Here is a 144,179-nt window from a genome sequence, read left to right as displayed (position 1 = left end):
AGACAATGCGGGTGTGTCAGGGAAGATCGCCTGGAGTGTGTACAAAAATATATGCATATATAGAAGTAGCACCAAACACCACACTCACTTGTGGATACATTTCTGAAGCTGCTGGTCCTGTAACTTGTGGATTGTGGATTTTTAAGCAGCAAAGGAAGGGATTAAGGAGCCATGGCCCGGGGACTCCAAGGATCAAATGTCCCCTTAGCTTGCATCACCCTGCTGCTTTTTCTACATCTTCAGACCACAGGTAAGGCTTGTGCAACTAGAGGAGTATATTACTAACCAACGAGAATTGTTGGTTAGACTTAAATTTAGCCTATCAGCCTTTCAAGGTAGATACATCAGGTGCCCATGTGCGGGGTACAGTTGACTGTGTTATTTCAGTGCTGTGAGAGTTTGAAGATGTCAGCACAATCAAAGAGTACTAATATATTTACATATCGTATGAAATGATGGAACACTCTAAGAATGTGTCTTAGGTCCCAGTAGTGTCCAGATTGTAAGGGTGTATAAAATTCACATCATTTCATTTTGACCAGTACTACAAAATCACCAAAAATTAAAAAAGAAATGGCAATCTGTTATTTTACTCCAAATGTTACTGCTAAACGTGTCTTCACAGCCATTTTTAAAATAAATTGTGTAAAAAAGTCTCATGAACAAGAGGGGATTGTGTTCTTTTTATACAATTATTTGACGTGGTATAAAGGCATAACATAGATTTATTTTGAGAATCATTACGCATGCATGTGGCATATCTGTGACATTTTAGCACAAATTAAAGATCTGTAGACGACGGGCGAGTCTGATGGTCATCTGTAAGCATGTACATGAGGGTTCCTATAAAACAGAGGAAGGTTCTGTAAGATCAGGCACCCTTGAGCTGTTGTAAAGACTAGAAAGCACAATTAACAAAAGTTGAATCTTTATGCTGGACTCAGGGAGCTGCTCCTGCCATAGCAAGATCAGTTCTTATAGCAGTCTATAGAATTACTGAAGTCCTCTGCTTTCAGGCACCTGCACCAGTAATATCTGGACTGGAAATGCTGCTGTAATAGCAGGTTTTACAATTATTTTTAATGATTCATAGGATAGAGTTTTTGAATTTCAGGTACTTTGGATTACCTCACGCTTGGAGCACTTCCAGAGAATTATTGCTTTAAGTATTTGTTTTTTTGTCCGTCTGGGGTTTCTTTTTTTCTTTATTTATAGAATTTCTAAGTTTGCAAATATCCAAGAGGTTTCCTGGCGGTAGCAGGATACCATGAAATAGTTAAACAGACTACTGAGTGAATAAACAACTTTTAAGCTCCTCTCTAAAAGCTGTGAGCTTGGTCTGGCTTCCTAAATGAAAAAGAAGAGAGTTCCACTTTGTGGCACCTGAGGGGCAAAGGATCTACCACATTTTTGTGATATTGTAATCTTAGGAAAAGTGAAGAATTGAGCGGAGGATGGCCGTAAAGTTCTCCGCGAGAATCATGGAGTGAACATTTCTTTGATAAATACAGGACCTGAATTGTGTAAACACTTTTGAATGAAAACTATTTCTCCACCAGAAACCAGTGTAGGAAACGCAGATGATTGGAAATATGGACATGGGGTGGATGACAGCAAACAAGCAGCACAGTTCTGTACCTTCTGAAGCCTTGGAAGTTGATAGTAGGGTAGACCCACATATAAAACATTGATGTAGTCCAACCGGGAATACACCAGTGCTCAAATTATGAGGAAATGGGCTAATGTTGGGAGGAGAGCCAAACTTTTCTCTTCATTTAAAGTGACAAAAGTAAGAAGCCGTTACTTTATCAAATGGTGGATTAGATGCTAGTGTGTCATCCATGGTGATTCCTAGATTTGTAATAGAATGGACGAGGCAGAGCTTGTGCCGAGTTCAGCAGGCCACTTACAATCAGTCGAAAGTGAAGAGGATCTACCAATATTAAGCACCTCATCTATTCTGAGCTTTGCTTCCAGCAGTTAAACCACCTCCAGATTGCCACTGCTTTCCACCCTAATACAACATTTGCAAGCACAAAATCTCCATTACCCTCTGTTTCTAATACAATCAAGTATTATCCTCACAGCACATATATGAAAATTGGTGGTTCCTGATAAGTTCTGCAAGAGGGGTCACATTAAAATTAAAAGGAGCTATACTCAAGACAACCTCAATTAACCTCATAGCCTAATGTTGTGGTGTGTGATCTAAAAGGCGGCATGATTACTGTTTGGCTCCTACTGGTGATTTCTGCAATGAGTCACAAACAGTGTTAACAGTAATGGAGCAATGAGTAAATGTAAGGCTGCCACACCACCCTGACCAAGTATTATTCCCACATGCTCTATGATGGTATTAATAAAGGTTGAGCGGATGATGGTATTGAAGGCAACTGATAAACCGTGGTACCTGCAGGCAAAAACACTGTCAAGAATACGTAGTCCATCTTAAAACAAAGACATTTTGGTGCTTTACCCTGGTCTAAAACTGGACTAGAATGCATGAAAGGGGTTATTGGAACACACATACTTATGGTGTGAGTCTACACGCCGTTCAATGACTTTAGGAAGGAAGGAAATTCCAGAGACTGAAAGAAAGTTATTGAAACCTGCAGCATCCTCTGAGTGTTTCTTCAGGAGTAGTGAGACTTGGACAATTTTATGTCACTCCAGAAAGATATGAGGTGCAAGAGATAACTAGATTAGTTCTACATGCACCTGCTGGTGCTGATCTTTGAGAACTATGGGATGTAGCACTTACCAGGAGTTCATCCCTTTTTAAATTACATTTCCCTTAAGATTTCCCTATATCTTAAGAATTACCTTCAGGTGCCAACATCAGCCTTTCCTTATGAATATCCTAGTATGCCATGAATTACATACAATATTCCAGGTCCAGAATTTTTCCATTGATACTTCCCATGTACCAAGGGTGATGCATATGTCAAAAATTGCCTCCAGTATTTCAGAGGAAGAATTTTATCATGGTTTGCTTCCTCCAACCTTCCCTCTCAGCACTATTATTCCTGGCTGTCCCCCCTGAGAAAAAGAATTGCCTCCAGCATGCTGGCTCCAGTATTTTGCCATAGCTGTCCTCTTAGGTCAGGTGTAACTTCTAGCATTTCATGGTCTACATGTTGCCTTGGGAAATCACCTGTATGCCATAAACTACCTCCAATATCCCAGTGCTAGCATTTTTCAATTGGTGCCCAATGCAAAAAATATCCTCTAGCATTCCAGTTCAAGCATTTCCCATGTCCCATGAAAAGAATAACTTATAGTTTGTCAGGATCTGCATTTTGCCATGGGTGACCTTCCTTATACCAAGAATTATCTCTAATGCGGAGTGGCAGCATGTTCTATGGTACCTCCATAAACAGAAACATATTTAGTATGCCATGGCCATCGGCAGGCACACAATGATAAAACATGTAAACAAACACACTCTGCTTCACTCACACTATCACTGTCTCACTCAGACTTACTTTCTCTCTCATTCACTCTCTTCCCCCTCACACAATCTCTCACTTACTCATTCTTATTCATGCTCATTCCCACTCACTTACTGACACAGAAATGTATCTGCACTCGTTGGTTCTTACTCTCCCGTACAAACATACTTACATAAGATATGGTGTGCATTCTTGAAGGGTGTTAGTGCCAAGGTGATGATATAAATATTATATACCTTTTCATGTTGATCAAATGTTTTTCCTTGTGTAAATATCAGGGGAAAATTGTATGAAAATAATCATACAAATCAACATGGGTTTGGAAATTGAAGAGGAGAAAGACTTTTTAGAGATAATAAAATCAAGAATGAACAGATTAATACGTAGTTTTAAAACACTGTTGGACAAGTTAGTTGCATACTAAAATAAAGGTGACTATGTTTCAGATGTGCTTTATGAATAACCCCACAAAAGATTCAAATCAAATAGGAACACCTTGCAATAAGAAAAGATTAGCTGAGCCATAGCGTGTTCCATCATTGCTTTTTTTTTATTTAAAAATTTTATGCAAGGAATAATCACATTTCAATATCTACAGCAATGGATAAGTGGAAACAAAATCACGATACTGCAAAAAAACAATATTTAACACATATGGCCACAGAAACATAAGAATCAAATCAAGTGAGTACATAAGACAAATCCAAAAGACAGGAGAGCGAACCCTAGCAAAATAAAGAGAAATGGAGCAGATCCTAGGAGTGAAGGATAATCAGACGGGGCTGAGATACACAGTATACCCTATCTCACAGTCTCTTCAATCCATTCTTCCACCGGAGCCCATATTTTTGCCCCATTTACTCTCTATACCTCTTAGTCTTATATATTGCAGACTCCAAATTAAACGTCGACAGAATTCAAGCCCTCCAGGCAAAAAATGACGGAGGATCAGGAGAGATCCAGTCTTTCGTGGTACAAGCGCGCAAGATCGCCATTCAAATAAACAGAAAAGAGGTCAAAGATTTAGATCTTATTTGCGCTTCAACTTCTGTTTTAATTCCTATCAGTACCATCTCCCCTGTAATGCAGACTGGTGATCCCACTAATAATGCCAAAAAGGATTGAATTGAGGATAAGAGATCCACCAGTTTGCAACACGAATAGAACATATGCAAAGCCTCTGCAGTGGGAGTACCAGACCTATTGCATTTGGTTCCAGCTCCTGCACCCCATTTAGTAATTTTACCCGGTGTATAATATAAATCGTAAATGGCCATATAATGTTGTGCACGCATCCTAACGGTCATTAATACTTCATTTGCCAAGGCGATAGAAGTGTTTAACGCAATTCTCTCTGTGTTTAAATTCCTTGCCCACTTTTCCTGACTGTGCTGTAAATCGTCTGGTAATAACTTTATCAAATTAGAGTAAAAAAAAACAATGGGCATCCCTTTCCCCAGCCGTTCTATTAAATGAAATTTTCTAAATTGGGACATAGCATCCGGACCTAGTGTATTAAAAAAATTACGGATTTGCAGATACCAAAAATTTGGTAAACCATATTGTAGTGCAACTCTGCAAAGGACACAAATTGGCCATCTAGACAGAGATATCCTAGGCGGTAGATCCCCTTCTGCGACCACCTGATAATAGTGATCTCGAAAAATAAAAAGAAGTACACCTGCAGCTTCAAAAGGGGTATAGGCGTTTATGTTCAGCAGACCTAGATGCTGCTTAACTCGCCTCCAGACAGCAAAAGCAGCCTTATAAATTTTAAACTTCATTTTTTTATAATAGCTAGGTTCAACAAATTTTACCAAACAGCAATTAGCCTCTTCACCCAGTCCAAATTCGTTAATTGATGGGCTATGGCAAGGCAACAGCTTAGCCCTTTCTCCAACAACCAAAGGGGAGATAAATTGCAGAGCTGCCGCCCAATAATAAAACAAAAAATGCGGAATCTCCCAGCCCCCAGAAGTTCTAGGAAGCACCATCTTTTTGTATGCCCTGCTGTGCCTTTTGTAGTCCCATAACAATCTAGAGCTAATATTCTCAAGTCTTTTAAAGGATGCTGCTGGGAATTCAAGTGGAATGGTTCAGAACAAATACAGAAGTTTGGGCAACACAAGCATCTTTAACACGTTCGACCTTCCATGCAGTCACAAATGAAGATGGTTTATTCTCTCTAAAGTAGAATTCACTCTTTCTAATACTGGGTTCATGTTAATTTCAGGGATCTTATTAATAGGTGAACAAAGCTTGATTCCCAAATAGGTAGCTTCCGAGACGGTAGGAATACTGTCAGGAAGGCTACACCCAACACATAGAATCTGAGTTTTAGTTAGGTTTAATTTATAGCCAGACAAGAGCCCAAACTTGGAGCATGCCAGGTCTAAATCCCTTGAAGCGCAGAACCTCTCAAAGAAATGGCCACAACACCCTGTCGAATGCCTATTCGGCATCCAACAGGGTGATTTCGATAGAGGTCTCGGTAGCTTCTGCACAGTCCATCAAAGCTATCACATGCCGGACAAGATCAGTCGTGTCACAGCCTGGGATGAACCCATGCTGAAATGGTGAAACGAGCATGGAAATAATACTCGACAGATGGACGGCTAAAATTTTGGAATAGACTTTACTGTCGACATTGATTAATGATATAGGTCTGTAAGAGGAAGGTAGCAGGGGAGGTTTATCTTTTTTTAAGTACACTGTTATTATTGATTTCTGCCAGGACAGAGGGGCTAATCCCCTTTGAGTACTTAGAAACGTCACCAGCAATTTGTCTTTTAAGACCGACAAGAAAGTTTTAAAGAATTCAACCGGGATCCCATCTGGTCCCACCGCCTTACCTACCGCGAGCAATAAAATTCTGCCTCCAGTTCCTCATGAGAGATGTCGGCCTCTAACTCTTCTTTTTGTTCTGGAGTTAATTTAAGGAACTCCTTATCTCCCCAGAACCCTGAGATTTTGGCTTCTATATCGATGGTATCTTCATTTAAGTACAGCTGGCTATAAAAGTTATTAAATATATCCTGGACTTTCGCGGGTTCTGTATGGATTTGCCCATGTTCATCCTGAATTGAATCAACCCTCCTAGCAACCTCTTTCTGCCGTAACCTTTTAGCAAGCAAACAACCCGAATTCTCTCCCACCTCATACAGGTCAGAACGATGTACTGCAATTTGGGCCGCTAACTTAGTGGCGAAACTTTGATAAACCCTCATTTTTTTAACTGCCAAGTCTGTCGCTATATGATCATAATCCTGAGTAGTACTGACTGCCAACATAAACTTAACTTCTAAGACTCGCAGTTTGTTCATCTCCTCCTCCTGTTCTGCCTTCAATCTACGTTGTTTATTGATAGAATAACTAAGGGACTCTCCCCGCACCCCGGCCTTAAATGCGTCCCATATCATACCGATTGGGGCAGATCCGCAATTAAATTTAAAAAACTCCTCTATCCATTTACACATTTGTTCCTGATAGGCAGGGTCAACCAATAACTGACGCTCAAATGTCCAAGGTTTTTTAGAGGGTCTATACAGTATTTCTGTTTCTAATTCCAAAGTAATTGGATTATGATCAGATATTATTTTCGGTTGAATGTCAATCCTACCGTTAGTCAATAGTTCTATAGATGTAAAAAAATAATCCAGTCGAACATGTTTCTGGTGAGGGGCGGAGTAAAATGTATGACAGGGTCGCCAGATCTTTTCGGCCACCAAACATCTACAAAACCAAAATTGTTAGGAAGACCCTTGGTAGCCTTAAAAACCTTATTCTTTTTCCCATTATACTGAATATTACTACATATGTTTTCATCTCCTCGCAAGTGTAAATTAAAGTCCCCACATAGGATTACAGGAGACAACCAGGAGGCCAGTTCAATACTGATATCATTAAGCATATCAGGGTCATCAGAATTGGGCCCATACAATGAACATAAAGTAAAAAAAAGCCGTCTATCCTCAGCTCGATAATAGCCCACCGGCCAAGTTGATCAGACTTACCACGTTTACACTCACCCCACCCGTATTTTTTAAGGATAGCAACACCTCTTGTGTTTGAACCTTGCTGTGTGCAGCACAATAGTTCCAGACCAAGATCTTTGAGCCAGGTCCTGTTGTTCCAAGCAATATGTGTTTCTTGAATACATAACAGTTCCACCCTCATTGTTTTGGGAATCTGAGCCATAATTCCTCTTTTTTTTCTATTATTCAGTCCGCATACATTCCAAGAGCAAATGGCAAATTTACCCATCTTTAGTCAAACCTTGTGTTATCATAGCTGAAAGACCCCACAAATGCTGTCCCCAAATATTGGTATATATAAAGCTTACTTCCACCGAAGACTCCAAAAAGCACAAATGTAGCTGAGGTATATTTAATGGACTGTGACTTGCCCAGTTTCAAATGCCTCCACCCTACCACTGTGTTCCATACTTTCCTCGCCCTGAGACCCCCCCCACACCCCCGTCCCTACTACTACCGTACCCCCCACCTTCCCTTGAACCCACCCAAATGAGGCAAAGGGACTGAATAGTCCCTATTGGAGATGGGTAGAGAGGAATGAGTGCTCTCCCCTACCCCCTGTCTCCCTGAAGAGGAAGCTTTCACTATTATCACTAAAGCACATTATCCCTTACAGTGTCCCCAAAAAGTCTTTTGCAGTATCTCAGAAGTGAAAAATAGGGTTTTTTCCTTAAATATAACCTTGAGCTTGGAGGGATTTAATAAAAAGGCTTGCGCTCCTTTCGCTTGCAATGGCGAAATCAGTTGGCGAAGATGCCATCTTAGTTGTACTGTGGCCTGACAATAGTCAGCGCACATAAAAAACTCACATCCTTTAGCTCTCCGCTTACGATTAGACCGTGCTAGATCATATAAGCGCTCATGAAGTAAAAAATTGCTCAAGCAAATCAGAATTGCCCTGGGTTTTGCCACTGCCCCTCTAGAGCCACCCCGCACCTGAAAGGGAAATCTGTGCACCCTTTGGAGTTCAAGCTCCCATTTCCAATTAGTTAGCTCAGGAAAAGCATCAGTACATAATTCAATCACAAACTGACGAATGTCTTTCCCTTCCAATCCTTCAGGAACGCCAAGTATACGCAGGTTGTTTCTTCTTGACCTGTTTTCAATGTCAATTAACTTCCAATTTATGTCATCGCGGATCGATTGAAGGGCAGAGACATCAGCCTTCTGAGATACCATCTCATCCTCCATTGAGGAAATTCTTCCTTCAGCTTCTCCCATTCTAGCTGACGGCTCAGAACAAGATTTAGCCACACGTCGGACCGTATTTTGTAGTTTACGCACTACGCCCTGGACACGCAGGCTCTAGGCCTTTGTCTCCTCTCGGTGCGACATGATGGCTTGATATATTGTCGTAAGAGTAATGGCATTATCAGGTTCTTCAAAGTTAAGACTAGGGCCTGCTATACTGTCATCTGTCACTCTGACTTGTACTGTTGTATAAGAATCTGAGATTGGTGACCCATCATTACTTATTACCTGCCCTGGCAAAAGATTACCAGGACAAAACACCTCTTGCGCCTTTTGCACCGCAAGAATCCACCTCTGTAGCCACTTCTGCTAAGGGGATCTGATGTTGGTTACCGAGTCAGCGGCTTCTAAAGCAGCTAAACCGTGGACTAAACCGTGAGCATTATTGGCCTGTTGATCTCCAGTACTTTCACACAAGGAATTCAGATGGTCATTAGAGAACAGAGCGGAGGGGAGAGTCTCCAAACAGTTTGTTGCCATTTTTACTATGCCAGCAATAATGCCACTACTCTTACTGTTTGAAGCCGGTATGGTCGGTACTTGATCCGACTTTATATTGGGGCCAGGTTTTTTGTTTTTTAATCTCCGCAATTACCATTCTTGAGCCAGCGACATCCACGACATCAGAGTCCACACCGGCCGAGGGATCTCGTAGTTCCGTGGCTCCCAGCTCGATAGCAGTTTGGATGCCCTTCTGTGCATTGCGCTCAATTGGCGGTACGCCAGTGGGGTCCTGAGCCAGTGGAGTCGGTTGCGCTATAATTGTAGTTGCAGCGACCGCCTCACGAGTCTTTGGTCCTCTGGAAGCCGCGCTGGAATTGGCATTTTTGGGCCCCATCCTCGATGAATCCCCGCTCCACTCCAGGCCTTTGAGATCGCTCTGGGCCCCTGAAACCCATTGCCGCGACCCTCTTCTCTTCCTCCAGCTGCCGGAGTCTGGTCACGAAGCCGCCGCCAATACCGCTAACGCTGAGACGGCAACCACCAAACCCAGCAGTAAGTAGATAGAATCGATGTTTGTGGGGGGGAGTGGATAGCAGCTGCAGCAGCCACTGCATACCAGACTCCTCGTTTGCCTCTCTTCCCGGTAGTCGATGAAGGGTTGATAACCGCAGCAACAGCCTGCTTGCAGAACTCCTTGTTTGTCTCGCCTCACGGCATCGAGCACCACGCTCTCAGCAACCACCTTAGTCACCTTAGCTTCTTCGCGAACATCAGCAAACAGGCAGGGCGAACAGGGAGGGGGATCCTGGAGAGCGCTGGAGACCATCTCACTCGGACACAGCCGTGTCCGCCATCTTGCCTCTGCATTTTTTCATATGTTAGTGCCAAGGTGATGATATCAATATTAAATCCTTTTCATGTTGGTCAAATGTTTTTCCTTGTGTAAATCACAGAGGAAAATTGTATGAAAGTAATCATACAAATCAACGTGGGTTTGGAAAATGAAGAGGAGAAAGACTTTTTGGGAAGATGACATTGCCCCAACTCGCGGTCAAGACTAAGATTTCATGGATAAGATTAACAACAGATTTAGCCACTTTGGATCAGAGCTTTGCTGTTGGTCCAAAGTTGTTGTAGAGAGAACACCATAGAGATTAAAAGGCTGCTCTGGGGAATGGTGTCAGGAATTATAGGCTATAGCTGCATGTGAAAGACGTTTAATGGTTTAGTTTTCTTAAGGGGAGAATGGCACATCGTGATCTATGATGAAGGATAATAGGAAAGTATAATGCAAGGTCATGATAGGGGTGATCAAAGTTGTAGGAGGATTTACGGAAGTCATCACAATCAAGGAGATCACGTATGTCTTCACTGGAGAGACACAACCTAATTCTGATGGGACAAGCCTGAAAGTTGCTTTTTGGAACAGTGCACATGGCAAGAGGGAAAAGGTCCAAGTAATGTTTCAGAACATTGCTATTTCAGTAAGAATCAGAGTCAGAAAGGTCGTTTGAGTGGAGAGATTAATTAAGGTCACATATTGTATAGGAGAAGCTGTTCCATACATTTAGTATGAGATACAAAGCAGTATGTTAATTGGTGTTTTACAGCTGAATGGTTGTACTAGGAACTTATATTTTTTTTAGAGTTGCATGGTACATTAAGCTTTTTATTCAATGAGTTTTATATAGCACAAACTTGACCTGAAGGTATCGGGTATCAGAGTGCTTTACACGAGCACCACTTGCTTTACATGAGAACACATTAATTTGTGTTAGGCACAGGGAGATTAAGTGATTTGCCCAGAATCACAGGTTGTTGCACGTCCTTGCCTAGACTCGAACCCGGTTCCCCAGATTTGAGGTCGACCGCCCTAGCCTTTAGGCCAACTCCTCTCCCCCAACTTTGTTAATGAACAGGTGCATGCGGAATGGGGTTTTTGTTATGAATAGTTGTTTCTGTCTTTTATTGTTGTACAACTGTGTCTGGAATGATAAACTGGTAAATTCATAAGGATTTTTACTATTGAAAGGTTATATATAGAATGTATATTATTTTTGGACAGATATATCTCAACACCTATTTTATTTTGAATGGTTGCTTCTGGAACTGTGACTTACTGCTGAACAATTAACTTTAGAACAACATTTTATTGGTGAACAGTTGCATCAGGAATGGTGGTTTATTGCGTAAGTTCTTCATCTTGAATGGTATTTCATTATTTAACAGTATATTTGGGATGTTGTTTGCAGTTGGACAGAATATCTGCAGTGTTGACTCATTTTTATTCTTTCTATCTAGAATAGTGCTTTAATATTCTTAGCTTTTTTGTTTTTTATGATGTAACATCTGTGTCTTAAAACATGCTTCATAGTTAAACAATGTCTAAGTTACTGCTTGATTTAATTGAAAACCTAGAGTGCCATTTGGTTGTTGAACAGTTGAGTCTGCAATGGTGTTTTATTTTGGAACAATAGAACATTGACTGTTGTTTTAATACTGAACAATTCAGTTTGAATGGTGATTTAGAATTGTAGATGTGTGTTCATAGTAATGCTTCATATGACTTCATATGACTGGTTGTACTTGAAGCAGTGTTTATTATTAAGCAGATGAACTTTAACAATTTTTTATTGTTGAAAAGCTGTATCTGCGAACACATTTTATTGATGAGAAGGTGTATATATAATGGGTTTTAGTAGTTGGATTTATCCAAAACATATTATGTTGTGAAGTATAGCTTTCTATAATTATTTGTACACTGATGACTGTGTCCCCAAGTCATTGTCCAACATTTTATCTAGATGAATGTTATATTGTATTATGGTTCTTTGTAGAATTTTTCTCATTGTTAATTGTTTCTTCGGTGGTATTTTATTGTTTGGGACTTGTATCAGGAAAGAGATTTATTATTGACTTTAATATGTGACAGTCATTTATTACTAAAAAATGTCATGGAATTATGTATTATTGTTCAACACTGGTGTCTGGAATGGCAATTGTTGTTGATTAGTTGTACATAGCTTAGTTCACTAATGCCACAAGTAATGCAACTGGGATGGAATATTATTGTTCATGGAATAAACTATAATTTTTCATTGTTTTGAAAATTAAGATTTTGACCAATAGTTTCTATATTTATATTATTATGGTTGAACAGTTGTATCTGGAATGGTGTTTTATTGGTTATCAGATTATGAAGAACATATTCTATTGTCTTAGCGTGTTTCTAGAATTGTATTAAAGCTGGACAGTGGTGTATAGAAACTATTTACAGATGACTGCTTGCATCGGAACTTGCATTGTATTGTCTAACATTAAATCTAGAACAATGCTTTGGTGGTAATTGTTTTTTACCTGGAAAACTGCTTAATTGCTAATGGTATGCTTTGAGAGTGTACTTTTATGATTGAACAAGGTGAACTTGAATCGTATTTCGTTATTCATCGTTTATGTATGGAATATTTATTTTTATTGCTCATACTTATCTGGAGTGTATTTTTACCTACGTGTAGACCTGATTTTTTTCCGAGGTTGTATTGACTTTTTTTCTGGATTGGGTTTATCCAGAAGTTGTGCATTCATTGTTGCTGTAATGGAATTTTATAATCCATAGTTTGAATGTAGAATATGTCTTACTGTTGATGTTTTTCTTTGAGCAATTGGTCGTTATTAAGCAGTTGTTTGTGAAATTCGGTCAAAGTAAATCTGTATCTAGAATACCAATTTATAGCGATTTATGTAAGTTATTAAATTATGTTTTAACTCCACATGATTTAAGTCTGTTTTAATGTTCTTTTCTTGGATATCTGTGCGTCAGATGACTCTCATGTTTCATCTGACTTCGGGTTGTAGTTACACTCAGCATTCCAGTTTCAAACAACATTTTACACTCATTCATCATTTCACAAAGCTTCTATTGTGGTGTCGTCAATTTCAATAATTGTCTTTTCGGACAATGAGTGAGTGGAGGCTTTGCCAGCACTGAGAGCCACTCCCATGAACTTAAAGACAACTTAGAGACAACTTAGAGACAATGCGGGTGTGTCAGGGATGATGGCCTGGTGTGTATACAGACATATGGATGCATACATAAAGGTAGCACAAAAGACACAACTTTTTTTGGATACACTTCTGAAGTTGCTGGTCCAGCTATTTGTGGAGTGTGGATTTTTAGGCAGCCAAGCAAGGGTTTCAGGAGTCATGGCGTTGAAAGAATTTCCCTTTGCAGGCATCATCCTGCTGCTGGTTCTACGTCCTCACATGGCAGGTAAGAATGGTTAACTGGTTAACTTGACTTTACAAGTAGAGTAGTACATTACTTGCCAACAACAACTGTAAATTCTGACAATTAAACTTAGCCTCTTATTCTTTCATGGTGAATACAATTGGTGCCATTGAGTTGTGTACAGCCAACACCTGTAATTTCAGAGCTTTGACAGTTTGATGATTGTCAGCACAATCAAAGAGTCCACTTATCATATCTTTATTTAAATAACTGAAGAAATGACCAAACACTGTAAGACTGTATCTGAGGTCCCAGTAGGGTTCAGATTGTAGGGATTTGAGAAAATCAATTAATATAATTTTGTGGAGTGCTACAATATTACCATAAATTGAAAACAAAATAAAAGAAATGTCTCTAAATTATAGAGCTGAATGCATCTTCTTGACCATTTTGGATGTAAGGGAGCATTACATACTAAAAGAATAGTGTTAAAAACCTTGCTTTGAACAACAGCTGCTAACGTTCTGTTAATTTGCATTGTTCATGTACTTCTGCAATGGAATTTTTATCCCCAAAAAATACAATTATGAGACGTGTTATAAAGTTGTAACATAGATATACTTTGGGAATCTTTATACTTAAATGTGTGCAGCATCTGTTAAATGCTATCACAAAGTAAACATCCTCAAATCTCTACACGATGAGCATACCTGAACCCTTACCTCGCTTCCACGTGCCTGCCAGACAACTCCGCACTGCCCAACTCACCCTAGCCTCCATCCCCAGGATCCACAAGACCAAAACTGGAGGAAGTTAGCTCTCCTACCTCGCCGCCAAGACCTGGAACTCCCTGCCCCTCCACCTAAGGTAATCCTTGTCGCTTACCCAATTCAATAATGACATCAAGACCTGGCTCTTTGAATGATCCTCCACCCAGTGCAGCCAGCAGCCCCCCCAGCAACTTGAGACCCTCACGGGTGAGTAGCAGCGCTATACCAGCACCTCAATGACTGAATGAGATTAGTAGACAACGGTCAAGAAGGAAGGTCATCTGGTAGCAGGATGTTCAGGCTCAAGTTCTTATAAAGCAGAGGAAGGTTCCTTATGGTCGGGCGTCACACCTCCACTCTACAACACTCTACTTCACTCTAAGCCCTCTACTCCATACTCCTCCAATCTATGCCACTCCACTCTATGAAACACACCTCCTCTGTACAATTTTCTACTCTACTCTATGCCCCTCAACTCTATGACACTCTATGCCCCTCCACTCAATGCCACTCAACTCTACTCCACTCCACTACACTCCACTATACAACCCTCAATGTCCCTTCACTCTATGTCTGGCTACTCTCCACCTCTCCACTCTAAGACATTCTATGACACTCAACTCTATGAAACCCACCTCCACTCTACAACACTCTACTTCACTCTAAGCCCCTCCACTCTACACCCCTCCACTCTATGAGACTCTATGGCACTCAACTCTACAAATCCCACCTCTACAACACTCTACTTTACTCTAAGCCCCTCTACTCTATACCCCTCCACTCTATGACACTCTATGACACTCAACTCTACGAAACAAATCTCCACTCTACAATTCTTTACTCCACACTAAGCCCCTATACTCTACACTCCTCCACCCTATGACACTCTATGACACTCCACTCTATGAAACACACCTCCTTTCTACAATGCTCTACTCCACTCTATGGCAGTCCACTCTTCAACACTCTACTCCACTCTAAGCCCCTCTACTCTTCACCCCTCCACGTAATGACACTCAACTCTACAAAACCCACCTTCACTCTACAAAACTCTACTTCACTATAAGCCCCTCCACTCTACACCCCTCCAGTCTATGACACTCTATGACACTCCACATTATGAAACACACCTCCTCTCTACAATGCTGTACTACACTCTATGGCAGTCCACTCTACAACACTATACTCCACTCTAAGCCCCTCTATGTCCATTCACTCTGTGCCCCTCCACTCTATGAAACACACCTCTTCTCTACAATTTTCAACTCCACTCTCTGCTCTTCCAATCTATGACACTCTATGCCCTTCCACTCAGTGCCACTCAACTCTACTCCACTCTACTCCACTTTACATCCCAGTATGTCCCTTCACTCTGTGTCCCGCCAAGCTACACCTTTCCACTCTAAGACACTCAACTCTATGAAACCTACCTCCACTCTACAGTACTCTACTTCACTCCAAGCCCCCCTAAACCCTATGACACTCTATGACACTCAAGTCTACGAAATACACCTTCACTCTACAACACTGTACTTCAATCTATGTCCCGCCATTCCACACCTCTCCACTCTATGACACTCCATGACACTCCACTCTACGAAACACACCTCCTCTCTACAATGTTCTACTCTACTCAAATACCCTCTCCTCTACACTCCTCCACTCTATGACACTCTATGACACTCTACTCTTCGAAACACACCTCCACTCTACAATTCTCTACTCCACTCTAAGCCCCTCTACTCTACACTCCTCCACTCTATGACACTCAATGACACTCCACTCTATGAAACACACCTCCACTCTGCAATTCTCTTCTCCACTCTAAGCCTCTCTCCTCTATACCTTTCCACTCTATAACACTCTATGACACTCAACTTCATGAAACCCACCTTCACTCTACAACACTCTACTTCACTCTAAGCCCCCCTACTCTACACTCCTCCACTCTATGACACTATACCACCTTCTATATCCCTTCACTCTATGTCTGGCCCCTCTACACCTCTCGACTCTATAATGCTGTACTCTACTTTGAGCCCCTCCACTCTATGCCTTGGACTTTATGCCACCCGTCTCTACCGACGCCCATTCTATGCCCCCCCACTTGGACACTCTACTCTACCACACTCCACTGTACAACACTCCACTCTACTCTACGCCACTTAAGTGTACGATACTCCACTCTATTACACTCTGTTCCATGCTCCACCACTCCACTTTACGACACTCTACTCCACTCAAAGCCACTGTACTCCACGCAACTCTATGCTTCTCACTCTACTCCACTACACTCTACACCACCAAATACCACTTCACTCTACTCCACTGCACCCTACTCCACTCTTTACCGACGTCACTTTGCTAAACTCTACTCCACACCAACCAATGCCACTCCCTTCTATGCCACTCCACTCAATACCAAACCACTCTACTCCACTCTATGCCCCTACAACACTCTACATCCCCTTCACTTTACAACACTACTCCACTCTATGCCACACCACTATACAACACTCTACTCCACTCTATGACAAAATACTCTACTCTACGGCATTCCATTCTATGCCAGTCCACGCTATGACACCCCACTGTACTCCACTCTATGCCACTACGACACTCTACTCCACTCAACTCCACTCTATGACACTACTTCACACTACACCACACCACTATACCACACTCTACTCCACTCTACGGCAGAGTACGCCACTTTATGCCACTCCACTCCATTCCATGCCACTCTCCTTCACACCACTATCTTTTAACCATATTTAACAGAAACCATCCTGGTGAACAACATGGCTAAAACACATTGGCAAAGACAATAGCTCTCACAGAGGCAAGACCTATCGGCTTCACTAATGTTTGTTTATTCTTTGTTGAACCCCGGAGAAAGAAGCCCATGGCATGTAGCCTGGGATTAAATACCACCTCTCTTCCAAACTCAAATTACACTGTCTGCATTATTGCTGTTCCTGGCAAAGCACCCTGCTAGTCAAGCCAGGTACATTCCTTGCATACTTGTCCGTTCCCCCCTTGACCAGTCCAGGCTCTGCTCCTTGGGAGGTGCTGTCCACAAAGGACGTTGACCCAGCATATTCACCACCCCTTCCGGAAGGGGGCCAGACCAACGGGCATAATCAAGGCTACTGTAAATATGCACAGGGGAGGACCATATTATGTGGCAGGGTTGAGTAAATTATACATCAAGGAAAGGGGCAATTATGCAGCATAGTGTGGTCCATTTTGTGACAGTATTGCTTTAGTTTGTCATTTTTACACACATTATTTACTTACTAGTACCAGTTTAACAACCAACTATATCAGTAACTAACAGACCAATGATCAGTCAATCTTTGCAAAGGGCCTCCCACTTTGCAACAACACGTGTGGCAGCATTTTTGGTAACTTTTATTCTGTTTAAGCTAGAAACAAATTCCCTATATGACATGGGCATAGTCTGCTGTCCATGAATCACTGGGAGTCCACTCTGAACCCAAGAGCTCACCAAAAAGAGACTGCGCATGCGCAGGCAGAGATCTCTGACTTTCCACGGATCTGATTCACAGTGCAGTGGCAGGAAATAGCACAGAAACATGTAGTTGTTCTTCGCAACCTGCCCTGTGCACACAGTCTTGTAAATTCGGTACACACTTAAAATGTCAGAGGATTCCATATATTATGTAAAAACACCTAATTCTGGTGCAGTTGTGATTTCAACATTTTACTGACTCGATATAGACTAGAATCTTAATAACTCTATGGACACTTATTGAGTTATTTAAGTGAGCACTGTATCTGAGTTTCTACCCTCCACCAACTTCTTGGAGTAAGCTATGACACTTCAACATCACTATTTTCCTGAAATTCAGGTTAAGTACAATATTTATTGTTTTATTTTCTGTATTTGAATTAAATTAAATGTTTCAGAATTCTGGATTTGTTTGATTATACTTGTTTCTATTTGTTGGGTATTGTTTTGAGGCTCAAATAGTAGTTCAGTGGGGGTCCACAGAAGTCAGAAGCTTAAGAAACAGTGCTCTAGATGAATAAAGAAAATTTGTGCTAGACTGAGCCCTCTTGAGAAAGGATGGAGAACTGCAGCTCTTACCTGATCTGCTCCTTAGTCGAAGAAAGAACAACCGTTTTAGTGTTCTCTGCCTCATTGAAGGTCTAAGAATTGCAGCGGTACAGCTCTCTGTCTTCTACAGGAAGTGTGGAAACCTTCAACTGTGAAGTACCAGAGGTAGTGCAGAGAACTCCAGCAGTACTCTGCTGCCCTCTAGAGGCAGCATGGAGAAGTGTAGTCTTAGTCTTTTCTGCATTCTAATGGGAGGAAGAAATCATTGCACTCAAGTCCCGCTCTGTTACCTAGTGGATGGAGAGAAAACTGCAACTTGGCCAGGCACTGAATACTAAGTGGAAATCTGCAGCTATTTTATGATCTCTAATGTAGTGGAAAGAGGAAACACCATTATTCTAAAACCACCAAGTCCCTATTAGAAAGAAGCAACCACTACAGACACACCAGCCTCTGCCCTCTAGTGGCAAGACATAGTGGCATAACAAAACGTGAGAGGGGGCCCTGGAGCTTGGGGCTACCCCGCACCGCAGGACTATTGTTAGACCACCTGTAAGACATAGAGCATTGTTGAAGTTTTTTTCAATAACTTTTGTGCAGGGCTTGTGGGCAGAGGAAGCAGAAAGGAAAGCTGCTCAGCCAGGTACTGCCCTCTAGAGGGACCTCTTCAGATACAACATGATCATCTCTGTAATGGAAGTAGGAAGGCCTGTGTTCCGATGGTAGGTATTTACATGTGCACCTTGTTGGACTCCATACAGGGTGTCATCACCGATCTGTTATTGTCATCAGCTGTACGTTCTGGAATGTTGACAGGTCATACGCTGGGACTGACAAGAGAGGAGGTTCACTCAGGGTGTGCCTTGTCACCCTCTCGTAGCGTGATGGAGCATGAACTTACAACAAATAAGGACTCGTAATACAGATTAATGTGGCGTCATCTTTACAGACTGCAGCTGAGGCTTTCTCTGCCTCTAATGCTATCACACAGCCTCTCTTGTGCAAAGAGCTGAGCAGCAGAAGGACATAAGAAGCTAAGAAAAAATTCATGAAATTCTCAAAACTCCGTGATTTCAGGTAACTTTTTTAGGCATGTATGGATAATGTGCAAAAAACTCTTGAGATACCAGCTGGAGATGGGATGGCATGTCTTGACGAGAGATATTTACTGCGTGAACCAGTCTCCTGATGATATTTTGTGAAACTTTTTTTGTGAGGGACGTGCTAAGCACAAACAGTGAAGCACGATACCTGTAAGTCAGATTTCGCAATAAAAGAATATTTTTTTTTTATAATTTCTTCAAACTACTCAACTTAGCATAGCCCTTTGGCCTCTATTTTGTTCACATTAGGAGTTTTGTTAAATGTTGTTGGAGCCTGCACATCTGCTCTTTCTGGTCACAGGTTCGAGCCCACCTACAACAATGTAATTTTCTCATAGGCGCTAGAATTAGGGTTATGGGGGGTGCCGCAGCATTCCCAAAATACACAATGTGGGATTTCAGAAGATGAGTGAGCAATAAAAATGCCTTTAAATATTGGTTGAATCGTGTTACATTTACTGTGCATCTAAAAAAACACAAGTAAAATATCTGTAAATTTACTGTACAAATATTTCAAAATATATCAGCAGTTAGGAAAGGACGAATGAAGAACAGCTTTTGTAATTCTGATGTATGACGGAAACAAATATTTGATTAGGATTAAAACAAATTAGCACACTTTCCTTGCTCATTTCCTTGGTCATGGGCACAGGATAAAAATTTGCTGAGACCCAAATTTCACACATGTTCGTGGGTGCGCTGTATAGTTTTATCAGCAACTGTATGCCTGTGGAAATGTAATGCCCATTTCAATGGAAAATGTGCTGTCTGTAAATGCCAGTGTGCTGCCACACAATGTGTTAATAATATATTTTCAGTCAGTGTCCCCCACAGCCGCGCCCCCACAATGCACTGCCAGCTACATACCACACCATCACCACGCTGCTGCTGAATAGGCGTGGCTCATTTATCTATAATTGCTCTTTGTGCCATGCTTGGGTTTTTCATTAACCCTAGAACTTCTGTGATGTAACACTGATGGCAGCCCCCCCCCTAAAAATTGTTCCAACTCCCCTGAATGTTCTAATCATAACTTCTTATCTCCACAGTTGGACAAACCACACCAGATGCCACAGCTGCATCTGCCAGTAAGTCAAGTATCTTATGCCTTTCATTTCTTTACATTTATGCTTCTTTTAGACACATTTCTTGAAGTCTTAACAAACACTTCTAGATGCTGGGTGCCAGAACACCTTCCCTCCATTTCTAACGCCTCAAAGCAAGCCAGTCATCACATATCTCAGCATTCAGATTCCAGCGACTTGTACCTTCCTGCTTCTCTATCACCCACCCACTTGCTCTCATAATTAGAAACTGCACTAGACCAATCAGCGCCCTCCAAACATAACTTTAAAGAAACACACTTTATCCTACTCCAAATGCCACCAAATATTTATTATGTTTAAGAATCATCCATCTGAGGTTGCACCACCTAAAAAAAGACACACCCTCCAATGCAGGTCTGTGCCCCCAGACCTGTAACACCAAGATGGGGTAAGCCTAACTCCGGTGACTCGCAGCCTCTCCCCCCTCTTTAATGTAATAATAGAATAGGTCTCCACTCCAAGTCTGCCTAGTAGTAGCCCATTCTTATGTTTAGTATTCTGTGGTCTTTTGCTGCACCCACTTGTGCCTGGGTAGAGCCCTCAAGCCCAGAAATGACTAGATCAAAGTAATGAAGGGGTGCTACTGACACTAATTTCAAAATAGCATAATGTTGTCTATATAGTTTCCTCTCATAGGTGCAAAGCACCAGGCAAAGTAGACATCTAGTCCAGTTATATGTTGTGTGTTTTGTAAGTTATGCACCTTATGCTATCATGAGTGTATACATTGTCCGTGCCTAAGTAGCATAAACGCTTGTTGGCAGTAAAGTAGAATGGTACAACAACTGCGTTTGATGTCAGATGCAGTCATTGTCCGGGTTCTAGATCAGAACAAATACTCCTCTTGGCAGCCATAGGAGGAGAGGCGAGAGGTGCATTACTCAGCCAACACATGTTTCGCCCCTCTAATGCACACAGAATTGGAGCTTCCTCAAGGCTGCAATGTTAATCAATAGAACATATATAAGATAAACAATTGTCTTTTCAAGTATTAAAATCATCACTCCCAAACACTGGCCACACTAGTGTCACTGGAATTGTACTAATCAACTTATATAATTGTCTCATTTACGAGATAGTGCATAAAGCATGAGATAAGCTTTTTCTGGAACTGAAAACAAAATGTTAAAAAAAACGTACTGATCATAGTTAGAAATGGAGAGCAATTCCTTTCTAAAGGAGAAATGCGGTAGATACTTGAGTAAAGTTTTCTACAAGAACTAAGTTCCCCCAGAGTACTGAACCCACAAGGAGTTCTGTAAAGTATCCCCTTTCACAGTACTGGAGGAGATCTACCACTGAAATCAGGGCAGTGGGTAAATGCAGTATTAACTCAGGTTTGAGGGAGCAGTAACGATAGCTGAGTGATTATGGAAGATGGTAATTGCGGGTATTATACAAATTATTATATAAATCAGGGTATCATAAAATGAATATACAAAAACAGGTTTGAATCAAATTCATTGGGTTAAGTGGCAGACCGTGGAAAACCGTGATTGGTTCTCCGATAAAGGGGTTGGTGGTCCCCAACTGGGTTTTGCAAGATATGGAGGGGGGTTGAATTTTGGGGTTAGGGATATACACAGAAATTTGTCTAGTTAGACCTACAGCCAGTCTTACTTTGGGGCTATACTTAGAATGTTGTTTTATTTTCAAGACTATGGGGGACAATGAAACTTCTAAAGATAAAGGTGATAAGAAGACAAGAGAAGGAAGGTCTAGTTAATGTCTGTGAGAGAAGCCCCTCAATTGACACCGCTTTAGGAGATACGCAAACGTCTATTGTTTTTACCTGTCTCAAAGCTAAATGAGACAAAAATGGTGATATAGGGTTATCATTTGTGACCCTGTAGAGAAATGTTGGATAATGGTTGCAGTGATTACAGACAAGATCTGGGTCCTAAATTATTATTATAAGGTAAATGTGCCAGTGGTGAGGCACACACCTGTTGGGCATAGTAAAATTAATTTACCTCAATTCTCTTAAAAATAAAAGCCTTAAAACATAAAATGAATTCCATTAATGGTCTAGCATGTTACTCAGATTTTGAATTACCTATAAGAGATTAGAGAGTCAAGGCCAGAATAATCAGAGGAAGCTGTGTCATGGACAGGTTAGTTTGCACTAAATGGTCACCATGTGGTCTGGAAACCAATACGGTGAAACTGACAATAAAAGCATACTTTGGGACAGGAGATTGCCCGGAGGAAGTGCAGAGCATTCTTGTCGCAGTGACAGGATGGGCATGCTTTAATCTACTTCTGTATAAGTATATTGGGGGGAAGAGAAAAAAAACAAGGTTGAAGAACACTAGACCGCCCTTTCTCTTAAATGACCAGGAGCCAACTCGCCAGTGTCTAGTGGTACGAAAACTGCACCATCCTCTATCTTTAATGACCAGGAACGACCCTCCTGTCCTTAGTGGCTCTGAATGGCCATTTTTCTTTAAAGACCAGGAAAAGACCCACCTGTTCCTAACCTGAGCTCTGGACTGCCCTCTGTATTTATTGACCAGGAAAGGACCGACTATCCCTAGTGTCACAAACTCTGCACCACCCTCTCCCTTTAATGACAAGAAACAGACCCGCCTGTCCCTATGGGCACGAACTCTGCACCACCCTCGCTCTTTGACCAGTAAAGGACACTCCTGTCCCTAGGGGCACAACCTCTGCACCATTCTCTCTCTTTAATGGCCAGGAATGGACCCGCCTGTCTCGAGCCCGGAGCCCTGTAATCCCTCCATTTCAAGCAACCAGATAAAGTCCATGCAAATCCATCAGGAATAAAAAAGTCTCCTGCAAACAGAGGCCAGGAGCTCATGACTCCCTCCCAGTCTAAGGGCCAGCACTGGACCAGCCTGACCCTAGTGACATATATAACTCAGCATACCCTTATCGAATGACCATGGCACTCCATGCTGACAAGGAGCCATATAAAGAGTAGGAGCTAGACCTTTCTGACACCCTTTCTCTATATCTAATGTCTAGGACTGGACCCTCCAGCCCTTAGAGGTGAGTTTGAGGATGTAGACAGCCCTTAGCTTTACTACTTGGAAAGAGCTGCCTATCTTCAGCAAACTAGACCTGAAACAGACACTTGAGTCAGTGCAAAGGAATCTCTCTATGTAAGTTAGTTTAGTATATAGACATCTCACTGCTGTCTCTGCTTGATATACTGTGAACTGCTAACTGATAAAAAATGCTCCCTTCAGTTGTCTCTTCTCTAGCTTGACACCTATTCTCTCTCCTGCTGCAAGGGTCATATTGCTGGCGGTACTCCCTTCTCTTAGATTTGCTCTAGCCAGATGGCAGTGGCCCAGTCTGGTACCTGTGGTCACCTTGGCTGGCTGTGCTCCCTACGGCTGCCCAGCCCCTCTGGCTGCTCGTTCTCTATTCTGCTGTGCTCCAGTCAGACGGCTGTGGATCTGCTCTCTCTCCTTGGCTGTACTCCTTTCTGCTGTCCACCCTCTTGTGCTCTATTTTGCTGTGCTCCAGTCAGACAGCTGTGGGTTTGTCTCTCTCCTTGGCTGTGCTACCTTCTGCAGCTTAACCTATTGTGCTCTATTCGGCTGTGCTCTAGTCAGATGGCTGTGGTTCTGCTCACTCTCCTTGTTTGTGCTTCCTTCTGCTGTCCACCCTCTCGTGCTCTATTCTGCTGTGTTCCAGTCAGACGGCTGTGATTGTGCTCTCTTTTCCTGGCTGTATAACATGTTGGTGGCTTTGATCAAACTTGCTATTCATGAGCCTACATTTGTGTGTGATCCATCACGCTGTCTATGCTCCCTGATGCACCTCCTCCTGCTTCCTGTGTGCCTTACAGCAGGCTCTCTTCCATCTGGACATCTCTGCTCCCTGCTGTTACCTCAGTGACATTCTGCTGGTTGTGCTTCCTTCAGCAGGCTCCACTCCGTTTAAACGTCTATCCTCCCTTCATGTACCTGTGTGATTTACAGATGTTAGTGTTTCCTTCAGTTGTCACTTCTTCAGCAGGCAGGCTGTGCTCCCTGCTGTTATCTTTACTTACTGCTGCTGAGCAGCCCCTACCTCCTTCCTATGCTCTTTCTGGCTGTTTGCAGTCCCCTCAGACCATGCCGCTAGCTGTCTCTTACACCTTCACTTGTACTTGTATGCGATCGATCTCCCATCATGTCCCCTCCTTCTTCTTGGTGGTTTGTTCATTTTAGCTTACATCCAGCTTGTTGCCACTGGGGCCGTGCTTATGCATGCTGGTGGTTTTTCCCTTTTAAAAGTGCTTTAAACATAATACTTGATAGATATAACCCTCTAAATTAGTCTTATTTTTTTGCATTAGCAACAGGAACACCAGCTGCCACAACAGCAGTAACAACTGCAGCAACAACAGTTGCTACAACAGATACCACTACAACACCACCAACAACAGCAGCCACCACTGCAGCTACTACAGCAGTAACAACAGATACAACAACAGCACCAACAACAGTTGACACTACATCTTTCACTACAGCAGAAACAACGGCTGGTATAACAGCAGCAACAACAGCTGCCACTACAGCTGCCACTTCAGCTGCCACAACAGCTATCAATACAGCAGCAACAACAGTCGCCACAACGGCCGCCAAAACAGCTGTCACTACAGTAGCAACAACAGTCGCCACAACAGCCGCCACAACAGCTGCCACTACAGCACCAACAACAGAAGCTACAAGAGCAGCAACAACAGATACAACGACAGCACCAACAACGGCTGCTACAACAGCAATAACAACAGCCACCACTTCAGCTTCCACTACAGTACCAACAACAGTAGCTTCCACTGCAGCCACAACAGCAATAACAACAATAGCCACAACTGCAGCCACAACAGCAGAAACAACAGATACAACAACAGCACCAGCAACAGGTGAGACTACAGCTGCCACTACAGCAGCAACAGCAGCTAGTACAACAGCAGCAACAACAGCAGACACAACAGCTGCCACTACAGCAGCAACAACAGTTGTCACAACAGCTGCCACTACAGCACCAACAACAGTAGCCAGCACAGCAGCCACAACAGCAGTAACAACAAAAGCCACAACAGCAGCCACAACAGCAGCAACAATGGATACAACAACAGCCCCAACAACAGGTGACACTACAGCTGCCACTACCCAAGCAACAACAGCTGCTTCAACAGCAGCAACAACGGCTGCTACAACAGCAACAACAACAGCCACCACTACAGCTGCCATTACACCAGCTACAACGGCTGGTACAACTGCAGTAACAACAGCCACCACTACAGCTGCCACTACAGCAGCAACAACGGTCCCCACAACAGCTTCCACTACAGCACCAACAACAGTAGCCACCACTGCAGCCACAACAGCAATAACAACAATAGCCACAACTGCAGCCACAACAGCATCACCCACAGATACAACAACAGCACCAACAACAGGTGACACTACAGCTGCCACTACAGCAGCAACAACGGCTGCTACAACAGCAGCAACAACGGCTGCTACAACAGCAACAACTGCCACCACTATAGCTCCCACTACACCAGCTACAACGGCTGCTACAACTACAGAAACAACAGCCAGCACTACTGCTGCCACTACAGCAGCAACAACAGTCACCACAACAGCTTCAACTACAGCAGCATCAACACTTGCCACAACGGCTGCCACTACAGCAGCAACAACAGACACCACAATAGCTCCCACTACAGCACCAACAACAGTAGCTACCACTGCAGGCACAACAGCAGTAACAACAAAAGCCACAACTGCAGCCACAACAGCAGCAACAACAGATACAACAGTAGCACCAACAACAGTTGCCACAACAGCTTCCACTACAGCACCAACAACAGTCGCTACCACTGCAGCCACAACAGCAATAACAACAATAGCCACAACTGCAGCCACGACTGCAATAACAACAATAGCCGCAACTGCAGCCACAACAGCACCGCCAACAGATACAACAACAGCACCAACAACAGGTGACACTACAGCTACCACTACAGCAGCAACAACAGCTGATACAACAGCAGCAACAACAGCAGCCACAACAGCTGCCACTACAGCAGCAACAACAGTTGCCACAACAGCTGCCACTACAGCTCCAGCAACAGTAGCCAGCACTGTAGCCACAACAGCAGTAACAACAAAAGCCACAACAGCAGCAACAACGGACACAACAACAGCAGCAACAATGGCTGCTACAACAGCAACACCAACAGCCACCACTACAGCTGCCACTACACCAGCTTCAACGGCTGGTACAACTGCAGCAACAACAGCCACCACTACAGCTGCCACTCCAGCAGCAACAACAGTTGCCACAACAGCTTCCACTACTGCACCAACAACAGTAGCTACCACTGCAGCCACAACAGCAATAACAACAATAGCCACAACTGTAGCCACAACAGCACCACCAACAGATACAACAACAGCACCGACAACAGGTGACACCACAGCTGCCACTACAGCAGCAACAACTGTTGCCACAACAGCTGCCACTACAGCAGCAACAACAGTAGCCACCACTGCAGCCTCAACAGCAGTAACAACAAAAGCCACAACTGCAGCCACAACAGCAGCAACAACAGATACAACAACACCCCCAACAACAGGTGACACAACCGCTGCCACTACAGCAGCAACAACGGCTGCTACAACAGCAGCAACAACGGCTACTACAACAGCAACAACAACAGCCACCACTACAGCTGCCACTACATCAGCTACAACGGCTGCTACAACTACAGAAACAACAGCCAGCACTGCAGCTGCCACTACAGCAGCAACAACAGGCACCACACCAGCTTCAACTACAGCAGCAACAACAGTCACCACAATAGCCCTCACTACAGCACCAACAACAGTAGCTACCACTGCAGCCACAACAGCAGCAACAACAGATACAACAGTAGCACCAACAACAGTTGCCACAATAGCTTCCACTACAGCACCAACAACAGTAGCTACCCCTGCAGCCACAACAGCAATAATAACAATAGCCACAACTGCAGCCACAACAGCAAAACCAACAATAGCCACAACTGCAGCCACAACAGCACCACCAACAGATACAACAACAGCACCAACAACAGGTGACACTACAGCTACCACTACAGCAGCAACAACAGCTGATACAAAAGCAGCAACAACAGCAGCCACAACAGCTGCCACTACAGCTGCAACAACAGTTGTCACAACAGCTGCCACTACAGCACCAACAACAGTAGCCAGCACAGCAGCCACAACAGCAGTAACAACAAAAGCCACAACAGCAGCCACAACAGCAGCAACAATGGATACAACAATAGCCCCAACAACAGGTGACACTACAGCTGCCACTACCCAAGCAACAACAGCTGCTTCAACAGCAGCAACAACGGCTGCTACAACAGCAACAACAACAGCCACCACTACAGCTGCCATTACACCAGCTACAACGGCTGGTACAACTGCAGTAACAACAGCCACCACTACAGCTGCCACTACAGCAGCAACAACGGTCCCCACAACAGCTTCCACTACAGCACCAACAACAGTAGCCACCACTGCAGCCACAACAGCAATAACAACAATAGCCACAACTGCAGCCACAACAGCATCACCCACAGATACAACAACAGCACCAACAACAGGTGACACTACAGCTGCCACTACAGCAGCAACAACGGCTGCTACAACAGCAGCAACAACGGCTGCTACAACAGCAACGACTGCCACCACTATAGCTCCCACTACACCAGCTACAACGGCTGCTACAACAGCCAGCACTACTGCTGCCACTACAGCAGCAACAACAGTCACCACAACAGCTTCAACTACAGCAGCATCAACACTTGCCACAACGGCTGCCACTACAGCAGCAACAACAGACACCACAATAGCTCCCACTACAGCACCAACAACAGTAGCTACCACTGCAGGCACAACAGCAGTAACAACAAAAGCCACAACTGCAGCCACAACAGCAGCAACAACAGATACAACAGTAGCACCAACAACAGTTGCCACAACAGCTTCCACTACAGCACCAACAACAGTAGCTACCACTGCAGCCACAACAGCAATAACAACAATAGCCACAACTGCAGCCACAACTGCAATAACAACAATAGCCGCAACTGCAGCCACAACAGCACCGCCAACAGATACAACAACAGCACCATCAACAGGTGACACTACAGCTACCACTACAGCAGCAACAACAGCTGATACAACAGCTGCCACTACAGCTCCAGCAACAGTAGCCAGCATTGTAGCCACAACAGCAGTAACAACAAAAGCCACAACAGCAGCAACAACGGACACAACAACAGCAGCAACAATGGCTGCTACAACAGCAACACCAACAGCCACCACTACAGCTGCCACTACACCAGCTTCAACGGCTGGTACAACTGCAGCAACAACAGCCACCACTATAGCTGCCACTACAGCAGCAACAACAGTTGCCACAACAGCTTCCACTACCGCACCAACAACAGTAGCTACCACTGCAGCCACAACAGCAATAACAACAATAGCCACAACTGCAGCCACAACAGCACCACCAACAGTGACAACAACAACACCAACAACAGGTGACACTACAGCTGCCATTACAGCAGCAACAACAGCTGATACAACAGCAGCAACAACAGCAGCCACAACAGCTGCCACTACAGCAGCAACAACAGTTGCCACACCAGCTGCCACTACAGCTCCAACAACAGTAGCCACCACTGCAGCCTCAACAGCAGTAACAACAAAAGCCACAACTGCAGCCACAACAGCAGCAACAACAGATACAACAACACCCCCAACAACAGGTGACACAACCGCTGCCACTACAGCAGCAACAACTGCTGCTACAACAGCAGCAACAACGGCTACTGCAACAGCAACAACAACAGCCACCACTACAGCTGCCACTACATCAGCTACAACGGCTGCTACAACTACAGAAACAACAGCCAGCACTGCAGCTGCCACTACAGCAGCAACAACAGGCACCACACCAGCTTCAACTACAGCAGCAACAACAGTCACCACAATAGCTCCCACTACAGCACCAACAACAGTAGCTACCACTGCAGCCACAACAGCAGCAACAACAGATACAACAGTAGCACCAACAACAGTTGCCACAATAGCTTCCACTACAGCACCAACAACAGTAGCTACCCCTGCAGCCACAACAGCAATAACAACAATAGCCACAACTGCAGCCACAACAGCAATAACAACAATAGCCACAACTGCAGCCACAACAGCACCACCAACAGATACAACAACAGCACCAACAACAGGTGACACTACAGCTACCACTACAGCAGCAACAACAGCTGATACAACAGCAGCAACAACAGCAGCCACAACAGCTGCCACTACAGCAGCAACAACAGTTGCCACAACAGCTGCCACTACAGCTCCAACAACAGTAGCCAGCACTGTAGCCACAACAGCAGTAACAACAAAAGCCACAACAGCAGCAACAACGGATACAACAACAGCAGCAACAATGGCTGCTACAACAGCAACACCAACAGCCACCACTACAGCTGCCACTACACCAGCTTCAACGGCTGGTACAACTGCAGCAACAACAGCCACCACTACAGCTGCCACTACAGCAGCAACAACAGTTGCCACAACAGCTTCCACTACAGCACCAACAACAGTAGCTACCACTGCAGCCACAACAGCAGCAACAACAGATACAACAACACCTCCAACAACAGGTGACACCACAGCTGCCACTACAGCAGCAACAACAGTTGCCACAACAGCTGCCACTACAGCAGCAACAACAGTAGCCACAACTGCAGCCACAACAGCAGCAACAACAGATACAACAACACCTCCAACAACAGGTGACACAACTGCTGCCACTACAGCAGCAACGGCTGCTACAACAGCAGCAACAACGGCTACTACAACATCAACAACAACAGCCACCACTACAGCTGCCACTACATCAGCTACAACGGCTGCTACAACTACAGAAACAACAGCCAGCACTGCAGCTGCCACTACAGCAGCAACAACAGGCACCACACCAGCTTCAACTACAGCAGCAACAACAGTCACCACAATAGCTCCCACTACAGCAGCAACAACAGTAGCTACCACTGCAGCCACAACAGCAGCAACAACAGATACAACAGTAGCACCAACAACAGTTGCCACAACAGCTTCCACTACAGCACCAACAACAGTAGCTACCCCTGCAGCCACAACAGCAATAACAACAATAGCCACAACTGCAGCCACAACAGCAATAATAACAATAGCCACAACTGCAGCCACAACAGCACCACCAACAGTGACAACAACAACACCAACAACAGGTGACACTACAGCTGCCATTACAGCAGCAACAACAGCTGATACAACAGCAGCAACAACAGCAGCCACAACAGCTGCCACTACAGCAGCAACAACAGTTGCCACACCAGCTGCCACTACAGCTCCAACAACAGTAGCCACCACTGCAGCCTCAACAGCAGTAACAACAAAAGCCACAACTGCAGCCACAACAGCAGCAACAACAGATACAACAACACCCCCAACAACAGGTGACACAACCGCTGCCACTACAGCAGCAACAACGGCTGCTACTACAGCAGCAACAATGGCTACTACAACAGCAACAACAACAGCCACCACTACAGCTGCCACTACATCAGCTACAACGGCTGCTACAACTACAGAAACAACAGCCAGCACTGCAGCTGCCACTACAGCAGCAACAACAGGCACCACACCAGCTTCAACTACAGCAGCAACAACAGTCACCACAATAGCTCCCACTACAGCACCAACAACAGTAGCTACCACTGCAGCCACAACAGCAGCAACAACAGATACAACAGTAGCACCAACAACAGTTGCCACAATAGCTTCCACTACATCACCAACAACAGTAGCTACCCCTGCAGCCACAACAGCAATAACAACAATAGCCACAACTGCAGCCACAACAGCAATAACAACAATAGCCACAACTGCAGCCACAACAGCACCACCAACAGATACAACAACAGCACCAACAACAGGTGACACTACAGCTACCACTACAGCAGCAACAACAGCTGATACAACAGCAGCAACAACAGCAGCCACAACAGCTGCCACTACAGCTGCCACTACAGCTCCAACAACAGTAGCCAGCACTGTAGCCACAACAGCAGTAACAACAAAAGCCACAACAGCAGCAACAACGGATACAACAACAGCAGCAACAATGGCTGCTACAACAGCAACACCAACAGCCACCACTACAGCTGCCACTACACCAGCTTCAACGGCTGGTACAACTGTAGCAACAACAGCCACCACTACAGCTGCCACTACAGCAGCAACAACAGTTGCCACAACAGATTCCACTACAGCACCAACAACAGTAGCCACCACTGCAGCCTCAACAGCAGTAACAACAAAAGCCACAACTGCAGCCACTACAGCAGCAACAACAGATACAACAACAGCCCCAACAACAGGTGACACAACCGCTGCCACTACAGCAGCAACAACGGCTGCTACAACAGCAGCCACAACAGCTGCCTCTACAACAGCAACAACAGTTGCCACAAAAGCTGCCACTACAGCACCAACAACAGTAGCCAGCACTGCAGCCACAACAGCAGGTACAACAACAGCAACAACAGTAGCCACTACAGCTGCCACTATAGCAGCAACAACAGTTGACACAACTGCTGCCACTACAGCACCAACAACAGTAGCCACCCCTGCAGCCCCAACAGCAGTAACATCAAAAGCCACAACCGCAGCCACAACAGCAGCGACAACAGATACAACAAAAGCCCCAACAACAGGAGACACTACAGTTGCCACTACAGCAGCAACAATGGCTGGTACAACAGCAGCCACAACAGCTGCTACACCAGCAACAACAGCCGCCACTACAGCTGCCACTACAGCAGCTACAACGGCTGGTACAACTGCAGCAACAACAGCCACCACTACAGCTGTCACTAAAGCAGCAACAACAGTCGCCACAACAGCTGCCACTACAGCAATAACAACAGTTGCCACAACTGCCACCACAACAGCTGCCACTACAGCAGCAACAACAGTCACTACAACAGCTGCCACTACAGCACCAGCAGCAAGAACAACAATATCAACAACTGTAGCCAAAACAACAGACACAACAACAGCACCAACAATGGGTGACACTACAGCTGCCACTACAGCAGAAACAACTGCTGCAACAACAGCACCAGCCACAGCAGGAACAACAGAAGCCACAACTGCGGCCACCACTGCAACCACAACAGCAGTAACAACAATAGCCACAACTGCAGCCACTACAGCAGCAAAAACAGATACAACAACAGCAGCAACAACAGGTGCCACTACAGCTGCCACTACAGCAGCAGCAATGGCTGCTACAACATCAGCAACAATGGCCACTACTACTGCTACTACTACAGCAGTAACATCAGTTGCCACAACAGCTGCCACCACAGCACCAACAACTGTAGCCACCACTGAAGCCACAACAGCAGTAACAACAAAAACCACGACTGCAGCCATTACAGCAGCAACAACAGATACAACAACAACACCAACAACAGCTGCCACTACAGCAGCAACAACAGTAGACACAACAACTGCCACTACAGCACCAACAACAGTAGCCACCACTGCAGCCACAACAGCAATAAAAACAATAGCCACTACTGCAGCTACAACAGGAGCAACAACAGATACAACAACAGCAGTAACAACAGGTGACACTACAGCTGCCACTACAGCAGCAACAACGGCTGGTACAACTGCAGCAACAACAGCTGCCACTACAGGAGCAACAACAGTTGCCACAACAGCCTCCACTACAGCACCAACAACAGTAGCCACCACTGCAGCCGCATCAGCAGTAACAACAATAGCCACAACTGCACCCACTACAGATGCAACAACAGATACAACAACAGCAGCAACAACAGTTGCCAGTACATCAGCATCAACAGTCGTCACCAAGGCAGCCACAAAAGCAATAACAACAGATACAACAACAGCACCAACAACAGGTGACACTACAGCTTCCACAACTGCAGCAACAATGGCTGGTACAACTGCAGCAACAACAGCCGCCACCACAGCTGCCACTACAGCAGCAACAACTGTTGCCACAACAGCTGCCACTACAGCACCAACAACAGTAGCCACCACTGCAGCCACACCAGCAATAACAACAATTGCCACAACTGCAGCCACAACAGCAGCAACAACAGATACAAAAACAACTGGATACACTACAGCTGCCACTACAGCAGCAACAGCAGTTACCACAACAGCTGCCACTACAGCAGCAACAACAGTTTCCACAACAGCTGCCTCTACATCAGAAACAACAGTTGCCTCAACAGCTACAAGTTTAGGTGGTATGTCATTTTATATTGATCCATTGTTCATAGCTTCACATTAACCATTGGCTAGGTGGTCATCATTCCAGCAGAGCTTAATCATCAGGCACCCCAGAAGGGCTTCACCAATCTATCCTCAGTTTCAAGTATTTGAGCTGGATAAAGGTATTGTCCTTCAGAGCCTTGTGGGAGGAGGTTCCTCATGTTTCAGGTCAGCCAGGAGCTAGTGGAGAAGGTTGCACATGCAACCTAGCATCATTCATCCTTCCAATGGTGAAACAGAAATTGAAACAAACATGAGGTGGAGGCTGAGCAAAGAGGAGGGTTTGAGCAAGTGCCGCCCTGAGCCACAAGTTCAATAAAGTCATCAATTGTGGCAAGGAAGGCCGCTGTTCAGGGTTCTTGACAGCAAGTAAAGTCATATAATGTGGGGGCGTGATCACTGAGTGTGGAGGCAGGATCAGAGACATGGCTAAAAAGAACAACATTTTTGTTGCTAGTCTTTTGGAGTTTCACCTAGACATGATGCACACAACTTAAATGAAAAGTAACTGCAAATGAAACTAATCCGTGAAAGATGCTTTGTTCTTTTAGAAATGCTCATGTGATTAATGCAATCACTTCAGATGTCTGTGTGTCAAACTGGAAGATTACTGATTTGAATTCTGGATGGTGCAATGGGAAATAGTGACATGCACATTTACAGTACCATTGCATCTCCCAGTATGACAGAAAACACTGTGACTAATGGAGTCAATAAATTAAAAAATAATAACACTCAATAAAAAATAAGAAGCTGCAGTTTAAATAAGCCTTGGTATGGGGGTGAATAACAGGACTGACAAAAAGGTATTGTGAAGCAGACAGTGCTGGCCACTTGAGAACACTTTTTTCTTCTGTCTGCTGGGGGGGGGGGTTTATATGAAACAGGGAAAGGGATAGGAGGGGGTGAAGAAACAGGAGTGGAACGGAAATCAGATACAGGGTTATGGGAGGGAGCAAGAGTGACAGCCCAGGCAGAAAAGGACTGGAAAACATCTTCTTTAGAGGTATAAATGGATGTTACAAACACATTTCCAAAATGTAATACTTTCATTTAAAAGCTTGCTATCCATAAATCTTTGGAAAGGGACATTTAAGGATTTAATTGCACTGTGGGATTTATCCTTCCACAGAACACACACTTTAACTGAAAACATTCAAGTGAGCCACCAATGCTTCTCCAAAGTTAAGGCACAGAAATATTTGGCTAAGTACCCTTAGTTATGCCGGGAGGGGATCAACACAGCAATGGGAGGAAGGGACAACATGAAAACATGCGGGACGGAACAAGCAAACACGGACAATGGGGGGGTTGGAGGGAGCAGACATTAGAGCCAACTACAAAAGGTGCACTCTCTAGAGTGGCTCAACAAAAAGAAACAAATAGCTCCCAAAAGCACAAGCAGTGTTAGAACACAATTACTTGGGCTATGCTCCAGGGCAGGGCCACATGCAAGAAGAGGGAAGTGGTGACAACAGAGCTAACCAGCAGGAAGCATGAGATTTAGAGTGGCTTTGAAGGCAGCCAGTGGTAAGTCATGGGCATCCTCCAAGCCCACTAACTATAAACAAAATGTCTTGAAGAGACAGCGCATACTCTGCCCAGCTGAGACTTAAAAATCTATTACACACAGCATAGGAAAGGCACAGGGTTTCTAGCTTGTATATTTAGGAGCCTGACAATAAATAAAACTGGAAAAAGTTGTAAATTTAGTGTTTTCTACCCTTTGATATCTAAACGTAAAAAGGCAAACAAGTGTAGAAATCACTTCGAAATTTTTGAGAGCTATGTAAATAATTTTTAAATGATTCTTAAAACATACAGAGGGATAAATGCTTTCCTTTTTCAACTGCCAGCTCTTAACCCTTCTGCAGTAGCAAAAAGTAAACACATAGCCATATTTTTGTGAGAAAGATGGCAATATTACTGCACACATTGTAAAATAGGCTGATGTTAAGTGAGCAAAAAGATTCATGTTTAAAAAATGTATATTTTTAGCAATAGCCAAAAGACTGTACTTAGGGAAAGGATACGTTTATGACTTTTTAGTAGAAGGATTTATTAAAGAAATAAAAAACACCTTCACAAAAACTAATAAAAATTCCCATGAAGCCTCAAATGAATCAAATCTCCTTCAATTAAAGTTAATACTGGCTTTCAAGCAGCCTTAGATGTGCTTATTATCAAATTGCACTCATTTACATTATCAAAGGTAGCAGGCACCTTTCTGAGAAGACTTGTTTCTTCTCTTTCATCCTGAGCCAACTGTTTTCACAAATATATACAAACTGTTTTGTTGGAATTAAGTAAAAGCTTTGGAACAAACCTCCCAGTAGGTCCTACACACTTCAGCCTCTAGTTCTTGACTTTCCCTGTTCAGCCAGTAATTTAAAATAGTCACCCGCATAAAGTTTTCATTGCCTGTGATGGCTCTGACTAGACTTTCATAGTACAGTTTTTTTTTCAGAGAGAAAGAGACACACACATGACGACACACACACACATACACTGCTTAGTGGACAGCTGCACCATTCACCCTGCCTGACCAGGCTCCTGGTAAAACAGTCTTTCAGGTTCTTGACATGGGCGACATTTAAGAAAAGTTAAACGCTCAGAAGCATGGACACATGGGTACAATCAGCCACAGGGCCACGTGTGGCATGCAAGAAAAGCAGAGCGCTCATGAGCATGGGTACATGGATACAACTAGGCCACAGGGACACAGGTGGCATACAAGAAAAACAGAGCAATCGGCAACATAGACAATACTGCATAAGTCTGGACCTGGCCCTTGAACACAACTGGCCAGAGGTTGCAGCCGCCAAGCATGCTACAGCCCTCTCCGTCTCACACTTTTGCTTCTACTTTGGGGGCATATTTAAGAGAGACTTGTGTCATGTTTGCACCACTCATACTGGTACATGTCTGATAGAGCCTCCAAGTCTGATTTATGAAGCCATGCAGAGCCACTTTGCATGGCTTTGAATTGCTTCAAAAAGCTGGAGCAGAGCAATGCAGCGCAAATCAGTGCGTTGCCTTACTCTGCGCAAAGGAGAGGCTGTGGCCTAACAGATATTGTGGTCGACCTTGGAGCGGGGGAACCACTTTCGATCCTTGGCAGGGATGCTCAACATCCTGTGTTTCCATAGAAATCACGTAATCTCCCCATGCCTAACAAGAAAATGAATGTGTCCATCTGCAACGCAACTGGTGCTCATGTCAAGTGCTCTGATACCTTAGGGTCTAATTCATGCTATAAAAACTCTCCCAAAAAAAATAAAGGAGGCATCCCATGGGCGTTACGGTGGGTGTCCCAAAGCAAATCCTGTGGTTTTTCATGCTCCCCAAATTTACAAGGACTTGTAAATATGATAATAAGCCCAAGTGGGTCATAGTTAAGGCTCCCTGTTTTCCATTTTTACAGATTTTTACAGCTAAATACAGACAGGAAACCATATATTTTCCTGTCTGTATTTATTTTTAAATGTGGAGAGAAACGGAAATATGGGTAGTTTTTGAGTGATTCTTAATGCTGTCAGTCATTACTGCCAGACCAATTCCTGTGCGGATAGACAAGCAAGGGGATTAAAAAAAAAAAATGCGATTTTAGTAAAGAGCCTTAATCAGCAGTAGATTAGCACAACCTTAATACTAAAATTTACATTTTTTCTTACAAGTGCATATTTTACCATCTGACTGTATATATATCATTGAAACCTGTCAGGCGTTGAGGCACGAGTGCACATTAAATGGTTAAATAAATGCAGTAATATACACATTTCAGCTTAATTTTTCACAAAACCTAAAATAAATATGGATAAATACAGGCAAAATAATAAAAAAATAAATATGGATAAATACAGGCAGAAATGACAAAAACATAAATACCATAAAACCGGGATCCCTAGTCATAATAAGGATAAATATCTTTATTTCTCCTCGTTTTTCCTCTTTCTATGTATGCTGCACATAGAAAGAGGAAAACGCCTCTATGGATTGTTTTTGTGCATGAAGGTGCCCCTTACTGCAAATAAACAATCCTGCCTACAACACAGGAAGCTTTGTACCATGGTGCAAAGATGGCTTTGTTGGCGCTTGGCCATTGACAAGGGAAAAGGACTGGAATGCACCAAATTCTTTAAATGTGGTCATTCTTGCCTTTGGAGCAGCGCGGCCAAGCAAGGTGACTTGCTGTGCGGAGCTGCTTGAGAATCTCATAAATTTGCCCCTAGGTGTTTTGCCTTTGTGCAATCATGGAACATGCAAGTGAGTTTGGTGACAATGAGTCTGCTCTGCTCATGAGGTGCTACAACAGATCACGAATTGTCAATCCCAAAATGCTCAAAACAATGAAGGCCGCAAAGATCTAACAAGATTCAAATGCTAAAAATAATAGTTTACCTGCAAGGGGTGTCTATTGCAACCCTAGCTCCTGCAATCTTCACATAGTCTTAATAGCAGTGACTGCCTTTAGGTACACTGATCTCTACTGGCCAGACTCAGTATAGCACTGACGTCAGTCCTGGACACCTGAAGTCTTCCTAAGGGCTTTATGGCACTCAGTGGTCTGCCTTGAGTGAGCCCTTGGAGGTGGTTTGTAATCAGCCCCATCCACATCAAAACACTGCCAAGGACTGAGAGTTGCACCTAACATCCCTAACACTTTTTCTTACATTTCACACAGGGATGACCACAGTCAGTGGAGGAGGCTTTGCAGGTGTCGAAGACCTGAGTGTCTGGCAGATCATCCTCATCAGCCTGGGGGCTCTCGCGTTCACGGCCACGCTGCTCGGCCTCTGCTTCATGGTAAGAACAAACATGGCTGCCGCGTCCTCAGCACTGAGCCATGGCAGGGTGGTGGAAGCAGGAGATACTCAATACATAGGGCAGGAGCAGGACCTCCTCAATGAAAGTCACTGAATTGGAATCACTGAACGAAAGCCATTTAACAATAGTCACTGACTGTTAGCCACTGAAGGGGAATTACTCAGCAGGAACCACTAAAGGAGAGTCACTGATTGAGAGTCACAGATAAAATAGAAAGCAAAGAATGGAAATTGCTTAATTGGAATCATTGAACTTTAGTCATTGAACGGGAGTCAGTGAATAATAGTCACTGAGAGTGACTAACAGAATATAACTCACTAAATGGGAATATAGAAATGGAAGTCTCTGAATTACAGTTGCTAGAAAGTGAGTCATGGGATGGGAGTACGTAAACAGAGGATACTGTCTGGGAGTAACTGAGACTCGTTTAGGACGAAGCATTGGCTGGGATCTTTAGGAGTGGGATAGTTTTGATCAATTACTGGCCCCTAACCAGATGTCGATGGGAGGAATTGCAGGCACGTCACTCAATGAGATCCTGCATCAGGAGTCTGATAATGATGCTGTTTGAGTGGTAACTAAGGAGTGGAAGTACTGATTGGTAGTATTTGGGAGTGATCATCGATAAGAGTCATCAATGAGAAACCAATAGCTGGCCCCCAAATTATCTCGACCTATAGATGTATAGGTTTCTGCAATAATGTGAGCATTCTATGTTTATCTTGGGGTTCTATATGGGGAAACACTGCTTCATGCTGATTTTGTTTTGGTGCAATCCAGAACAGAATGTCTTCCCGTATGACGGGAAGAGTACCCATAATTGCATTAATAGTCACTGGATTAATTCTGGGATTAGCCAATTGCAGTTGTGCAGCTTGAACAGCCCTTGCCATAGTTGCTTTTATGGTTCACATAACGCATTGTATTAATTATCTGTATAGTGTAAATATACCTGTGTAAAGTCTACCAAGTCCTGCTGCTGTGAGAAATCCTGGTTGCTGATATGGTGTGTAGGACTTGCCATGTTGCCCCTTCATCTCTGAGGGAACCCAGTCTGACATTTTCTAATGTATGTGGTAGTGCGCCTAAGAGCCCGTTTATGTGTACCTAATACGTCAATGTAATTTCGGAAACCTCATATGCTTTATATTTGTTTTGTATTGGTGCATCGGAGAATGTATGAAAATTCCCTGTGTTGCTATTTAATGTCTGGAATGATACACATTAATAGAATACCTCTGTTTAATAATCTTTGCGGTCCTCTACCATGAAGGTAACATCTCCTTTCGCTTGAGGACGCCCATGTTGTTGCAACATCTGTGTTCAATTATGCATTTAATTCAGTGGTAAAACCACCTGTGCCGGGATAGCCTTTGGAATATGTGAAATTCAGAGAAGGTACATATTTTGGGGTGATCCTTTTTAACGGTTCAAGCTTGAACAACCTACAGCCAAAAGTAGGGGTTCCCTTCTTAGCTAAGGAGGTTTTTTTCCATAACACCAAGGATTTCTCCGGTTAATTGGTGAGTGGGGTCCTTGGTCACACAAAAGGAAAACTACTCAGGAGACCCATTAAATAAGTACCCAAACTGGAACGTTGGTGGCAACATGTTGTACGGTTCCTACTATTTCAGTAAGATTGTGCGTTTGGGCAACATAAGCATCAAAACTTTGCGGGACTTAGGCTGTGCATAACATTAGAATATGTTGACCTAAGTCATGGCTAGCTCACAATGCACCATCTCGACTTCTAACCAAACAAGGTACCGAATGACATCTGCAACCATAGAACATCACAGCCCTGATTCCTCAAGGAAATCATAGAAACGTTTCTAACCCGTTCGTTAGTAGCTCATGCATGTCTAATGTATGAAAATCTGCGAGAATACCTCAGATTGGTCTAATTCCCCATTTACCAGCATGTGTGTTTCCTCTGGGAGCCCGTCTTGTTGTAGAGCAGGCCACCGTCCTTCTCAGGATGGGAACGGGATGTGTCTGGGCTGGAATTCTACCATGTGGAGACCTTGATAGTCCAATCAAAATGCTCCTTTGCCTAAACAAAGGACAGGTTGAGTTTTTATAACAAACTTCACCCATTCTCTCTAGGCCGAAGTTCTAGTCTGGCTGTTTTTGTTTATTCTATCCATGCAGAGCTGTCCCAGAATGGACAACAAACAATGATTTTTTTTTTGCATTAAACTTAGTCTTTGTACAGAATGTTCAAGGTTCTCATAATATTCCTACGAAGAAGTATAAGTGTAAGCAAATGCATTTCTGAGAACATTATCCCATATGGGTGTGCAAACAAATGTGTGTCTATAAGTCACTATTTTAAAAGGATGTCAACTTTAAACGTGAACATGTAAAATAGAGGGGTTCTGTGCCCTACCTATTGTTTTACAACTGGTGCATGATCGCTTCTATATGTGATGTCTCCATGAAAGTTATATCTTTTCACAACTCCAGGATGTAGGGCAATAATTCACATAAATGAAAACCTCATAAAGATAATTTTTTATGATAAGCCATGCCCCTGTTAGAAACATCTATCCACAGCTCCAGCTGGTTCTTCTGTAAAGCCCCATTGTTTTATGATAATCCATGCCCCTGTTTGAAACATCTCTCCACAGCTCCAGGATGTTCTTCTGTATGACGGTAATTTCTGTAATATAAGAATTTTGTAAATAAACATCTCTGCACCGCTGTTTCAGGATTTCTAGTAATGAGAACAGTTTTCTGGTGTTGCCTACCTTTGGTATTGAGGATTCTCTTTCAGTGAATGTCATTACTTTGTGTACAATGTCATTCTGTGTTGACCATAGCTCTGATGGTTTGTTGTTGCTATTTACACACTCCTCCTTCCTTCTCTTTCAGCTTTTCTCAGGAGGATTGTCTGGGCTCTTTGGAGGTTCCTATTCGCCAACAGCTGCCAGCACTGCAAACAACATGACAGAATTGACATCAAACATACCAAGATACAACACTCACTATCATCAAAGTGGCCCTCAGATTCAGGGTCAGTGGGAACCATCCCACCACCATACCCTGGAGCACCGCCAGGAGCACAGGGCTCAAGCCAATAACCAGGATAATCACCACCAAGACAGAACTGATGATAACTGGGAACATGACAGCAGAACACATCAGTTTTACCCTTGAGGAAAACGCCCTGGGAGAATCTACCTAGAAATACCAGTCTGGAATCTCACTGTGTGCGTGTGTGCATTGCTGTGGCTGTAGGAAAAGCCGGTTCTCAGTGTAGAAACGTTATACTGTCTGTTAAAAAAAACACTGGCCTTTTGACTACCTCTGATGATTACATCCTAATCTCTAGCAATCCGATCATGCACGAACACTTACAAGATCAAGGCCTACAACACACAAAAATATGAGCCCAATTGCAATTCCTTCACTCAAATCAGTCAACATTTCTCAGGTTCCCAGTTTACTGAAGAAAATGCAACTTTCTACGAGCACCTTCCTTGTCTAGCTGGTGCTCGATTGATCCAGCCCTAACCCTTCTTGCTGGAGAAGATGATTTGGAGTCTACACTTCTTTCCTCCACCTAACAAAGAGGGGCAGACTGTACACCCATTTACTCACTCTTGCGTGGGAGAGAAGTAGGCTACGTGGAGAGTTTTTCAGTCATACTCAGATGAACCATAGGACTATGAGTAGCCATTGCTAGTGACTACAGCTATGCAGCTCCTGTATGGTTTAAAAGGCATCTTGTGTATTGATGTACAGTGCAACATATTTATTATTGATATTTATAATGCAGAAAACTAATTTATACTCTCTGTATATATGTGAGGCATTCGGACATTTCTGAGTGTATGTGAATTAAGGTAAGCTGGACAGTCTCCTTGGCTTAAATGAAAGAACTCCATAAATACACTCTATGGATAAAGAAGGACTGCCTTTGAAGACCGTCTAGAAACCCAGCCTATGCACCTATAATAAAATTTCCTAACTATAACGTCCCTGTAACCTTACGTTTTTTCAGTGAATTTCAAAGGCTTTTTTAAGATTTTGTTGTGAATAATTCGTCCCCGTAATCTTTGTTGTTTTTTTTGGAGAAGTTTAAAAGTCATTCTTTTCCTCCTGAGTATAACTTTAGACATTTGAAAGTGGGTGTGTTAGTGGCTGTATAGGTCTGTGAGTGCACGTGTGAGTGATTTTGTGCATGTGTCACTGAATATGTAATTGCCTGTATGCCTGTGTAAGAGTGGCAATTTGCTGTATGGGTCTTTGACTGAGCGTGTAAGTAGCTGTATGGCTTTGTTCTTTGAAATATTTGAGGTTTTGTATCTGTTGCTGGGTTCATTAGTGTCTGTTTGGGTGTATGAGTAATTTTGCGTGCACCAAAGCTTTACCTTCATTACACTACAGCTATCATTGCACTATATCTGTCAGTGGCAGTGTCTATCTGCAAAGTGAAATTATTCATATGGCAACATTTTATACAGTGACATGATGCTGAACTTAGTGCTGAATGATATTTTTGACCTGTCTGGTAATATCGTAGTTTGTTTTTCAGTGTGGATATTCTTTCACTTATGTGGTTTTATAGAAAAGACACATTTACTGGTACTTGTGTGTACATTAAGTCTACCTTTATAATCATTTTGATAAGAGACTCTTGTACAGTTCAGTCACATTGAAAAGGTTTGTGTTGTAGTGGATGTTCAGAGTTCATTTTTAGATCTAATACCAGCTGCTGCACTTAAGGATAGTGGTGTTGCCTCAAGAATGGTGCAGAGGCCCTTGACCGGGATGGCAGTCTTCGAATATTGGTACACGCCAGATGTTCATTGTAAGTATCATGAATTCCATTAATATATTCCTAACACCCATATTCCATTGGCTGCTCTGGTCATGTTGCAGGCTTTCAGGTGTCTCTGGATACTTTGCAGAAATGGAAGAAGAAGAGTAACTTCCTGAGAGGCTGCTGCCAGTTCTCACACCAACACTGTCTGGGGCCAACGCCTGTGCTGTGCTCCAATACAAATTCAGTTTTGGAGATGATCTTGTCCCACAAGGCCCCTCTCCTGGTGTGTTTCAAAGTTTATTTTAAAAAACAAATTGGGGGGAGTAACGATTCCATTGTGACCCTTTCTGGGATGTATATTTTGTACCGCTGGAGAGTCACTTAAACACATATATAGACAGTTTATAGGTATTGATTAAGGTTAGAGATTTAATAATAAAGTATTAAAAGTAGTATTATTGTAGGGAAAAATCATTTTAAAGCTAATTTAAATGCAGTTTCAGAATTCACATTGGCATCACAAAATCATCACAACGGCATTGCGAATTATATGTGGCACAGGAACAAATGGATTTAAGAGGTAGAAATGCCTTTCAATTCTTAATAGAGAGAGCTTTAACCCCTTTTCTTCATATTTTTGGAGTGGCTGTGATTTTTCACATTTATCTATCGCCCCAGATAATGTAGTTTCACTTTGGAGTTTTACTTTGGTTTTCTTTAGACAAAGATGGAATCTGCGCCTCATGACCATCCAGAGGAACATAATAACTCTTGACTGGAGGAGGAGGAAGTAAGGCCCAAGAAAGGAAGTATTGTGCGGCAATTCTTCTCAATACCACCAAGAGGAATAAAAGTTACTGCCAATAAAGTAAACTGCAGTATTTGCAAGAAGACACTCTCAAGAGGAACAGATAAGATGTACTCTTGCTACTTTTAGTATGATGAAGCACCACAAGACCATAAATTTCAATCATCTGGCATGAGCAGAGAGAAAAAGAGAGCACAGCCAGCAAGCAACATCTGCTGGATCCGGAGCACAACCAGGCACCACATCAATTGCCCAAGACATTCCGGACATCTAAGAACAGTTCCTGAATTTGCATATGTGGGTCAATTTTGATTGAAGTACAAATTTCTTTTTAGAATAGATGAACAATTAATCCCTGCTCTAGCTCAGATCAACACACACAAGTGTTTGATTTTTTTCTACCATTGCAGCAGCTTTTACGCTTTTTGCTCACAAGCACTATGTTTTACAATTTTTTGTGAAAAATAAAATAAAAAATTGTTCGTAAAAAAGTAAAAAAAAAAAATAAGTTCTTCTGTTTAGGACAGTTTATCTGTTTCTCATAAATAGGATAATGTCCTCGGGGCCAGATGTATCAACATTGCATTTTGCGAGTCTATAATAGCGAATTTTATGTCGCCCTGGCCGTGGCGCCAGTACTTCCAATTATATTAAAGGCTGCATCTACACTTAAACCATGTGATTTATGGATAGTTACAGCATACGCTAGTGAGAGTGGGAACAGTTGCCATGGGACATATGTGTTTCACAAGCAAAAAGCTTACAACACATTGGCCGATCTGCTTTACGCCATCAACCTGATCACATTTGATAGCTAAGTTGTCAACTTATCCCTATTTAGAAAATGAATGAAATCAAAACCTTAACCCATCGCTCCATTTACTAATCCTTCCTCAATATTATAAATTATGTCGCAAAATTAGTCTACAATTTTTGCACATGCATAAGGACTTTTCTAATCCTGCAGTCCTGGATACATATTTCTCCAATGAATCCAATTTTGCTTGTAGTTTTCCACTTAGCAGTATCGTCACTCCCTCATGACCCATTTTGTTGACAGCTGTAATTTCCAAAATGAATTCCTACTCCAGGTTTAGTAATTGTTTGGTAAAATTGGACAACTCCTGAAGTGGAGGCCTTAAAAAACTATGGATTTCCCTTCTTCAATGAAATTGAACTTTAGCTGTGCTGCTGTGTTGTTAGAGGAAAATAATTTCTTGATAAGTCAACTTTCTAATGCACTTTAACACTATTTTTTCATACTTGCTATGCCTAGACTAATCCAAACGATTCCCCATGACTTTGAGAACAAACTGGTCAAGCTCAAATGGACACAGCACTCATAGGACCCCATCTCTCTATGAGAAAGCATTTTCAATCTGAAGCTGTAGAGTTGCTTGGTTAGAGTCTTGTCTGCAGAGATCTGCTCCCACATCTGCATCTCTGTCTTCTTTGATTTTGTAATGTATGGAGCGGCATACAAAGTAGCAGCAATGGAGTTTTCTACAACAAATTGTATATCCATTTTTGCATTCCACATTTTGAGAATAACAGGGTTATAGTCATTAATATAATTGGAGGCCTCTCTTCTTCTCAAGTTGTATGTGTTTTTCGGTGATTCTGTGTCAGTGTATGTCTGACTGCAGACAAAAAAATATTCACTCTTCCTTGAGAAACGACATGATGTGGGAATCCAAATCGGCATCTTGTTTAAAATTTCCTTTGCATCAATATTTTTAATAGCAGTACTTCCCACATCTATGTGTTTGGAAGGGCAGAATTTGTTGTCTCAGGCCTTTCTCAAAACTGTCTTTCGAGATGGCGCATATCACATACTGTTCTATGAAAGAGAGTATAGACTCATCGCTGTCTCTTGCAAGTTTTGGTGCATCTTTTATCCATAACAGCATGTGAATATGAGGTACACCTCCTGCTGGGTACCCTTTACACCAAAAGAAATCAGTTACTTCATCCAGAGGAGTATTCCTTTTATTGCAGATGAAAGACAGCATGGCTTGGAATCTGTGGTTAAAATATCTAAAAACATTAGCAGAATCCAAAGAGCAAAGTTCTCCTGCTGTCTTCACAATAATGTCCTTAATCTTTGAGTTTGCTTCTCTCAAAAATTCAAGCAGGTCATTCCACATAAACTCAGAACAAATGAGTGTCAGAAACAAAATAGATACACCTAGGTTTCTCAACATATATTTCAGTTCTCCATGACAATAATACCAATATTCATTGCAGTCAAATTGCCACAACATTAATTTAATCAAGTCTTGGTCTAAGTTTTCATCCTTTCCATGAAATTCCTTTGCAGAGATATTATGAAGGTTAACTCCTGTCTTTAGTATGTAGTTTACAGCATATGAAAGTCCAGAGATGTCACTCTCAAACAGAAGATGTAAAATGTATGTAATACACTGGTGAAATCATGGATCCACCGAATATAATCTGGTTGACTAGTATTCAGCTGCTGGAATCTGTACGGGGCGGACATCATCGTGGCCACCTGCTCCAGTGGGAAACAGTTGTAGAACACAGCGAGCTTCTAAAGCTGTCTCCCACACACTCATGGGAGCTCCTTTTTCTTGTTTCATTTGAAAGCGATCAATAGAATCACCAATGACTTCTTTAGAATGCAGGAGATGGATGCTGTAGTGTTCATAAATTTCTTCTGATTTGGATCAAACCACCTTTTCAATCTGTCCTCTTGATGGTGTAGTTTAGGCGGAGCTACAGGAACACACATTGCTATGTTACCATAAGCGTCTTGGAATTAAAACGCCATCTTGCCACTTTTGCTGCTTTTGCACACGACACTGCAGGTAGATGTTATTATAAGAAAACTGCTTGCTTGCTTTTCCTTCACATGAGAACGGTCTATTGTTCACATCCCTAGACGTGCACCGCGACCTTGGTCTGAACATGGTGTGCAGAAGCAGTCAGGGCCAAATAACAATGTATGCTTTTGAATTTATGTTGATCGGCCCACGCTCTAGCCATAACACGCACACAGCTGCAAATTTCTGAAACTCGAGTGCCTTTAATATTGAATTTTGCATGCATGATTCAGACACTTTGGAGAAGAACTTTTCCAGACACAGAGCCTGTGATGTGATTCACCTAAGCTGATCTTTACGGTATCGGGTTCCCCATTCAATTCTAGAGACCTTCTAATAGTTTAATAATACTAGCTTTCTTATGAAGGGACGGTGACTATAACACACTATCATTTGTAACATGATTTTTCCCTTCATTTTATATGGTTTATTTTTAATCATTTGTCTGCTTATGTTAGCCAAAGTACTGCATCTTAGAGCACGTAGTTAAAAATAAACATTTTAAACTATATTGTGTCTCTGATTACTCTTGTTGTGGACTGATATGAGAATAATAATGAAAAGGTGTTTCTAATTCCCTTTTTTTTTTTTTTTTAATTTTTGTATTGAACAGGCTGACAGGAAAAAAAAAAAAAAACACATATGAATACTTACATCAGTTAACATCTATAATCAAGAAAATTATAATATAAAAAATTATAATATATTCTCAGCGCTAAATAGCAAAACTAAACTATAAACACGGGAAGGGACAAAAAGGATAAGGAAAAAAAAAAAAAAAAAAAAAAAAAGAGGGGAGAATTAGTAAGATAATAAAGACCATCTTATTCTATAAAGGTTCCCCAGTTTTTTTCGTGTTTGTTTAAGGAACGGCTCCCTCTTAGCCGAGCTAAGGCTGACTCCATGGTGTAGATCTCGGTAACCAACGCCCACCAGTCCCAAACCGTGGGTGGATCGGTGCATATCCAGGCTCTTGCCACGGTTAGTTTAGCACATGACATAAGTATTGAGGTCAGCGCGGCTTGTGGAATTGGATTAGGATATATATCAAGCAAAACAGAAGCAGCTGTGAATATGGGTGTTTGGATATGTTTGATTTTTAAAACCTTCTGAATGTCCCCCCAATAATCCTTTAGGGTAGGACACGAAAACAACATGTGTATCAAGTCGGCGGCCTCAGTTGAACATTTTGGGCATTTAGTTCGATCACTGAAAGAATTATTATTAGAAGACCATTTAGATATTATTTCGGGGGTATAGTATAACATACAGCTCGTTCTAAACTGTTGAAGTCTTAAGCTTGAAGAGCGAACAAGTTTATTAATGTTTGACATGGAGCTCCCTATTTCTCTAGCTGTAATTTTTAAACCTAATAACCTGCCCCATTTATCTGCTAACTTAAAACAATCGTTTGATTTATAACAAGATAAAACGTGATAAGTATCTCTTATAATTGATTTAGTTTTCCCAGAGTATAAACAAGACCAAATTTCGTTATCTGTAACCGCTGAGATTTGTTTTTTATTAATCAGATAGTCGTGCAGTTGCATGTGTTTGAATCTCATAGTTTCAGGAAGATCAAATAATAGTTTAAGAGTATTAAATTCTATGAACCCATGGGTGCCATATAGATCCCCTAATGCATTAATACCCTTCCTAGACCAACTATAAGTAGAGTTGTCGTTAAAGATACCCGGTAAACCCGGGTTACCCCATAACGGCATCATTTGATGGAAATACGTTATTTTACAATAGTTTGAGATGTTGCCCCAAATCTTTATTATGTCTTTGGCGGTCTTAAATTTGACTCTTTTGAAGTAGTTTGGATCGTTAGCACGAAGCAGAAACATATTTGAATCTTGTTTTAGCATAAGAGTATGAAAGGGGAGTGTTCCTTCTTTAGTGAGTAATGATCGAATACGTAAAACAAAAGCAGACCAAAAATACAATTTAAAATCAGGGAAATTCAGCCCTCCCAAATTCGTATTATTTGTAAGAGATTTTATCGACCTTCTCGACTTTTTATAGCTCCAAATAAATCTGCTGAATATACCATCCAGCTCTTTAAAGAATTTATTATTTAAATTAAGTGGTATAGATCGGAAAAGATATAAAAATTTAGGCAATATCGTCATCTTAATAAGATTAATTCTTCCTATTAGATTCAGGGGTAGTCTGTGCCATTTTTTTAAGAGTAAAGTAGTGGATTTGATTAGTGCTCTGTAATTTATATTATTAATTTCCTGGGTTTTGGCCGTTAGTTTTACACCTAAATATGTAGCGCTTTTGCAAATTTCGGGAACGGTTGAATTTGGGGTATAATTAGAGATAACCTGAGTCTTTTGTACATTAAGTTTATACCCTGAGATATTCCCAAATTTCCCAGCCTCAGATACAATACTTTGGAGTGCCATCACAATATCTTGTGTATAGATGGCGATATCATCGGCATATGCTGTTATTTTTAATGTTTTTGAGCCAGAACTAAAAGGTACAATTTGGGCTTGAGATTGTAAAGCGGATAAAAAAGGTTCAAGTGAGAGAGCAAACAAAAGAGGTGAGAGAGGGCAACCCTGATGGGTGCCACGACGTATTGGGAAGTCAGGGGAGATCAAACCCGCGTAGCAAACATAGGCAGTAGGGTTATCGTAAAGAGCCTGTATACCCCGCAAGAATTGTCCCCCAAACCCCATTTTAGATAAGACGCACCAGAGATAGTCCCATCCCACTCGGTCAAATGCCTTCTCGGCGTCTAATAGTATCATGCCGAGTGGGGTGGTCTCTATCTCCGCAATGTCAAATGCCGTTATAGCTATATTTACGTGCATAGTGGTGTCTCTACCGGATATGAACCCATGTTGCTGTGGATTGATAATCTTAAGTAGTATAGGGGATAATCTTGTAGCCAATATTTTTGCAAATATTTTTGCGTCAACATTGATAAGAGAGATGGGTCGATATGACCCTCTCTCCTCCTTAGGTTTATCTTTCTTCAAGAAGAAAATTATTTTAGCCCTATTCCATGATTTAGGGGTTCTGCCATTAAGGCCAACAGATTGCAGTACCTTCAAGAATAGGGGTTCAAGCTCAGCTAAACATACTTTATATAACTCTAATGGTATTGAGTCTTCCCCTGCCGCTTTCCCAACAGGTAGGAGAGCTATGGCTTGATGTAATTCTGCCAATGTAATATTATTAGACAATGCATCTGTTCCAGATATGGTCTGTGAGTTTGTTATATATTTGTCCACATAGCACCGAATTGCGTCTGGATTAGGAGTGCTTTCTGGGGTATATAAATTCTTATAGTAATCAGCAAATTCTCCTACTATATCTTGAGACTGGTTATAGCTTTTATTGTCGCTCCCCCGTATGCTTGTAATTACAGTGCTAGCTCTATCTTCAGCGACTTTATAGGCCAAGATTTTGCCAATTTTATCGCCACCCTCATATTGTGTTATTTTAAATTTATGGATCTTAGTGCTGCATTTCTGTATGAATTTTGTTTTAATTTCATTTTTTAGGAGTCCAAGTTTCAGGCATATTTCGGTTGTTGTTGATAGTTTTAGTCGGAGTGCAGAGGCTAGTAATTCCGCTTGGTTGGTTATGTTGGTTATAAGCAAAGAGTTAGCCTTTCTACGTTCCAAGTTTTGTCTGATCGTGTAGGCTTGGGTGAATCCCCTGATACTTGCTTTGCAAGCATCCCAGACAATGCCACAAGCTGTAGAGTCAATGTTGATATCTATAAAATCTATGAGATGAGATTTAAGTTGCATCACATACTGTGGGTCTGTGGTCAGGTATCTAGGGAAAGTGAACGGTCTGGGCGGAGTCCTTGTGTGTGAAGTGGTTATTGTAAGAATTATTGGATTATGATCCGAAGAGATTCGAGGGCATAAAACCAGGTTAGAGCTCTTTAATAGATTATCCCCAATCAGTACCAAGTCTAATCTTGAACATAGTTTGTGGGGTGCTGAATAATAAGTATAACCAGGTTGATTTGGATATAGATATCGCCAGGCGTCTTTAATATTATGGATGCGGCAAAGATCTAAAATGGATAATCTGGTCTTGCGCATCCGTTGAAAGCTACCGGGTCTGGTTGTGTCAATTTTATAATCCATAATGCAATTAAAATCCCCCATAATTATAAGCTCTCCCTCCCAACCCAAGAGTTTGGTATTCAGCTGGTCGAAAATCTTCGGTTCATCTGTGTTTGAGCCATAGATTACGCAAAAAACATATTTATGGCTCTCAAAATTAATCTGATCAATTGCCCATCTACCCTCTTTATCACATAAAGTCTGTAGTGTTTCAATCTTGAAACGTTTATCCTTAAGAGTAGCCACGCCTCTTGTAGGCTGTGTAAAATTCGATCCTATCAAAGTGTCATAGCCCAGTTGATTCAGTAATTTGCTATCTTTGCCCAATATATGTGTTTCAGTGAGGAGAGCAATATGAGGGTTATGTAGTTTTAGTTCTTCCGTAATCAAAAGTCTTTTATTCTAGGTGTTTCTAATTCCCACCATTCCTGAGAGTACTCTAAGTCGCTTGTTCTGGGTTGTCTAATCATTGGTAGCTTCGAGATGATACGGAGAACGAATGAGACACTGATGCTAGTCGGATAGGGGTTCTGGGTACTGAGGTGAGTTTTTTGGTACACCGCAATTCACTGAGGTCCTGGTTTCCTGTGCATAGTTCTGTGCATGAGCAGAATCCCTGCAAAAATGGTAATGTTTCATTATTCATATATGTTATATCAGGAAAAACATCAATATTTGTATAATACATAATATTTTGTACCAGGTACAATGTTGCTTTTTTTAGTTAAATAACATCCATTAACTCTTGCCAGATTTTTTTTCTCTTGGTAGGGACACCATTTACAAGAAGAATAAGTGCTTTATAAACATCTCAATCTACATCATTAGTTTCAATATTGTAGTGAAAATCTAAAGGTTAGTAGACAATTCTTCCTTTAAGGCCTTTCTGAAGCTCAGTTGGTGGCAACTTCCCTGTATTCGATTCTATACGTACAATAGCCTGAAATGGGTGTATATATTGTATGAGAATTGATTCATAAACATTTTATTCTCAAGGTCTTCTGGAATTGATATCAATTCTAAATTGTTTTGTATTGCTCTTGCTGGCATTTTATTATCCTCTAACATATTAAAGAAATACTTACCTATAATTCTATGTGGTGACAAATCAAACTGTTCCTCAACAAGTAAATATGCAAAAAATTCTTGCCACTTATCTCCGTTCTCCTGTTCAGTTTTTGAGAATACAACTACATTGCCAGTTTGGCTTTTGCAGTGAGTGCATCGACAACAAATACAAACACAATTTGGTTTCTCAGAAGAAACTTTGTTAAACTTTGCAATCTCTTGTGCAAATTTCTCAAGAGTAATACCTGTGTCTTGTTCCTCTACACCTGTGCACACCAAATCCTCATTTTCAATTGGATCCTGTTCAGGACCAAAGAAACAAAACTGAACATCATCACAGACCTTTTCTTTGTCTGTTACTGTACTATGCAAAAGAGCTCTATTCATTTTCCCATTCATAAGGCAGGACCTTTAACATAGTAAAGACTCCTAACTAATTTTCCAATTATAGAATGATGAACGGCCAACATTCTTCAGTGATGAAAGGTGATTTATTTGGCACACTTTCTTTGACAGACATGCTAGTGAATGTCCCTGTAAATTAGTATACTTCCCTACTTGCATGAATCTAATGTCAGTAAAATCCCAATTTTCAGTTTAAGACTTCTGCATGGAAACTTACATAGAAAAGCTCTCAATATATCAATTGATTCCTGCCAAACACTGTAAATACTACTACAGTTCCATTTGTATACAGGAGCCTGTCTATGCCTTCCCTGTACATCTTCAGCTATCCTTTCCTTATCATTCCTATGAACAATCTCCTCTTTCTTTTGTAATGGGAGTTGTTTCAACTGTATGTACTTATGGGTGCTCTTGAATGTAGTTTTCTTCATTAAAGAGGCTCAGTACTAGATGTATGCTTCCATTCTCCTCTGAAGAATTTACAAAAATTAGCTCTATTAACAAGTTCTTTCTGGCTTTTCCTCTTCATACTGAACATTGTTTTATCCAGTGTTCTCATTCTCTTTAAAAATAAGATAACTAGTTTATGCTTCAAGACAAGTGCTTTATCGACGACACTTTCTATGTTCTCTTTTAGCATGTAAGCTGCTGTTCTTTTCTTACATACTACTTTTCAAATTTTATATTAACCTACTTTTTAAAAAAATTCTTCTTAGGGCATTGTAGTGTTTCTGCCTTACTTTCAGATGAGTTTTTTTTTTTAGAAATGTTTCCACTTTGAACATAAGTTACTGCTTTTCGTTTCTGAGTTCTTCGTAAAACTTCCTGTTTATTCACATAATTTTCCATGTTTTTCATTTTTCTTAAGACTGTTTTAGGATCGTCTTTAGTTCTCTTACCAGCAAATGTTTTTCCCAGTACATTCTGTCCATTATCTCCTTTTTTGCAGGTAGTACTGTTTCTTTTAAGCTTTTCTCCTCTGTTCCTTTTTTACAACCTTAATTTCTTCTCTTTGAACACAAGTAGATTTCTGAAAACAAACACATGTTCCATACTTCAAGCAACAAAATACCTACATAATTAATAATATTAGTTTTTCATACCCTCCTAGAGCCATAAAATGTAACATTTCTACTAAGGGTGGGCGGAATTTGCGAAATTGCCATTCGCAAAATTTCTCGAAAGGCAAAAAATCTCCGCAAACACGCAAAACTTTGCGTGCTCGTGGAGATTTTGGGCCGATTAATGCGTTACTGAATTTGACCTTCAACTCGGGCACCTGCTTTATTTATATCTGTAAGTGCTTCCTGTTGAGGTTTAATTTTTGTGACAGGAGCATCGTGCCAGAAGGAATCCTGCCCTGCATATTTATCCAAGAAGATGCCACCGTTTTGTGCAATACCTCTACTCAACTGGAGTACTTTCTACTGGCTAATCAGTAAGTGCTACCTCGTTGGGTAAATGTATAGTGCTTTGTTTTCCTACACTACAGCTGCGTAAAGGGGGTCCCTCGAGTGAGCTGTCTATCATAAAGGGGGAAAGGGCAGGAAGACGATGCACACCGCTGGGGTGGGGATGTGGGGCCAAACGGCAGAGCTTCCATGCAGTTCACATGCCTCTTGTTTATAAAGGGCCAGAGACGAATCAGAGCTGCAGATGAGGAGAACTCCTGGTGTCAGGAACTACACGGGGATTGCGCTCGAGAAACTCATGGATGCACAGAGAACCATCAAGGATGACATCAAATTGTTGACGGTAGAAATGGGCAGACAGCACACCTGCCTAGCCTCGACCGTGCTCATGAATGTTTTGTGCTGATGATTAGTACAGTGCGTTACTGAATTTGAGCTTCATCTCGGGCACCTGCTTTATTTATATCTGCAAGTGCTTCCTGTTGAGGTTTTATTTTTGTGACAGGAGCATAGTGGCAGAATGAATCCTGCCCTGCATATTTACCCAAGAAGATGCCACCGTTTTGTGCAATACCTCTACTCAACTGGAGTACTTTCTACTGGCTAATCAGTAAGTGCTACCTCGTTGGGTAAATGTATAGTGCTTTGTTTTCCTACACTACAGCTGCGTAAAGGGCCAGAAGAGTTGTCTACAGCGTCCATGTGTGTCTGTAACATAGCCACAGCGCCGGCGGGCGCCGGGGTCCCTCGAGTGAGCTGTCCATCATAGTGGGGGAAAGGGAGGGAAGACGATGCACACCGCTGGGTTGGGGGGTGTGGGGCCAAACAGCAGGGGCTTCCATGCAGTTCACATGCCTCTTGTTTATAAAGGGCCAGAGACGGATCAGAGCAGCAGATGAGGAGACAGAACCTCCTGGCGGCAGGAACTACACGGGAATTGCACTCGAGAAACTCATGAATGCACAGAGCTCCATCAAGGATGACAGCAAATTGGGGAGAGAGCACACCTGCCTAGGCGACAATTTCCGTTCCCTCGTGGATCGCGGAAGTTTCGACATTTTTGTAATTTCCTCGAGCGGAACGGAAATTGTCACCCACCCTTACTGATTAATGCGTTACTGAATTTGACCTTCAACTCGGGCACCTGCTTTATTTAAAAGTGATTCCTGTTGAGGTTTAATGACAGGAGCATCGTGCCAGAATGAATCCTGCCCTGCAAATTTCTGTTCCTCCGCGGATCGCGGAAGTTTCGACATTTTTGCGGAACGCGTGGAACGTGAAAATGTCAAAAATTCGCAATTTCCGCGAGGGGAATGGAAATTGTCACCTACCCTTAATTTCTACTCCCTGACAAAGTATATGTCTTGACTTGTAGGCACATACCACTCTGCCCTATGACCTATCTACAGCCTACCTTAGGGGTGTGTTATATGTAGTAGAAAAGAAAATTAAGGCTTGGCAAGGTTTTTTAAATTGCAAGTTGACCTGGCAGTAAAACTACACACAGGCTCTAAAGTAGCAGGCGCAACACAATATTTTAAGGTCTACTTGTGTTGATGGGTGACTACGAGTATCAGTACTTGACTCAATATCTGAGTGAGTGTTTCTGTTTCTCTTTAGGTGTGTGACTGTATGTGTAAGTCACTTTATTGGTACATGAGTGGCTCTCTTAGTGACACAATGGATGTATAAACCTGTATGCAAGTGGCTATATGGGTAGCCTACTGGCTCTGTTAGTGCTAGGGTGTGACACTGTGTGTGTAACTGGCTCTGTAACTGCTTCATATAGAAGTGCTGTGTGAGTGAATGTCGAAGTGCCTCTGTCACTGTCCGACTGGGTGTGGGAGTAGCTCTATGCTTTCATAAATAGGTATATGTGTTGCAGTATGGGTGGGAGACTATGTTTAACTGAAGATATGGGTCTGTAAGAGCACATGTGACTCAAAGAAACTTACAAGAACATGCCTTTCCTTCTAAGCACATAGCACTTTGCCCTATGGCCTACCTAAAGCCTACCTTACGGATGACTTATATGAAGTAGAAAAGACATTTAAAGCTTGACAATGAGTTTTAAATGCCAACTCAACCTAGCAGTAAAACTGCACACACAGGCTTTGCAATTGCAGGCCTGAGACATGTTTTAAGGGCACCTTGTCTGGATGGCTCACTTGGTTGAGCCAGGATTCAAATATATATCCAAATGAGTGTATCATGTTCTATCTGCATGTCCCACTAGATATGCAAGTTACTATATTGCTATATGACTGGCTCTCTTACAAACTGTATAGGTCTCTAAATATGTCTGTTAGTAGCTGTTCTGAATCATTACTGGTTTAATTAGTTGACTCTTAGTGTGTTTAAACTGGCTCTCTTAGTGATGGATGAATATCTGCTCTATATGTGACTGAGTGAATGTGTAAATGCCTGTGTCTCTGGCTGGGAGAGTGAGTACCTTTAGGCTTTTGTAAATAACCTTATGAGTTGCAGTGTTAATGGGACACTGGATGTTTAACTTAGCACATGGGTCTAGCATTGTGCATGTGACACACTGAAACTTCAAAGCACATGTCTTACCTTCTAAGAATATAGCCCTATGGCCTACCTACAGCTCACTTCACGCATGACTTGTATGTAGTAGAAGGGAGTTTTAAATGCTATACAAAGAGTAAGCTTTAACGGAGGACTAAGGGTTCTGCACCTCACACCAGTTCCTCAAGTTCAAAGGTCCTGTGCACTAAAACCCCGGCACCAGCTGTTATGTAATGCCACTGTGTCGCAGATCCCGAAAATGTAGCTAAATGTGGGTGTGCACCAGGCAAAGAAGTCCAAGATATCCTTGTAGTTTGTAAAGTCTTTACTTTCAATTAGTATTTTCCAAAAGTTAATGACACATTAGGTTCAGCCAATGCATTTTGTTCTCTCACGGAGAACTTCATCAGGGCTTAGGTCAAGCGAGGCAAAAGTATATATAATAATCAGAAATTGATGTGGTCCAGTGTGAGTGTTCCAGTGTAGTATGCTGGATACACGGGGGAATTCCCAGGTCTAAGTAATGCCCAAAAGCTATAACGTTCCAGTTGGTCAGTCTGTGCCCCAGGAAGGGGGCAGGCCCAGGGGGTTTTATAAGCCCAAGGAGGGGGGCCCTGTGCACCCCTCTCCTTTTTCATGCCCCTGGAACATGGTCCACCAAGTCTAAATATTACAGAAGCGCTGGATCCAATTTGCGGTGGGAGCCAAGTATCCAGCAATGACTTCCATGGAAAAATGCCCCAGAATATAATTATGTACCTGTAGGACACCCCCACGAAGTCTAGGGCATCAGGGTGTTACTACCCTGCCCTCTTTTCTTTTTTTGTTGGACTTGGCTGAAACAGACTCCCAAGATGGGTGCAAACACTTCCTAGGTGTTTGCAGCCAATAAGATCTCAGCACGAGATAAAGAGAGACCATGTAGCCTTTCCATCCCTATATATACAAAATAGTTTTTCTCTTAATATCTCAGAAACGAAATATTCACACCAATTTACAAGAAGTGTGTGTGTTATGGACCAACAGCTACATTTCTGCCAAATTTGGTGTAATTCCGCTCAGCAGTTCGGGATGTAGTGGTGTCTTAAATCCCTATAGAAAATGGCACTAGGATAACGTGTTTTGGGACGCTCCCTTTAAATCGTCCTCACTTAACGAATCACCCCGAAACTTTCAAGACAGCAGCTGAAGTGAGCATCATACTGGTTTGGAATATTTAGTTAGGATTCGTCAAATGCTACCAAAGTTATTGTCAAAACAAAAATGCTCTTCCTATGGAAACCACATCCTATCTATAAGTATCTACTGGTGACCGCCAGTAGGTCAAACATTCTCTGAAAAAAATAAAGGTTAAAGTGACATTATAGTTTGCTAAAAAGATCTGATATTGTATAGAAAAAAGCTTAGAAATTCATTGAAAATCCAAAGGTTAAAGTGATGTTACAGTTAGTTGAATATGTATGTGCCATCATAATGCTCAAACTGATCTGTGCTTACTGTTCACTGATCGGGGGCCGTAAAGTGGCTTCCACTCATCAGCGGAGTCAGTTGGCGATGTTCATTGAACCTGTGACTGGGGTGGCAAAATGGTGGCTGTGGTTTAATTGCCACTGTTGCTGCCTTATGGATGTCATTGCTCACAGCCCTTGGGCCCTGTGACTGCCTATAACCCTTGGGGTGCTGGAGCAGAGCTACGGGGAGGCTTGACTATACTCTGAAGGAGTTGGAACAATAAAGCTGTGGCTGCCCTTACAAAATGGCAGGTGCAGTGGAACAGCTGAAATGGCCTCTCAGCAACAGCTTTGGCCTATGTGCTCAGGCTCTTGCCCTGCCACGGATCTGAATCAGTGACACTGGAGTGGATAGGGGCTGCTTGGATCCACAAGTGTCCAGACGGTCGCCGGTGATAAAGGTCACTTGATGCTGTAAGAAGTGGCTGGTGGCACCTGTCTGGGCCTTGTGGTTGTATGGGTGCCCTAGATGTGATCCTGTGTTGGAAGAGTGTAGGCCTCATCTATATTCCTGGTATGATTTGCTGATTACCTTTGTGGGACAGTCAGCTGCAGCGCAGGTGCCTGGGATTCTGAGGAGTGTTTAGTGTTTCGGGTCCTTGGTACCTGAGGGTGTGGATGAATGCAGTGATATATGGTCGTTGAGAGCCCAGGAGTAAGGAGCGGTTGCCGTGGTTGTATCATACACTTTACAACGAAGCATTGCCTTTGAAGCTTTGTAAGCCATGGGGAAGACCTCTAACTCCAACTGCAGTTCGAAGGGTGCAACATGCATAAGCAGGTGGAGGCTGAAGACCCGTCCTCAGAGATAACCTCTGAATCAGACTCCCTGGAGGTCAAGCAATTGCTACAAAATCTGCAGTCAAGACTCACTGTAATTGATAAAAAAAAGGCAAGTTTAATTTCAGGATAGACACTATTGCTGCGAAGTTGGAGAAGCAGGAAGGTTGTCGCATGGAAAAGGATCTTTGCATCTCTACCCTGGAAGGTTCACAGTAGATGGATAGAGAGCAGCTATACTAAATAGATAAAGTCCTGAAAGTGGTTAAAGCAAAAAATGAGGACCTAGAGGCCAGAACCAGATGCAATAACCTGCACATTCTGAGAATAGCTGAATCAACCAACACAGGAAAGATGGAGGCCTTTGTGGAGACCATACTTACACCTCTATTCAGAGAGTGGACCCTATCTCCAAGATGTTTCTTGTCAAGTGAGCAAATAGAGCATTAGCTGCCTGACCTTCTCCTTGAGTAACTGCTCATCCCATTATAGCGAAACTGTTACAGAGGTAGATACACCGTACTCATGTTGGCAAGAGAAAATTGTGATCTGCAACATCAAGGTGACGGCTTTCCTTCTACCCCAATTTCTCCCTGGACAGTTCAGGAGGCATGTTGCGTGTTTCTGCCAGTCAAGAGGAAACTCTGAGACCTCCACTTACAGTACACTACATTATACCCAGCGAGGCTGTGAATTTCTCAACAGGAGACCACCAAGCGCTACACTGAACCAGAGCAGGTGAATTAAGAATCTCCACCTGTCCAGCGCCAGGTGGCGCAACAGGGTGACGGATCGCTCTCTGGCTGCTTCTGAAATGGACATGGGGACCTTGTCCTCATGAGGATTTAGGGGGCCCCATTGACTCACTTACGATGGAATGGTGCTGGGCACTGCATGACCTTTGACTGCCTTCCTGGTCTGCTAAGGGATTGTCTCAAAAGTACTTTAATTAGCGACTGCCTGATAATGTTTTGACTCAACGATTCTGACATTTATGATGCGGAGATCATTACGGTGGCGACCTCAGAACTTGGTCACACTCCATTGGTAAACTCCAGTGTGGGAAATTCTATCACATTGATCTGTTGGATTGCACTATCAAGGTGTTATCAGATCAATTGGTTCTATTTGGTGGTTATTTTTGGAGGGGTGCAATTCACAGCAATGTTTTGAGGTGGGGGTAGGTGAGAGGCGGGTATTCTTGGGGAATCAGTGTGGCAATGTGTAGGAACCTCCTTAGGATGAAATAAGAAGCCTTGACACAGGAGATCCATAGGATAAGTGCAGGTTTATTCCAAAACAACAGGACCCATCCAATCCTCCATCCAGCTCATCAGCATTACAGTTTCACCAACCGTCCCTGGTCACAGAACCCCACCTTCAAACCAATACATTCTCTATCCTAGGTAACAGCTAAAACATTCCTACATCACAATAACAAGCTAGAGATACCAGATGACACATGCAAGACATCGCTGTGACATCCAGAATCCCACACACCTCCCTCTGATAAAACAAAACAAACTAGATGAATACATATGTTTACAACAGTTACAAATACATTTTCCACCAAGACTCCCAACACATTAAGAAACAAAGTCTTTGAAGTATTCCGGTTTCCTTTGAATCCTAGAAGATTTGCGTGAGAACTCAGACAAACCAGTATCCTTTCTCAAAATATTCTCTGAATTCACATTCAAATCTGAGCACACAAAGATTCTTCCTAAGTTCCAAATCTTATGGTCATTTGTTCTAACAGCATTATTAAACACTTTAACAACATGCAAAGGTTTGGAGAATCTTACTTTTGAACCTGGAAGCCTTACAACAACCTCATCCCCAACCTTGACTTCCGTATGCTTGGTAGATTTTCTCACATCAAAGTTTTCCTTCCTGTAACGACACTTGCTCTCCTCTCTTTTTCTCCACTCTTCATTGTTCTTTACAACAGAAGAACCACACACCGAGTCTCCCAACCGTCGAACCCAAGAAGGTTCAAGCTGAGTGTAAGGAGCCCTTCTCTTAAAAAGAACAAAAGGAGACTGACCCGTAGAACTGTGTGGGGTCATTCTATACTCCTCGATTCTTTTCAAAACTTGTTCCTTCCAGTTCTTCCCAGAGCTTTTTGCTAAAGAGATCATCTCCTTAATTACTCTATTAAACCTCTCCACCATACCATTAGTTTCTGGATGGTATATTGAACATTTCTTGTGTGTAATACCTCTATCCTTAAGAAACTTCTCCATTTCTTTAGAAACCAGTTGCACTCCATTATCTGTTAGAATTGACTCTGGGAATCCTTCTCTACCCATGAGATTTTCAAGAAAACGAATCACATGAACAGTCTCTATCCCAGAAGTGAACTGTATTTCAGGCCACCTTGAGAATAAGTCCAATAACACAAAAATATAATTCTGTTGACCATTGAAATGAATGGGACCCACAATATCCAGAGCCTCCTCCTTCCACGGACCACTTGGAAGCTCCCTTATGACCATGGGCTGAACTCTAACTACTTTTGATTTTTCACATGCAGCACACACCGAACAATCTCTAATAACTCTCTCAATGTGCAAATCCATACCAGGCCACCAATAAGAAGAGCAAAGTTGCTCCTTTGTCCTAGACATGCCAGAGTGCAATTCATGTGCCATATCAACTAACATCTTCCTTAACTCCAATGGAGGTACCAACCGTGTTCCACGTACCAAAATACCATTGGACACACCCAACTCATCCTTCACACCCCAGAATTTCATAGCTTCAACTGACCCAGTTTTCTTTTTACACCACCCTCTTGTTGCAGGGATTCTGCTTTTGCACAGAACTATGCGCAGGAGACCAGGACCTCAGAGAACTGTGGTGTACCAGAAAACTCCCCTCAGAACCCAGAACCCCTTATCCGACTAGCTTAGTATCTCATTCGTTAACCTAGATCTAGCTAGGTGGTCCCAATGTATAGACAAACCAGAACAAGCGACTTAGATATTTCTCAGGAGTGGTGGGAATCCGAAATACCTGTTCGTACTTATTTATTAGTCCTCAACATAATAATACAGACACGGTAAAGTTTAAAGAGTTTATTTTATAAACCTCGCGTCCTAAGATGCAGTACTTTGGCTAACACTAGCAGACTAACAGTACAGATCAGAATCATGAGCATTATTACAATACCATATAGAATGAAAGGAGCAATCATACTATTAATGACAGTGGTATACGGCCACACTCCTTTCACTATAATCTAATACATTATTATTATTAGACTATTAGAAGGTCTCTTAGGCTAACAGGGGGGACCCCATACAGTATAGATCAGCTTAGTAGAATCACATCAAAGGATCAGCTCTCACAGCATGCATCAGCTCTTCTTGTTCAAATGAATGTAAAACCAAACTGTTCTGCAATATTAAAGACGCTTGTCCTTCAAATATTGGCAGCTGTATGCATGATATGTCTAACAAGTGGTACGATCAATCCAAATACAACACTCTGTACCTTCTAGTGACCCAGACGCGTTCTTTGCATGATGTACAGACCAAGGGCACATTTCATGGTTAAGAATGTACAACAACAGTTCGTTATCCTGTAAGGCAAAGTCGAGTCAGCATTTCTAAAATGAATAACACATAACAACAGTGTCGTGTGCAGCGCAGCAGAAATGACAAGCTTGCTTGTTAACCATGATCTCGGTTATGCTAACTTAGTGTTGTAAATAGGGCGTGGCTTAATCCATCTCACACTCTCTGAATCAAACTCATAACTTCAGATAAAACAGGATCCTGAGTTACTTTCTCCCGCCATTGTGCCTCATCAATAATACCAGTATTTACCAAACACACATGCGAATCTCCCTCAGCCCAATCATCAGTATCTTCCTCTTCACCATAACCGTCTACCAACCTAGAAAGAGCATCTGCCACCGTGTTCTCAATACCAGGAATGTACTTAACCTGAAAATCCTACTCCTGAAGAGCTATGACCCACTTACTGATCCTCCCAGAAACTTGGTCAATACCCTTCTTCTCAAAAATCTCACATAGTGGCTTGTGATCTGATTTAACAATAAACTTAGTACCCCATAAAAACTTCTTCAATTTCCTGACAGCCCAAAATACTGCAAGCGCTTCACGCTCAATTACAGAATAACGCGATTCTGTATCCTTAAGGCCTATCGAAATAAAAGTAACAGTTTCCAAACCATTCTCACCCTCCTGTTGTAACACTGCACCCAACCCTTTTATACTTGCATCAGTAGTTACCACAGATGTTCTTGATGAACAAAACCCTTTTAGATTAGGCGCATTACAAAGTTTTTTCTTTATCCCAATAAACTCTTCATCACACTCCCGTGACCAATGAAATTCCACACCTCTCTTCAATAGTGCTCTCATGCTCGAGCAATGTTCAGCAAAACCCTCTACAAACTTATTATAGTACTCCGCCATCCCAAAAAACGTCATCAATTCTTCTCTTGAAGCAGGAGGCGGCATGCGTGAAATTGTATTAACCAAATCAGGCTTCGGAGAAATGCCCTCACCAGAAATCGTGTGCCCTAAATAATGGATGGATGAGGTTTCAAAATGACATTTCTCAAGTTTTATAGTTAAGTTGGCATTCTCCAGTCTCTTCAACACATCAAAAAGTACCTTCCTATGCTCCCTATGATCCTTCGCAAATATCAAAATGTCATCCTGATAGACACACACCCCATCACAACCTTCTAGAACCTTTTCCATAGCGCGCTGAAATACAGATGCCGCTGATACTAAGCCAAACGGCATCCTAACAAATCTGAAAGTACCAAAAGGCGTGACAAATGAAGTCAGATCCCTGGACGACATATCCAATTCAATCTGGTGATATGCAGATGCGAAGTCGATAGTACTAAAAATTTTAGCACCCCCTAACAACATTTGTAATTCTGAGATATTGGGCAGTGGATATTTATCAACAACCACACATTTATTTAGTTGCCTTAAGTCCACACATAAACGAAGAAACCCATTGGCCTTGCGTGCAGCGACAACCGGAGCAAGCCACTCTGTGCTAGAAACCTCTTCAATTATACCCCCATCTTTTAGTTTTTCCAATTCCCTCTTCATCTCATCTCTCACCGCCAAAGGAACACCCCTAACTTTACAAGTTGAAGGTTGAGAGTTAGGACGTAAGGGTATATTCAATTTAAAGTCTTTTAAACAACCTAAACCTTCTCTAAACACTTTTGGAAATTTACTTTTAATGTCACACAGAACACCCCCTTCAGACTTTAGATACACCGTTTGAACGTTCTGTTTAAGAATGATAGGAGTGGAACTCCCTGGATCTAACATAACCCCTAGATCAGCTTGATGGAACCAGCTGATAATACTGTCACCCTTCTTGGAGACATACACCTTCCCTGATAGATATCTACCGCCATATTCAATCAAACCTATAAAATACCCACACAGTGGTATAGGTTCACCCCCATAAGCCAAAGGACGTATGTCTGGTTTAAGTAGCTTTACCTTCCCAGCAAGCCTCTCCTGATAAAATGTTTGTGAGACAATGGTAATTTTTGCCCCAGAATCAAACAAAACTCTTGTCTTCTCCCCCTCAACTTGAATTACATCCAAAGGTGAAGATCTATGCTCTCCAGAGTTATTTTCTTGTACGTCAGCTTGAACTTGCACTACAATTTGACCACATACAAAGTCTTCCTCCTGAAGCCCAGACTCAACAGTTCTGACATTGCTGGTAAAATTCTTTGTTTTGCACACAACAGCAAGATGACCCTTGCTTTTGCATTTCGAACAAGTTGCATTCAGCGCCGGACATTTTTTATCATTTGCATAATGACCAAGTTTATCACACCTAAAACATTTATGAACAAATGATTTTGTTTTACTCTTAGCACCATCAGCGTTTTTAGACATGTCTTTAGTACCATTACCTTCTTTTACAACCTGAACATAGACTTTCACATCATTTTTCAAGGTGTCTACACACTTTAAAGAATGTTCAATTCTTTTCGCAACTTGCAATACCTCATCTAAAGAGGGTTCATCTCTTAACCAGAGTTCGTCACGAACATTCTCTAAGTTGCATCCTAACATAAACTGGTCCCTTATCCTTTCCTCCAAAAGCTGTTCAAACCTACAGGAAGACGCAAGCTTCCTTAGTTGAGTAACATATACCTCTACAGATTCCCCTTCATTTTGCAGTCTCTTGGTAAACTGATAACGCTCTAGTATTGTACTAACTTTTGGGAGGTAATGATTATCTATTTTTTTTATACACACTTCATATTCATTTAACCACCTGCTTTCAACAGCCGAGAGTTCGGCTAAATGATCAAAAACATCTTGCCCCTCCGAACCAAGACAGTGTAAGAGGAGAGGAGTCTTTCTCTCCGCACCAATATTATTACCACAGACTTTAGCATAACGCTCGAATACCTTCTTCCACTTCTTCCACCTGATAGTGGGTTCACCAGGCTCAGATAAGAAGAAGGGAGGAGCAGTCACATTCTGCATGGTTTCTGCTTGTCAAATGAAACCAGCTACAAGCAAAACCTAACACAGAATACCTAAATTACTGTACCTCCCACTCTTACTGCAAGATGAAGCACCTTTCCATATTAACTGAATAAATATTCCCAGTGCAAATGATCAGCCTTAAAACATATGGTAAAACAAATACAGCAAAAGGACAGTAGATGGCAGTATCACACAAGGGAATGATGTACTATTCCATCTGTTTTCGTACCAAAACCCCAACACAACATTTCACCAGCAAAATAAAAGAAATCTCTAACATAATGAGACAAATCCGGTAAAACTGAACTTCATGAACCAAGCAAGAACACCACGCTGTGTCTCCTCGCATAGAAGCTTAGTTCACAGTTGAGTCAGACTCTTATGTCACACCACACGCAAGCTGGAAAAAAAACGATGTTCAGTTCATAACGACTTCACGCCAATTCATGAAAACGTACTGACAGCACTAAGAAGATCTTGCTGCTTGGCCTCCTCCTCAACGTTGCACAAATCACCTACTTCAAAATTTCTTCAGTGGAAGCTTTATAAAATAAGCTCCGTGGTTTCACCTCCTCGCGCCCGTGTGACGAAACTGCTCCTGGCGAGTCACACACAGATATTGCAAACTCCGTTCCCAACGTTCAGACGCTAACGATGACGCTGGTAGCTCACCGAATCCCCTTGCAGGATTCCACTACGTCATCATTAGCCCTGAACGATCGCCGAGTGAAGAGCTCCTCTGAAGGCAGTGATCACGACGTGAAGCTTGTAAGTACATTCGCAGACTTCACCACAATACTTGAAACTTCACCCAAAGGCACCACGAAACCCTGCAGCTCCAATCCCAGGTCTTTAAGGCAGATTGCGCTGCGAAAATCAGTTTGAGGATTCTTGTGTAAAATGATTTCCTTTTTTCTTCCGAAATATTAATTTTAAAAGAATTTAAGAGGTGAGCCCGTGACGAAAACTCAGCCAAACTTAAGACCTTCACGGCGAAAGCTCCCAGCCCCGCAATATAAAAACAGAGTACCTTATTTGAATGGCAAAACAGATCGTTGAAGGCAGTGATTACGACATGAAGCTTGTAAGCACACTCGCAGACTCCACTACCATACGTGAACCTTCACCAAAGGCACCACGAAACCCTGCAGCTCCAACTCCAGGTCTTTAAAGTAGATTGCGCTGTGAAAATCTGTTCGAGGATTCTTTTGCAAAACAGAGCGTTGTGGATGTTGGGTCCTTTCTCGGTCCAGCTGCCGACTACGCCAATGTAGAACCTCCTTAGGATGAAATAAGAAGCCTTGACACAGGAGATCCATAGGATAAGTGCAGGTTTATTCCAAAACAACAGGACCCATCCAATCCTCCAGCCAGCTCATCAGCATTACAGTTTCACCAACCGTCCCTGGTCACAGAACCCCACCTTCAAACCAATACATTCTCTATCCTAGGTAACAGCTAGAACATTCCTAAATCATAATGACAAGCTAGAGATACCAGATGACACATGCAAGACATCGCTGTGACATCCAGAATCCCACACAATGTTTATATTTGCTCTGTTAAATTAGCGAGGGCAGATGGGGGTCTTGAGTTCTATACATGATGCCCTACTGGTGGTAGCACAACATACTTTTTTCCTACCTGATGACTCACCCCACCAGTATTAATCAGAGAGGGCAAACATACTCCTTACTTAGCTGTATCGTGCAAGGTCTCAGTAATCATACAAAGTTTAGACAAATTGCTTCCTTTTTACAGAGACATGATATTGATATAGTTTTCCTATAGGAAACACACTTGGCACCCAGCCAGAATCCTAGTTTACTTCCTAAATGGGCAGCCTGGAGCTATACCACATCCTACTAATCATATGCCCAGAGGGTTACTATTCTTATTAAACAGGGCACGCCATTTTAGCCATGCACACTGTAGCAGATCCCGATGGGGAGATTTATAACTCTACGCTTCAATGAATGGGCATTCCTCGTTACTTTGCGAGACTAGTTCAAATACCGACCCAATTGCCTAACTGCATTTGAAACAACATGTCTTGGCGCCTTTTGAGGTGCACAGGGGAACCCGGAAGGGGCATCCTCTATCTTCTATTTTATTTGCAAACACACTGGAGCCCCTTGCAGCTACACTGCATCAAAATACAGTGACTATTCCCTATGATTTGGAGGTAAACTTCTTTGTCTGTATTGAAGTAACACAATTTTACTGCTTCTATCACAAGATACTTCTCCTCTGTGAATATCATTGTGCAATTCTGAAGGCTATTCAACTTGTGCATTAGAACCAGACACCCCCACAACCAGCTACATTGATTTGAAATCTAATGTTCATAGAGTCAGATACTAGGGTTTGAGCTAAATACCAGGACTAAGGTTACTATGAAAGGGCTGCCATGTGTGTCAGTGAGAGCGTGCTCTTAGGGGAAGTATAAATATGCGTGTTTATGAATGTGATATATTTGTATGGGTGACTAAGAGCCTGTGACATTTAAACTGTTTGTGTAAATAATAGCACTCCATTTTATTTTTCTTCCATTTAAAAGCATTCAGAAGCATAATTTTGTTCACAGTGCCAATTTTGAGTTCACAAGGAACTTTTCTAAGAGTCCAATACCTCAGTGCTTCAGTTCTTCACCTCTGTGACTCACCCTCAGCCTGGTCCACAAATCTGACTGAGTACTGCGCTGATATCTGCAGTATGATGAGCATGATGTCACATGAAGACAGACTTCCCTTAACTTTGAAATGAAAAAATGACCTTGTGCTCATTTGAGAATTGAACTCAAGGCTGTGAGTTACTCTGGAGGTGTCCTGGAGCTTCTGGTAGCTCCCAGGCAACTGGTTGGAGACACCTGATCTAGGCTGAGTGGTATGAGGGATAGCACACATAGAAAACATCATTTTCATTTGGTATGTAAAAACTTATATCTGGCTTCAATTCTGGTTGTAGATATGCTTAAGAGTCCATGACGTGTTCTAGTACTGTTTTCAAATAAAACCTCTTGTCCATAACTACAAAAGCTCCACCTTTATCGGCAGGTTGAATAATTATTTGTTGATTCTCAGAACTCTTCAACATATCTACCACTAGAGAATTACCTAACATCAGAAATCAAGAAGATTTTGATTTTGGGTTTCGAAAGAGCCACAGAAATGGAATGGATTTCACCAAACACACAAAACTTTCTCACAGTACAACATCCTGGACGCCCTCGATTGTACATGCTTCCAAAAGTGCATAAAAATCTCCAAGAACCCCTATTCAGACCAATTGTTTCAGGGTGCGATTTTCTGTTGGAACCACTGTGCATATAAGTAGATTACATTTTGCAACTGTTCGTACAAAATTGGAAAAAATACATAAAAGACACCACACACTTTTTGCAACTTTTGCAAGATCTGGACTGCACAACACGTGAACAATGGTTACCTTGTACAAACAATGTTACATCATTATACACGTCTATTCCCTTACAAGAAGGCATTGACGCTTGTGAATTGGCACTATTACAACATCCAGTCATTGAAGCCAACAAACTCTTCATCCTGGAAATTTTCCAGATTTGTTTATAGTATAGGTACTTCATTTGGAACAACAAGTTTTATTTACAGTTATGCAGCACTTCAATGGGCTTTGCAGGGGCACCGGAGTATGCCAATATCTTCATGTCAAAGATTGAGCAAGATCATATTTTCACTGACCCAAAATGGAATTCTAACTTGACCTTCTACTGTCGTTTCATTGACAATATTTTCTTGATATGGAATAATACTCAAGAACAACTGGAGACTAATATCGAGAATTGAATAAAAAAAATGCCAGAATTCAATTCACCTATAACATCAGCACTAAGAGCATACCTTTTTTGGATGTAGAAGTCACAAAAACAAATACAAGCTTGGAAACTACGGTTTACAAGAAAAGAAAAGATTGGAACAATGTATTACTGTTCCATAGCTTTCATCCACCTAACCTTATTCAAAATTTTCCTTTCTCACAAATGTTAAGAATAAAAAGAAAATCGTCCACACAGGATGCCTTTACAACAGCACTTGCAGAACAAAAACGTAACTTCAAACATAGGGGGTATCCTCAGCACATATTGGACAAAGGCGAAGATAGAACATCTTCAATCGCAAGATGCGACTTGCTGTTGACCAAAGTTAAAACTCCAAAGGATCGCATTGTCTTTGTATCCAAATATTCAACCAAATCGGCTACAATAAAAATAGATCATCAACAGACGTTGGGAACTCTTACAGCATGAACCTGACTAAATCTATTTGATGAAAAGCCTTTATTTACATACACAAGAAGTCAGAACATCAAAGAAATGTTAACCAGTCCCAAACCAGAACATAGAATTTCCGCAATGGGCACAAAGAAATCCTACAATTGCATACATTGAAATAACATATTTACAGGGAACTCCATTACAAATCAAATGACAGGAAAACCAGTGACACTCTGGCATTCAGCAGACTGTAACTCAACATTTGTAATCAACTGATTTAAGTGCCCTAGCGGCTTAATGTATATAGGAAAAACAGAACGGAAAATTTAAATTAGAATAACAGAACATAAAAGCATGATATGAAATCAAAACACCTACTCAAACCTAGTGGTAAACTGGTTAGAAAACAAACACAACATTGCACAACTGAGGTTTCTCTTTCAAGAAATGAAATCATTTAGTCCAGATCAGGACAACTCCAAATTATTGCCCAGTGGGAAATTTGGTGGATTAAAAAATTCAATACAATGAACCCTTTTGGTTTGATTGGTAAGATTGACATGATTTGGTTTTTATAGTTCATGTATGACACAAAAAATGTCACGACCTTCTCATTGTATAGTACTCAAAGCAGCACTCCGATTATCTGATTGACGATTCACATTCTGGAATTTGAGTAGCACATAAAGTTTTATTCACAGGAATGAATAGTATTTGATTTCATTTGAAAATCATCTAATGAAGACTATGACTGTTTTTGATTCAAATGAACGATCCAACATTAAGCATGTGGTATAATTCTCTTATTTTTCTTTTTTCACTTATTGACCTGCAACAGGGAGCTTTGCACCGCAGTCCATTCTTCGGTATGAGGGTACCAATGTCTCTTACTTTCAAATCTTTAGTATGCACATTTCTTTTTATGAGAGTAAACTATTTCACCATTGTCTTACTGATCAGTTTTTGAATGATACAGCATTGTTTTGAAAATTCCATTACCACATTCCTCTATACTGAACACCTTTGTACATTCAATAGTTTTATATCGCACATTCAGACTTAACACTTTAGCAACACGCCAATGGAATATGGCAGTACACGACCGTACTCGGTGCCTTGAATTCAGAGGCAACGGAAGATTTTGTTAAAATATTATCTAGAAGGGTTGGCAGGTATAACTGCGGCCACCCTTATTGTTATTTCCGGTTGACGCTATTAATATTTTGGAACTAGACCCTGATGAAGTCTTATGGAATAACATCCTTAGACGAAACACGTGTTGGCTTCTTTTTTATCGTATGAAAGCTGTTCTTTTATGACCCGATGAATTGGAAATAAATACTTTGTTCTATAAAAGTCAAATACGGACTTGGATTTCTTACTGAACATTAAGGCGCCTATTGTTTAAACAAGTCTCCTGAGGAAAAATGCCACAGCCGTGATTACAGAGACCTTAGCAAGAAGATGCAGATTGGACAAAGCCCTTATCCATCAATATACTAATCTGTGATTTTCAAATTACTCCTATGAATTGTAATTGAAATTTCTGATATATTCAGTTTGCTCAGGGAACTTATTGTTTTTCACTTTAGCAACATAGTTTATACATTTGGTGCACTTCAAATATGGTGACCACGTTCACAATGAAGCAACATAATTTTTCTAGGATAGTCCTGTTTTCATTTTAATTCGTTTTTGAACATCGCAATTCTTTGGCTAAACACCGCAACCTTTCGAACACACGACGGCCTGAGCATACACATACACTGTATGTGTCAAGGTAAGAAGTCTTTACATAAACACCCAGCATTCGCAGTTTGTTAGCCGGCATGCATTCGCCATTGTTTTTGTCATTTATTTTTCTGCAAAGTCAGTGTGAATGTACCTATATGTTTTTAACCGCCTCAGGATTCAACGGCTTTCCCTTTCAGTGCGAGCTTTATCCACACCAATTTCAAATGAATTTTCCATTGATACTTTGCAAGAGGTTTTTCATATCATTTAATTAAAATCCAGTTGTGTCGAGGACGCTTCATATGACACTATATACAATTTTATGTCCATTTGGCATACATTTTGTTTCATCCTTCCACTAGCCACCATGGCGTGATCTGGTATGTGGTTTTTAAATGCCATGTGTAGGCATATGGTGATGCAGGACAGCAGTGATGTAAAACACATACAACATACAGCAAAGATTAAACGCAAACTACATGAGCATGAGCATTCAGGTACATTATTCTTGGGTTTACTTACCAGGGCCCCGCACATGCCCAGTGTGTGGTCCCTGACCAGATGTCACAGCCAACCTTGTAGCAGAAGTCAATGTGGGTCTTTTAATCTGGGAGGACATCATTGGCCCTACAATGATAAGTGTGTTTGCAGCTTTACATTATTGCTGCCACATGTGATGCACTCAATTTCAGGCACAAAGGATAAGCACAAGCAGTGTTGGCCCTACCGTTGCAGAAGTGTGTAGCACTAAATATCATGAGTGATCCCACATTCAACTTGTAATGGCCCCACTGCCTAGAAGCAACACCTATCAAAGTGACAAGACAATAAATACTGAAGGAAGGTTCACTATCATGTTTTGTTGATGTCCAAACAACATGCCATCCGATGCCTATGATATAATATAATTTGACTTTCACTGTTAGAAATGGGATTTCTGGTTGGCTAGGGCTTGCGCCAAAGCCAGGCAGAAACCACCACTCTAGTCAGGGCTGGGGAGTTACACGCCAAAGATACCCCCTGCTCACCCCCTTGGTAGCTTGGCACGGGCAGTCAGGCTTATCCCGGAGGCAATGGGTAAAGCGTTTGCACGCGCACCCAGCAACAACACCCAAGGCCCACGCCAAAGGAAACTCCACACAAGGTTATATATAAAAATAGCCTTTGTATTATACCAAAACACATTAGATAATATTCACACAATTTACACTGTGCCAACTGGCACTGGGCAGAATTTTACAAGGGACTATTTACATGGGACAGGGCCTCATGGACCACTGTCAGGAATCAGCACTTTTAGAACTAGCACTTAGAATATCACTTAGAACGTAGAATGTAAATCACTGTAGCACACAACCAGTAACTACTGGTAAATGTTAAGTACCACCTACGCAACCCTAACCACCTTAGGAGAATATTGCGCAGGGAACCAGGACCTCACTAGCACCACCTGTACTAGGAGAAAAACAACCACCTAAGTATTACAATACCTGTAGGGGTATAAGCACATTACACATGATGCATCACAACACATTCAGAGGTGTAGGGAAGGAAAGCACCGGATGCATAACATACATTCAGCGGTGTAAACATAAGGCACATGACGCATAAAAACACATTCAGAGGTGCAGGAAAACACAATTGCGCCAAACTCACATACGTCACCACCTGTGACTGTCCATAGGCCAACTGGCCTTGTTGGGGCTAGGACGCCCTGTGTCCCAGTGTCAGGGGGCTAAACGGAGCAGCTGCCCACAAAGTGCTGGGCAGCTGTAGAACAATGATGAGGCTCTGGCCAACTGACTGTCCCCTGAGCCCCTCTGGGCTCTAAGCAAAGGACTGGCCCCTTGGAGCCTCGCTGGGCTCAAACAACAAGAAATGCCCCCTGAGCCTCGCAGAAACGAAGGTGGCACTCCAGAACCTCTCAGGGCTCGCTGCACAAATGGGCCGGTATGAGCCCCTCCGGGCTCTTCAACAAAATGCGGCCGATGGAGTCCCGCTCGGGGGACTCAGACTCGGGTGAGGCCCCACGGGCCTCCCAACCCTGCAGACCTCGCACTGGAGGGGAGGGGCGGGCACCGGCAAGGTGCCCCAATGCCCCCGTCTCCTTCAAGGCACTCACCGGGTCTTGGGACGGGGGCGGCTCCTCCTCCGGTGCTGCTTCCTGCGACGGCTCTTGCTTCGCCCGGTCCTTCCTTCCGAGGTCCGGGGCTCCGGGGGCGGACTCAGCCTCCGGTGATGCCGCGGGAGTTTCTTTCAGTCCAGGAGCGCGGGTGGGCTCCCGTCCGCTTCCTGTTTGTTGCGGGCCTGGCTATGTCCCGCCGCTGCCTTCCTGAGTTCCGGTTCGAGGCAGCCAATGGAAGTGCGGTGATTCTGCTCTGGGGCCGCCAATGGCAGCGCGGCCCTGGAGGTGTGGAGGCGGGCACAGCACCTCCCAGAAGATCCCCGGGCCGGGCGCGGTAATTCTAGCGCGATATGAGGGGTGGGCACCCTCGATACACAGCGCTCCTTGCACTCAATGAAATTTTAAGCGCTCCCTGCGCTATAAGCAAGGTCCAGCAACAAAGTCCTGGCAAAGTTCAGGAAGGTAGGCAGGGGGGCAAGGCTGGGCCAGGGGCCAGCTCACTGGGCCCTCCAGGCAGGAAGGCAGTCCCAAGTGGCAGTTCCTCCTGGCCTTCAGCAGCAGCAGCCCCCCTCAGATAGGATCCTGGAAGAGAACAGCGAATGGTCCCAAAAGTCCACCAGGCATCCAGGGGCTGGGCAGGGCCCAGGGAGGCAAGCCTTTCCCTGGGCCCCAGCAGCAGCATGCCCCTGGTAGATTCCAGTCAGAGCAAGAACATTTTCATGGGGTCACAGCCCCTCTTTTATACAGAGAATCCTTTGTCTCCAAAGGTGCAGGGGAGGGGCGAACTAGATGCAACTGGTTCCTGAGCACTTTGTTTTGCTCAGCTCCTCTCCCTATTCACAGGACAGGCCAGGGTCATCAGTCGCACACCAGGGGGCGGAGCCAGCATTGTGTGGGGAAAGCCCAGCCCTATTCAGGTCCTAGGTGTACTCCTCCCACTCATCAACCTGCAGAGCTCTCCACCCACCACTGGGGCAGACCCACCCTGACTCCTGGAGCCAGGCACACCAGCCAATCACACGCCAGACAGTCACTGCACATTTATGCCAGTGTCTAGAAGTGGCGCTTCTATACTAGCTACAGTCACGCCGCACACATCATTGCGCAGCATTCACTCTCACGCATCAGGAACTAGCACGGTCACTCAGATCCCCCATGCATTCCTATGGGAGGGCAGGTCAGTCTCATTCAACCACACAGAGTGCACGCGCTTTCCACTGGGACACAGTGTGAAAGCGCCTAGAGGCCTATAACCACTAGTACAACACAGGAAAAAGGCTAGGATACTGCAAGAAGTTCTAGGGGTGAACTTGCCAGAAGGGCCAAGTCCAACATTCACTATTCACAAATGTCATTTGCTAAAGGTAAATGTCCTTTCAGGATTCCAATAGTTGAAAAGCTAGTTTTTCATCTCCGGTTACCTTTGAGTATCGGGCCCTAAATGTGCCTGTTGTCTGCTGACAATGTATAATTTTGACCATCTTTTGACCGGTTTGACTTACCAGTTAGTGAGGGTGGTATGCCTTGCTCTGGATAATGTTCTTTCCTCCCAGAAGATGCTGGGACCTCCGCTACTGTGGTTGTCTGTACTCTGGCTGAATGTGTCAATAGGTGAGAAGCAAGAAAAGTCACCAAATCGAAAATGTACATGTGGAACTTGTCAGACATTTCCTCACATCTTCTACATCCTAACAGTATTGTGAAGTACTGCCACGACCGGTGCAGGTAGGAGCAGTGGGGCATTGGGGATGAAATGGCATGGCAGGGTGGGAGGTAGAAACAGAATATGTGAATGAAAAGACTTAAAAATAAGTATTCTCTTCCAGTCTGCTTTGTGATTTTGGCAGGCACACTTTTTGGATGATTTGGTGAAGATTTACAAGAACTGACGCATCTCTGTAAGTCTGCATATTAGCAGAGGTGCGTCAGTACAAGTGCATCACACCAAAAAATCTTTGTGCCACCATGGAAGCGTTGCATGTGGCGCACTGTGGCGCAAGGATTGACACATACGTCATGCATCTGTTAGCTTACTGGTAACACATTGCTGGAGTTGTGTCGCAAGCACGACATAACTCCAGCAATGTTCAGGTATGCCTATTCCTAATGTGCTGCGTCACTCCTTATGCCTGCTTCAAGCAGGTGTAACGTTTTGACACCATGACGTCATAGAAGTGACTCAGTGACATTTTGTAGATATCACTGCGTCACTTTTACCAGGCTTTGTTTTGTCGGAATACCCACCCTGCATACATAATACCTGACACAGGTATAATGTGATACAGGGCTTTACAATGTGACGCATCTCCCTAGATGCGTCACGTTGTAAATGTGTTGCAATGTAGTGCAATGTTTACGCCGCCGCTGTTGCACAAAAGCGACGCTATGGCGGCGTAAAAGTGTCGCAAGGGGCTTGTAAATCTGCCTCTTTGTTTTTATATTCCCTCTTCCATTGTGTGTTGATTTTCCTCTGCACAGCAGCACCACAACCCCTTATGTTCTAGACTGACCCAGTCGCGTCTGGATAAGTGGAAGGGGCACTTTGTCAATTGCTACTTAACAGTGTTAGGTATGTACGGCAGCAGTACTGAGCCCAAGTTTTAAATAGTGGAAAAGGGATTTGTAATTTCTAACACTAAGGATTCTAGAACTTGTGGTGCAACATACAGAGGGAAACACATGAGCATCTGGCTGACTAAATTTTGATATAAACTTTGGACTACTTCCTTACTCACAAGGGCAGTGCAACACAGACATTCTTTTTATATACTTATTTTTGTCATCGTATTTGCCTGGTACCTAGTTGCAGACATCACTCACATGCAGGCCGTGGAGCATGTAGGGGTGGATTGTAGTGAGGATATCCTTCTAAATTGGGGTGAGACAGAGGCGTGATCCAGATTGAGGGGCAGGGAGAATCCTGGTCAAATCAATTCTGGAGTACTTCTCCTTCACCCTCGACTTTCATCCTGCCACTTTTTCTTGATGTCACGGACTGTGCGGTCATCCTCCCCCAATCCTGTGACAGCATGGCTAAATGCTGCCATAGAGCTGCCTTCGGTGTGCCACTGGTGCAGTAAGGTGGGAGACCATATAGGTGTTTGTGGTAACTTACAATGAACTGTGACCCAGTTCTGGGACACCCCCGCGCCGCACGGCCACCAGCTGCTGCGTGTGCCTCCCCGCCTTCTGCCTCGCTGCCCCGGCTCCGCCGCGTGACCACGCCCCCTGACATCGAGCGGCGTGGTCTGTGCCAGCTTCCTGTCTGTTGTTGCCATAGTGATCTGCTAATTTGTATTGTATTGCATTGTGCTGTTGCTGTTGTTTTTCTTTCCCCACTTGTGCCTGATATCACCTTCGTTTTTTCTTCACGCACCCGTCTCCCCGTTGTTGCCATAGTGATCTGCTAATTTGTATTGTGCTGTTTACTGTTGATTTGTTTTCTTTCCCCACCTGTGCCTGACTTCACCTTCGTTTTTTTCACGTCCCCGTCTCATCCCTCCCTGCTCCCCACTTCCCGCCATCACCGCTAGCCCCGCCCCTTTTCTTTGTGTACCCTCCCCGCTCCCGCCTCCCAGCTGCTCCGCCCCCCCGCGCACTTGGCCATATATGGCGACCGTGCGACGCAGGTGAGTGTGACCCAGTTCTGGGACACCCCCGCGCCGCACGGCCACCAGCTGCTGCGTGTGCCTCCCCGCCTTCTGCCTCGCTGCCCCGGCTCCGCCGCGTGACCACGCCCCCTGACATCGAGCGGCGTGGTCTGTGCCAGCTTCCTGTCTGTTGTTGCCATAGTGATCTGCTAATTTGTATTGTATTGCATTGTGCTGTTTGCTGTTGTTTTTCTTTCCCCACTTGTGCCTGATATCGCCTTCGTTTTTTCTTCACGCACCCGTCTCCCCGTTGTTGCCATAGTGATCTGCTAATTTGTATTGTGCTGTTTGCTGTTGATTTGTTTTCTTTCCCCACTTGTGCCTGACTTCACCTTCGTTTTTTTCACGTCCCCGTCTCATCCCTCCCCGCTCCCCGCTTCCCGCCATCACCGCTAGCCCCGCCCCTTTTCTTTGTGTACCCTCCCCGCTCCCGCCTCCCAGCTGCTCCGCCCCCCCCGCGCACTTGGCCATATATGGTGACCGTGCGAACGCGCAGCGGTCACGCGCAGCGGGCGCGCCGATTGTGCGCCGAAGGCGCGCCAAAGGTAAGCCCGTCTACGCCCGTCCGCGTCTGGACCGCGCCCAGTGCCAGGACCCCTGGCCCTCGAAAACCCCGACCGACCCGCCTGACGTACACCGCCGCCAACCTCAGCGCACTCAACGCCGGTCGACTCCCAGGATGCTACCAAGCCACACCACGACGCACCCACGGACCCTTCAGCTGCCACGCCTGCAAGTTCACCTGCATCCGGACCTGCCCCGCACCAGCACCCGCCAAGTCGAACACCAGCAGCACCCACCTCAAGTGCATCCTGCTCAACACCCGCTCCGTCCACAGACACGCCATCGAACTCTGGAACCTCCTCGACACCACAGCCCCTGACGTTGCCTTCCTCACGGAGACCCGGATGAACGCCTCTTCAGCACCCGACATCGCCATCGCTATCCCAGAGGGCTACAAGATCACCCGGAGGGACCGCACCGCCAACCAGATGGGAGGAGGCATCGCCATCATCCACAGAAACACCATCCGTATCACGACCAGCACCGACAACACCCTTACCACCGCCGAACACCTGCATTTCCAGATCCACACCGACCCGAAGACCACCCTCAGAGGCACCCTGATCTACCGACCTCCGGGACCACGCACCCAATTCAGCGAGGACATCGCCGACTTCGTCAGCCGGCATGCCCTCCCCTCCGCTGACTACATCCTCCTGGGGGACCTCAACTTCCACCTGGAGAACAACAACGACCGCAACACCAGCACCCTGCTCGACAACCTCGCCAATCTTGGACTCAAGCAGCTGGTGTCCACCCCCACCCACCTCGCCGGACACACACTCGACGCAGTCTTCTCATCCAGCACAGACATCGCCTTCAGCCACGCCACAGAGCTTCAATGGACGGACCACAGCTGTGTCCACTTCACCTTCAAAAGAACGATGACCCACCACCACCAGCAACAGGTTGCCCGCAGAAGCTGGAACAAGATCACAGCCGACCAGCTCACCACCTCCTTGAGCCAGCACCCTCCTGCCAGCTCAGCGAACCCCAGCCAGGCCGCAGACAACCTCACGAAGTGGATCAGCAACTGCGCGGACGAGCTCGCCCCACTGAGGACCCCGCCCAGCAGACCCGGCAGCAAGAAAGCCCCATGGTTCACCGACGAACTCAAGAGCTCCAAGAAGAACTGCCGAGCCCTCGAGAAAGTCTGGAGAAGGGAACCAACACCGGACAACAGGACCACCTTCAAGCTTGCCACCCGGAAGCACCACCAGCTGATCCGCGCCGCCAAGAAAACTGCATTCAAGGACCGGCTGGACAACAACGCACACAACTGCAAGGAACTCTTCAACATCGTGAAAGAGCTTTCCAACCCCAGCGCAGGAAACAACGACATCACCCCATCGCAAGACCTCTGCAACTCCCTCGCCTCATACTTCCACAACAAGATCGCGGACATACACAACAGCTTCAACAACCAACCAACGCACACCACGACCGAACCACCACCCCCCACCACCACCCTCCGCGCCTGGACTCCGATCAGCACCGAAGACACCGTCCGCACGATGAACTCCATCCACTCAGGATCTCCGACCGACCCCTGCCCCCACCACGTCTTCAACAAAGCCGACGCTGTCATCGCACCCCACCTGCGAGACATCATCAACACATCCTTCGACACCGCCACCTTCCCTGAGAGCTGGAAGCATGCCGAACTCAGCGCTCTACTCAAGAAACCCACAGCGGACCCCACCGAACTCAAGAATTACCGCCCCATTTCGCTCCTCCCGTTTCCAGCCAAAGTCATCGAGAAGACCGTCAACAAGCAGCTGGCCGCCTTCCTTGAGATGAATGGATCCCTCGACCCCTCACAGTCTGGCTTCCGAGCCAACCACAGCACCGAGACCGCCCTCATCGCCGCCACCGATGACATCCGAGCCCTGATGGACAACGGAGAAACAGCGGCCCTCATCCTCCTAGACCTCTCCGCGGCATTCGACACTGTCTGCCACCGCACCCTAGTACAGCGCCTCAGCAACGTCGGAATCCAGGAGAAGGCTCTGGAATGGATCATCTCCTTCCTCGACGGAAGAACACAGAGAGTCCGCCTACCACCGTACAAGTCAGAGGCCACCGAAGTCATCTGCGGCGTCCCTCAAGGATCCTCGCTGAGCCCCACCCTCTTCAACGTCTACATGAGCCCCCTCGCGGCCATCGCACGCCAACACAACCTCAACATAATCTCCTATGCCGACGACACCCAGCTGATCCTCTCCCTGACCAACGACCCCGCCGCCGCCAGAGCCAATCTGCACGAAGGGTAGCCGAGTGGATGACGACCAGCCGCCTGAAACTGAACTCAGACAAGACGGAGGTCCTCATCCTAGGCTCTTCACCCTCCGCCTGGGACGACTCCTGGTGGCCCCCGCCCTGGGCACCGCACCCAAACCGACAGACCACGCACGCAACCTGGGCTTCATCCTGGACTCCTCTCTCTCCATGACCAGGCAAGTCAACACCGTCTCCTCGGCGTGCTTCAACATCCTACGCATGCTACGGAAGATCTTCTGGTGGATCCCCACCGAGACCAGGAAGACCGTCACCCAGGCCCTCATCACCAGTCGACTGGACTACGGCAACGCCCTCTACGCCGGCACCACCGCCAAGCTCCAGAAGAGACTCCAGCGGATCCAGAACGCCTCAGCCAGACTCATCCTCAACATCCCGCGAACCAGCCACATCTCCGGACATCTCAGAGACCTGCATTGGCTCCCTGTCAACAAAAGAATCACCTTCCGCCTCCTCACCCACGCACACAAAGCCCTACACGACCAAGGCCCAAGCTACCTCAACAACCGAATCAACTTCTACGCTCCCAAACGCCACCTCCGCTCAGCCAACCACGCCCTCGCCGCCGTCCCCCGCATCCGAAGAGCGACAACAGGAGGAAGGTCCTTCTCCTACCTGGCCGCCAAGACCTGGAACTCCCTCCCGACCGACCTGCGCCTGACCCAAGACCACCTCTCCTTCAGGAAGAAGCTGAAGACCTGGCTGTTCGAGCAGTAACGGCACCCCCCTCCCCCCAGCGCCTTGAGACCCTATGGGTAGGTAGTGCGCTCTATAAATGTCCTTGATTGATTGATTGATTGAACTCCACAATCATGGTAGTCTCCTCAGCAGTAAAGTTCTTCTTTCTCCTATTTTGATACATTTTCCTCTCGCAATGAACATCAAATGTAAACAGGAACTCTGTTGACAAACCTGTTCCTTGAATGTGTGCTGCTTTTATATTGTTTATGGTGCTGGTATAGCAGTTTGTGTTAATTGATTTCAGCTGGAGCATTGTGGGGGATGGTAGGCATTTAAAGTGATTATCAGGCACAAATGCTCAGATTCCGGCCCGGAAGCAGAAATTCTGTTCAAAATGCGGATCTTCTGGCCTGTAAGCGGAGATTGCGGCCCAAAAGCGGAAGACTCGTTCCGGGTGCGGAAATTCCACTCCATCTGCGGAAAGTCCAGCCCGAGTGCGGACGTAAAGTTAGGAGTCGTAAGTGCATTCTGTGAATATCAAAAATCGTGAGTGCATTCTGTGAATACCAAAAGTAGTAAATTTAGGATTTTGTCTCAGATTAGTTCTATGAATCGGACCCATAGTCATTGAGAAAAATAATACAGGACCAGTCTTTGACTCTGTTAGTTTTGCATTTATTAAACAAAGCCAAATAAACTTAAACTGGATGAAAACAATAAAGCACACCTCAAAATTTAAAGTCAGTCATGGCAAATTAAACTATTACTGAAGAGCCAGATTTGTATAAAGTCCAATGTACAAGATACAGCCGCCATCGCAAAGTTAACGTTCTCCCCCAAAAAAATCCACCAAGTGAATAGTGGTCACACTGTAGAATAAATTCAGTTTGGCATCTCTTACTGGTGTTGGTGGTCTTGCCATCCTCTCCTGGTGGTCCGGATGAACGTGTACACCTGCGTAGAATTTCTGGAACCACGGTTGCAGGGACGGAGGTGGCCCAAGGTGTTTTCTCTTGTGGGAGGGCCTCCTTTTCTTTGGCTGAGGCAGCTGTAGTTGGCCCAGATGTTGTTGGATCACAGAAAGGAGAAGATGGTGTTGGAAAAGCCCTGCACATATGGTTGAATATGTCATGTAGCACCTCAATCAGAGAGCCCATATTGAAGTCCTGATTTTCCATCTGAACATTGACCTCTGAAATTGCTTCATCTCCCGGAGCCCTGTAAGGACCTGGCCCATCATGTCTTGGGACTGATAGGGGATCCCCAGACTTAATTGATGGGGGCCTGGGTGACAGTTAACCCAGTAGCCTTACTTTGCTGGCATATAGGTTACGTCAAACATCCCCTACCCCCACTACCAAGTGACCTTGACCCAGTGTGCCCATCCCACTGGTTCCTGGTAGGTCTTGAGGTGGTGGTGGTGTTGGCTGACCAGGAGCCAGGACTTAGGGGCACAAGATTAAGGTGAGGTATCAAAGGCCTGAGACAGTGTAATAGCTGGGGTGGGAGGTGTAGGTGTGGGCCGAGTGAGACTCACTGGAGCTGTCTGCCCAGGCAGACCAAATGGGCCAGCCAGCTCCTCATCATCCAGTCTTGCAGGGTTGGATTCCTCACTGAAGGCTTGTTCCTGGTGTGGAGTGGAGGTCTCTTCAATGGCAGGTGTTTGCCCACATACACTTGGTGTTGGACCTATTATGAAAACAAATATAACTATTAAAAGTCTTGATTATACATCAAATGTGTTTGAAGTTTAAAAGTAGCAACATAAAAGGAAAGAGAAATTTAACATAATGATTGCGCGTTTCAGTGGTAATATAATCAATAACAGAAACAGTTTAAATAACACACTGAAGTTAATCAGAAAAGCAAGTAAATAGATATCCTGAAATGAAAAAAATAATGGATTAGAAAGTGTAGCTGAAATATACCAAACAGTCAAACCAACGCAGTAGAAAGGAGAAATGTGAAATAATCCATTCTAATGCGTATCAGGCTCAGTTCCGATTATTACACAAGCCAGAATGATATATAGCATTAGTCATCATATAAATATTGAAGAGTACATTTTACAAAAACACCACATATATTCAGAATACAAATGTATATACATCAACAAGCTTTCCTTTGTGATTCACATGACATCCCTTCAATAGCATGACAAGGATAGGACAATATTGAAATTTAAACCTTACAACATTTCAAAACTTAGCATGGACTATTGATTGATAAATACATTACACGTTAATATGTGTGAAAATGTTGTAGAAAAGTGAAATAACAATTCAATCTTATTTTCAAAAACCAAAACAAGGCATCATGGTAGCTGTAGTCATTTCAATGATATTTTAGCAACATTGAAAGTAAGACATACGTAGTGAAAGTATGTAGAAAAAATGACAGACATTGTTGGAATCCGGCAATTTCTGATTGGCTGAAGGATGCTCCCAGCCAGTCGGAAACCTACAGCTTCCATCAAGGTTGGGTGATTACACGCGCTGTATAACCTGTGCTCACCCTTGGGTAGCTTGGCACTGAGCAGTCAGGCTTAATTCAAAGGCAATGTTTAAAGCAAAGGCACAGCAGCCCCTCACATTAAATAAACTGAGTCGCACTAAAGAGACTTCACATTGGATGTATTTAAAAACCTTTGCATTAAAAACACATATTTCATTTTAATAACATGAACGTAAGATACTTTTGGGCATAAAGCACATTTGGAATTATTACTAACAGTACTAGGTCCACTCGTAGGATTATATCAACAATATGCACGTGGGGACAATTCCTAATCTATACCCCCCACAGAGGGAGCACCCTTATACGGTGCAACATGATGTCTACCCCAGACCCACCCTGACAATCCTAATGATACAGTCCCACACAGTCGCGCACAGTTATATGGTACATCACAGGTCACACCGATATCAACAATATGTACATTCATGAAACGAGAAAACTGTTTAGCAGCACCGCAGACTGGAGTATCATGGGGAAAATCGAACATCAGATATATTGTGCCTTTGTGATGCAAATAACATATAAAGCGCCACTGCTGGCCACTGTCTTGAATCCCAGGCAGACCACACACTGTCACTCCAACACTGACACACTCCGCACTAATCTATGGTATGAAAGGTATCCGGCAGAGTCCATATGGATCTGCTCTTGCACACATATAAACCTAGCAGGTCATTGGATAACAGACTGTGCAGATTCCGTGGTCCCAGCCGCCCTCCACCCTCAAGGTCACCCCTATGGTCCTATACATCTAGCTTTTTTTAAATAACCAGACCACCTCTCAGACATGTGGCGACATGCTACCAAAGTCACTTAGTCTGGGTCCTCGGGAAGCAGGAGGCAAGTTTTTAATTTATTTATTTAAAAAGTTTTATAAAGCACGAACAAGACCCCGATCGGGTATCAGAGAGCTGTACAAAGAGGACAATTGAAGTTTCCATGAGGAGACAGTAAAAGTATAACACAAAAAAGGTAGCATAGGAGGAACAAGGTGAAGGCCCTACTAGATGAGGCTGTGCAGTTTAAGCGGCGCATTACGCCCCAAGAACGATACAGTACATTTCGAATCGAGTACATATTTCAAAACACATAGAGAAAATGATTGTCAGGCATACATTAAAATACACAAAGTAAAAATGATTGTCAAGCACTCCATGGAAGTGATTATCACATGTCATAGAAGATATTGTTGCTGAAGTTCTTCCAAAAGTAGCCATTTGACCTGTTTTTTTAATGGAGCAGTTGAGGGGTTGGCTCTGATTTCAGTCAGTAGGGCATTCCAGATTCTTGGAGCCAGCCCTGAGAAAGTGCGATTGTAAGTTCTTTTTTTGTTGAATTTGGGTGGTTTCAGGAGTAAGGTATTGGAGCTTCTTAAGTTTCGACTGGAACCAGAGAGCTCGAGTTTCTTTGCCAGGTAAACAGGGCTATTGCGGTGTAAAGCTTTATGTGTCAGACATGCTATCTTGATGCGGATCCTTGCTTCAATGGGAAGCCAGTTAAGTTGAATTAGGTCAGGTGTAATATGATCATGTTTTCTGGTGCCTGTGATCAGTCTTGCAGAAGCGTTCAGAGTAGCTCTTAGCGGAGCTAACCTCGCTTTAGGAAGCCCTGCTAGAGTCACTGAGTCAAATTCTACTCACGAGATAACAAGGGATTGGACTGCTGACTGGTTGTCCTCGGGAGGTAGGAAAGGTTTGATTTTGAGTGTTGAGCTGATGATTGGCACTCTTAACGGTGACACTGATGTGTCCTTGCATGTTTAGAAATGTGTCCAGGGTTACGCCTAAAACGTGAGTGGAGTCCACCACGTGCGGGGCGCAGTTGAGTGCAGAGATATTTTTGATCCAATTTTGCGTTGGGGTCTCTTGGTTGCGGGGTTTAGTCAGTAGAAATTCTGTTTTGAGGAAGTTTAGTAACAGATGGTTATGTGTTAGCCTTTGTTGAGTTTTTTGGAGTGCTCCATTAAGAGTTTTAATGTCATCTGGAGATGAGATCTTCAAATACAGTTGAGTATCGTCTGCTTACATATGATATTGAATGTTTGACCCGTTCAGAATATCAGTTAGCGGTTCCATGAAGGGATTGGAGAGCATGGGCGAGAGTGCAGATCCCTGAGGTACCCCAATTGTGACTAGGGTGCTTGCAGCCAAAGATTGATTGACTTTGATTCTCTGTGTTTGGTTGTGCAGGAAGGAGGAGAACCAGTTTAAGACAGGGCCAGATAGCCCCATCCTATATTGGAGTAGGTTAATCAAGTTATCATGTTTAATAGTATCAAAAGCAGAGGACAAGTCCAGAAGAATTAGAAGACAAGCTCTCAAGGCGCCATCCACAATGTGCGTTAGGGCTGTTTCTGTACTATGACCTGGTCTAAAGCCTGACTGATGTTGGTCTAGCAGCTGAAATTTCTCGATGTGTTTGCATAGCTGTGTTTGAACGCATTTCTCGAGCAACTTCACTAAAGACATGATGCTGGTGATCGGTCTGTAGTTATTAGGTCTGAATTGGGCTTCTTGGAGATAGGTGTGACTTGCCCCATTTTAAGGCAGTCGGGAATCCTCCCCTGTAAGAGAGATTGTTGGATGATCTTGGACCAGAGAGGCAGAATGGCCGGGTTGAGGTCTTTGAGTAGTATAGCGGGGAGTGGATCACTGAAAGGGTTCAATGTCTTAAGAGATGCCAATGAATGTGATACCTCCTCCAAGTCCGGTAGAGTGAAGGTGTTCCAGCAGGCATTGTTTTTGGGTGTGTACTCTGTGGGGTAAGGCAGAGCACTCACTGCTGCAGGTACTGTCAAACCCAGGGGTCTCATCGACAGCAGGTTAAAGGCGGCACATTGCAGTTCCTGATCAATACTCCTAGACTTTTCCAAAAAGTGCGCTGAGAAGTCTTCTTCACTGGGAACAGTGGTTTTAATTGCAGGAGTAGGATTAGCCTGTTGTTTGATGATATCAAACAGTTTTTTAGGATGGTTTTTAGCGCTGTCAAACTGAGCTCTGAAATGATCTGATTTAGCAATGTCAATGTGTCTGTTATAAGAGCTTCTCTTCTTCCTTAACTGTTTGAGACTAGACGTGGGGGTGGCATTTCTCGAATGTCTCTCAGAGAGCCTTAAATTGCGTCTTTCATAATTCAGGGCACCATTGATCCAAGGTTTGGATTGTTTCCAAGGAATCCTTTTAAGTTGCTTCTGGGCTGCAGAGTCTAGAATGTTTGTCATGGTGTTGACGTAATGATCTGTCAACTCTTCCAAATTATTCAAGTTAGTGGGAGGTTGCGGGTCCCCTGTGCGGATGATCGTGCGCGGGAGGAGTGGGGGACAGACCTTGGCAGGCCTATCACGGACGACCAATGGACGGCATGTTGCAAGGTCACCGACACAGTGTCATTGAATAGCCGTCACAAACTCCTACATTATAAATTCTTACGCCGTTGGTATATGACCCCAGCTAGACTCCACGCCATTGATCCCGCGCGACCGCACGCCTGCTGGAAATGCGCTGCACCACATGCCGATTTTGCACACATGGCCTGGACTTGTCCGAGACTGCAGACATTCTGGGCTCAGGTTCACAAGATCCTAGAAGAGATGCTAGGGCTTACACTCATTCCCACTCCGGAGGTCGCACTGTTGGGTTATACGGTCAATTTCCCAAGGAATGTCCGTAAACTGGCCTCTCTAGGGCTTCTTCTGGCCAAGCGGGAGATAGCAAAGCACTGGGGAGGAAGACAGCTCCCACGTCCAAGACATGGCTTACAGCCATGGCTTTCTGCAGCACGAATAGCGAGATCTACTCTAGTCTCCTCCCAACGATAGCGCGTCCTAGGGACATCTGGGGCCCTTATAAAACATACATTGCAGGCTTGCCTGGCTCGACCCCGCCATCCCCGAATCCCGGTATAGCTCCTACTGGAGTGGGGTAGGTCGTACCAACCCACTATTACGAAGATGTAGGGGTCCTGCTGGGGTGTCGACGCGGGGATATTAAGCTCCTGGGGTCAGGTACTGTACACCGCGTGGCGTTTTCCCATGTTAGAAATGAGGGCAGGGGAGGGGGACGTCTTTAGCACCCTGGAGACAGCTCACGGGTCAGGGATCCCCCTGGTTCAGGTTCGGGCAGGTGTTGATGATGGATTGGTAGATGGGGTCTTGTTGTCGGTTGCATTCATGATGTGGTATTGTTTATCTCAGGACCGGAAGTGTCACAATGATGCTACTGATTGGTTATTTGTGTATCGCACAGCCGCAAAATCTGTATTATTTGATTTGTCTAATTTCAATGAAAACTTTAAAAAAAAAAAAAAAAAAAAAAGTTAGTGGGAGGTTCTGGAAGATTCTTGCTCAAGTTGGTGAGGTTAGGGATGTTGATGTCTCTCAGGTTATGAGACAGTGGCTTAGTTTGAGCGGTTGACATTGTCTGAGCAATACCTAAGATGCCGAAGTAAACAAAGGGAGTTTAGCAGCCACTTGGTAAGTTCACCCATAGGTCTCAAAACAGAATGGAGACATGCAGTTTCTTGACCTGCTTCCTAACTGTCTCAGAAGCATTCCTTCAACCCTGTCAATCTCTCTCGCTACTACCTGGCACCAAGATGTCTTCGGAAGGGGCCAAGCATGGAGAGGGCTGTTGGTCTACCGCGATGACGGTCAAAAAGGGAACAACCAATGAATGGGAGTAACACAGGGGAACCGCTCGAAAGATGCGTCACCCCAACAGGTATACGATGATCAGGATCATGCCCAGGCAATCCAGGCAAAGTGTCTGGTGCGCATTTGTATGAGTTGCACCAGACACTTCAGCTCTCAAACACGATCAGTTGCAAATCCTGTACCTCTATGAAGAGGAGCCACTATGACGGTGCACGTTAAAATGAGTTGTGCCAGGCAAATCCAGTCACACAATGAAGAGTTTTAAATTCTGTAGGGGTGGGCGGAATTTGTGTAGTCGCGTTACGCAAACCTCTGCGAAGTGGTAAAAAATCTCCGCGAGCATGCAGAAATTCCACTAACACGCGAAATTGCTTGTTCGCGATGCTTTTTTCCTGTTCGTGAATGCTGTTCGCGTGCTCGGGGGGAAATATCTTGCGAGCACTCATTTTGAGAACGCAAACAAGCAAAAAATTCCGCAAAGCCGCGGAACACAGAATTTTGGTGCAATTCCGCGTTCTCCACGTAACGCAAAATTACCCAAATTACCAAAATTCCGCGAACGGAACGGAATTTACCGCCCAGGCCTAAAATTATGTACCTCCCTGGACAGAAGGCAGCACGTCCGGTGAACGATATTCAGGTTGCACCTGACTAGTCCGGTCACACACACAGGCACAAGTTCAGCAGAGCCACTCGAGGTAGAATGTGGCACTACTATGGGTACACCTCCACCTTCGAGGGTTGCATCTTGTGAATCGAACACCAGATGAAATGAGCATGCCGTCGACGTGTCACATGAGAGAGATGCAGCACGATAGACGAAGCAGGTCATTTTCGATCTCATTACAAGTGAATCCGCTCATCACTAAAAAGACGCTTATGAGTGTCAGGGTTCTTGTGATCTGGGAACCACACACTTTAGACAATCTGGTCTCCAGGTATAAGTCTTTAGGTCCACGCTCACACCACGCTACCCATTGGGATTTAGCAGATGATGTGGGCACGTCGATGGTGTCAATCCCTTACGGGAGATCTTTGATGTCCCTGAGATCCCAGAGACGGACCCTTTGAGAACACACTTAAGGGTACCACACTTCAGCAGGTCTCAGTCCAGCCACTAATCTGAATATGCCGTATATGTGTGGACAAACCACATGCAGAAACGAGGAGTTGCTACCTCACCCGTAGTTTGAGCCTTATGGAAGTTCACACATATAGATGAGACCATTTTCATCTTACTGGCAGTGTTAAATCGCTGCAGTTCAGCATGTCCGTGTTGCAGGCTAGCAGGCATTCTCACGTAGGGTGGCGCAGCAACTACCTGTGATCCAACCTTTGCTCCGGTCCCCGGCCATGTATTTGCGTTGCAGCGTGATGACCCTGGAACGCTAAATGCGGTGGCCATCTTGGAAGTAAACTTCATTGAAACTAAGCTGTGTTACCAGTTGTAACAGTACAAGAGAATCTGTAACCCAGTGACCTTCATGTCCAGTTGTGCTGATTGCTGATGCAACCTTTCCCAGGCCCTAAAGCGTTAGGCCTATGAATAAGGGGGTTACCAGTGGCTGAGTATGTCACCAATAATCCCTGTTAATGGGAGAAGTCAATTGTAAAAGATGGTAAATGTCCTTGCCTGAATGCTTTGTAGAAGGAAAATAGATGGTTGTGATAAGGTTGTATTTTGCAACTAACTTGATGAATTAGCCAATACTACATAATGTTTAGTGTGTACAGTGGTCACTAAAGAGCGGAATTCCAATCCACAATAAGCTGTCAGTAAGAGGGGTAAGGACAGGTTTCTTATGCCCACAAATGTATTTTATTGTCACAGCTTGTTTTTGGATTGGGCTCATAGTTTGACAGATATATATGGAAACTGTTTGCAGTTAATTGTTTGCACCTGGAATTGCACTGTATTGTCTAACATTGAACCTGGAATGATGCACTGTTGGTAATTGCTATTACCTGGAACACTGCTTTCTTGCTAACTGTCTGCTCTTGGAATGTTGTTTTATGACTGAATAATTTCAACTGGAATCATGTTTTGTTGCTCATTCTTTACTTTAGGAATATTTCTTGTTTTGTTGCTAGCTTTCCAGTATATCCCCCCTTAATATATACCTCATTTTTATTCTGGAGTGGCTGTATCAATAAGGTTGTCTCTGTAATGGTGTTTTATAGTTTATTGGCTGAATCTGTGATCTGTCTTACTGTTGATGTTTTACTTTGAAACAGTAAATTCATTATTAAACAAGGGTTTGTGAAAATATTTTACCAGAAATCTGTATCTGGAGTATTTCCTTGTTATTGTTGATAGTTTTCTGTAAAGCTTTCTTCCACCTAAGTGTAGACCTGCTGTTTATGCTGGATTGGTTGTAGCTAGAAGTTGTGTTAGTACTGTTTGTCTCTCCAATTGTGTTGTTTAGTCCAGAGGTTGAATAAGGAGTCTGTCTCACTGTTGATGTTTTTCTTTGAAACTGTGATTTATTATTAAAAAAGGATTTGTGAAATTGTGTTAATGGATCAGTATCTGGAATACTCTTTTATGGTGACTTTTGCAAGTTATTAAACCATGCTCTAGCTCACGTACTCTAAAGTCTGTTTTTGGATACTTGTTCCTCAAGCAATTCCCGCCTTTGATCAGATATAGGATCCTTCTTACTCAGCATTCCAGTTTTAAACAACATTTTTACACTCATTCATCACATCCCAAATCTTCTATTTTGGTGCCATCAATTTTACTAATTGAATTTTCAGAAAATGAATGACTGCACTCTGTGCAAGCACATAGAGCCACTCCCATGGACCTAGAGACAATGCGGGTGTGTCAGGGATGATCGCCTGGAGTGTGTACAAAAATATATGCATATATAGAAGTAGCACCAAACACCACACTCACTTGTGGATACATTTCTGAAGCTGCTGGTCCTGTAACTTGTGGATTGTGGATTTTTAAGCAGCAAAGGAAGGGATTAAGGAGCCATGACCCGGGGACTCCGAGGATCAAATGTCCCCATAGCTTGCATCACCCTGCTGCTTTTTCTACATCTTCAGACCACAGGTAAGAACGCTTAACAGGCTTGTGCAACTAGAGTAGTATATTACTAACCAACAAGAATTGTAAATCCTGACAATTAAACTTAGCCTATCATTCTTTCAAGGTAGATACATCAGGTGCCCATGTGCGGGGTACAGTTGACCATGTTATTTCAGTGCTGTGAGAGTTTGAAGATATCAGCACAATCAAAGAGTACAGTTACTAATATATTTACATATTGTATGAAATGATGGAACACTCTAAGAATGTGTCTTAGGTCCCAGTAGTGTCCAGATTGTAAGGGTGTGCAAAATTCACATCATTTCATTTTGAGCAATACTACAAAAATTACCAAAAATTAAAAAAAGAAACCACAATCTGTTATTTTACTCCAAATGTTACTGCTAAACGTGTCTTCAAAGCCATTTTAAAATAAATTGTGTAAAAAAGTCTCATGAACAAGAGGGGATTGTGTTCTTTTTATACAATTATGTGACGTGGTATAAAGGCATAACATAGATTTATTTTGAGAATCATTACGCATGCATGTGGCATATCTGTGACATTTTAGCACAAATTAAAGATCTGTAGACGACGGGCGAGACTGATGGTCATCTGTAAGCATGTACAGATGTGTTCCTATAAAACAGAGGAAGGTTCTGTAAGATCAGGCACCCTTGGGCTGTTGTAAAGACTAGAAAGCACAATTAATAAAAGTTCAATCTTTATGCTGGACTCAGGGAGCTGCTCCTGCCATAGCAAGATCAGTTCTTATAGCAGTCTATATAATTACTGCAGTTCTCTGCTTCCAGGCATCTGCACCAGTAATATCTGAACTGGAAATGCTGTTGCAATAGCAGGTTTTACATTCATTTTTAATGATTCATAGGACAGAGATTTTGAATTTCAGGTACTTTGGATTACCTCACTCTGGGAGCACTTCCAGAGAAGGATTGCTTTAAGTATTTGTTTTTATGTAAGGCTGGGGTTTATTTTTTTCTTTATTTATAGAATTTCTAAGTGTGCAAATACCCAAAAGGTGTCTTGGCGGTAGCAGGATACCAGAAAGTAGTTAAACAGACTACTGAGTGAATAAACAACTTTTAAGCTTCTCTCTAAAAGCTGTCAGCTTGGTCTGGCTTCCTAAATGAAAAGAAGAGAGTGTCACTTTGTGGCACCTGAGTGGCAAAGGATCTACCACATTGTTGTGATTTTGTAATCTTAGGAAAAGTGAAGAATTGAGTGGAGGAAGTTCTCCATGAGAAGCATGGAGTAAACATTTGTTTGATAAATACAGGACCTGAAATGTGTAAACGCTTTTGAAGGAAAGATACTTCTCCACCAGAAACCAGTGTAAGAAATGCAGATGATTGGAAATATGGACATGGGGTGGATCACAGCAAACAAGCAGCACAGTTCTGTACCTTCTGAAGCCTTGGAAGTTGATAGTAGGGTAGACCCACATATAAAACATTGACTTTGAATACACCAGTGCTCGAATGATGAGGAAATGGGCCAACGTTGGGAGGAGAGCCAAACTTTTCTCTTCATTTAAAGTGACAAAAGTAAGAAGCTGTTACTTTATCAAATGGTGGATTAGATGCGAGGGTGTCATCCATGGTGATTCCTAGATTTGTAATAGAATGGACGAGGCAGAGCTTGTGCCCAGTTCAGCAGGCCACTTACAATCAGAAGAGGATCTACCAAGATTAAGCACCTCATCTATTCTGAGCTTTGCTTCCAGGAGTTAAACCAGCCCCAGATTGCCACTGCTTTCCACCCTAATACAACATTTGCAAGCGCAAAATCTCTATTACCCTCAGTTCCTAATACAATCAAGTATTATCTGCACAGCACATATATGAGAATTGGTGGTTCCTGATAAGTTCTGCAAGAGGGGTCACATAAAAATTAAAAAGAGCTATACTCAAGAAAACCTCAAGGAACCTCATAGCCTAACGTTGTGGTGTGTGATCTGAAAGGCGGCATGATTGCTGTTTGGCTCCTACTGGTGATTTCTGCAACAAGTCACAAACAGAATTAACAGTGATGGAGCAATGAGTAAATTTAAGGCTGCCACACCACCCTGATCAAGTATTATTCCCACATGCTCTATGATGGTATTAATAAAGGTTGAACGGATGATGGTATTGAAGGTAGGCCTGGGCAAAAATTTCGTTCCGTTCGCGGAAATTGCGATAATTTGACATTTTTGCGTTCCGCGGAGAGCGCGAAAATGTCAAAAATTCCGGTTTCCGCAGCTTGGCGATAATTTGTTTCTTGCTCGCGCTGTAAAATGATACATTCTCGCGCGCGCGCGATCGCCTTACCTGAATCCCTGCGTTCGCCGACAAGTTTTCTTGATCCGGTCGCGTTCTCCATGAGATGTTGTATTGTTTTTAGCCATTTGCGCTGTCTCGCGACAGTTCGCGCCCGCAGTGACGTCATGCGTCGCGCGATCACGTCTTTCTTCTCGCGATCATGCACCGCGAGAACAACTCAAAACAAGATGGCCGCGCCCGCAAGCAACCACATGGGTAAGTTGGCGACCCGCAACCATGCAGAAAATCTCGCGAACATGCCGGAAAAAAACTTCCGCATCTTTGCGATATTTCTGCTTGTTTGCGATAATTTTAAACATTCTCGCGATAATTTGCGAAGGTTAATTCCGCAAATTCCGCCCACCCCTAATTGAAGGCAACTGATAAACCGTGGTACCTGCAGGCATAAACACTGTCAAGAATACGTAGTCCATCTTAAAACAAATACATTTTGGTGCTTTACCCTGGTCTAAAACTGGACTAGAACTCATGAAAGGGGTTATTGTAACAAACATACTTATGGTGTGAGTCTACCCACCGTTCAATGACTTTAGGAAGGAAGACAATTCCAGAGACCAAAAGAAAGTTATTGAAACCTGCAGCATCCTCTGAGTGTTTCTTCAGGAGTGGTGAGACTTGGACAATTTTAAGTCACTCCAGAAAGATATGAGGTGCAAGAGATAACTAGATTAGTTCTACATGCACCTGCTGGTGCTGATCTTTGAGAACTATGCGGTGTAGCACTTACCAGGAGTTCATCCCTTTTTAAAATAAATTTCCCTTGAGATTCCCCTATATCTTAAGAATTACCTTCAGATGCCAACGTCAGCCTTTCCTTATGAATATCCTAGTATGCCATGAATTACATACAATATTCCAGGTCCAGCATTTTTCCATTGATACTTCCCATGTACCAAGGGTAATGCATATGTCAAAAATTGCCTCCAGTATTTCAGAGGAAGAATTTTATCATGGTTTTCTTCCTCCAACCTACCCTCTCAGCACTATTATTCCTGGCTGCCCTCACTGAGAAAAAGAATTGCCTCCAGCATGCTGGCTCCAGCATTTTGCCATAGCTGTCCTCTTAGGACAGGTGTAACTTCTAGCATTTCAGGGTCTACATTTTGCCTTGGGAAGTCTCCTGTATGCCATAAACTACCTCCAATATCCCAGTGCTAGCATTTTTCAATTGGTGCCCAATGCAAGAAATATCCTCTAGCATCCCAGTTCAAGCATTTCCCATGTCCCATGAAAAGAATAACTTATAGTTTGTCAGGATCTGCATTTTGCCATGGGTGACCTTCCTTACACCAAGAATTATCTCTAATGCGGAGTGGCAGCATGTTCTACGGTACCTCCATCAACAGAATTATATTTAGTATGCCATGGCCATCGGCAGGCACACAATGATAAAACATGTAAACAAGCATTCTTGAAGGGTGTTAGTGCCAAGGTGATGATATAGATATTATATACCTTTTCATGTTGATCAAATGTTTTTCCTTGTATAAATATCAGGGGAAAATTGTATGAAAATAATCATACAAATCAACATGGGTTTGGAAATTGAAGAGGAGAAAGACTTTTTAGAGATAATAAAATCAAGAATGAAGAGATTAATACATAGTCTTAAAACACTGTTGTACAAGTTAGTTGCATACTAAGATAAAGGTGACTATGTTTCAGATGTGCTTTTTGAATAACCCCAGCAAAGATTAAAATCAAATAGGAATACAATGCGATAAGAAAAGATTAGCTGAGCCATAGCGTGTTCCATCATTGCTGAAGGATGTGGTAGATCACAGTTAATCTGATGGGGAGAATTGGAAACATTGATTTCCAGATTCTATCATTCGAAAGAGGAGTGGGGTTCAACAGGAAGTGCAAGCCCTCAATTTACTACTGGCTTGTTTGGCACTGAAACACTGCTAGAGTGCTAGCATGCCCGACATGCCGGTCCAACTCCTCAAACCCTCCACCAAACTGACCATCACAATTACATTAAATAGTCAACTATACAAGAAGAAGTACCATAACCATATTGTTTTGTGAAGAGGACATTGCCCCAACTCACGGTCAGGACTAAGATTTCATGGATAAGATTAATAACAGATTTAGCCACTTTGGATCAGAGCTTTGCTGTTGGTCCAAAGTTGTTGAAGAGAGGACACCAGAGAGACTAAAAGGCTGCTCTGGGGAATGGTGTCATGAATTATAGGCTATAGCTGCATGTGAAAGACGGTTAATGGTTTAGTTTTCTTAAGGGGAGAATGGCACATGGTGATCTATGATGAAGGACAATGGTAAAGTGTAATGCAAGGTCATGATAGGGGTGATCAAAGTTGCAGGAGGGTTTATGGAAGTCATCACAATCAAGGAGATCACGTATGTCTTCACTGGAGAGACACAAACTAATTCTGATGGGACAAGCCTGAAAGTTGCTTTTTGGAACAGTGCACAAGGCAAGAGGGAAAAGGTCCAAGTAATGTTTCAGAACATCTGCTATTTCAGTAAGAATGCTGTCAGAGTCAGAAAGATCGTTAGAGTGGAGAGATTAATCAAGGTCGCATATTGTATAGGAGAAGCTGTTCCATACAATTTATTATGAGATACAAAGCAGTATGTTAATTGATGTTTTACAGCTGAATGGTTGAACTAGGAACATTGTTTTTTTTAGAGTTGCATGGTACATTAAGCTTTTTATTTAATGAGGTTTATATAGCACAAACTTGACCTGAAGGTATCGGGTATCAGAGCGCTTTACACGAGCACCACTTGCTTTACTTGAGGACACATTAATTTTTGTTAGGCACAGGGAGATTAAGTGATTTGCCCAGAATCACAGGATGTTGCACGTCCTTGCCGAGACTCGAACCTGGTTCCCCAGATTTGAGGTCAACCGCCCTAGCCTTTAGGCCAACTCCTCTCCCCCAACTTTGTTAATGAACAGGTACATGCGGAATGGGGTTTTTGTTATGAATAGTTGTATCTGTCTTTTATTGTTGTACAACTGTGTCTGGAATGATAAACTGGTAAATTTAGAATGATATTTTACTATTGAACGGTTATATGTAGAATGTATATTATTTTTGGACAGATATATCTCAACCCCTATTTCATTTTGAATGGTTGCTTCTGGAATTGTGACTTACTGCTGAACAATTGACTTTAGAACAACATTTTATTGGTGAACAGTTGCATCAGGAATGGTGTTTTATTGCGTAAGATCTTCATCTTGCATGATATTTCATTATTTAACAGTATATTTGGGATGTTGTTTGCAATTTGACAGAATATCTGCAGTGTTGGCTCATTTTTATTCTTTCTATCTAGAATAGTGCTTTAATGTTCTTATCTTTAGTGTTTTTTATGATGGAACATCTGTGTCTTAAAACATGCTTCATAGTTAAATAATGGCTAAGTTACTGCTTGATTTAATTGAAAACCTAGAGTGCCATTTGGTTGTTGAACAGTTGAGTCTGCAATGGTGTTTTATTTTGGAACAACAGAACATTGACTGTTGTTTTAATACTGAACAATTCAGTTTGAATGGTGATTTAGAATTGTAGAGGTGTGTTCAGAGTAATGCTTCATATGACTGGTTGTACTTGAAGCAGCGTTTATTATTAAGCAGATGAACTTGAACAATTTTTTACTGTTGAAAAGCTGTATCTGCGAACACATTTTATTGATGAGAAGGTGTATATATAATGGGTTTTAGTAGTTGGATTTATCCAAAACATATTATGTTGTGAAGTATAGCTTTCTATAATTATTTGTACACTGATGACTGTGCCTCCAAGTCATTGTCCAACATTTTATCTATATGAATGTTATATTGTATTATGGTTCTTTGTAGAATTTTTCTCATTGTTAATTGTTTCTTCAGTGGTATTTAATTGTTTGGGACTTGTATAAGGAAAGAGATTTATTATTTACTTTAATATGTGACAGTCTTTTTTACTAAAATAATTCATGGAATGATGTATTATTGTTCAACAATGGTGTCTGAAATGGTAATTATTGTTGATTAGTTGTACATAGATTAGTTCACTCATAGCTTAGTTCACTAATGCCACAAGTAATGCAACTGGGATGGAATATTATTGTTCACGAAATAAACTATAATTTTTCATTGTTTTGAAAATTCCGATATTGACCAATAGTTTCTATATTTATATTATTATGTTGAACAGTTGTATCTGGAATGGTGTTTTATTGGTTATCAGATTATGAAGAACATATTCTATTGTCTTAGCTTGTTTCTAGAATTGTATTAAAGCTGGACAGTGGTGTATAGAAACTATTTACAGGTGACTACTTGCATCTGAACTTGCATTTTATTGTCTAACATTAAATCTAGAACAATGCTTTGGTGGTAATTGTTTTTTACCTGGAAAACTGCTTAATTGCTAATGGTGTGCTTTGAGAGTGTACTTTTATGATTGAATCGTATTTCATTATTCATTGTATATGTATGGAATATTTATTTTTATTGCTCATACTTATCTGGAGTGTATTTTTACCTAAGTGTAGACCTGATTTTTTTTCTAGATTGGTTTTTTCCGAGGTTGTATTGATTTTTTTTCTGGATTGGGTTTATCTAGAAGTTGTGCATTCATTGTTGTTGTAATGGAATTTTATAATCCATAATTTGAATGTAGAATATGTCTTACTGTTGATGTTTTTCTTTGAGGAAATGGTCATTATTAATCAGCTGTTTGTGAAATTGTGTCAAAGTAAATCTGTATCTAGAATACCAATTTTTAGCTATTTATGTAAGTCATTAAATGATGTTTAACTCCACATGATTTAAGTCTGTTTTAATGTTCTTTTCTTGGATATCTGTGCGTCAGATGACTCTCATGTTTCATCTGACTTCGGCTCGTACTTACACTCAGCATTCCAGTTTCATACAACATTTTACACTCATTCATCATCTCACAAAGCTTGTATTTTGGTGCCATCAATTTTAATAATTGACTTTTCAGGCAATGAGTGAGTGGAGGCTTTGCCAGCACTGAGAGCCACTCCCATGAACTTAAAGACAACTTAGAGACAATGCGGGTGTGTCAGGGATGATGGCCTGGTGTGTATACAGACATATGGATGCATACATAAAGGTAGCACAAAAGACACCATTTTTTGTGGATACACTTCTGAAGTTGTTGGTCCAGCTATTTGTGGAGTGTGGATTGTTAGTCAGCCAAGCAAGGGTTTCAGGAGTCATGGCGTTGAAAGAATTTCCCTTTGCAGGCATCATCCTGCTGCTGGTTCTACGTCTTCACATGGCAGGTAAGAATGGTTAACTGGTTAACTTGCCTCTACAAGTAAAGTAGTACATTACTTGCCAACAACAACTGTAAATTCTGACAATTAAACTTAGCCTCTTATTCTTTCATGGTGAATACAATTGGTGCCATTGAGCTGTGTACAGCCAACACCTGTAATTTCAGAGCTTTGACAGTTTGATGATTGTCAGCACAATCAAAGAGTCCACTTATCATATCTTTATTTAAATAACTGCAGAGATGATCAAACACTGTAAGACTGTATCTGAGGTCCCAGTAGGGTTCATATTGTAGGGATTTGAGAAAATCAATTAATATAATTTTGTGGAGTGCTACAATATTACCACAAATTGAAAACAAAATAAAAGAAATGTCTCTAAATGATAGTGTTGAATGCATCTTCGTGACCATTTTGGATGTAAGGGAGCATTACATACTAAAAGAATAGTGTTAAAAACCTGGCTTTAAACAACAGCTGCTAACGTTCTGTTAATTTGCATTGTTCATGTGCTTCTGCAATGGAATTTTTATACCCAAAAAATACAATTATGAGACGTGTTATAAAGTTGGAACATAGATATACTATGTATATAATGTGTGGAGCATCTGTTAAATGCTATCACAAAGTAAACATCCTCAAAGCTCTACACGACGAGCATACCTGAACCCTCGCCTCGCTTCCACGTGCCTGCCAGACAACTCTGCACTGCCCAACTCACCCTAGCCTCTGTCCCCAGGATCCACAAGACCAAAAATGGAGAAAGTTAGCTCTCCTACCTCTCTGCCAAGACCTGGAACTCCCTGCCCCTGCACCTCAGGTAATCCGTGTCGCTTACCCAATTCAATAATGACATCAAGACCTGGCTCTTTGAATGATCCTCCACCCAGTGTGACCAGCAGCCCCCCCAGCAACTTGAGACCCTCACGGGTGCGTAGCAGCACTATACAAGCCCCTCATTGATTGATTGAGATTAGTAGACAACGGTCGAGAAGGAAGGTCATCTGGCAGCAGGATGTTCATACTCAAGTTCTTATAAAGCAGAGGAAGGTTCCGTATGGTCGGGCGTCACACCTCTACTCTATGACACTCTATGACACTCAACTCTACGAAACAAATCTCCACTCTACAATTCTTTACTCCACTCTAAACCCCTCTACTCTACACTCCTCCACTCTATTGACACTCTATGACACTCCACTCTATGAAACACACTTCGTCTCTACAATGCTCTATTCCACTCTATGGCAGTCCACTCTTCAACACTCTACTCCACTCTAAGCCCCTCTACTCTTCACCCCTCCACGTAATGACACTCAACTCTACAAAACCCACCTTCATTCTACAAAACTCTACTTTACTCTAAGCCCCTCCACTCTACACCCCTCCAGTCTATGACACTCCACATTATGAAACACACCTCCTCGCTACAATGCTCTACTCCACTCTATGGCAGTCCACTCTACAACACTATACTCCACTCTAAGTCCCTCTATGTCCATTCACTCTGTGCCCCTCCACTCTATGAAACACACCTCTTCTCTACAATTTTCAACTCCACTCTATGCTCCTCCACTCTATGACACTCTATGCCCTTCCACTCAGTGCCACTCAACTCTACTCCACTCCACTATACTACCCGCTATGTCCCTTCACTCTGTGTCCCGCCACGCTACACCTCTCCACTCTAAGACACTCTATGACTCTACAGTCTATGAAACCTACCTCCACTCTACAGTACTCTACTTCACTCTAAGTCCCCCTATACCCTATGGCACTCTATGACACTCAAGTCTACGAAACACACCTTCACTCTACAACACTGTATTCCACTCTATGTCCCACCATTCCACACCTCTCCACTCTATGACACTCTATGACACTCCACTCTACGAAACACACCTCCTCTCTACAATGCTCTACTCCCCTCTAAGACCCTCTACTCTACACTCCTCCACTCTATGACACTCTATGACACTCTATGACACTCTACTCTTCGAAACACACTTCCACTCTACAATTCTCTACTCCACTCTAAGCCCCTCTACTCTACACTCCTCCACTATATGACACTCAATGACACTCCACTCTATGAAACACACCTCCACTCTGCAATTCTCTACTCCACTCTAAGCCCCTCTGCTCTATACCCTTCCACTCTATAACACTGTCTGACATTCAACTCCACGAAACCCACCTTCACTCTACAATACTCTACTTCACTCTAAGCCCCTCTACTCTACACTCCTCCACTCTATGACACTATACCACCCTCTATGTCCCTTCACTCTATGTCTGGCCCCTCTACACCTCTCCACTCTATAATGCTGTACTCTACTCTGAGCCCCTCCACTCTATGCCCTGCACTTTATGCCAAAACAACAGTTGATGGACAAAATGCAGAATAATGTCATACATTCACCCCAGTACAGAGATCTGGGCCTAAATCCATCATTTTTTTGCTCACCATGCCGTTCCAGTTTGAACCCAGCCTTATGCAAATCAGTATTGACCCTGTGCCTCATGGGAACAGTCCAGCCCGAATTGCCAAGCCAGATCCTCCCTGGACTAGAAACAAGCATCCTAGGACCGGTTTCGGGGTTTCAACCCTCTTCAGCCAGGATAGCTTGATTCCAGTGGCATGGAGAGCACGGGACCCACATCTGGGCATACCCTTCCCACTCGGGGTGACAAATGCAAAAACAACAGTTGATGGACAGAATGCAGAACAATGTCATACATTCACTGCAGTACAGAGATCTGGGCCTAAATCCATCGTTCTTTTGCTCACCATGCTGTTCCAGTTTGAACCCAGCCTTATGCAAATCAGTCTTGACCCTGTGCCTCATGGGAACAGTCCAGCCCGAAGTGCCAAGCCAGGTCCTCCCTGGGCTGGAAACAAGCATCCTAGGAACGGTTTCGGGGTTTCACCCCTCTTCAGCCAGGATAGCTTGATTCCAGTGGCATGGAGAGCACGGGACCCACGTCTGGGCATACCCTTCCCACTCAGGGTGACAAATGAAAAAACAACAGTTGATGGACAGAATGCAGAACAATGTCATACATTCACCCCAGTACAGAGATCTGGGCCTAAATCCATCGTTTTTTTGCTCACCATGCCGTTCCAGTTTGGACCCAGCCTTATGCAAATCAGACTTGACCCTGTGCATCATGGGAACAATCCAGCCCGAATTGCCAAGCAAGGTCCTCCCTGGACTGGAAACAAGCATTCTAGGACCGGTTTCGGGGTTTCACCCCTCTTCAGCCAGGATAGCTTGATTCCAGTGGCATGGAGAGCACGGGACCCACGTCTGGGCATACCCTTCCCACTCGGGGTGACAAATGCAAAAACAACAGTTGGACAGAATGCATAACAAAGTCATTCATTCACCCCAGTATAGAGATCTGGGCCTAAATCCATCGTTTTTTTGCTCACCATGCCGTTCCAGTTTGAACCCAGCCTTATGCAAATCAGTCTTGACCCTGTGCCTCATGGGAACAGTCTAGCCCGAATTGCCAAGCCAGGTCCTCCCTGGACTGGAAACAACCATCCTAGGACCGGTTTCGGGGTTTCACCCCTCTTCAGCCAGGATAGCTTGATTACAGTGGCATGGAGAGCACGGGACCCACGTCTGGGCATACCCTTACCACTCGGGGTGACAAATGCAAAAACAACAGTTGATGGACAGAATGCAGAATGCAGAATGCCCAGACGTGGGTCCCGTGCTCACTATGCCACTGGAGTCAAGCTATCCTGGCTGAAGAAGGGTGAAACCCCGAAACCGGTCCTAGGATGCTTGATTCCGGTCCAGGGAAGACATGGCTTCGCAGTTCGGGCTGGACTGTTCCCATGAGGCGCAGGGTCAAGACTGATTTGCATATGGCCATGTCTGAATGGGGTGGCGTGGTGAGCAAAATAACGATGGATTAAACCCAGATCTGTGACTGTGGGGGAATGTTTTGCCAATGTGCAACATTCCGTCCATCATCTTGTGTATTTTGCTGTTCGCCCTATGTGGGAAGGGTCTGCCCAGACGTGGGTCCCGTGCTCACTATGCCACTGGAGTCAAGCTATCCTGGCTGAAGAGGGGTGAAACCACAAAACCGGTCGTAGGATGCCTGATTCCGGTCCAGGGAAGACATGGCTTGGCAGTTCGGGCTGGACTGTTCCCATGAGGCGAAGGGTCAAGACTGATTTGCATATGGCCATGTCTGAACTGGGGTGGCGTGGTGAGCAAAATAACGATGGAATAAACCCAGATCTTTGATTGGGGGTGAATGTTTTGCCAATGTGCAACATTCCGTCCATCATCTTGTGTGTTTTGCTGTTCGCCCTATGTGGGAAGGGTATGCCCAGACGTGGGTCCCATGCTCACTATGCCACTGGAGTCAAGCTATCCTGGCTGAAGAGGGGTGAAAACCCGAAACCAGTCCTAGGATGCTTGATTCCGGTCCAGGGAAGACATCGCTTGGCAGTTCGGGCTGGACTGTTCCCATGAGGCGCAGGGTCAAGACTGATTTGCATATGGCCATATCTCAACTGGGGAGGCGTAGTGAGCAAAATAACGATGGATTAAACCCAGATCTGTGACTGGGGGTGAATGTTTTGCCAATGTGCAACATTCCGTCCATCATCTTGTGTGTTTTGCTGTTCGCCCTATGTGGGAAGGGTATGCCCAGACGTGGGTCCCGTGCTCACTATGCCACTGGAGTCAAGCTATCCTGGCTGAAGAGGGGTGAAACCCCAAAACCGGTCCTAGGATGCTTGATTCCAGTCCAGGGAAGACATGGCTTGGCAGTTCGGGCTGGACTTTTCCCATGAGGCGCAGGGTCAAGACTGATTTGCATATGGCAATGTCTGAACTGGGGTGGCGTGGTGAGCAAAATAACGATGGATTAAACCCAGATCTGTGACTGGGGGTGAATGTTTTGCCAATGTGCAACATTCCGTCCATCATCTTGTGTGTTTTGCTGTTCGCCCTATGTGGGAAGGGTATGCCCAGACGTGGCTCCCGTGCTCACTATGCCACTGGAGTCAAGCTATTCTGGCTGAAGAGGGGTGAAACCCCGAAACCGGTCCTAGGATGCTTGATTCTGGTCCAGGGAAGACATGGCTTGGCAGTTCGGGCTGGACTGTTCCCATGAGGCGCAGGGTCAAGACTGATTTGCATATGGCCATGTCTGAATGGGATGGCGTGGTGAGCAAAATAACGATGGATTAAACCCAGATCTGTGACTGTGGGGGAATGTTTTGCCAATGTGCAACATTCCGTCCATCATCTTGTGTGTTTTGCTGTTCGCCCTATGTGGGAAGGGTCTGCCCAGACGTGGGTCCCGTACTCACTATGCCACTGGAGTCAAGCTATCCTGGCTGAAGAGGGGTGAAACCACAAAACCGGTCGTAGGATGCTTGATTCCGGTCCAGGGAAGACATGGCTTGGCAGTTCGGGCTGGACTGTTCCCATGAGGCGAAGGGTCAAGACTGATTTGCATATGGCCATGTCTGAACTGGGGTGGCGTGGTGAGCAAAATAACGATGGAATAAACCCAGATCTTTGATTGGGGGTGAATGTTTTGCCAATGTGCAACATTCCGTCCATCATCTTGTGTGTTTTGCTGTTCGCCCTATGTGGGAAGGGTATGCCCAGACGTGGGTCCCGTGCTCACTATGCCACTGGAGTCAAGCTATCCTGGCTGAAGAGGGGTGAAAACCCGAAACCAGTCCTAGGATGCTTGATTCCGGTCCAGGGAAGACATCGCTTGGCAGTTCGGGCTGGACTGTTCCCATGAGGCGCAGGGTCAAGACTGATTTGCATATGGCCATGTCTCAACTGGGGAGGCGTAGTGAGCAAAATAACGATGGATTAAACCCAGATCTGTGACTGGGGGTGAATGTTTTGCCAATGTGCAACATTCCGTTCATCATCTTGTGTGTTTTGCTGTTCGACCTATGTGGGAAGGGTATGCCCAGACGTGGCTCCCGTGCTCACTATGCCACTGGAGTCAAGCTATTCTGGCTGAAGAGGGGTGAAACCCCGAAACCGGTCCTAGGATGCTTGATTCTGGTCCAGGGAAGACATGGCTTGGCAGTTCGGGCTAGACTGTTCCCATGAGGCGCAGGGTCAAGACTGATTTGCATATGGCCATGTCTGAACTGGGGTGGCGTGGTGAGCAAAATAACGATGGATTAAACCTAGATCTGTGACTGGGGGTGAATGTTTTGCCAATGTGCAACATTCCGTCCATCATCTTGTGTGTTTTGCTGCACTTCATACCACCCGTCTCTACCGACGCCCATTCTATGCCCCCCCACTTGGACACTCTACTCTACCACACTTCACTGTACAACACTCCACTCTACTCTACGCCACTTTAGTGTACGACACTCCACTGTATGACACTCTGTTCCATGCTCCACCACTCCACTTTAGGACACTCTACTCCACTCAAAGCTACTGTATTCTACGGAACTCTATGCCTCTCATTCTACTCCACTACACTCTACACCACCAAACACCACTTCACTCTACACCACTGCACCATACTCCACTCTTTACCGACGCCACTTTGCTAAACTCTACTCCACACCAACCAATGCCACACCATTCTATGCCACTCTACTCAATATCAAACCACCCTACTCCACTCTATGCTCCTACGACACTCTACATCCCCTTCACTTTACAACACTACTTCACTCTATGCCACACCACTATACAACACTCTACTCCACTCTATGACAAAATACTCTACTCTACGGCACTCCATTCTATGCCAGTCCACACTATGACACCCCACTGTACTCCACTCTATGCCACTACAACACTCTACTCCAGTCCACCCAACTCCACTGTATGACACTACTTCACTCTACACCACACCACACCACTATACCACACTCTACTTCACTCTACGACAGAGTACGCTACTTTATGCCACTCTCCTTTACACCACTAACTTTTAACCATATTGAACAGACACCATCCTGGTGAACAACATGGCTAAAACACATTGGCAAAGACAATAGCTCTCACAGAGGCAAGACCTATCGACTTCACTAATGCTCCTTTATTCTTTGTTGAACCCCGGAGAAAGAAGCCCGTGGCATGTAGCCTGGGATTAAATACCACCTCTCTTCCAAACTCAAATTACACTGTCTGCATTATTGCTGTTCCTGGCAAAGCGCCCTGCTAGTCAAGCCAGGTACATTCCTTGCATACTTGTCCCTTCCCCCCTTGATCAGTCCAGGCTCTGCTCCCTGGGGGGTGCTGTCCACAAAGGACGTTGACCCAGCATATTCACCACCCCTTCTGGAAGGGGGTCAGACCAACGGGCATAATCAAGCCTACTGTAAATATGTACAGGGGAGGACCAAATTATGTGGCAGGGTTGAGTAAATTATACATCAAGGAAAGGGGCAATTATGAAGCATAGAGCGGTCCATTTTGTGACAGTATTGCTTTAGTTTGTCATTTTTACACACATTATTTACTTATTAGTAGCAGTTTACCAACCAACTATAGCAGTAACTAACAGACCAATGATCAGTCAACCTTTGCAAAGGGCCTCCCACTTTGCAGCAACACGTGTGGCAGCATTTTTGGTAACTTTTATTCAATTTAAGCTAGAAGCAAATTATTTTGTATTAACCTTCCCTATATGCCATGGGCATAGTCTGCTGTTCATGAATCACTGGGAGTCCACTCTGAGCCCAAGAGCTCACCAAAAAGAGACTGCGCATGCGCAGGCAGAGATCTCTGACTTTCCACGGATCTGATTCAAAGTGCAGTGGCAGGAAAAGCACAGAAACATGTAGTTATTCTTCGCAACCTGCCCTGTGCACACAGTCTTGTAAATTCGGTACACACTTAAAATGTCAGAGGATTCCAGATATTGAGTAAAAACACCTAACTCTGGTGCAGTTGTGTTTTCAACATGTTACTGAGTCGATAAAGACTAGAATCTTAATAACGTATGGACACTTATTGAGTTATTTAAGTGTGCACTGTATCTGAGTTTCTACAATCCACCAACTTCTTGGAGTAAGCTATGCGACTTCAACATCACTATTTTCCTGATATTCAGGTTAAGTACAATATTGAGTTTTTTATTTTTTGTATTTGAATTAAATAAAATGTTTCAGAATTCTGTATTTGTTTGATTATACTTGTTTCTGTTTGTTGGGCATTGTTTTGAGGCTCAAATATTGGTGATTGCTTAGGTCTGAGTCCCCGGCTTCCAGGAGTGGTTTAGTGGGGGTCCACAGAAGTCAGAAGCTTAAGAAACAGTGCTCTAGGTGAATAAAGAAAAATTGTGCTAGACTGAGCCCTCTTGAGGAAGGATGGAGAACTGCAGCTCTTACTTGATCTGCTCTTTAGTCGAAGAAAGAACAACAATTGTAGTGTTCTCTGCCTCATTGAAGGTCTAAGAATTGCAGCTATACAGCTCTCTGTCTTCAACAGGAAGGGTGGAAACCTTCAACTGTGAAGTACCAGAGAGAACTCCAGCAGTACTCTGCTGCCCTCCAGAGGCAGCATGGAGAAGTGTAGCCTTAGTCTTCTCTGCATTCTAATGGGAGGAAGAAATCATTGCACTCAAGTCCCGCTCTGTTACCTAGTGGATGGAGGGAAAACTGCAACTTGGCCAGGCACTGAATACTAAGTGGAAAGCTGCAGCTATTTTATGATCCCTAGTGTAGTGGAAAGAGGAAACACCATTGTTCTACAACCACCAAGTCCCTATTAGAAAGAAGCAACCACTACAGACACGCCAGCCTCTGCCCTCTAGTGGCAAGACATAGTGGCATAACAAAACGTGAGAGGGGGCCCTGGAGCTCGGGGCTACCCCGCACTGTAGGGCTATTGTTAGATCACCTGTAAGACATAGAGCATCGTTGGAGTTTTTTTAAATAACTTTTGTGCAGGGCTTGTGAGCAGAGGAAGCAGAAAGAAAAGCTGCTCAGCCAGGTACTGCCCTCTAGAGGGACCTCTACAGATACAACATGATCATCTCTGTAATGGAAGTAGGAAGGTCTGTGTTACGATGGTAGGTATTTACATGTGCACCTTGTTGGACTCCATACAGGGTGTCATCACCAATCTGTTATTGTCATCAGCTGCACGTTCTGGAATGTTCCAGGTCATTTGCTGGGATTGACAAGAGAGGAGGTTCACTCAAGGTGTGCCTTGTCACCCTCTCGTAGCGTGATGGAGCATGAACTTACAATAAATAAGGACTCGTAATACAGATTAATGTGGCGTCGTCTTTACAGACTGCAGCTGAGGCTTTCTTTGCCTCTAGTGCTCTCACACAGCCTCTCTTGTGCAAAGAGCTAAGCAACAGAAGGACATAAGAAGCTAAGACAAAATTCATGAAATTCCTAAAACTCTGTGATTTCAGGTAACTTTTTGAGGCATGCATGGATAATGTGCAAAAAACTCTTGAGATACCAGCTGGAGATCGGATCGCATAGAACGGTGAACAACCTTTACAACGCAACTGTTACAACGCACTACACTTACAACAACATTTTTACAGCGCAACATCCACTACAACGCATTCCATTACATAGCATGACACTACAACGCATGTTTAAAAACTACCTTTACAACGCATTCCATTACATCGCATACTACCTTTACAACGCATACCATTACAACGCAATCCAACACTTACCCTACTGTTGCACCCCCTGGAGTTAGAATAGTAATTTTTACCCCTATACTATGCGTTGTAATGGTATGCGTTGTAAAGGTAGTATACGATGTAATGGAATGCGTTGTAAAGGTAGTTTTTAAACATGCGTTGTAGTGTCATGCTATGTAATGGAATGCGTTGTAGTGGATGTTGCGTTGTAAAACATGCGTTGTAAGTGCATGTGTTGTAAAAGTGTGCGTTGTAACGACATACATCCGCATAGAACATGCCTTGAAGAGAGATATTTACTGTGTGAACCAGTCTCCTGATGGTATTTTGTGAAACCTTTTTTGTGAGGGACGTGCTAAGCACAAAAAGTGAAGCACAATACCTGTAAGTCAGATTTCGCTATAAAAGAATATTTTCTTTTTATAATTTCTTCAAACTACGCCACTTAGCATAGCCCTTTGGCCTCTATTTTGTTCACATTAGGAGTTTTGTTAAATGTTGTTGGAGCCTGCACATCTGCTCTTTCTGGTCACAGGTTCGAGCCCACCTACAAAAATGTAATTTTCTCATAGGCGCTAGAAGTAGGGTTATGAGGGGGTGCCCCAGCATCCCCAAAATACACAATGTGGGATTTCAGAAGATGAGTGAGCAATAAAAATGCCTTTAAATATTGGTTGAATCTTGAATTTACTGTGCATTTAAAGCTAGAGGTCAAATTTCAGGCCCTGCCTGCTCACAGAATGGTGCTTATGCTTTCAAAATGGAGATTGTTTTTTACTTTTCCTTCCCTGACTGTAAAGTGAAGTATGTAACAACATTGCTGGGGTACAGGGACTGTGAAAGGAAAGACTGTAGTATGTCTTCTAAAACAACACAAGTTAAATATCTGTAAATTAACTGTACAAATATTTCAAAATATATCAGCAGTTAGGAAAGGACAAGTGAAGAACAACTTTTGTAATTCTGATGTATGACGGAAATAATTTTTTGATTAGGATTAAAACAAATTAGCACACTTTCCTTGCTCATTTCCTTGGTCATGGGCACAGGATTAAAATTTGCTGAGACCCAAATTTCACACATGTTCGTAGGTGCGCTGTATAGTTTTATCAGGAACTGTATGCCTGTGGAAATGTAGTGCCCATTTCAATGGAAAATGTGCTGTCTGTAAATGCCAGTGTGCTGCCACACAATGTGTTAATAATATATTTTCAGTCAGTGTCCCCCACAGCCCCAGCCCCAGAATGCACTGCCAGCTACATACCACACCATCACCACGCTGCTGCTGAATAGGCGTGGCTCATTTATCTATAATTGCTCTTTGTGACATGCTTGGGTTTTTCATTAACCCTAGAACTTCTGTGATGTAACACTGATGGCAGCCCCCACCCTAAAAATTGTTCCAGCTCCCCTGAATGTTCTAATCATGACTTCTTATCTCCACAGTTGGACAAACCACACAAGATGCCACAGCTGCATCTGCCAGTAAGTCAAGTATCTTATGCCTTTCATTTCTTTACATTTATGCTTCTTTTAGACACATTTCTTGAAGTCTTAACAAACACTTCTAGATGCTGGGTGCCTGAACACCTTCCCTCCATTTCTAACTCCTCAAAGCAAGCCAGTCATCACATATCTCAGCATTCAGATTCCAGCGACTTGTACCTTCCTGCTTCTCTATCACCCACCCACTTGCTCTCATAATTAGAAACTGCACTAGACCAATCAGCGCCCTCCAAACATAACTTTAAAGAAACACACTTTATCCTACTCCAAATGCCACCAAATATTTATTATGTTTAAGAATCATCCATCTGAGGTTGCACCACCTAAAAAAAGACACACCCTCCAATGCAGGTCTGTGCCCCCAGACCTGTAACACCAAGATGGGGTAAGCCTAACTCCGGTGACTCGCAGCCTCTCCCCCCTCTTTAATGTAATAATAGAATAGGTCTCCACTCCAAGTCTGCCTAGTAGTAGCCCATTCTTATGTTTAGTATTCTGTGGTCTTTTGCTGCACCCACTTGTGCCTGGGTAGAGCCCTCAAGCCCAGAAATGACTAGATCAAAGTAATGAAGGGGTGCTACTGACACTAATTTCAAAATAGCATAATGTTGTCTATATAGTTTCCTCTCATAGGTGCAAAGCACCAGGCAAAGTAGACATCTAGTCCAGTTATATGTTGTGTGTTTTGTAAGTTATGCACCTTATGCTATCATGAGTGTATACATTGTCCGTGCCTAAGTAACATAAACGCTTGTTGGCAGTAAAGTAGAACGGTACAACAACTGCTTTTGATGTCAGATGCAGTCATTGTCCGTGTTCTAGATCAGAACAAATACTCCTCTTGGCAGCCATAGGAGGAGAGGCGAGAGGTGCATTACTCAGCCAACACATGTTTCGCCCCTCTAATGCACACAGAATTGGAGCTTCCTCAGGGCTGCAACGTTAATCAACAGAACATATATAAGATAAAAAATTGTCTTTTCAAGTATTAAAATCATCACTCCCAAACAGTGGCCACACTAGTGTCACTGGAATTGTACTAATCAACTTATATAATTGTCTCATTTACGAGATAGTGCAGAAAGCATGAGATAAGCTTTTTCTGGATCTGAAAACAAAATGTTAAAAAAAACGTACTGATCATAGTTAGAAATGGAGAGCAATTAATTTCTAAATGAAAAATGCGGTAGATGCTTGAGTAAAGTTTTCTACAAGAACTAAATTCCCCCAGAGTACTGAACCCAGAAGGAGTTTCTGTATAGTAACCCCTTTCACAGTACTGGAGGGGATCTAGCACTGAAATGAGGGCAGTGGGTAAATGCACTATAAGCTCAGGTTTGAGTGAGCAGTAACGATAGCTGCGTGATTATGGAAGATGGTAACTGCGGGTATTATACAAATTATTATATAAAACAGGGTATTATAAAATTATTATGCAAAAACAGGTTTGAATCAAATTCATTGGGTTAAATGGCAGACTGTGGAAAACCGTGATTGGTTCTCCGATAAAGGGGTTGGTGGTCCCAAACAAGGTTTGGCAAGATATGGAGAGGGGTTGAGTTTTGGGGTTAGGGATATACAAAGAAATTTGTCTAGTTAGACCTACAGCCAGTCTTACTTTGGGGCTATAGTTAGAATGTTGTTTTATTTTCAAGAATATGGGGGACAATGAAACTTCTAAAGATAAAGGTGATGAGAAGACACGAGAAGGAAGGTCTAGTTAATGTCTGTGAGAGAAGCCCCTAAATTGACACCGCTTTAGGAGATAAGCAAACGTCTATTGTTTTTACCTGTCTCAAAGCTAAATGAGATACAAGAATGGTGATATAGGGTTATCATTTTTGACCCTGTAGAGAAATCTTGGATACTGGATGCAGTGATTACAGACAAGATCTGGGTCCTAATTTATTATTATAAGGCAAATGTACCAGTGGTGAGGCACACACCTGTAGGGAATAGTAAAATTAATTTACCTCAATTCTCTCGAAAAGAAAAGCCTTAAAACATAAAAGAATTCCATTAATGGCCTAGCAGATTACTCAGATTTTGAATTACCTATAAGAGATTAGATAGTCAAGGCCATAATAATCAGAGAAAGCCGAGTCGTGGACAGGTTACTTTGCACTAAATGGTCACCATGTGGTCTGGAAGCCAATACGGTGAAAGTGACAATAAAAGATTACTTCGAGACAGGAGATTGCCCGGAGTAAGTGCAGAGCATTCTTGTCACAGTGACAGGATGGGGCATGCTTTAATCTACTTCTGTATAAGTATATTGGGGGGAGAAGAAAAAAAACAAGGTTGAAGAACACTAGACCGCCCTCTCTCTTAAATGACCAGGAACCGACTCGCCAGTGTCTAGTGGTGCGACCACTGCACCATCCTCTATCTTTAATGACCAGGAACGACCCTCCTTTCCTTAGTGGCTCTGAATGGCAATTTTCCTTTAAAGACCAGGAAAAGACCAACCTGTTCCTGACCTGAGCTCTGGACTGCCCTCTGTATTTAATGACCAGGAAAGGACCGACTATCCCTAGTGTCACAAACTCTGCACCACCCTCTCCCTTTAATGACAAGAAACAGACCCGCCTGTCTCTAGGGGCACGACTTCTGCACCACCCTCTCTCTTTGACCAGTAAAGGACACTCCTGTCCCTAGGGGCAAAACCTCTGCACCACCCTCTCTCTTTAATGGAAAGGAATGGACCCGCCTGTCACTAGCCCTGGGGCCCTGTAATCCCTCCATTTCAAGCAACCAGATAAAGTCCATGCAAATCCATCAGGAATAATAATCTCTCCTGCAAACAGTGGCCAGGAGCTCATGACACCCTCCCAGTCTAAGGGCCAGCACTGGACCAGCCTGACCCTAGTGACACATATAACTCAGCATCCCCTTATCGAATTACCATGGCACTCCATGCTGATAAGTAGCCATATAAAGAGTATGAGCTAGACATTTCTGACACCCTTTCTCTATATCTAATGTCCAGCACTGGACCTACCAGCCCTTAGAGGTGATTGTGAGGGGGTAGTCAGTGTCACCCTTAGCTTTACTACTTGGAAAGAGCTGCCTATCTTCAGCAAACTAGACCTGACATAGACACTTGATTCAGTGCAAAGGAATCTCTCTATGCAAGTTAGTTTAGTATATAGACATCTCACTGCTGTCTCTGCTTGATATACCGTGTACTGCTAACTGATGAAAAATGCTCCCTGCAGTTGACTCTTCTCTAGCTTGACACCTATGTTCTCTCCTGCTGCAAGGGTCATATTGCTGGCGGTGCTCCCTTCTCTTAGATTTGCTCCAGCCAGATGGCAGTGGTCCAGTCTGGTACCTGTGGTCACCTTGGCTGATTGTGCTCCCTTCTGCTGCCCAGCCCCTCTGGCTGCTCGTTCTCTATTCTGCTGTGCTCCGGTCAGAGGGCTGTGGATCTGCTCTCTCTCCTTGGCTGTACTCCCTTCTGATGCCCACCCTCTTGTGCTCTATTTTGCTGTGCTCCAGTCAGACAGCTGTGGATTTGTCTCTCTCCTTGGCTGTGCTCCCTTCTGCAGCCTAACCTATTTTTCTTTATTTGGCTGTGTTCTAGTCAGATGGATGTGGTTCTGCTCACTCTCCTTGGTTGTGCTTCCTTCTGCTGTCCACCCTCTCGTGCTCTATTCTGCTGTGTTCCAGTCAGATGGCTGAGATTGTGCTCTCTTGTCCTGGCTGTACAACATGTTAGTGGCTTTGATCAAACTTGCTATTCATCAGCCTACATTTGTGTGTGTGATCCATCACGCTGTCTATGCTCCCTGATGCTCCTCCTCCTGCTTCCTGTGTGCCTTGCAGCAGGCTCTGTCCCATCTGGACATCTCTGCTCCCTGCTGTTACCTCAGTGACATTCTGCTGGTTGTGCTTCCTTCAGCTGGCTCCACTCCATTTAAACATCTATCCTCCCTTCATGTACCTGCGTGATTTACCAATGTTAGTGTTTCCTTCATTTGTCACTGCTTCAGCAGGCAGGCTGTGCTCCCTGCTGTTATCTTTACTTACTTCTGCTGAGCAGACCCTACCTGCTGCCTATGCTCTTTCTGGCTGCCTGCAGTCCCCTCAGACCATGCCGCTAGCTATCTATTATAACTTCACTTGTACTTGTATGCAATCGATCTCCCATCATGTCCCCTCCTTCTTCTTGGTGGTTTGTCCATTTAACTCACATCCAGCTTGTTGCCACTGGGGCTCAGCTTATGCATGCTGGAGGATTTTCCCTTTTAAAAGTGCTTTAAACATAATACTTCATAGATATAACCCCCTAAATGAGTCTTATTTTTTTGCATTAGCAACAGGAACACCAGCTGCCACAACAGCAGTAACAACTGCAGCAACAACAGTTGCCACAACAGCTGCCACTGCAACACCACCAACAACAGCAGCCACCACTGCAGCTACTACAGCAGTAAGAACAGATACAACAACAGCACCAACAACAGTTGACACTACAGCTTTCACTACAGCAGCAACAACAGCTGCTGCTACAGCTGCCACTTCAGATGCCACAACAACTGTCACTACAGCAGCAACAACAGTCGCCACAACAGCAGCCACAACAGCTGTCACTACAGCAGCAACAACAGTCACCACAACGGCCACCACAACAGCTGTCACTACAGCAGCAACAACAGTCGCCACAACAGCCGCCACAACAGCTGCCACTACAGCACCAACAACAGCGGCCACAAGAGCAGCAACAACAGATACAACGACAGCACCAACAACAGGTGATACTACAGCTGCCACTACAGTAGCAACAACAGCTGGTACAACAGGACCAACAACAGCACCAACTACAGCTACCACTACAGCACCAACAACAGTAGCTACCACTGCAGCCACAACAGCAATAACAGCAATAGCCACAACGGCCGCCACAGCAGCTGTCACTACAGCAGCAACAACAGTCGCCACAACGGCTGCCACAACAGCTGTCACTACAGCAGCAACAACAGTCGCCACAACAGCCGCCACTACAGCACCAACAACAGCAGCCACAAGAGCAGCAACAACAGATACAACGGCAGCAACAACAACAGGTGACACTACAGCTGCCACTACAGTAGCAACAACAGCTGGTACAACAGAACCAACAACAGCACCAACTACAGCTGCCACTACAGCAGCAACAACAGTTGCCACAACAGCTGCCACTACAGCACCAATAACAATAGCCACCACTGTAGCCACAACAGCAGTAACAACAAAAGCCACAACTGCAGCCACAACAGCAGCAACAACAGATACAACAATAGAACCAACAACAGTTGCCACAACAGCTTCCACTACAGCACCCACAACAGTAGCTACCACTGCAGCCACAACAGCAATAACAACAATAGCCACAACTGCAGCCACAACAGCACCACCAACAGATACAACAACAGCACCAACAACAGGTGACACTACAGCTGCCACTACAACAGCAACAACAGCTGGTACAACAGCAGCAACACCAGCAGCCACTACAGCTGCCACTACAGCAGCAACAACAGTTGCCACAACAGCTGCCACTACAGCACCAACAACAGCAGCCACAACAACAGTAACAATAGCCACAACTGCCGCCACAACAGCAGCAACAACAGATACAACAACGGCTAAAACAGGTGACACTACAGCTGCCACTACAGCAGCAACAACAGCAGCAACTACAGCAGGAGCAACAGCAGTCACAACTGTGGCCACCACTGCAGTCACTACAGCAGCAACAACAGGTACAACGACATCACCAACAACAGGTGACACTACAGCTGCCACTACAGCTGCCACTTCAGCTGCCACTACAGCAGCAACAACAGTCGCCACAATGGCCGCCACAACAGCTGTCACTACAGCAGCAACAACAGTCGCTACAACGGCTGCCACAACAGCTGTCACTACAGCAGCAACAACAGTCGCTACAACAGCTGCCACAACAGCTGTCACTACAGCAGCAACAACAGTCGCCACAACAGCCGCCACAACAGCTGCCACTACAGCACCAACAACAGCAGCCACAAGAGCAGCAACAACAGATACAACGGCAGCACCAACAACAGGTGACACTACAGCTGCCACTACAGTAGCAACAACAGCTGGTACAACAGAACCAACAACAGCACCAACTACAGCTGCTACTACAGCAGCAACAACAGTTGCCACAACAGCTGCCACTACAGCACCAATAACAATAGCCACCACTGTAGCCACAACAGCAGTAACAACAAAAGCCACAACTGCAGCAACAACAGATACAACAGTAGCACCAACAACAGTTGCCACAACAGCTTCCACTACAGCACCAACAACAGTAGCTACCACTGCAGCCACAACAGCAATAACAACAATAGCCACAACTGCAGCCACAACAGCACCACCAACAGATACAACAACAGCACCAACAACAGGTGACACTACAGCTGCCACTACAACAGCAACAACAGCTGGTACAACAGCAGCAACAACAGCAGCCACTACAGCTGCCACTACAGCAGCAACAACAGTTGCCACAACAGCTGCCACTACAGCACCAGCAACAGCAGCCACAACAACAGTAACAACAATAGCCACAACAGCCGCCACAACAGCAGCAACAACAGATACAACAACGGCTAAAACAGGTGACACTACAGCTGCCACTACAGCAGCAACAACAGCAGCAACTACAGCAGGAACAACAGCAGTCACAACTGTGGCCACCACTGCAGTCACTACAGCAGCAACAACAGGTACAACGACATCACCAACAACAGGTGACACTACAGCTGCCACTACAGCTACCACTTCAGCTGCCACAACAGCTGTCACTACAGCAGCAACAACAGTCGCCACAACGGCCGCCACAACAGCTGTCACTACAGCAGCAACAACAGTCGCTACAACGGCTGCCACAACAGCTGTCACTACAGCAGCAACAACAGTCGCCACAACGGCCACCACAACAGCTGCCACTACAGCACCAACAACAGCAGCCACAAGAGCAGCAACAACAGACACAACGACAGCACCAACAACAGGTGACACTACAGCTGCCACTACAGTAGCAACAACAGCTGGTACAACAGGACCAACAACAGCACCAACTACAGCTGCCACTACAGCAGCAACAACAGTTGCCACAACAGCTGCCACTACAGCACCAACAACAATAGCCACCACTGTAGCCACAACCGCAGTAACAACAAAAGCCACAACTGCAGCCACAACAGCAGCAACAACAGATACAACCTTAGCACCAACAACAGTTGCCACAACAGCTTCCACTACAGCACCAACAACAGTAGCTACCACTGCAGCCACAACAGCAATAACAACAATAGCCACAACTGCAGCCACAACAGCACCACCAACAGATACAACAACAGCACCAGCAACAGGTGACACTACAGCTGCCCCTACAACAGCAACAACAGCTGGTACAACAGCAGCAACAACAGCAGCCACTACAGCTGCCACTACAGCAGCAACAACAGTTGCCACAACAGCTGCCACTACAGCACCAACAACAGCAGCCACAACAACAGTAACAACAATAGCCACAACTGCCGCCACAACAGAAGCAACAACAGATACAACAACGGCTAAAACAGGTGACACTACAGCTGTCACTACAGCAGCAACAACAGCAGCAACTACAGCAGGAACAACAGGTGACACTACAGCTGCCACTACAGCTGCCACTTCAGCTGCCACAACAGCTGTCACTACAGCAGGAACAACATTCGCCACAACGGCCGCCACAACAGCTGTCACTACAGCAGCAACAACAGTCGCCACAACAGCCGCCACAACAGCTGCCACTACAGCACCAACAACAGCAGCCACAAGAGCAGCAACAACAGATACAACGGCAGCACCAACAACAGGTGACACTACAGCTGCCACGACAGTAGCTACAACAGCTGGTACAACAGAACCAACAACAGCACCAACTACAGCTGCTACTACAGCAGCAACAACAGTTGCCACAACAGCTGCCACTACAGCACCAATAACAATAGCCACCACTGTAGCCACAACAGCAGTAACAACAAAAGCCACAACTGCAGCCACAACAGCAGCAAAAACAGATACAACAGTAGCACCAACAACAGTTGCCACAACAGCTTCCACTACAGCACCAACAACAGTAGCTACCACTGCAGCCACAACAGCAATAACAACAATAGCCACAACTGCAGCCACAACAGCACCACCAACAGATACAACAACAGCACCAACAACAGGTGACACTACAGCTGCCACTACAACAGCAACAACAGCTGGTACAACAGCAGCAACAACAGCAGCCACTACAGCTGCCACTACAGCAGCAACAACAGTTGCCACAACAGCTGCCACTACAGCACCAACAACAGCAGCCACAACAACAGTAACAACAATAGCCACAACGGCCGCCACAACAGCAGCAACAACAGATACAACAACGGCTAAAACAGGTGACACTACAGCTGCCACTACAGCAGCAACAACAGCAGCAACTACAGCAGGAACAACAGCAGTCACAACTGTGGCCACCACTGCAGTCACTACAGCAGCAACAACAGGTACAACGACATCACCAACAACAGGTGACACTACAGCTGCCACTACAGCTACCACTTCAGCTGCCACAACAGCTGTCACTACAGCAGCAACAACAGTCGCCACAACGGCCGCCACAACAGCTGTCACTACAGCAGCAACAACAGTCGCTACAACGGCTGCCACAACAGCTGTCACTGCAGCAGCAACAACAGTCGCCACAACGGCCACCACAACAGCTGCCACTACAGCACCAACAACAGCAGCCACAAGAGCAGCAACAACAGACACAACGACAGCACCAACAACAGGTGACACTACAGCTGCCACTACAGTAGCAACAACAGCTGGTACAACAGGACCAACAACAGCACCAACTACAGCTGCCACTACAGCAGCAACAACAGTTGCCACAACAGCTGCCACTACAGCACCAACAACAATAGCCACCACTGTAGCCACAACAGCAGTAACAACAAAAGCCACAACTGCAGCCACAACAGCAGCAACAACAGATACAACAGTAGCACCAACAACAGTTGCCACAACAGCTTCCACTACAGCACCAACAACAGTAGCTACCACTGCAGCCACAACAGCAATAACAACAATAGCCACAACTGCAGCCACAACAGCACCACCAACAGATACAACAACAGCACCAACAACAGGTGACACTACAGCTGCCCCTACAACAGCAACAACAGCTGGTACAACAGCAGCAACAACAGCAGCCACTACAGCTGCCACTACAGCAGCAACAACAGTTGCCACAACAGCTGCCACTACAGCACCAACAACAGCAGCCACAACAACAGTAACAACAATAGCCACAACTGCCGCCACAACAAAAGCAACAACAGATACAACAACGGCTAAAACAGGTGACACTACAGCTGTCACTACAGCAGCAACAACAGCAGCAACTACAGCAGGAACAACAGGTGACACTACAGCTGCCACTACAGCTGCCACTTCAGCTGCCACAACAGCTGTCACTACAGCAGGAACAACATTTGCCACAACGGCCGCCACAACAGCTGTCACTACAGCAGCAACAACAGTCGCCACAACAGCCGCCACAACAGCTGCCACTACAGCACCAACAACAGCAGCCACAAGAGCAGCAACAACAGATACAACGGCAGCACCAACAACAGGTGACACTACAGCTGCCACTACAGTAGCAACAACAGCTGGTACAACAGGACCAACAACAGCACCAACTACAGCTGCCACTACAGCAGCAACAACAGTTGCCACAACAGCTGCCACTACAGCACCAATAACAATAGCCACCACTGTAGCCACAACAGCAGTAACAGCAAAAGCCACAACTGCAGCCACAACAGCAGCAACAACAGATACAACAGTAGCACCAACAACAGTTGCCACAACAGCTTCCACTACAGCACCAACAACAGTAGCTACCACTGCAGCCACAACAGCAATAACAACAATAGCCACAACTGCAGCCACAACAGCACCACCAACAGATACAACAACAGCACCAACAACAGGTGACACTACAGCTGCCACTACAACAGCAACAACAGCTGGTACAACAGCAGCAACAACAGCAGCCACTACAGCTGCCACTACAGCAGCAACAACAGTTGCCACAACAGCTGCCACTACAGCACCAACAACACCAGCCACAACAACAGTAACAACAATAGCCACAACTGCCGCCACAACAGCAGCAACAACAGATACAACAACGGCTAAAACAGGTGACACTACAGCTGCCACTACAGCAGCAACAACAGCAGCAACTACAGCAGGAACAACAGCAGTCACAACTGTGGCCACCACTGCAGTCACTACAGCAGCAACAACAGGTACAACGACATCACCAACAACAGGTGACACTACAGCTGCCACTACAGCTACCACTTCAGCTGCCACAACAGCTGTCACTACAGCAGCAACAACAGTCGCCACAACGGTCGCCACAACAGCTGCCACAACAGCTGCCACTACAGCACCAACAACAGCAGCCACAAGAGCAGCAACAACAGATACAACAACAGCACCAACAACAGGTGACACTACAGATGCCACCACAGTTGCAACAACAGCTGGTACAACAGGAACAACAACAGCACCAACTACAGCTGCCACTACAGCAGCAACAACAGTTGCCACAACAGCTGCCACTACAGCACCAACAACAATAGCCACCACTGTAGCCACAACAGCAGTAACAACAAAAGCCACAACTGCAGCCACAACAGCAGCAACAACAGATACAACAGTAGCACCAACAACAGTTGCCACAACAGCTTCCACTACAGCACCAACAACAGTAGCTACCACTGCAGCCACAACAGCAATAACAACAATAGCCACAACTGCAGCCACAACAGCACCACCAACAGATACAACAACAGCACCAACAACAGGTGACACTACAGCTGCCACTACAACAGCAACAACAGCTGGTACAACAGCAGCAACAACAGCAGCCACTACAGCTGCCACTACAGCAGCAACAACAGTTGCCACAACAGCTGCCACTACAGCACCAACAACAGCAGCCACAACAACAGTAACAACAATAGCCACAACGGCCGCCACAACAGCAGCAACAACAGATACAACAACGGCTAAAACAGGTGACACTACAGCTGCCACTACAGCAGCAACAACAGCAGCAACTACAGCAGGAACAACAGCAGTTACAACTGTGGCCACCACTGCAGTCACTACAGCAGCAACAACAGGTACAACGACATCACCAACAACAGGTGACACTACAGCTGCCACTACAGCTACCACTTCAGCTGCCACAACAGCTGTCACTACAGCAGCAACAACAGTCGCCACAACGGCCGCCACAACAGCTGTCACTACAGCAGCAACAACAGTCGCTACAACGGCTGCCACAACAGCTGTCACTACAGCAGCAACAACAGTCGCCACCACGGCCACCGCAACAGCTGCCACTACAGCACCAACAACAGCAGCCACAAGAGCAGCAACAACAGACACAACGACAGCAGCAACAACAGGTGACACTACAGCTGCCACTACAGTAGCAACAACAGCTGGTACAACAGGACCAACAACAGCACCAACTACAGCTGCCACTACAGCAGCAACAACAGTTGCCACAACAGCTGCCACTACAGCACCAACAACAATAGCCACCACTGTAGCCACAACAGCAGTAACAACAAAAGCCACAACTGCAGCCACAACAGCAGCAACAACAGATACAACAGTAGCGCCAACAACAGTTGCCACAACAGCTTCCACTACAGCACCAACAACAGTAGCTACCACTGCAGCCACAACAGCAATAACAACAATAGCCACAACTGCAGCCACAACAGCACCACCAACAGATACAACAACAGCACCAACAACAGGTGACACTACAGCTGCCCCTACAACAGCAACAACAGCTGGTACAACAGCAGCAACAACAGCAGCCACTACAGCTGCCATTACAGCAGCAACAACAGTTGCCACAACAGCTGCCACTACAGCACCAACAACAGCAGCCACAACAACAGTAACAACAATAGCCACAACTGCCGCCACAACAGAAGCAACAACAGATACAACAACAGCTAAAACAGGTGACACTACAGCTGTCACTACAGCAGCAACAACAGCAGCAACTACAGCAGGAACAACAGGTGACACTACAGCTGCCACTACAGCTGCCACTACAGCTGCCACAACAGCTGTCACTACAGCAGGAACAACATTCGCCACAACGGCCGCCACAACAGCTGTCACTACAGCAGCAACAACAGTGGCCACAACAGCCGCCACAACAGCTGCCACTACAGCACCAACAACAGCAGCCACAAGAGCAGCAACAACAGATACAACGGCAGCACCAACAACAGGTGACACTACAGCTGCCACTACAGTAGCAACAACAGCTGGTACAACAGAACCAACAACAGCACCAACTACAGCTGCCACTACAGCAGCAACAACAGTTGCCACAACAGCTGCCACTACAGCACCAATAACAATAGCCACCACTGTAGCCACAACAGCAGTAACAACAAAAGCCACAACTGCAGCCACAACAGCAGCAACAACAGATACAACAGTAGCACCAACAACAGTTGCCACAACAGCTTCCACTACAGCACCAACAACAGTAGCTACCACTGCAGCCACAACAGCAATAACAACAATAGCCACAACTGCAGCCACAACAGCACCACCAACAGATACAACAACAGCACCAACAACAGGTGACACTACAGCTGCCACTACAACAGCAACAACAGCTGGTACAACAGCAGCAACAACAGCAGCCACTACAGCTGCCACTACAGCAGCAACAACAGTTGCCACAACAGCTGCCACTACAGCACCAACAACACCAGCCACAACAACAGTAACAACAATAGCCACAACTGCCGCCACAACAGCAGCAACAACAGATACAACAACGGCTAAAACAGGTGACACTACAGCTGCCACTACAGCAGCAACAACAGCAGCAACTACAGCAGGAACAACAGCAGTCACAACTGTGGCCACCACTGCAGTCACTACAGCAGCAACAACAGGTACAACGACATCACCAACAACAGGTGACACTACAGCTGCCACTACAGCTACCACTTCAGCTGCCACAACAGCTGTCACTACAGCAGCAACAACAGTCGCCACAACGGTCGCCACAACAGCTGTCACTACAGCAGCTACAACAGTCGCTACAACGGCTGCCACAACAGCTGTCACTACAGCATCAACAACAGTCGCCACAACGGCCACCACAACAGCTGACACTACAGCACCAACAACAGCAGCCACAAGAGCAGCAACAACAGACACAACGACAGCACCAACAGCAGGTGACACTACAGCTGCCACTACAGTAGCAACAACAGCTGGTACAACAGGACCAACAACAGCACCAACTACAGCTGCCACTACAGCAGCAACAACAGTTGCCACAACAGCTGCCACTACAGCACCAACAACAATAGCCACCACTGTAGCCACAACAGCAGTAACAACAAAAGCCGCAACTGCAGCCACAACAGCAGCAACAACAGATACAACAGTAGCACCAACAACAGTTGTCACAACAGCTTCCACTACAGCACCAACAACAGTAGCTACCACTGCAGCCACAACAGCAATAACAACAATAGCCACAACTGCAGCCACAACAGCACCACCAACAGATACAACAACAGCACCAACAACAGGTGGCACTACAGCTGCCCCTACAACAGCAACAACAGCTGGTACAACAGCAGCAACAACAGCAGCCACTACAGCTGCCACTACAGCAGCAACAACAGTTGCCACAACAGCTGCCACTACAGCACCAACAACAGCAGCCACAACAACAGTAACAACAATAGCCACAACTGCCGCCACAACAGAAGCAACAACAGATACAACAACGGCTAAAACAGGTGACACTACAGCTGCCACTACAGCAGCAACAACAGCAGCAACTACAGCAGGAACAACAGCAGTCACAACTGTGGCCACCACTGCAGTCACTACAGCAGCAACAACAGGTACACCAACATCACCAACAACAGGTGACACTACAGCTGCCACTACAGCTGCCACTTCAGCTGCCAAAACAGCTGTCACTACAGCAGGAACAACAGTCGCCACAACGGCCGCCACAACAGCTGTCACTACAGCAGCAACAACAGTCGCTACAACGGCTGCCACAACAGCTGTCACTACAGCAGCAACAACAGTCGCCACAACGGCCACCCCAACAGCTGTCACTACAGCAGCAACAAAAGTCGCCACAACAGCTGCCACAACAGCTGCCACTACAGCACCAACAACAGCAGCCACAAGAGCAGCAACAACAGATACAACGACAGCACAAACAACAGGTGACACTACAGCTGCCACTACAGTAGCAACAACAGCTGGTACAACAGGACCAACAACAGCACCAACTACAGCTGCCACTACAGCAGCAACAACAGTTGCCACAACAGCTGCCACTACAGCACCAACAACAATATCCACCACTGTAGCCACAACAGCAGTAACAACAAAAGCCACAACTGCAGCCACAACAGCAGCAACAACAGATACAACAGTAGCACCAACAACAGTTGCCACAACAGCTTCCACTACAGCACCAACAACAGTAGCTACCACTGCAGCCACAACAGCAATAACAACAATAGCCACAACTGCAGCCACAACAGCACCACCAACAGATGCAACAACAGCACCAACAACAGGTGACACTACAGCTGCTACTACAACAGCAACAACAGCTGGTACAACAGCAGCAACAACAGCAGCCACTACAGCTGCCACTACAGCACCAACAACAGCAGCCACAACAACAGTAACAACAATAGCCACAACTGCCGCCACAACAGAAGCAACAACAGATACAACAACGGCTAAAACAGGTGACACTACAGCTGCCACTACAGCAGCAACAACAGCAGCAACTACAGCAGGAACAACACAAGTCACAACTGGGGCCACCACTGCAGTCACTACAGCAGCAACAACAGGTACAACGACATCACCAACAACAGGTGACACTACAGCTGCCACTACAGCTGCCACTTCAGCTGCCACAACAGCTGTCACTACAGCAGGAACAACAGTCGCCACAACGGCCGCCACAACAGCTGTCACTACAGCAGCAACAACAGTCGCTACAACGGCTGCCACAACAGCTGTCACTACAGCAGCAACAACAGTCACCACAACGGCCACCCCAACAGCTGTCACTACAGCACCAACAACAGCAGCCACAAGAGCAGCAACAACAGATACAACGACAGCACAAACAACAGGTGACACTACAGCTGCCACTACAGTAGCAACAACAGCTGGTACAACAGGACCAACAACAGCACCAACTACAGCTGCCACTACAGCAGCAACAACAGTTGCCACAACAGCTGCCACTACAGCCCCAACAACAACAGCCACCACTGTAGCCACAACAGCAGCAACAACAGATACAACAGTAGCACCAACAACAGTTGCCACAAAAGCTTCCACTACAGCACCAACAACAGTAGCTACCACTGCAGCCACAACAGCAATAACAACAATAGCCACAACTGCAGCCACAACAGCACAACCAACAGATACAACAACAGCACCAACAACAGGTGACACTACAGCTGCCACTACAACAGCAACAACAGCTGGCACAACAGCAGCAACAACAGCAGCCACTGCAGCTGCCCCTACAGCAGCAACAACAGTTGCCACAACAGCTGCCACTACAGCACCAACAACAGCAGCCACAACAACAGTAACAACAATAGCCAGAACTGCCGCCACAACAGCAGCAACAACAGATACAACAACGGCTAAAACAGGTGACACTACAGCTGCCACTACAGCAGCAACAACAGCAGCAACTACAGCAGGAACAACAGCAGTTACAACTGTGGCCACCACTGCAGTCACAACAGCAGCAACAACAGGTACAACAACATCACAAACAACAGGTGACACTACAGCTGCCATTAAAGCTGCCACTTCAGCTGCCACAACAGCTGTCACTACAGCAGCAACAACAGACGCCACAACGGCCGCCACAACAGCTGTCACTACAGCAGCAACAACAGTCGCCACAACGGCCACCACAACAGCTGTCACTACAGCAGCAACAACAGTCGCCACAACAGCCGCCACAACAGCTGCCACTACAGCACCAACAACAGCAGCAACAAGAGCAGCAACAACAGATACAACGACAGCACCAACAACAGGTGACACTACAGCTGCCACTACAGTAGCAACAACAGCTGGTACAACAGGACCAACAACAGCACCAACTACAGCTGCCACTACAGCAGCAACAACAGTTGCGACAACAGCTGCCACTACAGCACCAACAACAATAGCCACCACTGTAGCCACAACAGCAGTAACAACAAAAGCCACAACTGCAGCCACAGCAGCAGCAACAACAGATACAACAGTAGCACCAACAACAGTTGCCACAACAGCTTCCACTACAGCACCAACAACAGTAGCTACCACTGCAGCCACAACAGCAATAACAACAATAGCCACAACTGCAGCCACAACAGCACCACCAACAGATACAACAACAGCACCAACAACAGGTGACACTACAGCTGCCACTACAACAGCAACAACAGCTGGTACAACAGCTGCAACAACAGCAGCCACTACAGCTGCCACTACAGCAGCAATAACAGTTGCCACAACAGCTGCCACTACAGCACCAACAACAGCAGCCACAACAACAGTAACAACAATAGCCACAACTGCCGCCACAACAGAAGCAACAACAGATACAACAACGGCTAAAACAGGTGACACTACAGCTGCCACTACAGCAGCAACAACAGCAGCAACTACAGCAGGAACAACACAAGTCACAACTGTGGCCACCACTGCAGTCACTACAGCAGCAACAACAGGTACAACGACATCACCAACAACAGGTGACACTACAGCTGCCACTACAGCTGCCACTTCAGCTGCCACAACAGCTGTCACTACAGCAGGAACAACAGTCGCCACAACGGCCGCCACAACAGCTGTCACTACAGCAGCAACAACAGTCGCTACAACGGCTGCCACAACAGCTGTCACTACAGCAGCAACAACAGTCGCCACAACAGCTGCCACAACAGCTGCCACTACAGCACCAACAACAGCAGCCACAAGAGCAGCAACAACAGATACAACGACAGCACAAACAACAGGTGACACTACAGCTGCCACTAAAGTAGCAACAACTGCTGGTACAACAGGACCAACAACAGCACCAACTACAGCTGCCACTACAGCAGCAACAACAGTTGCCACAACAGCTGCCACTACAGCCCCAACAACAACAGCCACCACTGTAGCCACAACAGCAGCAACAACAGATACAACAGTAGCACCAACAACAGTTGCCACAACAGCTTCCACTACAGCACCAACAACAGTAGCTACCACTGCAGCCACAACAGCAATAACAACAATAGCCACAACTGCAGCCACAACAGCACAACCAACAGATACAACAACAGCACCAACAACAGGTGACACTACAGCTGCCACTACAACAGCAACAACAGCTGGCACAACAGCAGCAACAACAGCAGCCACTGCAGCTGCCACTACAGCAGCAACAACAGTTGCCACAACAGCTGCCACTACAGCACCAACAACAGCAGCCACAACAACAGTAACAACAATAGCCACAACTGCCGCCACAACAGCAGCAACAACAGATACAACAACGGCTAAAACAGGTAACACTACAGCTGCCACCACATCAGCAACAACAGCAGCAACTACAGCAGGAACAACAGCAGTTACAACTGTGGCCACCACTGCAGTCACTACAGCAGCAACAACAGGTACAACAACATCACAAACAACAGGTGACACTACAGCTGCCATTACAGCTGCCACTTCAGCTGCCACAACAGCTGTCACTACAGCAGCAACAACAGACGCCACAATGGCCGCCACAACAGCTGTCACTACAGCAGCAACAACAGTCGCCACAACGGCCACCACAACAGCTGTCACTACAGCAGCAACAACAGTCGCCACAACAGCCGCCACAACAGCTGCCACTACAGCACCAACAACAGCAGCAACAAGAGCAGCAACAACAGATTCAACGACAGCACCAACAACAGGTGACACTACAGCTGCCACTACAGTAGCAACAACAGCTGGTACAACAGGACCAACAACAGCACCAACTACAGCTGCCACTACAGCAGCAACAACAGTTGCGACAACAGCTGCCACTACAGCACCAACAACAATAGCCACCACTGTAGCCACAACAGCAGTAACAACAAAAGCCACAACTGCAGCCACAACAGCAGCAACGACAGATACAACAGTAGCACCAACAACAGTTGCCACAACAGCTTCCACTACAGCACCAACAACAGTAGCTACCACTGCAGCCACAACAGCAATATCAAAAATAGCCACAACTGCAGCCACAACAGCACCACCAACAGATACAACAACAGCACCAACAACAGGTGACACTAGAGCTGCCACTACAACAGCAACAACAGCTGGTACAACAGCAGCAACAACAGCAGCCACTACAGCTGCCACTACAGCAGCAACAACAGTTGCCACAACAGCTGCCACTACAGCACCAACAACAGCAGCCACAACAACAGTAACAACAATAGCCACAACTGCCGCCACAGCAGCAGCAACAACAGATACAACAATGGCTAAAACAGGTGACACTGCAGCTGCCACTACAGCAGCAACAACAGCAGCAACTACAGCAGGAACAACAGCAGTCACAACTGTGGCCACCACTGCAGTCACTACAGCAGCAACAACAGGTACAAAGACATCACCAACAACAGGTGACACTACAGCTGCCACTACAGAAACAACAACAGCTGCCACTACAGCTGCCACTTCTGCTGCCACAACAGCTGTCACCACAGCAGCAACAACAGTCGCCACAATGGCCACCACAACATCTGTCACTACAGCAGCAACAACAGTCGCCACAACGGCCACCACAACAGCTGTCACTACACCAGCAACAACAGTCGCCACGACAGCTGCCACAACAGCTGCCACTACAGCACCAACAACAGCAGCCACAAGAGCAGCAACAACAGATACAACGACAGCACCAACAACAGGTGACACTACAGATGCCACCACAGTAGCAACAACAGCTGGTACAACAGGACCAACAACAGCACCAACTGCAGCTGCCACTACAGCAGCAACAACAGTTGCCACAACAGCTGCCACAACAGCAATAACAACAATAGCCACAACTGCAGCCACAACAGCACCACCAACAGATACAACAACAGCACCAACAACAGGTGACACTACAGCTGCCACTACAACAGCAACAACAGCTGGTACAACAGCAGCAACAACAGCAGCCACTACAGCTGCCAATACAGCAGCAACAACAGTTGCCACAACAGCTGCCACTACAGCACCAACAACAGCAGCCACAACAACAGTAACAACAATAGCCACAACTGCCGCCACAACAGCAGCAACAACAGATACAACAACGGCTAAAACAGGTGACACTACAGCTGCCACTACAGCAGCAACAACAGCAGCAACTACAGCAGGAACAACAGCAGTCGCAACTGTGGCCACCACTGCAGTCACTACAGCAGCAACAACAGGTACAACGACATCACCAACAACAGGTGACACTACAGCTGCCACTACAGCAACAACAACAGCTGCCACTACAGCTGCCACTTCAGCTGACACAACAGCTGTCTCTACTGCAGCAACAACAGTCGCCACAACGGCCGCCATAACAGCTGTCACTACAGCAGCAACAACAGCCGCCACAACAGCTGCCACTACAGCACCAACAACAGCAGCCACAAGAGCAGCAACAACAGATACAACGACAGCACCAACAACAGGTGACACTACAGCTGCCACTACAGTAGCAACAACAGCTGGTACAACAGGACCAACAACAGCACCAACTACAGCTGCCACTACAGCAGCAACAACAGTTGCCACAACAGCTGCCACTACAGCACCAACAACAATAGCAACCACTGTAGCCACAACAGCAGTAACAACAAAAGCCACAACTGCAGCCACAACAGCAGCAACAAAAGATACAACAGTAGCACCAACAACAGTTGCCACAACAGCTTCCACTACAGCACCAACAACAGTAGCTACCACTGCAGCCACAACAGCAATAACAACAATAGCCACAACTGCAGCCACAACAGCACCACCAACAGATACAACAACAGCACCAACAACAGGTGACACTACAGCTGCCACTACAACAGCAACACCAGCTGGTTCAACAGCAGCAACAACAGCAGCCACTACAGCTGCCACTACAGCAGCAACAACAGTTGCCACAACAGCTGCCACTACAGCACCAACAACAGCAGCCACAACAACAGCAACAACAATAGCCACAACTGCCGCCACAACAGCAGCAACAACAGATACAACAACGGCTAAAACACGTGACACTACAGCTGCCACTACAGCAGCAACAACAGCAGCAACTACAGCAGTCACAACTGTGGCCACCACTGCAGTCACTACAGCAGCAACAACAGGTACAACGACATCACCAACAACAGGTGACACTACAGCTGCCACTACAGCAACAACAACAGCTGCCACTACAGCTGCCACTTCAGCCGCCACAACAGCTGTCACTACAGCAGCAACAACAGGTGCCACAACGGCCACCACAACAGCTGTCACTACAGCAGCATCAGTCGCCACAACAGCTGCCACAACAGCTGCCACTACAGCACCAACAACAGCAGCCACAAGAGCAGCAACAACAGATACAACGACAGCACCAACAACAGGTGACACTACAGCTGCCACTACAGTAGCAACAACAGCTGCTACAACAGGACCAACTACAGCTGCCACTACAGCAGCAACAACTGTTGCCACAACAGCTGCCACTACAGCACCAACAACAGTAGCCACCACTGTAGCCACAACAGCAGTAATAACAAAAGCCACAACTGCAGCCACAACAGCAGCAACAACAGATACAACAGTAGCACCAACAACAGTTGCCACAACAGCTTCCACTACAGCTGCCACTTCAACTGCCACAACAGCTGTCACTACATCAGCAACAACAGTTGCCACAAAGGCTGCCACAACAGCTGTCAATACATCAGCAACAACAGTCGCCACAACGGCCACCACAACAGCTGTCACTACAGCAGCAACATCAGTCGCCACAACAGCCGCCACAACAGCTGCCACTACAGCACCAACAACAGCAGCCACAAGAGCAGCAACAACAGATAAAACGACAGCACCAACAACAGGTGACACTACAGCTGCCACTACAGTAGCAACAACAGCTGGTACAACAGGAGCAACAATAGCACCAACTACAGCTACCACTAGAGCAGCAACAACAGTTGCCACAACAGCTGCCACTACAGCACCAACAACAGTAGGCACCACTGTAGCCACAACAGCAGTAACAACAAAAGCCACAACTGCAGCCGCAACAGCAGCAACAACAGATACAACAGTAGCACCAACAACAGTTGCCACGACAGCTTCCACTACAGAACCAACAACAGTAGCTACCACTGCAGCCACAACAGCAATAACTACAATAGCCACAACTGCAGCCACAACAGCACCACCAACAGATACAACAACAGCACCAACAACAGGTGACACTACAGCTGCCACTACAGCAGCAACAACAAGTACAACAACATCACCAACAACAGGTGACACTACAGCTGCCACTACAGCAGCAACAACGGCTGGCACCACAGCAGCAACAACGGCTGCTACAACAGCAACAACAACAGCCACCACTACATCTGCCACTACATCAGCTACAATGGCTGGTACAACTGTAGCAACAACAGCCACCACTACAGCTGCCACTTCAGCAGCAACAACAGCAGCCACAACTGTGGCCACAATTGCAGTCACTACAGCAGCAACAACAGGTACATCGACATCACCAACAACAGGTGACACTACAGCAGCAACAACAGGTACAACGACATCACCAACAACAGGTGACACTACAGCTGCCACTACTGCAGCAACAACGGCTGCTACCACAGCAGCAACAATGGATGCTACAACAGCAACAACAACATCCACCACTACAGCTGCCACTACACCAGCTACAACGGCTGGTACAACTGCAGCAACATCAGCCACCACTACAGCTGCCACTACAGCAGCAACAAGAGCATCCACAACTGTGGCAACCACTGCAGTCACTACAGCAGCAACAACAGGTACAACGACATCACCAACAACAGGTGACACTACAGCTGCCACTACAGCAGCAACACTAGCTGGTACAACAGCAGCAACAAAAGCTGCCACTAAAGCTACCACTACAGCAGCACCAACAGTTGCCACATCAGCTGCCACTACAGCACCAACAACAGGACCCACCACTGCAATAACAGCCACAACTGAAGCCACAACAACAGATACAACAACAGCCCCAATAACAGGAGACACTACAGTTGCCACTACAGCAGCAACAATGGCTGGCACAACAGCAGCAACAACAGCTGCTACAACAGCAACAACAGCCGCCACTACAGCTGCCACTACAGCAGCTACAACGGCTGGTACAACTGCAGCAACAACAGTTGCCACAACAGCTGCCATAACAGCACCAACAACAGCAGCCACAACAACAGTAACAACAATAGGTGAGTCTTCCTAAGGGCTTTATGGCACTCAGTGGTCTGCCTTGAGTGAGACCTTGGAGGTGGTTTGTAATCAGCCCCATCCACATCAAAACACTGCCAAGGACTGAGTGTTGCACCTAACATCCCTAACACTTTTTCTTACATCTCGCACAGGGATGACCACAGTCAGTGGAGGAGGCTTTGCAGGTGTCGAAGACCTGAGTGTCTGGCAGATCATCCTCATCAGCCTGGGGGCTCTCGCGTTCACGGCCACGCTGCTCGGCCTCTGCTTCATGGTAAGAACAAACATGGTTGCCGCGTCCTCAGCACTGAGCCATGGCAGGGTGGTGGAAGCAGGAGATACTCAATACATGGGGCAGGAACTCCTGAATGAAAGTCACTGAATTGGAATCACTGAACGAAAGCCATTTAATAATAGTCACTGACTGTGAGCCACTGAAGGGGAATCACTCAGCAGGAACCACTAAAGGAGAGTCACTGATTGAGAGTCACAGATAAAATAGAAAGCAAAGAATGGAAATTACTTAATTGGAATCATTGAACTTTAGTCATTGAATGGGAGTGAGTGAATGATAGTCACTGAGAGTGGCTCACAGAATACAACTCACTAAATGGGAATATAGAAATGGAAGTCTCTGAATTACAGTTCCCAGAAAGTGAGTCATGGGATGGGAGTACGTAAACAGAGGATACTGTCTGGGAGTAACTGAGACTCGTTTAGGACGAAGCATTGTCTGGGATCTTTAGGAGTGGGATAGTTTTGATCAATTACTGGCCCCTAACCAGATGTTGATGGGAGGAATTGCAGGCACGTCACTCAATGAGATCCTGCATCAGGAGTCTGATAATGATGCTGTTTGAGTGGTAACTAAGGAGTGGAAGTACTGATTGGTAGTATTTGGGAGTGATCATCGATAAGAGTCATCAATGAGAAACCAATAGCTGGCCCCCAAATTATCTCGACCTATAGATGTATAGGTTTCTGCAATAATGTGAGCATTCTATGTTTATCTTGGGGTTCTATATGGGGAAACACTGCTTCATGCTGATTTTGCTTTGGTGCAATCCAGAACAGAATGTCTTCCCGTATGACTGGAAGAGTACCCATAATTGCATTAATAGTCACTGGATTAATTCTGGGATTAGCCAATTGCAGTTGTGCAGCTTGAACAGCCCTTGCCATAGTTGCTTTTATAGTTCGCATAACGCATTGTATTAATTATCTGTATAGTGTAAATATACCTGTGTAAAGTCTACCAAGTCCTGCTGCTGTGAGAAATCCTGGTTGCTGATATGGTGTATAGGACTTGCCATGTTGCCCCTTCATCTCTGAGGGAACCCAGTCTGACATTTTCTAATGTATGTGGTAGTGCGCCTAAGAGCCAGTTTATGTGTACCTAATAAGCCAATGGAATTTCGGAAACCTCGTATGCTTTATAGTTGTTTTGTATTGGTGCTTCGGAGAATGTATGAAAATTCCCTGTGTAACCATTTAATGTCGGGAATGATACACATTAATAGAATACTTCTGTTAAATAAGCTTTGCGGTCATCTACCATGAAGGTAACATCGCCTCTCGCTTGAGGACGCCCATGTTGTTGCAACATCTGTGTTAAATTATGCATTTAATTCAGTGGTAAAACCACCTGTGCCGGGATAGCCTTTGGAATATGTGAAATTCAGAGAAGGTACATATTGTGGGGTGATCCTTTTTAAAGGTTCAAGCTTGAACAACCTACAGCCAAAAGTAGGGGTTCCCTTCTTAGCTAAGGAGGTTTTTTCCATAACACCAAGCATGTGTCCGGTTAATAGGTGAGTAGGGTCCTTGGTCAACATAAGCATCAAAACTTTGCGGGACTTAGGCTGTGCATAACATCAGAATATATTGACCTAAGTCCTGGCTAGCTCACAATGCACCATCTCAACTTCTAACCAAACAAGGTACCGGATGACATCTGCAACCATAGAACATCACAGCCCTGATTCCTCAAGGAAATCGTAGAAACGTTTCTAAGTCTTTCGTTAGTAGCTCATGCATGTCTAATGTGTGAAAATCTGCGAGAATACCTCAGATTGGACTAATTCCCCATTTACCAGCATGTGTGTTTCCTCTGGGAGCCCGTCTTGTTGTAGAGCAGGCCACCGTCCTTCTCAGGATGGGAATGGGAATGGGATGTGTCTGGGCTGGAATTCTAGCATGTGGAGACCTTGATAGTCCAATCAAAATGCTCCTTTGCCTAAACAAAGGACAGGTTGAGTTTCTATAACAAACTTCACCCATTCTCTCTAGGCCGAAGTTCTAGTCTGGCTGTTTTTGTTTATTCTATCCATGCAGAGCTGTCCCAGAATGGACAACAAACAATGATTTTTTTTTTGCATTAAACTTAGTCTTTGTACAGAATGTTCAAGGTTCTCATAATATTCCTACGAAGAAGTATAAGTGTAAGCAAATGCATTTCTGAGAACATTATCCCATATGGGTGCGCAAACAAATGTGTGTCTATAAGTCACTATTTTAAAAGGATGTCAACTTTAAACATGAACATGTAAAATAGAGGGGTTCTGTGCCCTACCCATTGTTTTACATCTGGTGCATCAACGCTTCTCTATATGATGTCTCCATGAAAGTTATATCTTTTCACAACCCCAGGATATAGTGCAAAAATTTACATAAAATGAAAACCTCATAAAGATATTTTTTTATACTAAGCCATGCCCTTGTTACAAACATCTATACACAGCACCACCTGGTTCTTCTGTAAAGCCCTATTGTTTTATGATAATTCATGCCCCTGTTAGAAACATCTCTCCACAGCTCCAGGATGTTCTTCTGTATGGCGGTAATTTCTGTAATATAAGTATTTTGTAAATAAACATCTCTGCACCGCTTGAGCACATCTTTCTGTTGGGAGCTAATGTCTGATGAGAAGACATCCCTGAAAGGAACATCTCGCTTACCTACTTCCGCCCCCTGTGGAAGTTGTTGTACACCAGAGTGTCACTTTGGTATGAAGCTCTCCCCACAGCAATGGCTGTTTCAGGATTTCTAGTAATGAGAACAGTCTTCTGGTGTTGCCTACCTTTGATGTTGAGGAATCTCTTTCAGTGAATGTCATTATTTTGTGTACAATGTCATTTTGTGTTGACTACAGCTCTGATGGTTTGTTGTTGCTATTTACACATTCCTCCTTCCTTCTCTTTCAGCTTTTCTCAGGAGGATTGTCCAGGCTCTTTGGAGGTTCCTATTCGCCAACAGCTGCCAGCTCTGCAAACAACATGACAGAATTGACATCAAACATACCAAGATACAACACTCACTATCATCAAAGTGGCCCTCAGATTCAGGGTCAGTGGGAACCATCCCACCACCATACCCTGGAGCACCATCAGGAGCACAGGGCTCAAGCCAATAACCAGGATAATCACCACCAAGACAGAACTCATGATAACTGGGAACATGACAGCAGAACACATCAGTTTTACCCTTGAGGAAAACCCCCTGGGAGACTCTACCTAGAAATACCAGTCTGGAATCTCACTGTATGCGTGTGTGCATTGCTGTGGCTGTAGGAAAAGCTGGTTCTCAGTGTAGAAACGTTATAAAAAAAAACACTGGCCTTTTGACTACCTCTGATGATTACATCCTAATCTCTAGCAATCCGATCATGCACGAACACTTACAAGATCAAGGCCTACAGCACACAAAAATATGAGCCCAATTGCAATTCCTTCACTCCAATCAGTTAACCTTTCTCAGGTTCCCAGTTTACTGAAGTAAATGCAACTTTCTACGAGCACCTTCCTTGTCTAGCTGGTGCTCGATTGATCCAGCCCTAACCCTTCTTGCTGGAGAAGATGATTTGGAGTCTACACTTCTTTCCTCCACCTAACAAAGAGGGGCAGACTGAGCACCCATTTACTCACTCTTGCGTGGGAGAGAAGTAGGCTACGTGGAGAGTTTTTCAGTCATACTCAGATGAACCATAGGACTATGAGTAGCCATTGCTAGTGACTACAGCTATGCAGCTCCTGTATGGTTTAAGAGGCATCTTGTGTATTGATGTACAGTGCAACATATTTATTATTGATATTTATAATGCAGAAAACTAATTTATACCCTCTGTATATTTGTGAGGCATTCGGACATTTCTGAGTGTATGTGAATTAAGGTAAGCTGGACAGTCTCCTTGGCTTAAAGGAAAGAACTCCATAAATACACTCTATGGATAAAGAAGGACTGCCTTTGAAGACCCAGCCTATGCACCTATAATAAAATTTCCTAAATATAACGTCCCTGTAACCTTTGGTTTTTTCAGTGAATTTCAAAGGCTTTTTTAGGATTGTATTGTGAATAAATTTTTTTTTTAAAACTCTGTTTATTTAACTTAAAGAAACAGTGGTCATGTCATACAATTCTTCACATCATAACTTACAGTTGCATCAGTTCGTCACAAGTATCAGTATATAGCTGTTTGTTGTTCTGTAGCGGGTATGGGTGAAATACATGCATTGCAGTTTACACAGTACAGTGATCCTCTGGGAACGAGACAATCGGCGGTTCGCACAACCCCCCCTGTTGTGAATAATTTGTCCCCGTAATCATTGTTGTTTTTTTTGGAGAAGTTTGAAAGTCATTCTTTTCCTCCTGAGTATAACTTTAGACATTTGAAAGTGGGTGTGTTAGTGGCTGTATAGGTCTGTGAGTGCACGTGTGAGTGGTTTTGTGCATGTGTCACTGAATATGTAATTGCCTGTATGAGTGTAAGAGTGGCAATTTGCTGTATGGGTCTTTGACTGAGCGTGTAAGTAGCTGTATGGCTTTGTTATTTGAAATATTTGAGGTTTTGTATCTGTTGCTGGGTTCGTTAGTGTCTGTTTGGGTGTATGAGTAATTTTGCGTGCACCAAAGCTTTACCTTCATTACACTACAGCTATCATTGCACTATATCTGTCAGTGGCAGTGTCTATCTGCAAAGTGAAATTATTCATATGGCAACATTTTATACAGTGACATGATGCTGAACTTAGTGCTGAATGATATTTTTGACCTGTCTGGTAATATCGTAGTTTGTTTTTCAGTGTGGATATTATTTAACTTATGTGGTTTTATAGAAAATACACGTTTACTGGTACTTGTGTGTACATTTAAGTCTACCTTTATGATCATTTTGATAAGAGACTCTTGTACAGTTCAGTCACATTGAAAAGGTTTGTGTTGTAGTGGATGTTCAGAGTTCATTTTTAGATCTAATACCAGCTGCTGCACTTAAGGATAGTGGTGTTGCCTCAAGAATGGTGCAGAGGCCCTTGACAGGGATGGCAGTCTTCGAATATTGGTACACGCCAGATGTTCATTGTAAGTATCATGAATTCCATTAATATATTCCTAACACCCATATTCCATTGGCTGCTCTGGTCATGTTGCAGGCTTTCAGGTGACTCTGGATACTTTGCAGAAGTGGAAGAAGAAGAGTAACTTCCTGAGAGGCTGCTGCCAGTTCTCACACCAACACTGTCTGGGGCCAACACCTGTGCTATGCTCCAATACAAATTCAGTTTTGGAGATGGTCTTGTCCCACAAGGCCCCTCTCCTGGTGTGTTTCAAAGTTTATTTTAAAAAACAAATTGGGGGGAGTAACGATTCCATCGTGACCCTTTCTGGCATGTATATCTTGTACCGCTGGAGAGTCACTTAAACACATATATAGACAGTTTATAGGTATTGATTAAGGTTAGAGATTTAATAATAAAGTATTAAAAGTAGTATTATTTTAGGGAAAAAATATTTTAAAGCTAATTTAAATACAGTTTCAGAATTCACATTGGCATCACAAAATCATCACAACAGCATTGCGAATTCTATGTGGCACAGGAACAAATGGATTTAATAGGTAGAAATGCCTTTCAATTCTTAATAGAAAGAGCTTAAACCTCTTTTCTTCATATTTTTGGAGTGGCTGTGATTTTTCACACTTATCTATCTCCCCAGATAATTTAGTTTCACTTTGGAGTTTTACTTTGGTTTTCTTTAGACAAATTGGAATCTGCTCCTCAAGACCATCCAGAGGAACATAATAACTCTTCACTGGAGGAGGAGGAAGTAAGGCCCAAGAAAGGAAGTATTGTGCGGCAATTCTTCTCAATACCACCAAGAGGAATAAACGTTACTGCCAATAAAGTAAACTGCAGTATTTGCAAGAAGACACTCTCAAGAGGAACAGATAAGAATTACTCTTGCTACTTTTAGTATGATGAAGCACCTCAAGACAATAAATTCCAATCATCTGGCACGAGCAGAGAGAAAAAGAGAGCAGAGCCAGCAAGCAACATCTGCTGGAGCCAGAGCACAACCAGGCACCTCATCAATTGCTCAAGACATTCCGGACATCTAAGAACAGTTCCTGAATTTGCATATGTGGGTCAATTTTGATTGAAGTACAAATTTCTTTTTAGAATAGATGAACAATTATTCCCTGCTCTAGCTCAGATCAACACACACAAGTGTTTGATTTTTTTCTACTATTGCATTAGCTTTTATGCTTTTTGCTCACAAGCACTATGTTTTACAATTTTTTGTGAAAAATAAAATAAAAAATTGTTAGAAAAAACAGTAAAAATGTAAGAAGAAAAAAAAAGTTCTTCCGTTTAGGACAGTTTATCTATTTCTCATAAATAGGAGAATGTCCTCGGGGCCAGATGTATCAACATTGCATTTTGCGAGTCTATAATAGCGAATTTTATGTCGCCCTGGCCGCGGCGCCAGTACTTCCAATTATATTAAAGGCTGCATCTACACTTAAACCATGTGATTTATGGATAGTTACAGCATACGCTAGTGAGAGTGGGAACAGTTGCCATGGGACATATGTGTTTCACAAGCAAAAAGCTTACAACCCATTGGCCAATCTGCTGTACGCCATCAACCTGATCACATTTGATAGCTAAGTAGTCAACTTATCCCTATTTAGAAAATGAATGAAATCAAAACCTTAACCCATCGCTCCATTTACTAATCCTTCCTCAATATTATAAATGATTTCGCAAAATTGGTCTACAATTTTTGCACATGCATGAGGACTTTTCTAATCCTGCAGTCCTGGATACAGATTTCTCCAATGAATCCAATTTTGCTTGTAGTTTTCCACTTAGCAGTATTGTCACTCCCTCATGATCCATTTTGTTGACAGCTGTAATTTCCAAAATTAAATTCCTACTCCAGCTTTAGTAATTGTTTGGTAAAATTGGACAACTCCTGAAGTGGAGGCCTTAAAAAACTATGGATTTCCCCTCTTCAATGAAATTGAACTTTAGCTGTGCTGCTGTGTTGTTAGAGGAAAATAATTTCTTGATAAGTCAACTTTCTAATGCATGTTTCTCCCCCTTTGTCAGAACTCCTACTTGAATGTCCTTCAGAATATTTCCGAATTCCACTTCAGATTTTTGATGCATTTTCTTAAGCAGTTACTTGTTTTGGAAATTTAGCTAAATGTTGTCATCGCCAATTATTCCTTAAGAATTTAGGGGCAGATTTATGTTTCCTGGCGCATCCCTGCAAATCAGCAGGGATGCGCCAGGAAAGATGCGTCACGCAAGTTTACCCTTGCGCCACCACAGATGCGCTGCATTTACAATGCAGCGCATCGTGGTGCAAGGATAAACAGATGCGCGACGCATCTGATGGCATAAGGGCGGTGCTTTGCTGGAGTCGTGTCGCAAGCATGACGCAACTCCAGCTATGCTCAGGGGCGGCCCATACCTACATGCTGCGTCAAGCCTTACGTCTGCTTCAAGCAGGTGCAGGGTTTTGACGCAGCAGCGTCAGAAAAGTGACTCAGTGAAATCTTGTAGATTTCACTGCGTCACTTTTCCGAGGCTTTTTCCGACGGAACGCCCACCCTGCATACATTAAACCTGACACAGGTTTAATGTAGCGCAGGGCTTTACAACGTGACGCATCTCCCTAGATGCGTCACGTTGTAATTAAGGCGCAACATGGCGCATGGTTTACGCCGCAGCTGTGTCACAGAAGGGACACAACGGCGGCGTAAATGTCTCGCAAGGGGCTTGTAAATCTGCCCCTTAGAGATTACTCATGGAGAAGCGTATTGAAAACAGGTTGTCCTTCGATAGGGTAAATTGCAGTAGGTCTTCGAAGACAATTAAATGCTTTCCTTCAAACAGCACATCGTACTCTGTTTTTAAAATCTGTTGCATTCTTAAGTGTACAAAGACAAGCATTATATTTGAGACCATGCTCACCTCATCAATGATTAAAGGCTTAAGTTTCTTCAGTACTCTTGAGAATTCATGACAAGCTTCACTGGATAAGTTCTGTAATTCAAGTTTAATGTCATGTTCATCAGGTAGCATACACTGTCGATGGAAAGTAATCCCTTTAATGGTTTGTGCAGCTAGCTCAGTTGGTGTTTTTATTACACACAATACATTTTATTCTGTAGCCCTCTGTATGTAAGTGGAGTGAACTTTAATTAAAAAAAAATTTCAGTGCCAGCTTGACCACTGATGTAAATGGCTTAGACTTCAATGAGGAGCATTTGTATTCTTTCTTCTCAGGGAGGAATCCATCCTCTATTTTCTATTTTACTTCCATAGAAATTGTTTTCTGTTCGTCATTCAGTTGTTCAACTCTGTGCTCAAAATCAACAGTTTCTTGTCTTGCTTGTGCCATTAAAGTTACCACCTCATTCATTGCTATTTCAACTTTGTTTTCAATATTGGGTTTAACAAGAGGATCTTGACTCAGTGGTCCTGAACTTTGGCTGCTTGGTGAACTCTCTTTAGCTACCTCAGCAGGAACCGTTTTGTCCTGATCAATTTCATCAATTAAAATTTTCAAATAGTTTGGGAACACTGAGTGTAATTCCAATTCAGCACAACAAGAAAAACTCTTTTCAGTCTATGGTTTGGCAACTATGTTTTCTATGGGTAATTAGATTTCATTTTGCTTGTCCCACCAAACAACCGTTACATCGAGGCACCTCATATTTCCCTTCTTCTCTGTTTTCTGTTACATTGCTTTTGTGTTTGTAGTGTTGAAGTACTTCATAAAGCGACATGTTTTCTAGATGTGGATTCGTTCTTGGATAGTATGTGTCACACATATTCGATTTCACAATGCCTGTACTTTGCAGTTCGAACTCTGCTAGGTACTGAATTTCTGAGAAAGACTTTAACACTATTTTTTCATACTTGCTATGCCTAGACTAATCCAAACGATTCCCCAAGACTTTGAGAACAAACTGGTCAAGCTCAAATGGACACAGCACTCATAGGACCCCATCTCTCTATGGGAAAGCATTTTCAAGCTGAAGCTGTAGAGTTGCTTGGTTAGAGTCTTGTCTGCAGAGAGCCCCTCCCAAATCTGCATCTCTGTCTTCTCTGATTTTTTAATGTATGAAGCGGCATACAAAGTAGCAGCAATAGAGTTTTCCGCAACAAATTGTGTATCCATATTTGCATTCTGCATTTTGAGACCTAACAGGAATATAGTCATTAAAATAATTGGAGGTGTCTCTTCTTCTCAAGTTGTATGTGTTTTTCGGTGATTCCGTGTCAGTGTATGTCTGACTGCAGACAACAAAATGTTCGCTCTTCCTTGAGAAACGACATGATGTGGGACTCCAAATCGACATCTTGTTTAAAATTTCCTTTGCATCAATATTTTTAATGGCAGTACTTCCCACATCTATGTGTTTGGAAGCGCAGAATTTGTTGTGTCAGGCCTTTCTCAAAACTGTCTTTCGGGATGGCGCATATCACATACTGTTCTATGAAAGAGAGTATAGACTCATCGCTGTCTCTTGCAAGTTTTGGTGCATCTTTTATCCATAACAGCATGTGAATATGAGGTGCACCTCCTGCTTGGTACCCTTTACACCAAAAGAAATCAGTTACTTCATCCAGAGGAGTATTCCTTTTATTGCAGATGAAAGACAGCATGGCTTGGAATCTGTGGTTAAAATATGTAAAAACATTAGCAGGAACTAAAGAGCAAAGTTCTCCTGCTGTCTTCACAATAATGTCCTTAATATTTGAGTTTGCTTCTCTCAAAAATTCAAGCAGGTCATTCCACATAAACTCGGACCAAATGAGTGTCAGAAACAAAATAGATACACCTAGGTTTCTCAACATATATTTCAGTTCTCCATGACAACAATACCAATATTCAATGCAGTCAATTTGCCACAACATCAATTTAATCAAGTTTTGATCTAAGTTTTCATCCTTTCCATGAACTTTGTCTACAAATTCCTTTGCAGAGATATTTTGAAGGTTAACTCCTGTCTTTAGCATGTAGTTTACAGCATATGAAAGTCCAGAGATGTCACTCTCAAACAGAAGATGTAAAATGTATGTAATACACTGGGGAATCATGGATCCTCTGAATATAATCTGGTTGACTAGTTTTCTGCTGGTACCTGTACGGGGCGGTCATCATCGTGGCCACCTGCTCCAGTGGGAAACAGTTGTAGAACACAGCGAGCTTCTAAATCTGTCTCCCACACACTCATGGGAGCTCCTTTTGCTTGTTTCATTTGAAAGCGATCAATAGAATCACCAATGACTTCTTTAGAATGCAGGAGATGGATGCTGTAGTGTTCATACATTTCTTCTGATTTGGATCGATCCACCTTTTCAATCTGTCCTCTTGAGGGTGTAGTTTAGGCGGAGCTACAGGAACACACATTGCTATGTTAGCATAAGCGTCTTGGAATTAAAACGCCATCTTGACACTTTTGCTGCTTTTGCACACGACACTGCAGGTAGATGTCATTATAAGAAAACTGCTTGCTTGCTTTTTCTTCACATGAGAACGGTCTATTGTTCACATCCCTAGACGTGCACCGCGACCTTGGTCTGAACATGGTGTGCTGAAGCAGTCAGGGCCAAATAACAATGTATGCTTTTGAATTCATGTTGATCGGCCCACGCTCTAGCCATAACACGCACACAGCTGCAAATGTCTGAAACTCGAGTGCCTTTAATAGTGCATTTCGCATGCATGATTCAGACACTTTGGAGAAGACTTTTTCCAGACACAGAGCCTGTGATGTGATTCACCTAAGCTGATCTTTACGGAATCGGGTTCCCCATTCAAACCTAGAGACCTTCTAATAGTTTAATAATACTAGCTTTCTTATGAAGGGACGGTGAGTCGGTGACTATAATACACTATCATTTATAACATGATTTCTCCCTTCATTTTATATGGTATTGTAACAATGCTGATGGTTTATTCTTAATCATTTGTCTGCTTATGTTAGCCAAAGTACTGCATCTTAGGGCACGTAGTTAAAAATAAACATTTTAAACTATATTGTGTCTCTGATTACTCTTGTTGTGGACTGATATGAGAATAATAATGAAAAGGTGTTTCTAATTCCCACCATTCCTGAGAGTACTCTAAGTCGCTTGTTCTGGGTTGTCTAATCATTGGTAGCTTTGAGATGATACGGAGAACGAATGAGACACTGATGCTAGTCAGATAGGGGTTCTGGGTACTGAGGTGAGTTTTTTGGTACACCACAATTCACTGAGGTCCTGGTTTCCTGTGCATAGTTCTGTGCATGAGCAGAATCCCTTCAACAATGGTAATGTTTCATTATTCATATATGTTATATCATGAAAAACATCAATATTTGTATAATACATAATATTTTGTACCAGGTACAATATTGCTTTTTTTAGTTTAATAACATCCATTAACTCTTGCCAGATTTTTGGGGTCTTGG

General features: G+C 44.2%; 2 protein-coding genes and 3 pseudogenes across 2 annotated transcripts; all 5 read left to right on the top strand.

The window, feature by feature from the left end:
• Positions 1-109: 109 nt before the first annotated feature.
• LOC146869722 (uncharacterized) lies at positions 110-43,033 on the top strand. The gene is made up of 10 exons (XM_085640211.1): positions 110-250; positions 20,416-20,454; positions 24,785-24,973; positions 25,463-25,797; positions 26,881-27,534; positions 28,138-28,398; positions 29,707-31,392; positions 31,456-33,856; positions 38,566-38,687; positions 41,583-43,033. The coding sequence occupies exons 1-10, from the start codon at positions 172-174 to the stop codon at positions 41,865-41,867; spliced, it is 6,051 nt and encodes a 2,016-aa protein (XP_085496337.1). The 5' UTR covers positions 110-171; the 3' UTR covers positions 41,868-43,033.
• A 52,579-nt stretch (positions 43,034-95,612) lies between these two features.
• LOC146869721 (uncharacterized) lies at positions 95,613-115,065 on the top strand (annotated as a pseudogene).
• Positions 115,066-115,568: 503 nt separating this feature from the next.
• Positions 115,569-117,633, top strand: LOC146869720 (uncharacterized; annotated as a pseudogene).
• A 396-nt stretch (positions 117,634-118,029) lies between these two features.
• On the top strand, positions 118,030-119,451 carry LOC146869719 (uncharacterized; annotated as a pseudogene).
• A 1,157-nt stretch (positions 119,452-120,608) lies between these two features.
• Positions 120,609-136,759, top strand: LOC146869718 (uncharacterized; the record flags this gene model as incomplete). Its single annotated transcript, XM_085640207.1, has 8 exons — positions 120,609-120,710; positions 121,461-121,670; positions 122,319-122,369; positions 123,189-123,254; positions 129,147-129,698; positions 129,939-132,426; positions 132,580-132,701; positions 135,631-136,759. Coding segments are annotated over 8 exons (3,876 nt in total), but the record flags the coding sequence as incomplete, so codon positions are not given.
• Between the last annotated feature and the right edge of the window lie 7,420 nt (positions 136,760-144,179).

Source organism: Triturus cristatus, chromosome 1_1 (assembly GCF_964204655.1).
Source record: "Triturus cristatus chromosome 1_1, aTriCri1.1, whole genome shotgun sequence".
In the NCBI taxonomy this organism is placed as follows: domain Eukaryota; kingdom Metazoa; phylum Chordata; class Amphibia; order Caudata; family Salamandridae; genus Triturus; species Triturus cristatus.
This window is presented reverse-complemented; position numbering and strand designations above follow the sequence as displayed.

What these genes read in the sequence shown, in the direction of transcription:
- LOC146869722 (XM_085640211.1), top strand. Translation starts at nt 172, where the DNA reads ATGGCCCGGGGACTCCAAGGATCAAATGTCCCCTTAGCTTGCATCACC. An exon ending in CCACAACAGCACCACCAACA is followed by an intron (nt 27,535 to 28,137) that starts GATACAACAACA and finishes GCAACAACGGCT; the next exon opens with GCTACAACAGCAGCAACAAC. An exon ending in CCACTGCAGGCACAACAGCA is followed by an intron (nt 28,399 to 29,706) that starts GTAACAACAAAA and finishes GCCACAACTGCA; the next exon opens with GCCACAACAGCACCACCAAC.